This window comes from Nicotiana tomentosiformis, chromosome 12 (assembly GCF_000390325.3).
Source record: "Nicotiana tomentosiformis chromosome 12, ASM39032v3, whole genome shotgun sequence".
Lineage (NCBI taxonomy): Eukaryota > Viridiplantae > Streptophyta > Magnoliopsida > Solanales > Solanaceae > Nicotiana > Nicotiana tomentosiformis.
The window spans coordinates 58,993,524-59,137,702 of NC_090823.1; the positions used below are offsets into that span (position 1 = coordinate 58,993,524).

Below are 144,179 nucleotides of genomic sequence, written 5' to 3' on the forward strand. Positions count from 1 at the left end.
CCATATCTTGACTTATTTGTCATTGTCTTCATTGATGACATATTGATCTACTCACGTAGTATGGAGGAGCACGAGCAGCATTTGAGAGTTGTGCTTCAGACTTTGCGAGGGCAGAAGCTTTATGCTAAGTTCTCCAAGCGCGAGTTTGTAAGGCCCCGAAAATTTTGCCAAGGAATTTAAGGTTTTGTGGTGCCGAGGTAGACTAATATGTTGCGGTACAGACTTTTTGGGTTGAAGAATGCATCGAGGAGTTGGTGGAAATTTTTTGCAGAAGAAGGCAATTATGCAGTCAATTTCGCGACCGCATATCTGTTCCGCGGGCCGCATAATCGTGGGTAGAGTTGAGCAGAAAATAGTTGAATTTTGAAGGTTATTTTGCGGTCCATTATGAGATCGCATATCCATTTTGCGGCCCGCACTTCCGCCACAGATTTAGCATGAAGAATTTCGAAGGGTGATTCTGCGGTCCATTTCGTGTCCGCATAACTGGTCTGCAGACCACAGACCTGTCGTAGACTTTTCGCAGACCTATCCAGACCAGCCCAATTTTTAGGATCGTTTTTGCGGTCCATTTTGCGGACCGTATACCTGTTCTGCGGTCCACTTTGCAATCGCAGAGTTGAGTTCGGAGGGTCCATTTTTTATTTTTATAACCCGGCCCCATTTTGATTAAAAGCCTTTGGGGCTCATTTTGGAGCATATACGTGACGATTTTAGAGAGAAGAGTGAGTATTTTAGAGAGAGAGGGAGAAGACCTAGCCATTCTAATCATCCATTCTTGTCCCAATCTTCACGAATCATGGAAGCCACTCACTAGACAATCATCTATCCGGGTAAATTCTTGTCCTACATCATCCATGCAAGTTTGTTTAGTGTCTAAGTAGATTGTGGATTTGGAGATAGGCCATGCATGTGATATTAGGTGGTAGTATGTGGGATTGTTGAACTATTTGGGGTAGTTTCTTGTTGAAATTGGTTGAGGGAGGAAGGGTGTCACGCCCCGAGCCTGGGGGCGAGACCGGCACCCGATGCCTCATCTATCCTTGGGTACCAACTTGTGACTAAGGGACTCTGGACATATAATGTCATACTTTGGCCAGGGGCCACATTGCAAGACAATTTGCGAGGAAAAATATAAAACTGAATGGAAACTAATGCTGACTAAATGTCAATATAAAACTGGGCCGGCAAGGCCATCATAACTACTATAGCTGACAAGCCAACAAAATATACATACATGGCCTACAAGCCCAGCATACTGCACTAACTGACAGGATATGTCTACAAGCCTCTACTGATGGATGAACTATAATCGGAACAGGCCCCGACCTACCCATGGCCTATATACATATATACACAAGATGTACACAAAATTTCTAGACCTGGCAACTCCGTAGGACGTGGAGCTTACCGATAAAGCTGAACTCGGGAAACACCTACTGAGGAGGTCTACCCGTCTGTCTGTCTGAACCTGCATGCATGAAATGCAGCGTCCCCAGAAAAAGGGACGTCAGTACGAAATAATGTACCGAGTATGCAAGGTAATAAAATAACTGAAAGCTGCAAATGAACTGATAATATAATAAATGAAGGTAACTCGGAGTCAAAGATGATCTGGAGGTATACTTACCTGCTGATACTGATTCAACTCTCTCAATATAGTAAGTAAAATAAATGCTCAGCCTTATAAGGCTCAGTATATATATAATTGATCTGCCGTAGTAGGCTCGCTCATAGGCACTCGGCCAGACTAGGCTCTGTATCTCGACCAACTGAGCTCGCTCATAGGCGCTCAGCCACAGTAGGCTCGGTATATAACTTACCATCTGATCAGAGGTTTCCCAATAGGGGCCTGTCTATCGATTATAGCTCGATGATAATGAAAATACTGTAATACTGCATATATAGGCTCTCTGCTCTCTTGAATAGAACAAGACAATACTCAATTGAATATGAAGTCCCGATAAGGAGAATATTGTAACTTACGAGACTAGAAAAATATACATAAATTCCGAAATATGAATTTCTCTTTATGTCTCGTTATCAAACGCATGTAATTATGTGATCATGCCAAAATGAAGGAAGGTCTTAGCCTTAACATACCTGGAGTAGGGAAAATTCCGTGTGATATTCTTGAGAAGGATTACACCGCACTCCCTTAAAATTATAAAATCTCACGTTGCTTAAGATACTATGAAATCTCTGTTTGAATTATTGAATATCCGTACCCTTCTACGTTAGCTTCAGATTGCCTTCTACGTTAGCTTCAGATTGCTCGTATGTAGAGCCTTTGCTATTCTGTTAAATGTTGAAAGATATGTATCTTTTAATTGCTAAAAGATATGTAGCTTTCTTTAAATTACAAGGATTATGTTTGAATTGGTTGCCACATATCCCAATATGACTAAGAGTCATATGTTTTGGTAGTGGCTTGCTGCCACGTGGGGATGGAGGGGGGAGGGGTTAATCTTATCCCATAACTTATTAGTTAATTAGATAATATCGTGTTACCCGATAATTAACCAATTACCCACATAATTAAGAATTATCTCAAATTACTTAAAATACTACTCATTTTTAATACACTTTATACATCATACTATCATTGTCATATGGTACATTGTATGGCACTAGTCCATAAATACGGGATATTATAGCTTGGACCGTATTTTACCCCAAATTGCCAAACTTTGACAAAACTCATTTTCTTCTATTTGCTTACCTTCTCTCCTTCACGAATTTACTCATCACGTGTTTGAAATAGCATAATGCTTATAATCTCAAGAAAATCTCATCCCCAAGTCTACGTCAATTAACTGAAGACGAAACTTTAATGTACAAAAAACGTGAGATGTAACAAAGGGATTACCATTGTAGAGCTTTGTTGTCAATTTTGCATAATAGGTGTTTGACAAAATTCCTAAAAGAGTTACACCATGAGAATCCTTCTAATTATTATCTAATTTTTACTATTTTCCTATAGATTGATATTTCTAGAAGTGTTGGGACATTGTAGTAACTTAAGGAAAGCTCAAGCAAGGTATGTTGGCTAAACTACTCTCTTAGAATCGAATTCCATGATGTTCCCGTAAGTTTCAAGTATATTTGGCCCAGGTTTCTAATTCCCATGTTCCGAGTTGTTCCTTATAAAATGATTATCCCAAGTAAGTGTTGAGTTGAAAGATGCATATACTCAAAATGGGTTCCAATTTTTCCTATCCTATTATGACCTCTTCGAGAATGTGTTCAAGTATGGTTTATGTACTAAATGTTATGACTTCAATTAGTGTTTCAAATGAAAGTCTAATATGCTTAACTTGGAGAGAAAATCCAATGTGCTTAAGACTCTTATTGTTCATATAGTTATCAAATATCTATTTCCAAATGCCATTAGTACTGATAAACTTTGACAATGTTTGGAAGTGAAAGAAGTAAGAGTGAGATATAAAATGTGGCCATGGTTGTTGTAACTAGAGCGTATGCTTTGAATTTGTGGTTCAATCGTAAATCATCATGACCTCCTTTGTAAGAGCTTCCAATGTGATTTGAATTCTTATTTACTCATGAGTCAAAAATGTGCATTGCCCTTCTTGAGGAGCGTTTCAAAAAGAAATGGTGTACTACTCACCTATGATTTTAACTTGTGTTGCGATTGCGAGTCATTTTGCTTCATACCTTGGAAAGAAATCTATTATGTTTGAAGCCTTTATTATTAATGAACTTAAAGTTATGATTTCTGGAATATTCTATACGTTGATGTTTATGTTCTTGATCCTTGAAAGTAAAGAAATGAAAGTGTGGAATATGAAATATGGCCCACGTGCCATGAATGAAGAATCATACGTATGGCCAAGAGAGCCAAGGGAATAATGATATTGTGAATGGTTGAAAGTACTAATGAAGCTACATATATGGTGTGAAATGTTATGAGGTGAATGTATTTGTACTAATGTTTCCCTTGTGTGCAAACAAAAATATTTCTAGGAGTATCATTAGCGAACCGAGGAAGGATGGGTTGTAACGGCCCACACCTGAAACTACACGTGCCGGTATAGGAGTGGATTGTGATTATTCCCCTTATTTGGGATGAGATTGATGTGTTGAGAATATTCCCCTTTATTGGGATGAAATTGTTGATAGCCCTGGATTTGATATCGACTCACATGACATATGTGGGAAGACGACCTAGCCGGTCGGGTGGTGATTAGACGCCATCTAGCGCGCATGGTGGTTCCTACTCTTGGTAACACCTTTTCTTTCATATCACTTTTCAATCCACATTGTTCGTGGAACGATGGCCTAGCCGATCGAGCGTGATCGGACTCCGTGCTAAAAATATGGTGGTATATCGGTGCTAGTGATCTCTCAACCAAAAATAATATTATTTTTGTATTTTGAAAAATTGTTATGTCTTAACTTGGAATTTGGATATCATTAATTGTTACTTGCTACTTCCATGGTTTTCCCCTTCTTATATTGGCATTCTATTTCAAAAGAGGACATTTAGCTTTACATACCAGTACTATTCCACATGTACTAACGTCCCTTTTGTCGGGGGCGCTGCATCTTCAATGGATGAAGGTGGTTCGTCAGCGGGCAGCCTTGATCCTCGTTAGTAGTTACTCTTTATCCAGTAGGTTTTGGTGAGCCCTACTCTATTTTGGGCCTTATTTCACTTGACGTTGTACTTTGTATTTTGAGGTATAACCGGGACCTTGTCGCTGGCACTTCCATATTACTCTACTGTTGTACTTAGAGGCTCCGTAGACATGTTGTGGGTGGTGTTCAATGTTGGTAAATGAACTAGAAGTGTTTGTATTTTAGCAAACATGTTTTCTCTCATAAATATGAATTTGTGATATTTTGAAAATTGTAAATGAATATCCTTTGAGTAATGGAAAAGAATGTGAAGTACTTGACTCTTCTCATGTCTACCTCTTATTATTGGTTCTTAAATTGTTCATGGGTAAGGTTGGGTAGAAGGCATCAAGTAGGCTTTCTTGACCGATGTATCTCAGTTGAGTGCCAGTCGCGCTCCCCGAGGTCGGGGCATGATAGATTTTTGGTTAGATTCGGTGGCACTCTTGGGACATTTTGTATCAGGTGAGGGTATTAAGGTGGATCCCAGGAAGATCAAGGTAGTCTAGAGTTGGCCTTATCCTACCACAACGATCGAGATTAGGAGTTTCTTAGGGTTAGCGGGTTATTATCGTCGATTTGTGGAGGGCGACTAGATTGACCCAGAAGGGTGCTCTGTTCCGATGGTCCGATGATTGCAAGGCGAGATTTCAGAAGCTCAAGATAGAATTGACTACAGCATTGGTGTTAGTGTTGCCTTCCGGTTCAGGGATATATACTGTGTATTGTGATGCTTCACGCATTAGCCTAAGTTGTGTATTAATGTAGGAGGGGCGAGTTATTGCATATACTTCACGTCAGCTAAAGCCCCACAAGAAGAATTACCCCATATATGATTTGGAGGTTGCTGCGATAGTTCATGCTCTCAAGATCTGGAGGCATTATCTTTATGGGATGTCTTGTGAGGTCTACACTGATCATCGTAGCTTGCAGCATTTGTTTAAGCAGAGAGATCTTAATTTGAGGCAGCGCAGGTGGATTGAGTTACTGAAGGACTATGATATTACCATCCTTTACCATCCAGGCAAGGCGAATGTGGTTGCGGATACCTTGAGTAGAAAGGCCGAGAGCATGGGTAGTTTGGCATTTATTTCACAGAGGAGAGGCCACTGGCTTTGGACATTCGGTCCTTAGCTAACAGACTTGTGAGGTTGGATATTTCAGAGCCCAGACGAGTTCTTGTATGTGTTGTGGCCGAGTCTTCATTATTTGAGCGGATCAAGGCTCGTTAGTATGATGATCCGCACTTGTTGGTTCTTAGAAAGACGGTACTATGGGGTGGTGCCAAGGAGGTCACTATCGGTGAGGATGGTGTTCTGCGACTCCAGGGTCGCCTATGTGTTCCTAATATTGATGGCTTGAGGGAGAATATTCTAGAGGAGGCACACAGTTCTTGATATTCTATTCATCCAGGTGAAAGTTCAGTGAAGGGGTCAACCAGTCGAGGAAGCGACTTGGGAGACCGAGGAGGAAATGAGGAGCAGATATCCTCACTTATTCAGCACTCCAAGTATGATTTTAGACTCGTTCGAGGACGAACGTTTGTTTAAGAGGTTGAGAATATAACGACTCGATCGGCTGTTTTGCTTTCTAGATCCCTGTTACCCTAATTAAGACTTTTTGTATGTGCTTTTACTATTCTATAACTTACGGGGATGGTTGGTTTGAGTTTGGAAGGGTTTGGGTTGAAATCAGAACACTTAGTTCCTTAATAGTGGCCTAGGAGGGCCAAGTTTGACTTTAGTCAACATTTTGAGTAAACGACCTTGGAACCGGGATTTTACGGTTCCAATAGGTTCGTATGATGATTTGGACTTGGGCGTGTATTCGAATCGGGTTTTGGGTGATCCAGGAGCATTTTGGCGCTTAATGTCGAAAGTTGGTTCTTTCATTGAAGATTTTCTAATTCTTTAAATTTGGTTTGGAGTAGACCTTGGTGTTATTGATGTTTATTTGGGATTCTGAGCCCCGGAATAGTTCTGTATGGTGATTTATGACTGGTACGCAAAATTTGGTGCCATTTCGAGTAGTCTAAGTGTGATTTGGAGCGTTCGGAGTTAGTTGAGAAGCTTGAAGTTCATAAGTTGATTCAATTTGGTTTTGGGGTACGATTCTTAGTTTCGATGTTGTTTTATGTGTTCCGAGGGTTCGAGCAGGTCCGTATTATGGTTATTGACTTGTTAGTGCATTCGAGGTTTGGGTGCGTTTCGTACCGCCCGGAGCTAAGTCCAAAAGTGATGGTGTGTTGGTTCTGGTTTCCTTATTTGCGAACGCGGAAGGACCCTCGCATTTGCGATGAAGGATTTGGGGACTGGGTGCTTTTTCTCTTCATATTCGCGAAGAGAGGGCCGCGTTCGCGAAGCTTCAGGACCTGTGGCCTTCGCGTTCGCGATGGCCAGGTCGCGTTCACGTAGAACTGTTAGGGGGCCAAGGGCCTGAGGGTCATTGCCCTTCGCGTTCGCGAAGGGCAGGTCGCGCTCGCAATTCTTGGGCTGGTCTAGCCTTCGAGATCATGAGGACCCTGTCGCGTTCACGAAGCAGGGCTTCAGAGCCTAGGCAGACTTTGCCTTCGCGATCGCGAAGAAGGGGCAATTGGGCAGTGACATAATTAAAGTCGGGCATTTGGCCATTTTGTTCATTTCTCTCATTTGTTGGACGATTTTAGAGCTTCTTGGAGAGGGGTTTTCATCTAACTATTGAAGGTAAGTGATATCTATGCAATGTAAGTTAAATACATAGATTATGGGTAGATTCTAACATGTAAAATGTGGGAATTTTAGGAGTTTGTTTTAAAACCTAAGTTTTTGATAAAAATGAGATTAGACCATGGAAATGATTATAGAAATGGGTAAAAATCGTATATTTGTGTTCGTGAGGTTGTGGGTAGCAATTATTTACAAATATTCCGAAATTCAGGCACGTGGGCCCGGGGGTGAATTTTAGGAACCTTCCAAATTGGGTTGGGTAATCACTCTAATAGTTAAATTGTGAACTTTTGATCAATTATTGATTTGTTTGTATAACCTTTGGCTAGTTTCGGATTGTTCGGCACCGACTTGAGGCTTTTAGAGTGATTTGTGGACCGGAAAGTAGACTTGGGAACGAGGTAATTCTCTTGCCTAATTTTGTAAGAGGGAATTAACCACATAGATGTTTAAATTGTTATTTGCTACTAATTGTGGGTGCTACGTACGCACGGAGTGACGAGAGTCCGTGCGTAGCTAAAATTCATGTTATGTTCTGGTAGACATAGGCCTTTATTATGCTATTACTTGCACTATTTGAACTCAACTTGCTAGTTTAATTGATTGTATTAATAAGTAAAATTTGGTTAAAGATTATGTTTAATCGAGCTTCATTACTTAGAGATTTGTCGGAATGTTTAATTATTGATGGAAATTTATATTCTTTATGGGCTCACCTTGGAGTTGTAAATACATAATTCATGATCCGAAGAGTTTTCCTATTCCTGTGGATCGGGCCAAATGCCTCGGCAATATTTATATATATTATAGGATGCATTCATGTATCGGGTCGTACAACCTCGGTAGTGCATGTACACGATTATTATGGATCGGGTCGTACGACCTCGGCATAACTCATGCATGTTGTCACTAGGAGTACGATTATATGTGATATACCTCCCATGACTTGAGAATTTATAAATGCATGTTGGCCCTTACTTGTTGAGATTAGCATGTGATATTTGGGGACTTTTAATTGTTATTTTGTTAAAGGATCATTTAATTATTACATCTTATTCCATTATTGATGTTGTATTTCATGCCTATTAAATATTCTTGTACATTATGTATATTGCCCACTAGTAAGTGTCGATGTCGACCCCTCGTCACTACTTCTTCGAGGTTAGACTAGATACTTATTGGGTACACGTTATTTACGTACTCACGCTACACTTTTGTACATGTTGTGCAGGTTCTTAGGCAGGTACATCTGGAGTTCGTCCAGGCGCGCATCCGCATTACCCGGAGGCCTAATAGTGAGCTGCTTCTCATGCTCCGTTCTACAGCACCCAGAGCGTTCTCTTGTTATATTTTATCATTTTTGTATATTATGTTTCAGACATTAGTTCTTATGGAGTTTTGTATATTCTACTAGATGCTCGTGCACTTGTGCCACCGGATTTTGGAATTTCTAGTAGACACTCATGGATTTTGATTATTTAATTCACTATCTTACTTTCACGTTTAGTTTATGCTTTACATTACTACGTTCACTTACTATTTGTTGCCTTATTAAATAAAAAAATCAAAGACTTTCAAAATATTAAAATAAGCAATTAAATGGGTAGTTCACCGTTGGTTGCCTAGCGGCGACGTTGGGCGCCATCACGGCCTATAGTGGAAATTGGGTCGTGATACCAAGGGTCTCAAGGCCCCGAGAAGTTCTTGTGTCAGGGAGAGTTGCTCAACCAAGAACTAAACTCTAATCCCAAATACCCCTAACTACTCACACTTATTCTTCTCTACAGGTTTAGGTGCTAATGAGGCACTCAATGTAAACTCCCATACTACAGTGATTCCACTTTACATGGATATGTACATTTCTTACAGTAACTGTACATAACATCATCAGTATTACAAGACAACCAATCACATTTTTGTAACCACAATCCAAACATAAGTATGTGATTCATTGTGAATATTTTTAACATGTTAGGTATGCTCAAAGAAGTTAGCTTCAAGCACACACAGGTAAAAGAGCACCAACAGATTGCTTTAGAAACCCAGACACCTTAATAATATGTCTTAAAAGTAGAGTAAGTACATAGTTCAAATTTATAGAGATCTCTGGTCATAGATACATCCTCTCAATAGCCTTTGTTTAAATTGGTCAAGGATCAACCCATAGACTAAATTTAATTTCTAGTGTATGTACAGGTTAACAGCTTCTCTTGAAACCTCTAAAGAGTATTAACAGAGATGTAAGTTAACAGTCCAATTTCATTCTAAGCAAATGACATGGTTACTTTTTTCTAAAGCTCTTAGCTTCATACTCATACCAATCTCATTGGAGAATGAAATATGCTACAACACCCAAACAACATAGGTAACAACAAGAGGTTCATCTTAGATTCATAAATCAAACCTAGTTCATTTAGGTGAGCTTAGTGAAGTTTTAGGGATAGTAAAAGCATGTACATGATCATGAGAGACAAGCAGAATTGTTGAAGAACAAAATAAATGCAAGATATACAAAAGATCACTCACATGGGACAGTTAGCAGGGGTTATACCATCACAAACATGATAAGATATTAACATAAATCAAACTAATAATGTCACTTCATGAGTTTAAGAAAAAAGGCAGGGATAACTTTATATTAAGTATCTGTTATGCAGATTAAGTATGGGAACTCAGATATGATGAATCTTAATTTCAGCACATTAACACAATAGATGAGACATCCAAACAACATAGACACATCTTAATCAAGCTTCACAGCTTAAGCTAAATGTATGGCAACTATCAGAATACACACAAGGATAGTACAAGAATCGAATTAGTTTAGGACATGTTTGTATAGTGATCACACAGTCACGAGGTTTAATCAGATGATCAATGGTCTTCCAAGAGTTAATAGAATCACGGAGGCACATTAGAAAGAAGAAATTGATTTAAATGTCATGAACTGATGTACCCAAACTAAGATGGCGGTCTTGTCTTCACTATTAAGCAAGTTCACATATATTTAAGTCTAGCTTATCAGGTGAATCACCACAAATGAAAATAACACCCAAGGCAGGGTAGTATAGCAATCATGAAAGTTCTAATAAGACAACAGGGAGGTTTGAAGCTAGCTATTAAGATTATTTGAGAGTTCTTTGGTTGTTCTCAGAAGTTTAATAGTAGATATAAGTTACCAGATGTTCATTAGGATTAACCAATCAATACATAGTTTTAACACCTTAAGGAACTTATTATTCCAGAATCCATTAATCAGCCATAGATCAATAACAAACACATAAAAACCAGTCAACCATAGCACATCATAAATAGTATCATTTAATAAAAGATAACAGAACAAAACATGCTTTGCAATTTCAAACGATCAAAAGAGGAGGAGAGTTGAGGTTCAGTGACCTCTTTTAGGGCAGCAAACCAAGCAAAGACTTCATTTTTCCGTTGGAAGACAAGGACTCAAACTTTCAATCAATAGGTAAACTCATAACCGGAAAGAGAGGAAAATCAGAAATCGAGTAAGAAGTCAGACTTTAATTGTATATAAACGCTATTCTATTGTGTATTAATTTTCTTCAGATTGTTAGGTATTGTTAGGTGAGAGTCATTAAGGCTCCTATTTATAGTGCTTTCAAACCATAGATTTCAACGGATTCAAACATGGTAGTGGAGAGTGATGGAGGGGTGGTAATGAAAGCAAAATTGGATGAAATCAGAAAGACAACAGGGGGAAATTAGTGGAGATTTTACCTGAGAGGAGAATAACTCAGAACCAATCGATGAATATGGAAATCAATCGGTCAAAGCTTCATTGTCCAGAGGTCATTGCATTTGACCTCTGGACATCGAAGAACAATGATGAAGTTCTTGAAATCTTCATGCATACCTCCGATTTGAAAGGTGAGAGGAGAATCGCTGAGTTTCAGTTGCATGGTTTTAGGTCTAGGATTTGATTTTAGGATTTTGAATCTGTGTGATGAAATGGGAAACGAAAACGGCGGGATTCGCGTCTTGAAGGGACAATAAGCATAATTCTATGGTTGATTTGTGAACTTGCACAAAATTGTGCAAGGTTTGTTTGATTGATTAGGTCTGGCATTCGAGAGTTGAGAGAGAAAAAGGGAAAGGGGGCGGCTGGTATAACAGGGAAATGTTTTAGGGTTTGGGTGGTTTAGGTCATCTCTAGAGGTTAATGTTGGGATAAGAGATCTGGGCCATTGATTATTTAGATCAACTGCCCTGAAAAATCGGACCTATCTGAACTAAAATACAAAATACACGGACCGTTAGATCCCCTGGTTTCAACGGCCACGATTAAACCTCCTGGGATATTGAAATTAAAGGGAAAATGGAGATAAATTCAGTGCCGTTGATCTACAGTATGGACGACTTGGATCAATTGTGTTTGTTGTGTGAGTGATTGAGATGGGTGACATGGCGCACCACTATTGGTTTAAAGGGAGTGGCATGGATTGCCAAGGTGGATTGAAGGGGTTGTTTGGACTGGATCAATTCCAGATTGGGCTTGATATTTGGGCTAAAATTGATTTAAATGGTAGCCACTTTGTATTTTACTAAGAAATTGCAATTATAGCCTTTTAGATTTTTAAACCTTTTTGAAATTAATTTAAATAAACTCAATTATTTTCAATAAAATAAAGTAAAAATTATAATTATCAAATACACTACTAATCATTATAATTAATTATTTATAAAAATACGTTGTCTTCTAAATTATGACACTAATTTTGAATAATTAAAATAATAAGCTAAATAACTAGAAATTAAGGAGTAATTCATTAAATTAATTATAAAGCCTATGTAATATATATAAAGGTTATTTTAATAATCCTCAAAATTGTAAGTAGTATATATTTGTAATTACATAATACTAAATTATTAATTTCGACACTATTAATACTTAATTCTTTTGTAAAATAGGTATTATTGATAAAAATATTTTCAAAATAATTATTGCAAATTATTAAATATAAATAAATTAATTTTAAAAGGGAGGGTCAAAATTGGTCATCAACAATACTTTGATGATCCTTGTCCTTATTGTGGAGGACAACACTCGTGGCAAAATTGTTTAAGTTCTCCCGGGGGCAGATTGTGCGTACAATCTCAAACCGGGGATTGGAGTATTTGTGATAGGTGTGGTGGTAAAAATGGCTATTGGGCTAATTGTGCATATTTTTCCTTCCCTTCCCCGAACCCCCGCTATCATAATTCTACTTTTTGTAATGATAATTAAAGGGATATGGGAGTGGAAGAAATTGAGTATGGTCAAAATGGAGAGTTCAAACTCATGATGGAATGCCTACTTGAAGGAGGAAACAAAGAGCAAAAAGCCTTGGAGGAGCTTTTGGAAAATAGTCTCCAAAATAATTTGGCGCTTGAAAGGTTGAACTTACAAATGGGAGAAATGCTTGAAGCTTTAGAGGTCCAAAAAGCCTCGAAAGTGAATGATAGCCAAGAACCTTCCTTAGAGGTTGAAGCCAAAAATCCTTCTTTGGCACTTGATCAAAATCAAGGAGAACTCTAAAATGCTCAAAATGAGAGGTTAATGCTCATGTTGGAGGCCATTCTTGAAAATGAGGAGAAGCAAAACTTGGCACTCGAGGACTTAAAATAAGCACTAAATCGAAATGATGAGACTATCCGCACTTTAGAAGATCAAATGAAATCATTGGTTGAGGCTCATTATGCCTACTAATTTGAGAGTGTGGTAAGAGGTCAAGAAGAGTCCAACTTCGAGGAAGAAAGTGAGCTTCATGTTGAGGAATCAAGAATTGAACATCCGCAAACCGACTCCATGCTTGTTGGTGATGCCAAGAAAAATATGGAATTTGAGTCAACCGGTGTAGTTGAAAAGATGGTTGAAATTGACTCTAGTTTGGGGATAAAAAGGATGTCAAAATCCGAAAAGAATTGCAATTTGAAGGCTTGATATCACATTTCAAGCATTTTTTAACTTTGGAATTTCATGGTGATATGGGAATTAAGCCGTGTGAATCCATATGGAGTGTAAAGAAGAAAGACAAGAGCCATACATCTTGCAATTTGCATATTCAATAACGCAAAATGACATCCCTCAAAAGAAATCCATGAAATGCAAAACAAAGAAATTGATGTTTGGCTTGATAATCTACTTACCACCTCCCGCTGCTCGTGGTCACAAACTTGATTCCAAGTTAGGTTCCCAATTCATATCTTCCAAGTGGAGAGAAAAGTATTAAAATTGATTTGCGTCATGCCACGACGTTAAATGCGGCGCTTCATGGGAGGCAACAAATCATTTTCAAAATTTTTAGTCGTTTTTAAATTTTCTTTTTTAGAGTAGTTTGATATATTATTTTACACTAATTTACAAAGTTTCAGATTTTATGGAGTTGAATTGAGGAGTTTGAGGTGTTGGAGTGAGCCAAAACAGTGGCTGCCCGATTCTGTACATCAGCTATCTGGTGGAACCGCATCTGCGGATATATTCTCACAGATGCAGAACCGCAGAAAAGGGAAAACAGTCACATATGCAACAAAATCGCAGAAGTGGTTCGTTCTTCGCAATAGCGCTCATGCAGAAGCGCTCACATTTCCGCAGAAGCGGCCCGTCGGGTAAATTTTAAAGATCCACTATGTCTTTCATTAGGTAAGACTCTAACCTTATTTCCCCAAAACTTTAACCCCTCTCATCTATCATACAAGGCAACTACTGCTCGAATCCTACGGCCCACACACAAGGAGATCAGGTAATCATCTTGTTCCTTATGTCTCCTATCTGCTCTCTCTTCTCCCTCGATTTTCTTCTTCTCTCATCAACATATACTCTTCTTCATAGCCGAATTCGCAGATTCCTTTTTCCCTTCTTTAATCAACGTTCATTTTAGAGGTGAGGGAAATTGGTTGAGTGTACGTGTGTGTGCTATGGTTTAAAGAAATTGGGGAAGTCTGAGTACCCAATTAGTTGGGGAAAAGGGCCGCAGATGCGGCCTCGCACCTATGATGCCTTTTCCGCATATGCAATTTTTGGTCAGCTGTGAATGTTCGCAGAAGTGAAGAATTTTCCGCAGAAGCGGAACCGCACCTGCGATGCCTTTTCGCAGGTGCGATGACTGGGCAGATTTTCAGTAGGGCAGTAGCTTTTCAAATATGGCTTGCTGGGCCCATTTGTCTTGATTCTTTGGCCTAATTGCATTATTTTAAATTGATCAACATGATTATAATGCCCAACTAACTTGGTTTTGATCTTTTTAGGTATTTTAAGCTTTAAAAATGGACTTAAAAAGGAATGAAAATGCGGCACTTGATCATGAACCTGAGAAAGAGGTTGTGGAGGAACAATTTGACACTAATCGCTTCATGTCTGCTGATTATCATCGTCGATACTATGACAACCTTCTTACAAAGAAGGTCGTACTTGAAAAGGGAATCTCCGAGGATAAATTGGCCGAGCTACTGCTAGATTTTTATGACCGTCTACAAACCACTGGCTGGTCTTGTTTCATGCCTACTCCGTGTGAGGCCAATGAGGATTGGGTTCGCAAATTTTACGTAAACCTTAAGCGTACAAACTTCAACGACCCACAACTCACCATAAGAGGCAAAATAGTGAGGTTTGGAACTGAGCAGATCAATGATGTTTTAGGGCTTCCGGACCATCCACTTGAGCCTGTACGACCAAAAGATCATTGCTCAAACGGAGATTGGCTAGCTTCTAAACATTATCCCGCAGATAAGAGAGCAAAGTAGGCCAACAAGAGGAAGGGTTTAAAATCCATCGACTTCACAGCTGAGGCCAAGATGTGGCTTTACATCATATGCAACAGAATCTCACCTTGTGGCAATGTCTCTGATGTTTCATATGTCAAGGCCCTGATGATTGCATGCATACTTGATGGCATTCATGTGAATGTCGGCTATTAGATCATTCAGGAGCTGAAAGAGTACTTGCTACAAGACAGTCCAGTCTTGATGTTCCCTTCATTGATTATAGAGTTGAGTCGGCGGGCAGATGTTGATGTGCATAGCACCGATAGTTGGTTACCGGTTGACAAATCCTTTCATCTGTTGAGATTAACGGGCGAGGGTAGTGCAGTAAAGAGTAAGAAAAGGAAAATCAACACAGTTGCCGGACCAGGGTCCTCCTCACAGGCAGCACTGCCTGAGGGACCATTTGGGATGCTGAATTCCCTGCTTGTCTCCATACGTGACTTAGTGTCACAACACCCGAGTGGACCCTTGGACTCCCGATCTATGCCTGATTATTGTACTAAAGAAGAGATGAAGACATACCTGGAGGCCCAAAAAAAGCATGCAAAATCTCATGAGAAGTTAGCATCTTCTGTTAGCAGGCTCAAGGCAGCCTATGGCAATATGACAAAGGCTCATGTTGATCTCCAGGTAGACTTCGTGAAGGAGAAAGAGAGAAATAAGAAGAAGGGCAAATTCATGGTGAAGATGTGGAGAGGCATCAAGGCCATCTTCAAATAGGGGCAGCCGAACAGGAAGATACCGATCGAGGACAACGATGATAGTGAAGAATATTCCTTCCTGTCGAATGATGCTTATGATAATACTGATGATACCGATGATGATGAGGCCGAGATCTCTACACGGTAGTGATGAGCCTTTTCCCGCAGTCTGCTAGTCTGATGCAGACCTCAGGAAGACCCTCAAACTACTCTTATTTTATTCTAATATTGTGCAGTGAGGACACTACAGTATTTTTAGTTGGGGTGACTTTAGGGAGTATACTTTATTTGTACATTGATGCTTAACTTGTGCCCTTACCGGGCATTTTGTATGGATATTGTGTGCCCTTTGCGGGCTTGTTTTACTATTGTTTATCATGTGCCTTTGTCGGGCGTAGTTTGTGATTGGTGATGTATTTGCGGATTAGTCGCTTTTGTTATTCTATTTTATTTTTAGTTATTTATTTATTTTCTTTAGTAATTTTTAGTTTATGTTATTTTATTAGTCGCTTCTGTTATTTTATTTTCTTTAGCAGTTTTAAATTATATTATTTGAAGTAGTTTTTAGTTTATATTATTTTTATCTCTTTAGTAGTAATGTACTTTTTAATAAATTTCTTTGGATTTTATTTATGCTATAGTTCTTTCCCGAGGAATGTTTTTGTGTTGAATCAGGTGACTTTTCCCTATGATGGATGGCGTGACAACTTTCTTAAGGGAATTAATCTTGTTTATATATGTGGAGACTTTTGGATTGTTTGGTACCAATAAAGTTAGTTTCCTGTATGTGAGTTGTGAATTAAGAATACCCCTCCGAATTTTGGTTGTAAATTAAAAAAGTAAGTTGCATGGGGGAGAACAAATTTTGTGATAACGTTTTGGCTCATTTTGTGAATCGTTGCCAACTAGTTGGCATGATATTACTCTAATTGTTCTTATTAAAAAGTAAAATTGATTCGTCTTGATTAGTTCATGTGCCATGTGTATTAGTTTTTGTTAAAAATAATTCTTGTTTTTATTTTTATCCTTTAGAACTTGCCCGGTTGGTCTCTCAATGCTAATGTTAATTATGTTTGGTTGGAGGGATGACCTTAGGCATTCTTTGGGATCTTCGAAAAAGCCTCTTTAGTCTTTCGAGCCTACCATTGCATAAATATTATCACTAGTTAACCACATTTGAGCCTTTAACCTTTTCTTTGGCTACCACATTACAAACCTTTACTCCTTTTGTGAAATAATTCCCTCTTTTGAACTCGTCCCTCCTTGAATGTTAAGAATGAGGCTAAAATCTTAAGTTGGGGGTGTTGGTCTTAATTGAGAAATGGTGAAGATGTACATTCTGTGTAGAAGCATATACCTCAAAATTGTTTATATGAAGATATTCAAGCTCTAAAAGAAAACCAAAAGAAAATATATGTATATAAAAAATAATATATATATATATATATATATATATATATATATATATATATATATATATATATATATATATATATATATATATATATATATATATATATATGGAAGTCTTGAGAAAATTAGATAGGTACTTTAAGGTGGTTCTATGTTGGTAACTAGAGGTCAATAAGAGGTATGTGGTTTAAAAGAAGAAAATTGCAAAAAGAAAGACAAATATGAGTAGTGTTCAAGGAGGGTGTAGTCACTTATATTCCAAATGCTTATCATACCCTTCCCTAATCCTATATTACAAGCTTAAAAAGTCCTTATGGGATCTCCAACCGAATGTTCTTAAATTGGCAGCGAATTAAAATAAGGGCAAGCTTATGGCATGATATTTGTAACACTTGAAACTCTTTATTGAGAGTGAGTATCTTTGTGCATTTGTCCCGTGTGTTGTTATTGTAAATATGGTGATTTTTGGGACTTTCTTTCTTGTAAGGGAACATGGATTATGATGGATTGGTGACATTTATAAATTCCGAATTTAGTAAATTGAGCATATATAGTAGACTAGTGCTTTTGAGTCACTTCTTGAGGCTTGGTTATTGTCATTTAATAAATTTGAAACTACATTGCATTCTTGAGATTGATTTTTAAATGAGGGAATTATTTGGTTGAGATTCACATGCTTGAGCCTAATTATTAGTACCAACCAAAACTATAAGTGTCGTGCTTAATTGGAGAATGTGATTAGAGAATGAGAGTGATGCTACTTGAGCTTTAAATGGTAAAGCCCCATTGCGTATTTGGTTTTGATTTGCTTGAGGACAAGAAAAAGCTTTAAGTTGGGGGTCTTTATCAGTGGTGATTTTACCATTTATTTTAGTCTTTTTCTTTAGTTTTTGTGTCCTTTAATTATAGGATGAGGTAATTTATGGTGTGCATTACTAGATTTTCAGGTAAAATGAGTCTTGAAGATAAATGAAATAAAATGAAGTGGAATTGAGCAAAAGAGAGTTGAAGTAGTGCAAATTCCTACAGTGATTTCGCATCTGCGGAATTCTGTCCGCTTATGCGGTCTCGCATCTGCGAGAGAACAGCCACATCTGCGGAATTGCCAAAGTTCTACTTGGATTGCACATGCGATGGGAAAATTCACTTCTGCGTTTGGAGTCCGCATTTGCGGAAATGCTGAGTTTCTACTATAATCGCACATGCGCCTCAATTTCTGCTTCTACGGAGCTGCTTCTGCGGAGTAGCCAGGATTCCTCAAGACTTGCATTTGCGAAAAGATTTCTGCATCTGCGGAGCCGCACCTGCGATGATTCTTCTGCAGGTGCGGCCAACGGGCTTCAGACCTGGACAACTTAGGCATTTTACATTTTCTCCATTCGAAACCCACAAATACACAACCTAGCTTATTAGAAACACATCTTTGGCAGATCTTTGGCTATATTTTTAGTCTCTTGACTAGAGAACACAGGTCTTGGAGCTAGGGTTCTTGCACACACACTTGGTACTTGAAGATTTAAAGTTTTTGGTTGAGAATTTCTTACCTGGTTTTACTCATTTCTTCATTTCCTTGCTTTGTATTGAATATCTAAGTGTGTAGTATTTTTTCCAACACTTGAATCTTGTTTAAGGGAATATTCATATTTAAAGTGTGGATTAAATATCTTGTTGTACTTATGTATTGAATGATTTCTATTAAATATTGAAGTGAGTTATTATTTTTTTAATTATTCTTGCCCATTAATGTTTTCAAAGGGATTAGCTAACCCTAGGACTCGCTCATTAACTTCGAATTAATCTCGAAAAAGGTAAGTTGGGGTTGGGAAAGATTAATTAACAAGAACTTGAGGCATTAACCCTCACTTTATAGATTTTACCTATGGATAGGATTGAACTACTTGTAGCCATAATCAACTGTGCTTAATCTCTTGATTGTTTTAGGGATAATTCAATTAGAAAGTCTTGTTAGTCTTCAGAAGAAGCTAATATAGAATTAATATCTGATGTTGTTTAACACAAACTCGCTCATATTTATAAAATCATGAAATACATTGGATCGTTACTTGAGTGTAATTCCCCGTGTATCCATGCTTGTAGCCGTTGATCATTTTACTTGCTTTCTAGGTTAGTTTATATTTTCGCATTTAGTTATAAATATTTTCTAAACACCCTTTCTAAGTGTTTGGCTTAGCATAATAAGCAAAATATTTCTTACATTGCCTAATCGCCTACATATTGTTCTCTGTGGGATTCGACCTCGACTCATAGTTAGGTATATTATATTACATGCGACCGTGTCCATTTACTTTTTAGTAGTGAATTTGAACATCATCAGTAGGCCAGTTGATGTATCCCCACTCACTTGGGCTTAGATTTTAGAGATAGTTTTGAGAGAGTTTTTTCCCCAGACCCTTCGGGATGCATGACACATAGGGTTTGAGCTGTTGCGTCAGGGGACTATGTTAGTGTCAGAGTATGCCATCAGATTCAGTGAGTTGTCCTGACATGCACCTGCCTTGGTTTCTACAGTCAGAGAGCGAGTTCGCAAATTCATCGAGGGGCTTAGTTATGGTCTTAGATTCAGCATGGTTCGAGAGTTGGAGACGGATACTTTGTTTTAGCAGGTTGTAGAGATCGCCCAGAGGATGAAGGGTATGCGGGCCAGGAGAGGGAGCACGGGGAATCCAAGAGGCCTCAAGATTCTGGAGGATATAGTGGTGCTCGCGTTCTAGTTGCAGCTTGTCAGGGCAGAGTGTATGTGAGCTACCCAGTTTATTCAACACTTCCCCTACTAGCAGTGCTCCAGCTATTTCGAGGTCTTAGGTTGCTCATTTTGCACAGCCACTTTCCAATGCACCTCATGCACGGGGTACCTTCAACAGTCAGTCCAGCCGACCAGGCCATAGTCAGTTTTAGCAGCCACAACCACCGAGAGCTTGTTTCAAGTGTGGTGATACCAGACATATGGTAAGGGACTGCCTCAGACTCAGGAGGGGTGCACCTCCACAGACTACACAAGATCCTCAGATTTCACAGGGTCCACAGGGTTCGCAGGCCATGGTTGCTGCTCCAGTTGCCGCTCCACCTACACCGCTAGCTAGGGGTGGAGATCAGGCGGGTAGAGGTTGCCCTAAAGGGGAGGTCGGTTGCGTCGGATGCTGTCATCGCAGGTATTGTTCTGATCTGTCATAGGGATGCATCAGTCTTATTTGATATGGGTTCCACTTACTCGTATATGTCATCTTACTTTGCTCCGTATTTGGATATATCTCATGATTCTTTGAGTGCTCCTGTGTATGTGTCCATACCTGTGAGATATTCTATTGTTGTAGATCATGTTTACCGGTCGTGTTTAGTCATTATTGGTGATTCTGAGACCAGAGTTGATCTATTGCTACTTAGTATGGTATACTTTGACGTGATCTTAGGCATGGACTTCTTGTCACCATATCATGCTATTCTAGATTTTCATGCCAAGACCGTGACATTGGCTATGCAGGGTTGCCGCGGTTGGAGTGGATGGGTACCTTGGATTATATTCCTAGTTGGGTGGTGTCCTTTCTAAAGGCACAGGGAATGGGTGAGAAGGGGCGTGATACATACTTAGCCTTTGTGAGAGATGTCAGTGTTGATACTCCTACCGTTGAGTCAATTCTGGTAGTGAGAGATTTCCCAAATTTGTTTCCAATAGACCTATCGGGCATGACGCCCGATAGGGATATTGATTTTGGTATCACCTGGTGCCAGGCACTCAAACCATTTCTATTCCCCCATATCATATGGCACCAGTGGAGTTGAAGGAGTTAAAGGAACAACTTCAAGATTTGCTTGATAAGGGTTTCATCCGGTCGAGTGTCTCGCCTTGGGGTGCTCCAGTTCTGTTTGTGAAGAAGAAAGACGGCTCTATGAGGATGTGTATTGATTATAGGCAACTGAACAAAGTTACAGTCAAGAACAAGTGCATTGATGACTTATTGATCAGCTCCAGGGTGCTAGAGTGTTCTCAAAGATTGATTTGAGGTCAGAGTATCATCATCTAAATATTCGGGATTCAGATATTCTGAAGACTGCTTTCAAGACTCGGTATGGTCACTATGTGTTTTTGCTGATATCTTTTAGGCTGACCAATGCCCCATCAGTATTTATGCACTTGATGAATACTATATTCCAGCCGTATCTTGATTCTTTCATCATCATGTTCATTGACGACATCTTGGTGTATTCTCACAGCCGGGACGAGCATGAGAAACACTTGAGGATCATGCTCCAGACCTTGAGGGAGAAGAAGTCATATGCAAAATTCTCCAAGTGTGAGTTTTGGCTTGATTCGGTGGCATTTTTGGGTCACGTGGTGTCCAGTGAGGGGATCAAGATAGATCCGAAGAAGATTGAGGCAGTTCAGAGTTGGCCCAGACCGTTTTCAACTACTAAGATCTGGAGTTTCCTTGGTTGGGCCGGATATTATCACCGTTTTGTAGAGGGTTTTCGTCCACTGCTACACCTTTAACTTGATTGACCCAAAAGGGCGCTCTTTTTAGATGGTCTGAGGAGTGTGAGGAGTGTGAGGAGAGCTGTCAGAAGCTCAAGACTGCATTGACTACAGCCCCAGTGTTGGTGTTGCCTAAAAGTTTGAGGTCTTATACCATGTATTGTGATGCATCGCGTATTGGACTTGGCGCGGTGTTGATGCAGGATGGTAGGGTGATTGCCTACGCGTCTTGGCAGTTGAAGCTTCATGAGAAGAATTACCTTGTGCATGACTTAGAGTTGGCGGCCATTATTCATACATTGAAGATTTGGAGGTATTATTTGTACGGCATTTCATGTGAGGCCTTTACTGACCATCAAAGTCTCCCAGCACCTGTTCAAACAGAAGGACATTAATTTGCAGCAGCGGAGATGGTTAGAGTTTCTGAAAGACTATGATATCACCATACTATATCATCCGGGGAAGGCCAATGTGGTGGCCAATGAATTGAGTAGGAAGGCGAAAAGTATGGCAGTTTGGAAAACTTACCGGTAGCAGAGATGCCACTAGTTATGGATTTTCAGGCTTTTTCCAATCAATTTGTGAGATTGGATGTTTCGGAGCCTAGCCGGGTTCTTGGTTGCATAGTTTCTCGGTCTTCCTTGTATGAGCGCATCAGAGCGCGTCAATATGATGACCCTCATTTGCTTGTCCTTAAGGACACGGTGCAGCACAATGATGCCAAGGAGGTTTCGAGTGGAGAGGATGGGGTGTTGCGAATGAAGGGCCAGGTATGTGTGCCCAATGTGGATGGGTTGGGAGTTGATTCTCGAGGAGGCCCACAGTTCGTGGTACTCCATTCATTCGGGTGCTACCAAATTGACGCAACACTATTGGTGGAGAAGAATGAAGAAAGATATAGTAGAGTCTGTGGCTTGATGCTTGAACTGCCAGCAGGTGAAGTACGAGCATCAGAGGCCGGGCGGTTTGCTTCAGAGTCTTGAGATTCCAGAGTGAAATTGGGAGCGTATCACCATGGATTTCATTTACGGACTCCCACGAACCTGAAGAAATTGATGCAGTATGAGTTATTGTGGATAGACTGGCCAAGTCTGCACACTTCATTCCGGTTGTGACTACCTATTCTTCAAAGCAGCTGGCTCAAATCTATATCCGTGAGATTGTTCGTCTTCATGGTGTGCCGGTGTCCATTATCTCTGATCGAGGCACGTAGTTCACATAACATTTTTGGAGAGCTGTGCAGCGGGAGTTAGGTACACAAGTCGAGTTGAGCATGGAATTTCACCCCCTAGACGGACGGGCAGTCCGAGCGCACCATTCAGATCTTGGTGGATATGCTACGTGCATGTGTTATGGATTTTGGAGGTTCATGGGATCAGTGTTTACCCCTTGCAGAATTCGCCTACAACAACAACTACCAATAGAGTATTCAAATGGCTCCTTATGAGGCCTTATATGGGAGGCAATGTCGTTCTCTAGTTGGTTGGTTTAAGCCGGGAGAGGCTAGGTTGTTGGGCACTGATTTGATTCGGGATGCCTTGGAGAAAGTCAAGTTGATTCAGGATCGGCTTTGTACAGCACAGTCTAGGAAGAAGAGTTATGCTGATCGGAGGGCTCGTGATGTAGAATTTATGATAGGAGAGATAGTTTTGCTCAGAGTTTCACCCATGAAGGGCATGCTGAGATTCGGTAAGAAGGGCAAGTTGAGCCCTAGGTATATTGGCCCTTTTGAGATCTTTGAGAGAGTTGGTGAGGTGACCTACAGACTTGTATTGCCACTCAACTTATCAATAGTTCACCCGGTGTTCCATGATTCCATGCTCCGAAAGTATTATGGTGATCCATCACACGTATTAGATTTCAGCTCATTCTAATTGGACAAGGATTTGGCTTATGTTGAGGAGCTGGTGGTCATCTTGGACAGGCAGGTTCGAAAGTTGAGGCCAAAGAACATTGCTTCAGTGAAGGTTCAATAGAGGGGTCATCCGGTCAAGGAGGTGACCTGGGAGACCGAGCACGACATGCGGAGTCATTATCCTCACCTTTTCGTCACTTCAGGTACGTCACTATGCACGTTCGAGGATGAAAGTTTGTTTTAAGAGGGGGAGAATGTAACGACCCGGCTGGTCATTTTGTGTATTTGAGCCTCGTTTCCCATTTTGATGCTTCACAGATATGTATTTGTGGTTTTATGACTTGCGGGGTTGGTTAATTTCGTTCCGGGAAGGTTTCGGGTTGATTTGGACCCTTTGGGTCTTGGTTTAGAAGTCTAAGTTGGAACTATTGACCGAAGTTTGACTTTTGTGAAAATGACCCCGGAATGATGTTTTGGACTTGGGCATATACCCATAATTGAATTCGGAGGTCCCTAGGTTGATTTGGCTTGATTTGCCTAAAGTTGGCAATTTGTGATTTAGAAGTTTTCCTAAGTTTGACCGTAAGTTGACTTTGTGTCTATCGGGTTCAGAATTTGGTTTTGGGACTTGGAATAGGTTAGTTTTGCTATTTAAAACTTGTCTGCAAAATTTGACGTAATTCGGAGTTGGTTTGATAAGATTCGGACGCTTGGTTGCAATTCTAAAGGTCCTTGAGCTCACTTTTAAAATTCATGCGTTTTGATGTCCGATTCATAGTTTCAGATGTTATTTTAGTATTTTGATCATGCAAGCGAGTTCGTAAAATATTCTTACACTTGTGTGGATGTTTGGTTTCGAGCCCCGAGGACTCGGGTGAGTTTCGGATGTGTTTCGGAATGATTTAGACCCAATCATAGGTTGATGGTGTGCTGGTGCCTCAGGTGTCACAATTGCGAGCACAAGCATCGCAATTGCGATCATAGCAGGGGGAATTGCGAAGAGGGACTGGACAAGGGTAGGATCGCATTTGCGATAATTATGTCGTATTTGCGATGGGAGCAGGCTTTGCAATTGCGCAGCCAATATCACATTTGCGACTTCCCCTTAGGCTGTCAGGCGTCGCAATTGCGGGGCTTTCTTCGCAATTGCGAACCTAGTGTCACAATTGCGACATCTGCAACTAAACAAAAGGGCTGTAAAGACGGGATTTTATCTCATTTCTCTCATTAAAAAACCCTAGACTCGGTAGAAGACGATTTGGAGAGGAGATTTTCCCCTACAATCATTGGGTAAGTGATTTTGATTAATTTCCAACTATTTTACATGATTATATATGAGATTTAACATCAAAATTATGAGAATCAAAAAGAAATTTTGGAAAATTCTGTCTATGTTTTGAAAAATAAAAACTTAGTATTTGAGAGTCGAATTGGACTCAGAATTGAAAACAAAACACATATATGGACTCGTGGGATTATGGGTAGTCAAGATCTACCCTTGGACTCTGGTTTTGACCGGACGTTCCCGGGGTGACTTTTGTTGACTTTTGGGAAATTGTGTAAAGATCATAGTTTTATTAATTGTAATTGGTTTCTCTTGCATTGTTTGATGTAATTAAGTAATTTTTGGTTAGATTTGAGCCGTGGGGGTGAATTTTAAGGGAAAAGCTATTTTTGAGTGTTGGCCTAGTTGAGGTAGTACCTTACCTAACTTTGTGTGGGGAAAATTACCCCTTAGGATTTGGGTTGATTATACTATTTGAGTTATGTGGAAGACGTGTACACGAGGTGACAAGTGTGCACACAGGCTTATAAATGGTACTTTACTGGTTTATACTCTTAGGTTACTTTTAAGCTCCTAATTGAAGTTATAATTATTTGTTCTATTTTTCGTTGTCAAGTTTACTCCTACATATCTTATTTGAAGTTGTTATTACATGTGCTAGTTTTTATTATCGAGGTTTTTCCTTATGTACCTTTATTTGTAGTTGTTGTTATATATTATTCCTTCCATTGTTAAGTTATTCTCATGCACTTAGACGTAGTTGCTATTTCATGCTATCTCCTTCATTGTTAAGCTTATTATGCACTTGAAGTGAAAGTTTCCATTTATTCACCTTCTTTGTAAGTTATTGAAGTTGTAGTTATGAAAGCTACAAATACATTGAGATTGAAGTTGTTGGTTATTGAGATATCTTTCTTTGTTGAGTTGTTTCTCATTCATTTTGTTTGTACGGAGATTTTTGTACAAATTGTGGTTGAGCCGTGGGCTATGTATTATGGTAATATTGTTATTATTGATTTGGTAACATTGTGGCATATGGGCACATGTGGCGCGAGTTTATAATTGTGTTGTGATATTGATATGCATGCGGTGGTATAAGGGTGGGTATTAAAATGCATGCGATGAGATAAGGTGGGATTTATACGCGTGTCGCTAGCAAGGTAATTACTTGAAGCCGCACAGTGAGATAAGAGGGCTAAAACGTGTGTAGCTATTTCGGAAAAAATATTTTTAAAATAAATACAAGTCTCACGCGGTGATATAAGGAAGATTGTGAATATGACTTGTGAAAGGTGAAATGGGGTGTGGTACCTCGATTGTGATTTTTGTTGTACATTCTACGTGAAAGGACTTGTTGATTTGCGCAATTATTGTCTTCCCTTCATTTGTATTTTTACTTGTACTTTCACGATACTTGATAACTTTTTGTTCCCATCATATGTGCACTCTTTGTTGTCCTTTATTGCTTTAATTTTCATTGTTAGTCTTATATCATCGTACTGTTCTGTTGTCATCTATTTCCTCGCTTTCTGTCATTAGATTATATTATATTTTGTTGATGTTTCTTTGTTTAGTAAGTGTCTTGATCTGGCCTCGTCACTACTCTACCGAAGTTAGGCTTGATACTTACTGGGTACCGTTGTGGTGTACTAATGCTACACTTCTGCACAGTTTTATGCATATCTAGGTACATCTGCTCGTGCTAGACGCCAGTGATTGACCAGTTATTCGGGAAACTTCAAGGTATACATGCTCGATGTTCGCAGGCCTCGGAGTCACCTTCTTCTATGGCTTTACTACTGTTTATCTTCATTTCAAACAGAGTTGTATTTAGAAATTATAAGTGCATTCTATGTAGAGCTTATGACTCAGTTCCACCAGGTTTTGATAGATAATTAATAGTTGTATCGTTTGAGTTTTATTATGATAGTTTAATAGTTTAATTTAATATCTAAGTTGTTATTTCTGTTAATTCTTAATATATGTTAGGATTCCCTAGTCTTAGAGACTTGCCATCACGACATCCTAAGGTGAGAATTTGGGATCGTGACATATTTTCGGGAAAGCATTTTTTGGGTGATTTCGGGGTTGTTTCACTGCTGGTTTTGGCCAGCTTTCATGGTGTTTTCATGGTTACATTGCTGCGTTTTTCAGCTGCGTTTTGGGGACATTTCAGCTGTGTTTTTGGCTAGTTTTTGAGCTGGATTTTGGACTGATTTGGGTCGTTTTCTGCTACGTTTTTGGGGCTGTTCGGGGCTACTTTTTGGGTGGTTTGGTGTTATTTTTGGAGTGGCATTTTTAACCTACTTTTTCTCTATTTTTGAGGCTGAAGTTTGACTGGTTTTTCAAGTGTATTTTTGGAGGTAGTTCAGATGCCTCTCATGGATGATTTTTGCTAGAGTTTTAGATGTGATTCATAGCTTATGAGGGATGTTTAAAGGGTTGGTTTTGAGGTGGGAAGGTGAGCAACTGCTATGAGTTTTTAATGGAAGGTCTATGGTGTTAAAAATGATGATTTGTAGTAGGTTCCATGGCTGAAAATTGTTGAATGTTTGGTCATCATAGAGATGGATAAAATTATTTAAGGAAGAAAAAGGAAGCTCTATTTTTACTCTCTCTTTCCAAGCTTTTGCCTTCTTTCAGGTGTTCTCCGCCTCTATCTATATAGTATAGAATATGTGTGTGTTTTTATAAGCCAAAGAGATGAGGGAGAGAAAGTTAGTAGGAAGATACGAGTGTGTGCAAATGTGACAACAACAACAACTCAGTATAATCTCACTAATAGAGTCTGGGGAGGGTAGTGTGTACGCAGATCTTACCCCTACCTTGGGGTAGAGAGGCTGTTTCCAATAGACCTTCGGCTCCCTCCCTCCAAGAACTCCCCACCTTGCTCTTGGGATGACTCGAACTCACAACCCACCTTGGTGATGTGAATGGTGGGAAATGTCTATCCGGATGAATTGCTCTCTGAGATTTGTGCAAAGAAAATCCGAAGGAAATTTCTTTTTGTGATTTGTGGTCCTTGGTGGGCCAAAGTTTGTTATCAAAAGAGATAGAAAGGAATCTTTGCCAAATGGCATTCTTGCATTGGTTTTCTTTTATTTTCTTTTCTTGATAATAAATAAAATAAAATCTACTCCTACTAAGTCAAAAAATAGCAAAGCAAAATTACTACATACTCAATTTTCATTTGTTGAAAGCCTCTAACTGAGAAATTGCACTAAACTAAATAAAACTATATTTTTGGGAACTTTTCTTTTTATGTAAATGAAGGTAAAACTTATACTAAAAACGTGACTCTCTTTTTTATCATTTTTAATTTTCTTAAGTAAAACATATAAAAAGATAAAACAAAAGCTAAATATGTAGATTAAACTCAAAAGATATTTAAATACTAAAAATTGGAAACAAATTCGAATATGGTCAAAAATTAGGTACTCACAAGTATGTCTTACTTATGTTGGAGAATTTGATCTTTCTTGAATTTCATGACCCTGCATTTACCTTTTAAAGTGTGCTTTTGTTTTGGAAAATTGCGAATTTGTTTCTAGGTGTTTATGTGCTTAAGGATGAATGCATAAGCTTGTGTTTGATATATCTTGGTCATACCTTTTGGTGAGTTTGTTAGATTTTTATTAATCTCATCCATATTGTGCAGGGTTTGAATTTGAAGGCAAATAATTTTAAAGAAAGAGGGAATAGCTATCATGAATTTGGAGCCAACCTTACATCCATCAAGAGCTTAGAGTGTTGTAGGGGTTCGTGGAAGGAATACTTTAAAATTCAAAACGTGATTAAATGACTATATACAAGGAAGACAACAAGACTCAAGACGATTAAACTTCTTTTAGGGACTATGGTTATTTTAGTCATTTTTACTCTTAGTTAAGACCAAGATTTAAATACTTTATTAAGTCTTCATTTTAGATAGGTTGTGTTGTTTAGAGAATTGGCACTCCTTGGCGAGTGTAGAGTTATTCCCTTTTATCTCTTTAATCGGACCTAGCATGGATTTCTCCTTTTATGGATCCGTGTTTAAGTTCAACCCCTTTTCTCTTGGATTGAAGCTAATGATTAATATATTTAGTAGTTAGATTATCCCTTCTTTTCTTGTAAAGTCTATTTCCCTCATTTCTATCTCTTAATCATATCCTTACTGTTTTATTTGCTTGTTTGGTTATTATTCATTTATTATTGCTTCTTGAATCACATCACTATTTCTCAAATACATTTCAAATGGTGGCTAAATATTAAAAAGCTGTTCAAAAACTAACCATCCGGGACCATTTTCAAAACGTGATTTTTCTAGTTGTCTTCGTCATTAAGATAGTTTATCATTTTCTCGTAAATATGTATAAGATAGCTCATCGTCACGCTGAAATATCATTTCCTTGTAGTATTTGAATTATTCAGGATTAAAGAAAAGGAAGCTTTTGGCACTGCAACGGTGCGCCAACAAACAAATATTTGCTTGGATGACTTTAATTTACACATTCATGAAATTGTTAATGTCATGATACAAGTTACAACTTATTAAGCATAAGCATGAAAACCGCCTTAAAAGAAAAAAATTAGGGGCAAGAACTAGTAAAAGGTCTAAAACATTGTACCTGAATTTCCAAGTTGTTCGGCTAAGCAAATAGTAGCAACGGCAATATTATGCCATAATTTATCAAGAATTTAGCGTTTCTACGGCATCACTGTACAGCTGCTGAAGCATCACAAAGATCAGCCTTGTTCAACAAAGGTAGTTGCTTGCACCTTTAAGAGTTTTGATCCCTCAGACTTAACCGTCCTTCCGTGCAGACAATACCATTCTTTCCTGTACAAACTGTCTCCTGCTTAGAACCATGGTCATGGCTGTGCGCATGTGAGATTTACTTCAATGGTATCTCTGCAGACTGCAAAGTGACCTGCCCAGCAGCAGCTTGCTCGTATTCAGCACTGGCCTCCGGAGTGTCTTCTTCACTGGGTGGAACCAATTGCCAAAACAGTAGCAAATATTTGTCCCACTCCTTGAGAATAGTTGAGCCTTTCGTGCTGCCAGTTTTTTCCTAGGTATAATGAATATAAATCTATTAGAAAAGACTACTTCGACCCAAAGAAGCAGAGAAGAAAAATAGGGAAAAAGGGGAAACTAGAAATTAGCCACCATCCTAAAACTAATCAATATTTAGCCACTGTATAATTAGTTGGACAAAAATTACCCCTAAGAAAATCTACACTTCATCTTTTCCCCATCTTTCTGTACGCTGCTTCTTCTTTGCGTTAGTTGCAGGAAAGAGAAACAAATTGAACAGCTTCAAGCTTTACGTTCTTTGGTTCAAGCTAACCCACGCATTTTAAAAGCAAGTAGTGCTCTCTGAAATCCTCTTTGGTCAGTTATTATTGTCATTGTCTAAACGTACAAGTTGGATCGTGTATTGCAGCCTATGCTTCTGGAACTAGGAAAGCAAAATCCTCAAACTTTTAAGATCTACACAGGAGCAACATCCAGAGTTTCGTCAATTAGTCAATGAACTTGTAGATGGTTTTGAAGTGTTAGTGTATACAGCTTTCTCTTTACCAAGCTAGAGAAGAAGCATCATACATACAGTAATGGAGTTCGTGGTTCTACAATTGGGAACTCAAGGATAGAGTCATGTAGTTTGTCGTTCTAAAATTGAAAACTCAAGGATAGAGTCATGGAGTTTGTGGTTCTACAATTAGGAACTCAAGGAGAGAGTCATAGAGTTTTCTACAATTGGGGACTCAGAGAGAGTCATGGGCTTTGTGGTTCTACAATTGAGAAATCAAGGATAGAATCATGGACTTTGTGGTTCTACAATTGAGAACTCAGGGATAGAGTCATGGATTCCGTGGTTCTACAATTGAGAACTCAGGAATAGCGTCATGGAGTTCATGGCTCTACAATTGGAAACTCAAGGATAGAGTCATGGAGTCTGTGGTTCTACAATTAAGAACCCAAGGACAGAGTCATGGAGTTTGTGGTTCTACAATCTGAAACTCAAGGATAGAGTCATGGAGTTCGTGCTTGTACAATGAGAACTCAAGGACAGAGTCATGGAGCTCGTGGGTCTACAATTAGGAACTCAAGGATAGAGTCATGGGGTTCGTCGTTCTAAAATTGAGAACTCAAGAATAAAGTCATGGAGCTTTTAGTTCTGCAGTTGAGAAGTCAAGGATAGAATCATGGAGCTCGTGGAAAATATTTAGAAAGTAAGACGAAAACTTATAAGATCAGAAAGTATAATTCTAAACAACGATCTGTTAGGGGTTCTTCGGCTACGTTATTCATCTAAGCTGCTAAGAGAATATTCGTTTGTATAGTCGCAAGTTCAGGCATGAGGATATTAATGTTGGAAACTAAAGGGCAGAAAAGTCCTTTCCAACTTATTTTAATGGAGCACCGACTATTTTGCAATAACATTTCAAACAGCGACTAAACAGTAATTAGCAGTCTAAAAATTGGCTGGCCCGCCTAAATTTTTCGAAGAATAGGACGGATGCCGTTCGTGTTAAGTTTTACATCATCAATAACCGTATTATTGATACTTGTGGTGAAGGCCAAAAGCCCATGATAATATCTTTGGATAAAGAAAGATTTAAGTGAAGTACGACAACCACCCACTCAACCCCTCCCCCCCCACAAAAACAAAACAAAAACAAACACTTCGAATTATAGATGACCATATACTTGAAAAAGTTTGACAGGAGACTATCAAATCAAATTATAGCCACATAAATGACACTTCAAAGATGTAATTATGCCCAATGAGCTGTATCTTTAGTCGAGCATTGCATATATGAGGGTGGGCGTACACATGCACGGGCATAGAAAATTATACGTGTACTTACCACATGGGCTTCGATTAGGCTCTTTAGCTGCATTTGACCCACCGGAGCAACCACTCTCTGGATCTTAACAATCTCCTTGTTTACCTATAACGAATATTAAGAGTGTTAGAGAATGTATGGAGAAGAATGCAGCTTCAAGAAACCAAATCGAATATGTAATACATTATGGTAGTGCTGAAAATTATCACTCACGACACCTGAAGGTATAGCTGTCAAAATAAGCTTCCTAAAAACGAATAAAAGCTACAGCACTATGAACTTATGATCCAACTTCACCACAAGGTCTGCTAAGAAAATTAGTTACTCTTTTCAAATCTTACACTACAGGGCAAGAATTATCTGCTTACTGAGCTTTGATCTGACAACAACTATTCTGTAGCAACAACAGCCCAGTGTAATCCCACAAGTGGTGTCTGGGGAACAACAACTATTCTGTAGCAACAACAGCCCAGTGTAATCCCACAAGTGGTGTCTGGGGAACAACAACTATTCTGTAGCAGACTTCTAATTTATGGATCAAGTCCAGAGAGTGATTTCCTAAAAGAATTCTAGTGATCAATGAAGTGGAATGAGAACCATGAGAGACCAACCTACAAATGCCGACGAAGTCAAAACACGCTAGGTGATCTTTTCCCCATCTGTCTAAACATTAATGTGCAGAGTTACCCGATATATGTGCTAGAGGAAGATAACAGATAACCGAATACCCGATGAAATAGGCAAGTTATGGGCAAGTTGTGCTTGTGATGGATATCACCATTATAAATGAAAAAGAACTCTACAAATTTCCATTAATTTTCTATGTACATTAATGAGATCATAAATTTAGTATTAGTCTTGGTTTTCTCTTTAGCATGAATTTCAAGGAAATTTTGCAATTTAATATGATTAGTTTTTAGAATGTAAAATAACCTATGTAAGATCCAGATAATTCATAAACTTTGTACAAAAGCAAATCGAGAGGCACTTGAAGACATCAACATCATGAACAGAATGTACAAACGTTCACAAAGTTGATTTGAATCAAACCTTAGATATAAGGGTATCGTCCTCATCAAGAATGTATGTCAAACCCCCAGTCATACCAGCAGCTACATTTCTACCAACCCTGTTGTAAGCAAGAAAACATAGCTCAAATCCATGTTACGAATCCTACACTGTATGAGTGGAACGTGAACAACAGACAATACTTACTTTCCAAGCACAACAACACACCCTCCTGTCATGTACTCACAACAGTGGTCCCCAGTGCCTTCTACAACAGCTTGAGCAAGAGAATTCCTCACAGCAAAACGCTCTCCTGCTTTACCTCTGACAAATACTTGACCACCTGTCGCTCCATATAAGCAGGTGTTCCCTACTATGGTGGCATCCTCCGGACAAAATCCAGTATTTTCAACAGGAGTTACAATCAATTCTCCTCCAGCCATGCCCTTTGAAATTTGAACCAGTAACTTCTGTTAGTATGGATGGAATATTGTATTCTTAAAATTCAGATAACGAGCTTACTAAACAGCTCGGCAATATTACTTCGCATATCGGAGAAACAACATGTGGCATGTGTTACCAGAATAACACTCAACCAATTACCAATGGCCTGTTAGGAAAAACCATAACAGAGAGAGTTTCAAATCCACATGGGGCATATCTTATTTGTTCAACAAACCTTTCCTACATAGTCGTTAGCTTCTCCAATAAGTCTGATGTTCATTCCAGGTGTCAGAAAACAAGCAAATGATTGGCCAGCGCTCCCAGTAAATCTGCATCGCGAGAAAGACATACTTGTTCATACTGATGATATATGACTCTAATTATTAGAATCGCAAATACGTAAAAGATAATCTTACGTTATGTTCAGCTGCCCAGCAAAACCAGTATCACCATATTTCTTAGCCACAGCACCCGCAATACGCCCACATACAGCACGGTCAATATTGTATATTTCAACAGTCTTGTTGACCACCTTCTCATTTTCAATCGCATCAAATATCTGCATATTAAAAGTTTGTCCATTGGTCCCTTATAATTTCTTCAAGAATATGGAAATTTCTCGATGGAATTTTCATTTCAATTCAGAAGGCACCAAATAAACTTGTGTCACAGACAAAATATTATGAGATATATTTCGTGTTTTGAAAGGCGAGGGCGTAAGGCGAGGCGTTTTACCGGATACGGGCAAGGTGTAAGTCGGGCGTAAGCCCCATGTATCTCTAATTCTAAATATTTTACAAATTAATAAAATTAAAATTAAATATTAGAAAAAGGTAAAATTACATAGAAATTATAAAAATTTCAAGAAATTATAAAATAAATGGAATGTATATAGATCTGCTTCATCTTAAAACACTAATCAGAATCAGCAACCGACCAAAAAACTAACCAGAATTGCTGCATCTAAAAAACATCTATCAGATTTTGAAACAAATTGAACAAAAATTTATAAACTAACTTGAAATAAAAAAAGAACTTGAGCGATTTGAACCAGAGCAAGTGATGAAGGGCCCCATAGTATGTTGTCCAAGCTCCAAAGTGCGGGTGTGTTAAGAGTCCCAAGGGTATGGGTTGTTATCTCCTTATATGTCTTTGGAGAATTCTCACTTCATGAGATAGCTTTTAGGATTGAGTTTGGCTCAAGCTTCATTCTCTTAACATGATTTATTGGACATTTTGATTTATGGCTGAAAAAATTTTAGTGACCTTACTGTTAAATAGTTAGTATTGTATAGTGTCCCACATCGGGAAGTAGATACCTATTATTATGTAATCACTGTATATAAATAGGACATTCTACAACACTTTAGACATAATTAATAAAACTTTTCCCTGCTATACTTCTCACATGGTATCAGAGCACCCGTGAGAAACTCCGGAAAGGTCGGACAGTCGTTGTGCATCAACTTACAGTGACTTTTTCCAGATCTGATCGCGTCACCTCCTTTTTGGTGAGTATTGTGCTAAAACCAACACCACCAACATACTCGGAAGGCTCCGGCAACCAAAGCCCAAGAAACCATCCCGGCAGAAGACCAGTCACGCGTCGTCACGCACACCCAGAACCTCCGGCGCCGACAACGCGTCTGTCATACGCGTGAACCCTTTTCCGGCCAGTTTTTGATGGAACTCCTTTTGGACAGTTGGCTCGCGAGGTGATTCCGAGCCTATCAGTCCAAGTTACACCAAATTCCGACAATTTTTTTTATTTTCCGGCGACTATTTGCAGATTTTGGCAACAGTTCAGTTTCTGACAAGAGACGGTGTTTTTTTCTTCACTGTTCATGTGAGCTTTTTATTGGTCTTGATTGTCTGTGCTATTTGGTCCAACAATGTCTTTGGGGTTTGATGTTTTTGGTTCTAAAAGCACGGGTTCTGGAAATTCAAGTTTGATGATTACTTCGAAACCCTTAATGGGAAGTTCAAACTACTTAGCATAGGCTTCTTCTGTTGAGTTGTGGTGCAAGGGTCAAGATCACCTAGCCAAGAAGACTAGTGATAGAGATGAAAAAGCCAAAGCACTCCGGGAGAAAGTTGATGATCAATTATGTAGTTTGTTGTGACGATCGATTGATTCCAAGATAATGCCTTTGTTTCGTCCATTCCAGACATGTTATTCAGTTTGGGAGAGGCTTGTACTTTATACACCAATGACATATCTCGTTTTTATGATGTGATATCTCGGATGACAAACTTAAAGAAACATGAATTGGATATGTCTACCTACTTCGGACAGGTGCAGGCAGTTATGGAGGAATTTGAGAAGTTGATGTCAGTCACTGCTAGTGTTGAAAAACAAGAGCAACAGAAGATGTTTCTAGTTCTTACACTTGCTGGACTGCCTAATGACCTTGACTCGGTGAGAGACCAAATTTTGGCTAGTCCTTCGCTCTCTACAGTTGATGAACTATTCTCTCGATTGCTTCGACTTGCTGCGCCACCCAGTCACACAATGGTTTCACCACCAACTGTTGATTCCTCTATTCTCGCATCTCAGACAATGGAAAATCGGACATTTCAAGCTATGGAGAATCGACGAGGAGGAGGTCGTTCTGGGAGATCTCGACCCAAGTGTTCTTATTGTAATAAATTTGGACACACTCGTGAAGTCTGCTATTCTTTACATGGTCGACTACCCAGAAACGCTAATGTTGCTCAAACAGAGACTACAGGTAATCAGGGATTTTCTTTATCCGAAGGGGAATATAATGAGTTCCTTTAGTATCGAGCAAATAAGCAGACATCTCCACAAGTAGCCTCGGTTGCTCGGAGTGATACTCATGTTGCTGGTAATTCTTTTGCTTGCGTTTCTCAGTCTAGTACTCTTGGACCGTGGGTCGTGGACTCGGTAGCTTCTGATCATATCTTTGGTAATAAATCACTTTTGTCGAATATTGTGTATTCACAATCTCTTCCTACTGTTACCTTAGCCAATGGGTTCTAAACTAAAGCAAAAGGAGTGGAACAAACTAATCCTCATCTTATGACACTCTAGATTCCGTTCTTTATGTCCCTGGTTGTCCTTTTAGTCTTGCATTTGTTAGTCGTTTGACGCGTGCCCTCCATTGTGGTATATATTTTATTGATGATTCTTTTATTATGCGGGACCGCAGTACGGGGAAGACGATTGGCACAGGGCGTGGATCACAAGGCTTTTACTACCTTAACTCACTCAATCCCTCCACAGCATGTCCAGTTACAGACCCTCCAGACCTAATTCACAGATGCTTAGGACATCCGAGTTTATCCAAGCTTCAGAAGATGGTGCCTAATTTGTCTACATTAGATTGTGAGTCGTGTTAACTTGGGAAACATACCTGAGGCACCTTTCCGCGTAGTGCTGAGAGTCGTTCAGAGTCTATTTTTTCTTTAGTTCATCCTGATATATGGGGTCCTAGTAGAGTTAGTTCAACCTTAGGATTTCGTTATTTTGTTAGTTTCATTCATGATTACTCAAGATGTACTTGTATTTTCCTAATGAAAGATCGTTCTGAGTTGTTTTCTATCTTCCAGAATTTTTGTGCTGAAATTAAAAATCAATTTGGTATTTCTATTCACACTTTTCGTAGTGATAATGCTTTAGAATACTTATCCTCTCAGTTTCAGCAGTTTATGACCTCTCAAGGAATTATCCATCAAACATTTTGTCCGTATACCCCTTAGCAAAATGGGGTAGCAGAGAGAAAGAATAGGCATCTCATTGAAATTGCTCGTACACTTCTCATTCAGTCCCATGTTCCGCTGCGTTTTTGGGGCGATGTAGTTTTTACAGCTTGTTACTTGATTAGTCGGATGCCTTCATCTGCTATACAGAATCAGATTTCACATTCAGTATTGTTCCCTAAGTTACCCTTATACTATTTTTCTCCTCATGTCTTTGGGAGTACATGTTTTGTTCACACAACTAAGCTCCTGGAAAAGATAAGTTGGCTCCTCGTGCTCTTAAGTGTGTCTTCTTTAGTTATTCTTAGGTTCAAAAGGGGTATCGCTACTACTCACCTGACCTTCGTAGGTATCTTATGCTAGCCGATGTCAGATTTTTTGAGTCTCAACCTTACTTTACTTCTTCTGATCATCTTAATATATTTGCAGTCTTACTTGTACCTACTTGTGAGGAGTCCACATCCACAGCACCACCACAACCACTACTACCTATTCAGACTTTTAAGGAGTCTACAGTTGATCGTCCTACATCCCCAGCCACAAGGCCACCACTCTTGACTTATCATCATCGTCCACGTCCAGCATCAGGGCTAGATGATTCACGTCGTGCATCAGATTCTGCACCTCTCCTCCTAGTGCACCAATTGCACTCCGAAAAGGTGTACGATCCATACTTAATCCTAATCCCCAGTATACTGGTTTAAGTTACCATCGCATGTCATCACCACATTATGTTTTTGTACCATTTGTCCATTGTTTCTATCCATAAGTCTACAGGTGAGGCACTATCTCATCCAGGATGGCGACATGCTATGGTTGATGAGATGTCTGTTTTACATGCGAGTGGCACTTGGGAGTTTGTTCCTCTTCCTTTAGGTAAGTCTATTGTTGGTTGTCGTTAGGTTTATGCAATCAAAGCCAGCCCGGATGGCCAGGTTGATCGGCTTAAGGTTCGTCTTGTTGCAAAAGGATACACTCAGATATTTGGGCTTGATTATAGTGACACTTTCTCTCCCGTGGCTAAAGTAGCATTTGTTCGCCTCTTTTTGTCCATGGCTGATGTTCGTCATTGGCTTCTTTATCAGTTAGACATTAAGAATGATTTTCTCCACAGTGATCTTGAGGAAGAAGTTTATATGGAGCAACCACCTGGTTTTGTTGCTCAGGGGGAGTTTAGTGATCTTGTATGCCGATTGCACAGGTCACTCTCTGATTTGAAACAGTCTCCTCGAGCTTGGTTTGGTAAGTTCAGCACAGTTATTCAGGAGTTCGGCATGACTCGTAGTGAAGCTGATCACTCTGTGTTTTATCGCCATTCTGCTCCAAATCTGTATATTTATCGGGTGGTTTATGTTGATATATTGTTATTACTAGCAATGATAAGTATTTTTTAGGTATTGAGGTCGCTCAGTATAGCTCAGGTATTGTTATTTCACAACGGAAGAATGCCTTAGACATTCTTGAGGAGACATGAATGATAGGATGCAAACTTGTTGACACTCCTATGGATCCGAATGCTAAGCTTCTGCAAGGACAGGGGGAGCCTCTTAGCGATCCTGCGAGATATAGGAGGTTGGTTGGCAAATTACCTCACAGTGACTAAACCTGACATTTCTCTTCCTGTGAGTGTTGTACATTAGTTTATGGATTCTCACTGTGATAACCACTGGGATGCAGTTGTTCGCATTCTTCGCTATATAAAGTCAGTTCTAGGCAAATGATTACTATTCGAGGATCGAAGCCACGAGCAGATTATTGGGTACACAGATGCTGATTGGGCAGGATCACCTTCTAATAAACGTTCCACGTCTGGATATTGCATTTTAGTATGAGGTAATTTGGTCTCTTGGAAGAGCAAGAAACAGAATATAATTGCTCGATCTAGCGCCGAAGCAGAATATCGAGCCATGGTTATGGCAACGTGTGAGCTAGTTTGGGTCAAGTAGTTGCTCAAGGAGTTGAAGTTCGGAGAAATTAGCAAGATGGAACTAGTGTGTGATAATCAAGCTGCTGTTCATATTGCGTCAAATTCGGTGTTCCATGAGAGGACTAAACTCATTGAGATCGACTGTCACTTTGTCAGAGAAAAGATACTCTCAGGAGATATTGTTACAAATTTTGTGAAGTCAAATGATCGGCTTGCAGATATTTTCACCAAGTCTTTTACTAGTTCTCGTATTAGTTACTACGGTAACAAGCTTGGTACATATGATTTAAATGCACCGGCTTGAGGGAGAGTGTTAAATAGTTAATAATGTATAGTGTTCCACATCGGGCAGTAGATACCTATTATTATGTAATCACTGTATATAAATAGGGCATTGTACGACAATTTAGACATAATTAATAAAACTTTTCCGTGCTATACTTCTCACACTTACCTTTGGGTCTGCAAGCAAAACATCATCCAGAACAGGACCATTACTATGAACTTCCTGGTTCCTTATCATACTGCTGCTCCACTCAGGCAACCCAACATTCTACAAGCATAATGCAATGACTTGATTCTTTTCGCCAAATAAAAAAGGAAGAAAGTAATACATGAACTATAACTAACTTGTCAATTGATCGATAGATCAACCATCTTTCAAAATACTTACAGAGAGGAGGTAACTAAGATCAAGATGTCGAGTTTTCATTAATGATATATCTCGGGGTCTAAGTATATCTGTGCGTCCAATTATGTCATCCAGTTTCTCGTAACCTAGTTGAGCCAACACGCCCCTTACCTGGCCAATGATAGTAGAAAAGAAATTAGCACATACAAATAAAGACGGGCCTAGCTGATGAGCTCAAACTAAAATTTTGCAGCAAATGAAAATGCCCATGACAGATAAATAGCTGGTTCTAATTTCTAAAATCAAATCCTTGCTTGCATTTTTTGCTCAAGTGAAGTGACTTTGTAAACAGATCAGTTCTTCCAGTTCCTCATTAGAAACTTGAGCATTGCAATTCAAACACAATTAATCACCCTCATATCACTTCTATAGTCGAAAAATCAATGGGGAGTGTCACAGTCAGACAGAAAGATCACAGCTAATATCCATTGTCAACTTAATATGTGATTTCTGTGTGTGTCACCTGAATCTTCAGCAAACTGATATTGGTGTTCCCGGACCAAACCCCTTATCTGAAACTGTCTCCTGTAAAACCATGTCGCTAGTACTGTGGCTTCAGTTTCCTCTACTTGGTCAAACAGCCTAAAATTCAGTCATTTCAACCACATTAAATGATCTTCCAAATTGGTCAAGACTCTCTAGTTTATGGCCGCTTCTCAATGGTACCAATTGTTGCTTCATTGGATTTGCTTCACCAATAGGCTCACGCTTCGACTTTGATCGTTATGGGCTAGTACCAAACACCAACATATCTGGTGTTACTTCTTGGAAGGAATTTCAAAGATAAGAATCTCTGGAAAGAGAAATTGGAGAAAAGGTTGAGCATGTGGAAGCAACAATATTAGCCTAAGGAGGGAAAATGATGTTGAAATATCCACATATAGTTTTATTTCTATGCTTTTGGCATAACAGGAATATTGGAGAAAATATGAGATTCTTGTACAAAGGAAAGGAGGGTTCAGAGAAGTTACATTTGGTGGAATGTGGTGGAATGGAAAAAGATAACAGTTCCCACACATGAAGGGGAACTACGGATCCGGAAATTATCTAATTTCAATGCAGCATTACTGAGAAGTGGGTGTGGATATTCACTCAACGGAAGATCACTTTATGGAGAAGGATAATAAATGCCTAAATATGAAATTAGTGAACAGTAGATATTTTTGGATGAGGTAATGGACTCTTACGGGCGAAGTGTACCAAAGGGGATGGTGAAGGCAAGAAATAGGGTCAAAGAGCACATTGTATAGGCTCTTGGAACAGTGAAAGGATACTATCCTGGAAGCATTTTTGTGGGGAAGAACAACTTTGTAGGAGGCACATCCACATGTGTTAGGTTTAGTTAAAAAAAGAATGGAGGTTACAATGCCCGACTACCCGAAGTGAGATAGCCAGGAGATCACTCAAGATATTATTTTCAGGACCATTTATAACTGAGATTGGGAGGTCCATAAGTTCTTACAGAAACTATATGATAGCTCAGTAAGGAATGCGTGGCACTGGAGGGGGGAGGGGGGGGGGGGGGAGTAGTGAAATCATCTTCGGTGAGACCATATTAGATTGAGCTGTCTAAAGGGATAAGAGGAAGCTATGGGAGAGTAAGTGTGGTACACCAAGGCAAAAAAGAAATCAGCATTTTTTACTTGATGAGTTGTGCTAGATACAATTTTAACGACAAATTACCTGGGAAGAAGTAGGTGGACATGCTAAGTTGGTGTTGCTTGTATGAGGACTGCAGAAAGGGAGAAGGTTTGGTATAGAAGGCACTTGAGAAATTAGCATTCTTTACTTGGTCTGTACTGTGAGAAACAATCTTAACGGAAAATTACGTAAGGAAAAGGTTGGATATGCTATGTCTGTGCTCCTTGTATGAGAACTGCAGAAAGAATACAGACCATATCCTGTTGCTTGCAGATCTGCTGCTGAGCTTTAGACCTTGGCATTCTTGACGTTCAACATTGTAAAAGGTTTTACAAAGGATAGAGGGAGAAGAAGTCACGAGTTGGAAATTACAGAAGACAGCACCAAAAGAAATACAGCTTGAAGAACAATCGCTTGGCTCATCTGGAATGAAAGAATAAAGAGTGTATTCTAAAATAGTGAGAGTAATGTATTTTCATTTATAATTTTGGTGTAAAGAGAAAATACACATATGTATTGGTAGCTGGGATAACTTGATTTATGGTTGAACCATGTATTTGATAAAAAGAAAAAGAACCATTTCAATATATAATTAACCCTTTACTGTCCATTCTATTGTTTCTTCCCCAAGTTATCCAAGGTAAACTTTTTGCAGAAAACATTTAGTCAGAATGCAAAAAAGGAAATAAACAAACTATTCTTTTCCAAAAACTACAAAAGATCAAACAGAAAATAGAATTTCTTCAACCACATTATACATGTGAGCATAAGGTTACCTCTTCGGCAACGTACAAAAAGTAGTTAACAAGGTCTCCTGGAACCCCTGGAAACCGAGCTCGTAATTCCTCTCTCTGAAAGTTTTGAGAAACAAAATTATACAGAAATTCATCAATTATCAATAAGCATGATAAAGATGATCGAAAACGGGACATAGGCTACCTGACTGGCAACACCAACTGGACAATTATTTGTATGGCATATGCGGGCCATCACACAGCCCGTGGCTATCATTGCTACTGAACCAAATCCATACTCGTCTGCACCCATTGCTGCAGCCATCATGACATCAAATCCACTTTTGAATCCACCATCAACTCTAAGAACAACCCTTTCTCTTAACCCATTTTCTATGAGTGTCTGCACAGATCCGTTCAATGAAAAAACATAAATAGAATTAGAAATAATTGAAGTATAAAAGGCAAGTTACTTCCATGTAATGAGAAGAAGTATTACATAGACACTGAAAATGGTTCAATTCTGCAGTAAATAACCTGGTGCGTCTCTGTAAGTCCAAGCTCCCAGGGACCGCCAGCATGCTTAATTGAACTTACTGGGCTTGCTCCAGTTCCCCCATCATGACCTGATATCTGCAAATGATACAACCGCTCAAAAGACTTGATTTACTATGTCTAATTTTCCAAGTAAAATCTAGCACAAGCTTTCCATGTGTTTAAGAGTCCGCATTGGATGAGGGACCCTGTTAGATAGTTATGTAAATAATACGAATTATAGCCTGTTTGGCCAAGCTTCCAAAATCAGCTTATTTTGAGAAGTGTTTTTCTCAACAGTACTTTTTTAAAAAGTGCTTTTGGTGAGAAACAGTTTGTGTTTGGCTAATTAATTTGAAAAGCACTTTTGAACAGTAATTAGTGTTTGGCCAAGCTTTTGAAAACTGCTTCTAAGTGTATTTTTCTCAAAAGTGCTTCTCAGAAAAGTGCTTTTGGAGAGAAGCTACTATTTTCTGCTTCTCAAAAACTGCTTCTGCTTCTCCTCAAAAGCACTTTTTTTCCTTTCAAAAGCTTGGCCAAACACCTCAATTTTTGGCTTAAAGTGCTTTTGGCCAAAAAAAGCACTTTTGGCCCAAAAATAAGCTTGGCCAAACAGGCTATTAGTCCTAATCCCGCATAGAATAGCAGTAGGATATGTATTGTATAAATAGAGCTCATTGTATTATAATTGAATAGAATATCAATAATATATTTTTCTCCCGTGCTTTCTCACTGTTAGAATAGCTTTGTGAATATATATGTAATTAGTCTGAGTCCCGTATGTAATAGGAGTAGGTTATATATTATGTGTACTTATAAATAGAATTCATTGTATTACAATTAACATCAATAATAATATTTTTCTCTCGTGCATTCTCATATGGTATCAGAGCATTAGTGAGAAACTTATCGTTGTGCATCATTCCAGCGACTTCCGGGAAGAAAGACCTTGTCGCCGTGCAATTTTCCAGCGACTTAAGAGGTTGTCCGTAACAAAATCACTTTCCGTTGGTGTTGTGCAAAAACCAACACCACCACAGGGTCCCCAAGGCTTCCGCGACCAAACCCCACCAAAGATCTCCGGCAACCAACCTCTCACGCACCCGCACCCTCACGCGCATATCTCCGGCAACCGACCTCTCACGCACCCTCACGCACATATCTCCGGCAACCGACCTCTCACGCACCCTCACGCGCGCAACCGACCGCCGAGTTCTTCCCCACGCGCCGGCGTGTGTGGCTTTTTCCCGGCCAGATTTCAAATTTTTTCTTTCAGACAGCTTATACAGTGATTTTTCCGACAAGCTTCTTTTGGACATATTATTCAGGAGGTTATTCGGAGTCTTTTTCATTTAATTTCATCAAGTTCCAACAACCTTTTCATTTTTCCGGAGTGAACAGTAATTCCCAGCATCAGGCACATCTGATTCACGTCCTGCACTTGACCCTGCTAATACTGCGGACTTGTCTCCTCTTAGTCAACCGATTGCACTACGAACAGGTATACGGTTCACACTTAATCCTAATCCTCATTATGTCGGTTTAAGTTACCATCGTCTGTCATCACCCCATTGTGCATTTGTATCATCTTTGTCCTCTATTTTCATCCCCAAGTCGACAGGTGAAGCACTGTCTCATCCAGGATGGCGACAAGCTATGATTGACGAGATGTCTGCTTTACATACGAGTGGTACTTGGGAGCTTGTTCCTCTTCCTTCGGGTAAATCAGTTGTTGGTTGTCGCTGGGTGTATGCAGTAAATGTTGGTCCATATGGCAGGTTGATCGACTTAAGGCTCGTCTTGTTGCCAAAGGGTATACTCAGATATTTGGGCTCGATTGCAGTAATACTTACTCTCCCGTGGCTAAAATAGCATCAGTCCGCCTTTTTTTATCCATTGTTGATGTTCGCCATTGGTCTCTCTATCAGTTGGACATTAAGAATATTTTTCTTCACGGTGACCTTGAGGAAGAGGTTTATATGGAGCAACCACCCAGTTTTGTTGCTCAGGGGGAGTCTAGTGGCCTTGTGTGTCGGTTGCGTCGGTCCCTCTATGGTCTAAAGCAGTCTCCTCGAGCCTGGTTTGGTAAGTTCAGTACAGTTATTCAGGAGTTTGGCATGACTCGTAGTGAAACTCATCACTCTGTGTTTTATCGGCATTCTGCTTCAAATCTCTGTATTTATCTGGTGGTTTATGTTGATGATATTGTTATCACCGGCAATGATCATGATGGTATTACTAAGTTGAAGCATCATCTCTTTCAGCACTTTCAAACTAAGGATCTGGGCAGATTAAAATATTTTCTGGGTATTGAGGTCGCTCAGTCTAGCTCAAGTATTGTGATCTCACAACGAAAGTATGCCTTAGACATTCTTGAGGAAACAGTAATGACAGGTTGTAGATCTTTTGATACTCCTATGGATCCGAATTCTAAACTTCTGCCAGCGCAGGGGGAGCCGCTTAGCGATCCTGCAAGATATAGGTGGCTGTTGGTAAATTAAATTACCTCACAGTGACTAGACCTGACATTTCCTTTCCTGTGAGTGTTGTAAGTCAGTTTATGGATCCCTGTGATAGTCATTGGGATGCAGTTGTCCGCATTCTTCGGTATATAAAATCATCTCCAGGCAAAGGACTATTGTTTGAGTATCGAGGCCATGAGCAGATCGTTGGATACTCAGATGCTAATTGGGCAGGATCACCTTCTGATAGACGTTCTACGTCTGGATATTGTGTGTTAGTCGGAGGTAACTTGGTGTCTTGGAAGAGCAAGAAACAGAATGTCGTTGCTCGGTCTAGTGCAGAAGCAGAATATCGAGCAATGGCTATAGCAACATGTGAGCTAGTTTGGATCAAACAGTTGCTCAAGGAGTTGAAATTTGGTTAGATCAGCCAAATGGAACTTGTGTGTGATAATCAAGCTGCCCTTCATATTGCATCGAATCCGGTGTTCCATGAAATAACTAAGCATATTGAGATTGACTGTCACTTTGTCAGAGAAAAGATACTCTCATGAGATATTACTACAAAATTTGTGAAGTCGAATGATCAGCTTGCAGATATTTTTACCAAGTCCCTCACTGGTCTTCGTATTAGTTATATATGTAACAAGTTCGGTACATATGATTTGTATGCACCAGCTTGAGAGGGAGTGTTAGAATAGCTTTGTGAATATATATGTAATTAGTCTGAGTCTCGTATGTAATAGGAGTAGGTTATATATTATGTGTACTTATAAATAGGGTTCAATGTATTACAATTAACATCAATAATAATATTTTTCTCCCGTGCATTCTCACACTCACATGGTATCAGAGCATCGATGAGAAAAAATCGTTGTGTGTCATGTTTGCAAAAAAATTTCAAGATATGAAAAATAAACTGCAATCACAAAATAAGAGAAAAATATTTTTACTAATCAATTATGAGTACAATTTTGTTTCTCCCTTGATTCTTCTCTCCTGATTGTCTCCGTGATTCGAGGGCTGAAGCAGCGTATTTCTCGAATGTACGATGATGGAGACCTCCTGGGGATGTATTTGATCTCCATCTTCTTGAACTATTTGTTTGTCAAGAAGTATTCGGTCATATTTTGATCTCTTTGTGAATATCCCAAGAGTTTATTGGATTTTTGAGACCGCTCTTCAAGGGAATATGTATCCCTTTATATAGGTATGCTTTAGGGTTTAGGATAGAGTAACTTCCAAGAAACCCTAATAGACTCCTAGGATTTCAAGAGTCTTGTAGTATCTTGAATTTAAGATTTAGCTTGATCCGTTAAAATTTCGATGTCTACAAATGCCCCCTACTTCAAGGTTTGTCGGGGTGTAGGCTTGCCGAAACTTGAAGACGAGACTTAAGTACTCGACCATCGCAACAAATGATTTTGAAACTTGGAGTTTTCGATTTACAGGAGGAAGAGATGAAGGGCAGAACTGGTCCCACTGGGCGTGCCAATATGTTTGCAAAAAAATTTCAAGATATGAAAAATAAACTGCAATCACAAAATAGGAGAAAAATATTTTTACTAATCAATTGTGAGTACAATTTTGTTTCTCCCTTGATTTTTCTCTCCTGATTGTCTCCGTGATTCGAGGGTTGAAGCAGCGTATTTCTCGAATGTACGATGATGGAGACCTCCTGGGGATGTATTTGATCTCCATCTTCTTGAACTATTTGTTTGTCAAGAAGTATTCGACCATATTTTGATTTCTCTGTGAATATCCCAAGAGTTTATTGGATTTTTGAGACCCCTCTTCAAGGGAATATGTATCCCTTTATATAGGTGTGCTTTAGGGTTTAGGGTAGAATAACCTCCAAGAAACCCTAATAGACTCCTAGGATTTCAAGAGTCTTGTAGTATCTTGAATTTAAGATTTAGCTTGATCCGTTAAAATTTCGATGTCTACAAATGCCCCATACTTCAAGGTTTGTCGGGGTGTAGGCTTGCCGAAACCTGAAGACGAGACTTAAGTACTCGACCATCGCAACAAATGATTTTGAAACTTGGAGTTTTCGATTTACAGGAGGAAGAGATGAAGGGCAGAACTGGTCCCACTGGGCGTGCCAATATGTTTGCAATAAATTTTCAAGATATGAAAAATAAACTGCAATCACAAAATAGGAGAAAAATATTTTTACTAATCAATTGTGAGTACAATTTTGTTTCTCCCTTGATTTTTCTCTCCTGATTGTCTCCGTGATTCGAGGGTTGAAGCAGTGTATTTCTCGAATGTACGATGATGGAGACCTCCTGGGGATGTATTTGATCTCCATCTTCTTGAACTATTTGTTTGTCAAGAAGTATTCGACCATATTTTGATCTCTTTGTGAATATCCCAAGAGTTTATGGGATTTTTGAGACCCCTCTTCAAGGGAATATGTATCCCTTTATATAGGTGTGCTTTAGGGTTTAGGGTAGAGTAACCTCCAAGAAACCCTAATAGACTCCTAGGATTTCAAGAGTCTTGTAGTATCTTGAATTTAAGATTTAGCTTGATCCGTTAAAATTTCGATGTCTACGTGTCATTCCAGCGACATCCGGGAAGAAAGAACTCAATTATCGTGCAATTTTCCGGTGACCTAAGTGGTTGTTTGCGTCAAAGTCACTATTTATCATTATCGTGCACAAACAAACACCACCACAAGATCCGCCGTAGTCCTGTAACCAAACCCCATAAAACCCCACCGAAAAATTCCTACTCATGCGCCCTCACATGCCGGACAAACAGGAAATTTTCCGGTAAGATCTGTGCACGCACTGGGCGCGTGAGACCTCTTCCACTACAGATTCCGACAACTTTGGAATTTTTCGGCGAGCTACAGTGTTTTCCAGCATGAACAATGATTTCCTGCATGAACAGAGTTTTTTTTTCCCTGTTGTGAACAGTTTTCTCAAATATTTCTTCAATTTCCACTATTTCAAGTGAAGAACTTGATTACCAACTCTATCTAACTAAGGAAAAAACAATCTCCAGCTTAACTTGTTCTGATTTAGCATTCCAAGGTTAACCATACAACTTTTAGTCAAGAATTTGAGAAATTAGTTATAGTGAAATAGGATCCAATATTATGAATAGTTGGATGGTTTCTCTGCAGGATTATATTGAGTTCCTTCAGTAAAAAGCATGTAAGCAGACATCTTCAGAGATAGCTTCTGTTGTTCAAACAAGTAATATCGTGACTTGTGTCTCCCAATATTCATCCTCCAATTCTTGGGTCATTGATTCAGGTGCATCTGATCATAAGGTAACAAATCTCTTTTCACTACTATTTCATATTCTCAATCTCTTCCAACAGTCACAATGGCCAACGGGTTTCAAACCATGGCAAGTGAAATAGGTAAAGCAAGTCAACTTCCTTCCTTACCTTAGATTCAGTTCCTTATGTTCCCGGTAGTCCCTCTAATCTCATAGCAGTTAGTCGCTTAGCCAAATAACTTAAATGCTCTGTATTTGGTATCGGGCGTGAATCAAATGGACTTTATTACCTTACAACAACAACAACAACAATAAACCCAGTATAATCCCACATAGTGGGGTCTGGGAAGGGTAGTGTGCCTTACCCCTACCTTATGGAGATAAAGAGGATGTTTCCAATAGACCCTCGGCTTAGAGAAGCATAAGCACCACATTGAAGAAGAGAAAAACAATAATCGCAACAGTGAGAAGCCATGTAAAAGCAGCATAAATAACGTCATGAAAGAAATGACAGGTAGTCATAGAAATCTAATGCCAATAGAGTACTAACGTACGTGCTAATACTACTGGTATGACAGGGAGAACACTAAATTAACTACCCTAATCTTCTACCTTCACACCTTCCTATCAAGGGTCATGTCCTCGGTCAGCTGAAGCTGCGTCATGTCATGTCTAATCACCTCACCCCAGTTCCTCTTCGGCCTACCTCTACCTCTCCTTAGGCCTTCCAATGTCAACCTCTCACACCTCCTGACTGGTGCGTCTGTGCTCCGCCTCCTCAGATGTCCAAACCATCTAAGTCTTGCCTCCCCCATCTTGTCCTCAATTGGGGCCACACCCACCTTGTCTCGAATAACTTCATTCCTAATCCTATCTAACTTTGTGTGGCCGCATATCTATCTCAACATCCTTATCTCTGCTATTTTCATCTTCTGGACATGGGAGCTCTTGACTGGCCAACATTCAGCCCCATACAACATAGTCGGCCTGACTACCGCTCTGTAGAACTTACCTTTGAGTTTTGCTGGGACCTTCTTATCACACAAGACACCGGAAGCAAGTCTCCATTTCATCCATCCCGCCCCAATACGATGTGTGACATCTTCGTCAATCTCCCCATCCCCTTGTATAATAGACCCAAGGTACTTAAAAATTCCTCTCCTAGGGATGACTTGTGAATCCAGCCTCACCTCCCCTTCCACTTCCTGAGTCATCCCACTGAATTTACACTCCAGGTATTCGGACTTAGTCCTACTCAACTTGAAACCTTTAGACTCCAGGGTTTGCCTCCACATCTCTAGCCTCGCGTTAACGCCGCCTCGCGTCTCATCAATCAATACAATGTCATTTGCAAATAACATGCACCACGGCACCTCCCCTTGGAGTCCTTGCTAAATCACATGGACTCACATCTTGTCTTCCTTCAACAACTTGTCTTGTTACTAATTCACCAGATTTGTTACATAAACGGTTGGGACGACCCAGTTTGTCAAAACATTAGAAAATGGTACCTGGTTGATCTCACTTGTCCACTCTAGAGTGTGAGTCATTTCAGTTCGGTAAGCATACTTGTTCCCATTTCCCTCGGCGCCCTGATAATCGAGCAAAGTCATATTTCACTTTAGTCCATTCAGATATTTGGGGTCATAGTCGGGTAAGTTCTAACTTGGGATTCTGCTACTTTTTCAGTTTCATTGATGATTATTCCCGGTGCACTTGGATATTTTTGATGAAAAATCGATCTGAGTTGTATTCTATTTTTCAGATCTTCCACGTTGAAATTCAAAATTAAATTGGGGTTTCTATCCGTATATTTTGTAGTGATAATGTCCTAGAGTATTTGTCTTCCCCATTTCAGCAGTTTATGAACTCTCATAGAATTATTCATCAAACATCTTGTCCGTACACATCTCAACAAAATGGGGTAGCTGAAAGAAAGAATAGACATCTCATTGAAACTGCTCGTACCCTGTTCATACAATCTTATCTTCCATTGCGTTTTCGGAGGGATACAGTTCTTACATCTTATTATCTTATTAATCGTATGTCATCCTCAGCTATTCAGAATCAAGTTCCATTTTCTGTCTTGTTTCCCTACTCACCTTTGTTCTCTTTTCCGCCCCGTGTCTTTGGGAGCACGTGTTCTTTTTCATAACCTTACTCCAGGAAAAGATAAGTTAGCTCCTCGTGCTCTTAAGTGTGTAGTTTTGGTTTCCCGAGAACGCAAAAGGGATATCGATGCTTTTCACCTGACCTCCAGCAGTACCTTATGTCTGCTGATGTTACCTTATTTGAAACCCAGTCATACTTCATAGGTCCAGGTGATCACTTAGATATTTCTGAGGTGCTACAGTTCCATCTTTTGGAGATTCAGTCATTATCTCCTATTCATCTTCCTCCACAACTCCAGCTCCACCACCTATAGCTCCAGTTCTATCACCTAGTCTAGTTCAACCTTCTACAGCTCCACCACTCCTGACTTATCATCGTCGTCTGTGCCCAGCATCCGGCCCAACCGATTCACATCATGCACCCAACCCTACTCTTACTACGGACTTGTCTCCTCCAGTCCACCGATTGCACTTCGAAAAGGTATACGGTCCACACTTAATCCTAATCCTCATTATGTCGGTTTAAGTTATCGTCTGTCATCACCCCATTATGCGTTTGTATCATCTTTATCCATTATTTCTATCCCCAAGTCTACAGGTGAAGGACTGTCTCATTCAGGATGGCGACAGGCTATGATTGACAAGATGTCTGCTTTACATACGACTAGTACTTGGGAGCTTGATCCTCTTCCGTGAGGTAAATCTACTGTTAGTTGTCGTTGGGTGTATGCAGTCAAAGTTGGTCCAGATGGCCAGGTTGATCGACTTAAGGCTCGTCTTGTTGCCAAAGGGTATACTCAGATATTTGGGCTTGATTACAGTGATACTTTCTCTCCCGTGGCTAAAATAGCATCAGTCTACCTTTTTCTATCCATGGTTGTTATTCGCCATTGGCCTCTCAATCAGTTAGACATTAAGAATGTTTTTCTTCACGGTGACCTTGAGGATGAGGTTTATATGGAGCAACCACCTGGTTTTATGCTCAAGGTGATACCCCACTGCTTCCCCTTCTAAAGCAGTCTCCTCGAGCCTGGGTTGGTAAGTTCCGCACATTTATTCAGGAGTTAGGCATGACTCGTAATGAAGCTGATCACTATGTGTTTTATCTGCATTCTGCTTCAAATCTTTGTATTTATCTGGTGGTTTATGTAGACGATATTGTTATTACCGGCAATGATCAAGATGGTATTACTAAGTTGAAGAACCATCTCTTTCAGTACTTTCAAACTAAGGGTCTGGGAAAATTAAAGTATTATCTAGGTATTGAGGTCGCTCAGTTTAGCTCAGGTACTGTGATCTCACAACGAAAGTATGCATTAGACATTCTTGAGCAGACAGGAATGAGAAGTTACAGATCTGTTGACACTCCTATGGATTCGAATTTTAAACTCCTGCCGGGACAGGGGGAGACTCTTAGCTATCCTACAAGATATAGGTGGTTGGTTAGTAAATTAAATTACCTCACAGTGACTAGACCTGACATTTTCTTTACTATGAGTGTTGTGAGTCAGTTTATGGATTCTCCCTGTGAAAGTCATTGGGATGCAGTTGTCCGCATTCTTCGGTATATAAAATTAGCTCTATGCAAAGGATTATTGCTTGAGGATCAAGGCCATGAGAAGATTGTTGGATACTCTGATTGGGCAGGATCACCTTCTGATAGACGTTCTATGTCTGGATATTGTGTTTTAGTAGGAGGTAATTTGGTATCTTGGAAGAGCAAGAAACATAAAATGGTTGCTCGGTCTAGTGCAGAAGCAGAATATCGAGCAATGGCTATGGCAACATGTGAGCTAGTTTGGATCAAACAACTGGTCAAGGAGTTGAAATTTGGTGAGATCAACAAGATGGAATTTGTGTGTGATAATCAAGTTGTCCTTCATATTGAATCAAATCTGGTGTTCCATGAGAGAACTAAATACATTGAGGTTGACTACTACTTCGTCAGAGAGAAGATACTCTCAGGAGATATTACTACGAAGTTTGTGAAGTCAAATGACCAACTTGTAGATATTTTCACCAAGTCTCTCACTGGTCCTCGTATTAGTTACTAATGTAACAAGCTCGGTACATATGATTTTTATGCACCGACTTGAGGGGCAGTGTTAGATAGTTATGTAAATATTATGAATTAGTCCTAGTCCTACATAGAATAAGGGTAGGATATATACTGTATAAATAGGGCTCATTGTATCACTAATATATTTTTCTCTTGTGCTTTCTCACAAACCCCTTATATGGTCTTGAGTTGGGTAATCCTCACTTCATGAGCTAGCTTTTAGGTTGAATTAGACCCAAGATCCATTTTATTAACAAGGGAGCAGAGCCAAACCCATCCCAATTCTTAGTTATGTCGGGTCCCGATGTTATCTTGTCCACGCTACAAATGTTCGATCCTGGGCGTTGCGGGGAATTGGGCCAAGGAGATGTTCAAATTCAATTTTGAACCCAACACTGAATCATTCCTTGTTTCCATTTCAGACCGAATGACTTTAAAGGTAAATTAGCTTTAGGATTACAAATATCTTACCAATTATAATTTTAAAAGATGACTCCCGTCTTTCCCTCCAATCTATACAAATAGATAATTTAACTCTTATTTTAACAACAATGCCAGAGCGAAACAGCTTAATTCAATTTGACATAAAAAGGATGTGAGTCAACCAACTGTTACATCCCAAAAAAGGAGATGTATCAATCACAAGGCCACATCAAAAATGCTGACTACAACATTTGAAAGTCAACAAGTTTTCACTTCATGTTGGATTCAGTTCTCAACAAAATTCAGCGACTCCAAAAGACTGTCACTTTTCTATTGGAAATGCCTTTGATATGGGATAGGGCACTTGGACCAATCAACTGAACATTATAATGATCTTTTGGATTTAATCATGAAAAAAAGTAAAAAATAATGGTCTTTTGGATTTCAACTCCTAGAAGAATTGCAAGTTGTTTTAACTTTGGAGGGAAAGGAACATGAGAGCCTCTGAAGGTGTGAAAATGATGATGAGCAGATGAAGACCTGTCTTTTGTTGCTAATTGATTTATGGTACAAACATGGGTTAGACTTTGAAGAAGAGCACGTTTTTGTATAAGTCTAGTTTTGTGTACCACTTATCTACTGGGAATTCTTCCACCGCATTAATAAACTATTACTTCATAAAAAAGAAAAAGAAAATTGCAAGTGGTTCACCATAACAGCCAGCTGCAAAATATCAGCTAGCTAGGCTAGCTAGCAGTCTCTCTCTCTCTCTCTCATGAAACATGGCTAATTTCTCTTCTTTCCATTTGATTTCAGCTTCAATCTCTGATCAGGTCAAAGCACAAAGAACGCATATAAAAGCCATAAATATGAAAGATTACCTGTATAATATCAGCATTTCCCTTTGCCACCCCAGAAGCCACAGTACCAATACCAGCTTCTGCCACAAGCTTTACAGATACCTTTGCTTTTGGGTTGACCTGCTCATGAGCGAAAATGAAAATCAAAAAATAAGCTTAACAGAGACCTTAGCTTTTGGGTTGATACTGCTCATGAATGAAAATCACAACTAAAAGGAACAAATAAGCACGTCTTTCACCTGATGAAGGTCATAAATCAACTGAGCAAGATCCTCAATAGAATAAATATCATGGTGTGGTGGTGGAGATATAAGAGGAACTCCAGGTTTTGAATTCCTTAATCTCGCAATGTAAGCGCTAACTTTTTTACCCGGCAATTGACCACCTTCACCTGGCTTTGCACCTTGAGCAATTTTGATTTCTAACTGGTCAGCATTGGCTAAAAATGTAGGAGTGACACCAAAGCGCCCTGAAGCAACCTGAAAAAGTAGTAAGGAAGTCAAGTGGGTTCCCCATTAGTCATCAGGAAAACAACCTACCAATAAAAAGGACCAACAATCACATCAGGAGATATGAAGAGCAAACTCATAGTGCACATACCTGCTTAATTGCGCTTGTGGCAGTATCTCCATTTTGAAGACCTTTAAGGTGTGGAAGTGTTGGAGAATATCCATCAACGACATCAGTAAGTGGTTTCCAGCGAATTGGATCCTGTTTGAAGTTAACCGATCAAACAACATCATTTGTGTAGCATACTCCGTAATAAAGAAACTATTCCAATAGCAAAGCAAATGAAATCTGGATAGTGCTCAACAGGACACTAGTATAACTTACCTCACCACCTTCTCCTGAGTTCGATTTTCCACCCAATCTATTCATTGCAATTGCAATAGCTTCATGAGTTTCCCTCGAAATAGCTCCAAGAGACATGCCACCAGTGCAAAACCGCTGCACGATTGCTGAAGCAGGTTCAACCCTTCCAACTGGTATAGGTGAACGATCACTTTTGAATTCAAGAAGATCTCTAAGAACCTTCAGTAAATAGATATCATCAGAAAAGATGGTTTATTTTGGTGTATTTCACATTTTCTTTCATTTTTAATAGATTGAACAACACGGGGGATATTACTAGAATGTCCGTGACAGCAATTACTATTAATGCATCTTATGCATCCGCTCTTTCAGGAGTGATATTTGTGTGAGCATATGCATCAGGAGAGGGAGAATACATAAAGACCCCCCTAAACCAGTCCCTGATTTTCAAAATGACACTTGAACTTTGCAGGGGTCCTACTACTCTACTATATTCGTCCGAAAAGTATCCTTTACCCCCTTCCACTGCAAAGACCACTATAAAAGTAGTGTGTGTTAGACACGCGCTACCACGTATCAAAATGTTTTAAAAAAAAAGAAAAAGTAAATTTCCTTCTACATATTACCCACCCAACTTCCCCACCGCTTCTCCTTCTTCCCCAACAAAACCCAGCGGCCTTCTTCCCTAAAACAAACCGAGCAGGGCTCCAAAGTGAGGGTCTCTTTTGACCAATCCTGATTTTTAAAAATCTTTTTCTGTCCTTTTTATTAAGATTAATTGAATTGATATCCACAAAATGAAAAAGAGCAGGAGAATAACCGGTTTTAGGATGGTTGTCTTTGAGGAAAATGAAAGAGAGCCGTAGAGCCAAGTAGCAGATGATGTCTACTCATGAATGTTTTCATGAATTTCTCTGAGAATAACATCTTTATTGAACGATGTTGAAGATGAGAAACCCATTTCTGGTATAACACTATAATGTATTATATTATCCTTCTTGCCCAAACAAAGCCAGAGCTAACCAAAGGGACTAATTGGGTTCAGTCACCCCCAGCGAATGAACATCATAAGGTTGGATTCTTCAGTACTCCCCCCCACCTGGTTGTGCTAATTTCTTTTATCTAGTTGTGCTTAATTTTTTTTATCTGGTGGTTTTTAATCTGGTTGAGTCTGGATTTAAATGGAGTTTTGACGCTGAAGGTTAGTGATTAAAACGGTGGTGATGGGTGTTGTGGCATGTTAAAATGATGGCGATGGGTGTTGCGGCTGAGTGGTTGGCCAGATCAGATTTGCATTTGAACCAATTTTTGGCTTTTCGCTGAACATTTTCCAGTCACAAACATATTTTCCGTTGGGATAAGAAGAAAAAGTATAGGAAAGAAAAGGTAAAGAGAAATGAAAATAAATTAAGTAAAAAAAAAAGTTTAATAAGAAAATGCTGTAAAAAATATTTTTTCTACTTTTTCTTTCACCTCATGCAGTTGGTGCAAACACCATAGATGCCACGTGGGCTTAAAAGGTGTTAATTATACCACTTGGAACAACTATATGGGGGTCATAGGACCCTCGTAGAGTTTAACTGTCTTTTCCAAAATCAGGAACTAGTTTAAGGTGGTCTTTATGTATTTTTCCCCATCAGGAGATGCATATACTCAGTAGTAGTAAACTACAGGATGAAATCAGATCTCCAGATGATAAGAAAATGGAAAAATGTCCAATCACAAGAAACAGAAACTAGTAAAACAACTCACATTTACAGGTCGATTAGCCAAATGCTGCTGATAAACTGAATATGCACTTCCACTCTTTTGGCGAACAGCTTTATGGAGCAGTTTTGACATCTCTGGGTTGTTTCCATGGTATTCACCTTTTAATTAAAGGGAAGAGAGACACAAAATGAAAACCAAACGAAGATCAGAGTATTACCTACATAAAGAGATGAAATCAAGTGCTTGAAGCTTCATCATGCAAGGAATACAGACTAATAGCCGTCAAGACTTCAACATGAAACAAAGATACCCCTACTTTTCATTTCCCAATACAAAATGGTTAAAAGAGTATCTTTTGATTCACAAAATACAGATAGCAATCACATCCATATTTCACGAAAGCACCAGATTACGACACTTAATGATTTAAGGTTAGTGCACCACATTGATTTTTGCTTCATCTGATACATAAGTTTATCAAGATATATGCTTCTAAGAAAGCAGGTTTCTTGGAGGAACTTGAAACTACAGGACTAGACAGCAGGTAGACGCGATGCTGTTATTTCTTGGATCCTTCGTTCCCTCAAAATAGACTCCATAAAAAATGCGCACAGAGGGGGGCGGAATAGAATCAAAACTGTCTTCACTGAAGTCCGGCAAAGTTACCAGTTATTCTCTGGTCAGGCATCGAAAGGTGAAGGGTGACAGAAGCTAATCGCCATTTTCTAGATTACTTCTCTTATCCTTTCAAATGTTTATTTAAAAGTAACTTAGTCAATATGGAAGAAAAATAAGTTACATTTAATACATCAGTTAATATTGCTCAAATCTTGCAATCCAGCATGAAATGGACAACGTGATCCGCATCAAGATTTGGCAAGTCCTTATTCTTCATTCTAATATTTCTAAACTTATAGCATCTAGTGGTGAGCACCCTCCACTTCCAACCAAGAGGTTTCCACTTCCAACCAAGAGGTTGTGAGTTCGAGTCACCCCAAGAGCAAGGTGGGGAATTCTTGGAGGGAGGAAGCCGAGGGTCTATAGGAAACAGCATCTCTACCCTAGGGTAGGGGTAAGGTCTGCGTACACACTACCCTCCCCAGACCCCTCTAGCGGGATTATACTGGGTTGTTGTTGTTGTTGTATAGCATCCAGATGGCCAGTCGACTTGGAAACTATTTTGCCACTCAACTAGATCTCTTTATGAGTCCAGTACAAGAATAAGTACGAAGAGCATGGTTCACTCTTTAATTTCACAAATATCTTATTTAGACAAACATTTAATGTTTTTCAGACAATAGCATTTGCATATTAATACAGGGTTTCTTTTGTTTAGGCAGTTTTTCTTCTTAGTCAAATTTGATAATAGCAGCACCATATCTTCCCTCATCTGAATTTCCTAGTCAGTTTCTATGTAATGCGTCCAACTGCTCTCCTTTAATGCTTTAAGTATGAAACAGCTAGAGGAAATATCAGTTTTTTCTTGTGAGTTCCTCTTCTTCCATCCCACTCTCTCTGCCTCCCTCGCATACAGAGAGATAAAGAAATAGAATGCCAAGGCTGTTTAACACATCCTGGTATTGCTTCCTCAAGGTAAGAGGTAACTCTGACCTACCTCTATACAAGTTATTGGAGTTTAGAATGTTAAAAAATTCCAGACATGGATAAAGAAATAGAATGCTCAAAAGATGGAATGCCCCCAGGGCCTAGCTCAAGTGGCAAAGGGTGGTGGATTTGTGTCTTAGGTCACAGGTTCAAGCCCCCACACCATGCAATGCAAAGCCTGGTATTTAAGTGGAGAAGGGTAGAGGGGCGGGCCCATTATCCACCGAGTTTCGAAGGCTACGGTTGGTCCAAAGGATCGGCCCCAGACGGATTTCTCGGTCATCAAAAAAAAAAAAAGATGGAATGCCCCAAGGCTGTTTAACTTTGTTCCACTCAGCAGACCACAATTACGAGTTGACATGAAAATTCATTTAGTAAGGCTTGGTATTGCTTTCCTAATGACCTACCTCCTTACAAGCTTGGAGTCTAGCATGTTGAAAAATTCTACCTGAGTGCACAGATCCAATGTTTTTGTCCGGAATTAACTTTCTAGATGACACAAGAAACAGACACGGTACGTCCACGCTTTAAACAACACTAAAGGTCAATAAATTTTACAACATTTGCTTAGGTTCCATAGATATGGATACTGTATATTAAATAATGAAATATACTTCCACAACCTTTAGTTTTCAGCCTCTAGAAAAATATACCTCCTTGTCTGAATTGTATGAACCCATAATTCTCTAGTCGTTTTGCTGTATCTTCAGAGAAAGCCTTCACCCAGAATGATAAGGTCTCTCTTGCCAGCTGCAAAAAAGCTCATATTGTAAGTATACTGCCCATGCCATCAAAGCTAACATTTTGGAGAACTTCAGAGATCAAGGTAAACTTCTAATCAACTGTTCATGTCAAACTGTCAACAAATTATGCAAAAAAGTGAAACATACATCCATGTCAACTAGACATTTCCGCAAAATCAAATCAACAGTTTTTCCAGCAGTCTGATTGGCCCAATGCAAAAACCAACTAACAATTTGCATATCAATATTTAAAGCTAAAGCTCACAAAATAGATATCCCACTGAAATTGAAACTAACAGGTTACACACTCTCAATATACTTGCAAATTCCATTACTTTCAATACCTTTCTTCTGTTGAAGTACATTTTCTAAACTAATACCACCTTTGCATTTTCCATGATGAATGCGATCAATATCTTATGCTATGTACTCAAGAAAACAATTAAAGATGCGAACATTTATATTACCGATCAGATACAACCAAATTCGTTTTAAAGGTCAAAGACAGCTGATGTATAGCATGTATAGTACATTGCACAGGGCTCCATTAGCACTGTAATAAGATTAGTTGATCAGCTTGCTAAATAGAATTAAGGAATTTCACTTTGAAATCGAGGAATCTCACAGCTCAGCTAACAGTCCACTCATAGTGTCCCAATCATTAAAAAGTGACCCTTAAAGAAGAATTCAGGTGTACCACAAAGACTGTGTGAAAGTAAAGCTCCACACTTTGAGTGAAGAGTATAAATGAAAAACTTCTTTTAATAGTCTTAGCCCAAATAGTTCTGGCATGCTAGTCTTACTACAGAGAATTATATCCAACAACAACAAAAAACCCAATGTAATCCCATAAATGGAGTCTGGGAAACTACAGAGAATTATATCCCTGATTAAGAATTCAGCTTCTAGAAGGTTCACAGACCTCATGTTCCGAAAGAAGCAGTGCCATCAATGTGGTTTCCTGGCTACTATTGGGGTTGATGGTTCCTACAATGGGATGTGAGGGGTGCACTAGAAAAGGGAAAGGAAAGAAAAATGAGAGGAAAACGGAAAGAAAGTGAGAGGGAAATAAGTGGGCCGCAGAAGAAAAACTTTATTCTCCCTCCACTTTTCCTCTTTCTTTTGGCATACCAAGCAAGGGAAGAGAAAATCTACATAGTCTGCACTCCTCATTTCGTTCACCTAATTGGCAACAAAGGTTAAGAGTTGTGGCACTATATGCCAAAAGTGATGCTAGATAATAAACCATCCACAGATCAGATGTTTCATCTCTTCAATACCTCATCAAGGGTCAATCCACCGATGCTCGATTTACTGCCACAGAATGCAACATCTACGACATCCTTTCCCAATCCATAGATTTCAAATATTTGTGCACCACAATAACTGAACCAAATAATTTTTTGTGAGAGAAGCAGATGAGGAAACATAGAAAGGTAAATTGCAATAAAGAAGACAAAAAAAACAAGAAAAGAAAGAAAAAGCTACAACAGAAAAATTGCTGGCTCAAACTATATTGGAAGTAGATACCTTGAGAGCAAGGAGATTCCCATTTTTGAAAGAATTTTGAGAAGGCCAGATTTAACTGCCTTCAATTGAGGGAAAAAAGATCAAGTCAATGTCTGTATTATGGACTGCAAGCATCTTCAAGTTGCATCACCAAACGGTTATGTAGGTAAAAAGAAAAGGCACTTCTGAAGCCCTAAATTCCACTAGCAAAATATATCTCCGATGTGCTTTTTTAAAATGCCAACCAGGAAACAGTAATTTAGTAAGCATACTTTCACCGAAGATGCATACCTTGCAAAAGTTCTTTTGAGCTTGTTCAATGGTAACAGTAGGCATTTTCCCATTCCGCATCAAGTTCACAGTTTTAGTGCTCAAGCGCCATTGTCGACATGTTTCAAATGCCAAGTATGGACACACAGCACTGAATGAGGAAAGAATATATAAGTATGTCTTTGCCTGAATGTTTAAACAACAGCAGACCTGACCCCAGATGTATACGTTAAGGGCAAAAGAGAACTTTACCACAGTGGTAAATCAGATTGAAGAACTAATCTAATAAGTTAAGAGACAGATCATAGATAAAGTGAGTGGTATGTCATACAGACTGAACGATGCATTTCTCAGCCTTTTGGCTAAGATTAAGTTCAGAATCTGTTCTGATCAGTTTAATATCTGATGATATTAACTCAATATGTCAAACAGACAGAACAAAAGAACACGGATCGATGCGCTCGAGAGCACATAGAGATCTTGTAAAGAGGAGTTGGAAACGAAAACAGAAAGGAGTGGAAACGAAAACAGAAAGGAGTTTATGTCTTAGAATTAACCTTGCACCATATCCGATCAAGCAAGCAAACTGATGAGTACTGAAGCACTGGGCAGTATCAGCAACAATTGAAGTTGACATTCTAAGACCATTCTGAATCAGATGCTGGTGAACAGCACCTACAGCAAGAAGTATTGGAATCGAAGGCCGAGTAGCTTCCTGGAGATGGCAAGCAATAAGTTTATTACACTTGCAAACCACAAGCTTTAAAGTTCTTATCAGGGAAGAATAAGGGCAAATAGATTAACAGATACGAAAGACAGACTGCTATAACAGAAAGTTAAACTTTTCAATGAACCACACTGGAAAAGAAAATTCAGAAAGAACCAGACTTCATAGATATCATGAATCAGAAAAGAAAAAAAGAAGATGATAACCTTAATAATTTGAATATGCCTACAAATAAGTATTGCTACTCAAGGGGTAAACTAAAAATCTTTTAAATTTGAAAAACTGAGACTTGCATATAATTGGAGCAAACAGCACTTGGCCAAAATGTCAATACAACTATGCAGGCAATGCCACCGTCGATGAAACTAAAAGACAGATAGTAGCACAGAAATGGCCAAAGGGGAGCTTACCAGTTCATCAGACCTATCAGAGAGGACAAGCAATTGAGCACCATTTCTAACAGCTTCATCAGCTGCCTCACATAGTTTATATAGTGACCTTTTCAAGGACCCATCAACTCCTTTCCCAACATCAAAAAATGTTGGCAAAACATGAGGTTTCAAGTGTGAATCTTTCAACAGAGATTCAAGCTCTCCTTCATTAAGTACAGGACTAGGCAAAATAACCTGACCAAATACAAAATTGTAAACAATAGAAAACAACAAATGATAAATGATATATCTTTACTAAACATACAATCATAAAAAAAAAATTTAAACACCACATATTATCAAAAGTTGAAAGGAAGGAGAAGAGTCAACCAACCTGAGAAGCATTTTCAGGTCCAACCTCTAGTATATTTCCACGCTTGCCAAGATTGACTTCAAGAGACATGACTAATCCTTCTCTAAGCGGATCAATAGCTGGATTTGTAACCTGACATAGATGCACATAACATATTAGACAACAAATTCAAGTCTAATCATAAAAATCCATCATAGCTATCTGGTCAAGATAACCGCTGACTCCAAATATACCTTTCGGCCAAATATCAAGTAAGCAAAAAACATCTTTCAGCCAATTTCCAAATCATAAGACTCATTCGAAAAGATAAGCGAACATACACTCAAAAAGACTCGTTCGGAAAGAGAGAAAGACACAAGTTTGACATCTTACAAAGCTCGCAATAAGTGCTGGAAGAAAAACTATGACATATCTAAAGACATAGCAGATGCCTTACAGAAATATCCAGGACTACAGATAACAACATTGCCCACCTGAGCAAACCGCTGCTTGAAATAATCATATAGCATATGTGGCTTTTGAGATAATACAGCCAAGGGAATATCATCTCCCATGCAAAATGTAGGCTCCTTTCCTTGTGCAGCCATACTTTCAATAACCATTTGAACATCCTCGCTAGAATAACCATACGCCCTGTTTTATGAAAGGAAATGATAGCACAAGATTAATAATGGTTGATATAACAAATTCCAGTCAAGAGCACTTGCACTCCGAACCAGCATAGGGAGGCGATGGATGCTATCAGGAAAAATTTTATACTTCACCCGATGCATCAATAAACTAAGCAGACATATTCCAGTGCAACTAGTAAGGAGAATTGTCTTCTCAAGTATTATTAACTTATAAAAAAAAATTCATAGTAATCAAAATTTGTGCAAGGAAATAGGACCCAAATCTCACGTGTACAGTGAGAAGTCATTGTCATAGAATACAACTGTAATCGAAAACATGCCAAGTGGTGACCAACGAAATAACAAGCTAGGAACGTATTCCTTCCTTTGTCTCTGATTTTCAAGAGGAAGCTATATATAAAACTAAGTGACTCTCTCTTTTCTTGTATCCTTCACCTTCTCTCTGTTTTCTATCTCTTGTGTTTTCCACAAAATTAAGAGCTATCCTCACCGCATTTGCAAGGCACAATGGCTCCATCACTTTATCCCTTTTTTTTCTGAACTTACAGCATCTAGAGAATCTTCTTCCTCCTACACACGCCTTTGGTAGTGATTTCTTCTGAGCCTCAGATTAGATTAGAGATCTAACATTTAATCTTTTTACACTGTTAATCCACATTCTAAATTACCAACTCTGTAAACAGAGCCTTACTAGCAAATTTAATAGTTTTACCCATGAGAAGGTCAATACCATCTATCATGACGGAGCCTGTCACCAACAAATCTTGATACAAGTCTCCACTTTGTATGCTCCTTGCTTTCATTCTTCATTTCACGTCCAAGAGATAAAGTTAAAACTAGCAGAGAGTGTTTTTGTCATTTAACCTAATCTATAGGTACAAAAGCCTTGCAATAATAAAACCATAATCTTCACCGTGCCGAAAGTACCAAGTTCAAGTAGTATCGTTGCCCTTCTTTTCACACAGTAAAATCACTGCTTAATTGAAATGTATGTCGTGTAGTCCAAACCCCTTAGAAGCATATGCTAATGCTCAGTTGCAGTTCTCCTTTTCACATGAATGTTATTTGAAGCAAAGCCTAAAAGAGATCTTACTAATTAAAGAGAGCGTAACTACAAATGAGCAGATAGAAACTTTAGGAGACTTGCAAATTATCCATGATAAATATAATCACCATTAACATCTTGCTAGGTCTTGACTAGCACTAGGCGCAAAGGACACAATCACATATCAAATATCAACTGTTGCAGAGAATGAATCCATCTGAAGTACCTGAACTATACAAGTAAAAAGCCTTATATACAAAGTGAAGTGCCAAAGTCTTACTGTTGGCGTCTTAGTATTATTTCACTGTCCATTACTGTTGTCGAAAGAAAGTTCACAGGCTTCAAAGATCGCAAATTTTCTTTAACCCACTCCCCATATGGATTTGACAATGCAACTCGCTTTTTGACTTCTGTATTCTCGAATACCTTTGTTAATCAACAACAGAATTAGAACAAACAAGTTATGGACATAAAGAGCCTTGGGACTTGGAAGTGAATGATAGGCTGATGAAGGATATGAACAAATATTACTTCATAATCATAATCATAATCATTAATCCCAATAATAATAATAACTATTATAATAATAAAATAATAATAATAATTATTATTATTATTATTATTATTATTATAATATTCCCTCTATCCCAATTTATGTGATGTAGTTCGAATTTCGAGAGCCAAATGAGTTTTTCTTTGAGCGCGAATTTTTCATATGCGTTTTAAATATTTGAATTGTTAATTATTGTGACATAGTACTTTTTATGTAGTTTTCAAATATGTATATTTTATTTCAAAAACCTTAAAGATTCTGTCTGAATTTGCGGTAAAAATTAAGAAGTTTGACTATCGAAATCCGAACTGCGTCACATAAACTCAGATGGAGGGAGTAACAACAACAACAACAACAACAATAACAACAACAACAAAAAAAAAAAAGAATAACAGCACAACAACAACAACAACTACTATTATAATAATAATAATAGTAATAATAATAGTAGTAGTACTAATAGCAACAATTAAGCAAATTCATGAGTATCCATGCGCAATTAAAGTGCATTGAAATGCCATGCGATTAAAATATTAAAACAAACCTGACCACTTGAAAGATCAACACTTATCATCATACCAGGACCTAAACGTCCTTTCATTGTAACTTTTGATTCATCCATGGGTAGCACACCAACCTAACCAAAAGAAGAAACCCTTCCAATCACTGTAATTATTTACCAGTTGTAAAGACAACAAAAGCAATGTGATTATTAATAAATCGATTATTCTTTAAGAACACAAATAGGAAAAAAGTAATATTGTCAGCTTGATTAATTTTAGAAAGAGTTAGGAGAAACATAATTTGGAGACGAGCCATAGTTTATGGCTTCTGCAACATTTGAAATCAGAATTAGGCTTCTGAAAAATGAACAAAACTTACACACCTCAGACGCAACATAAACAACGTTGTCTTTGGTCCGCCAATATCTAGCAGGGCGAAGTCCATTACGATCGAGACAAGCTCCAATTGTTTTCCCATCGCTGTAAATATGGAAGGAACAAGAACACCCAAAAAAAAAAAAAAAAAAAGCAAGACACAAACAGTAAATAATTGAGATCACAGTTTCATAATGTTATGATCCTTGGACGTATCAAAAGCAGTGTTAGTTTCTTCATTCCACAACCACATCCAAGTTCCAACAACTACATATCAAAGTTCCTTAATGCAACAACAATGACTATGCCTCAATCACAGTCACCTTACATCTCTTTTTCTATTCTAGGGGATAATTCAGTTCCTTACATATAATTGAAGATACGCTTTCAAGGAGATAAATATATCATCAAACAGAGCATCTTTCCACTTTCTATATGGACAGACCTAAATAAAAAATAAGCAGAAATCATTGAAGAGCAAAACACTAAGAGGAATGAGAAGGCTTAATATATTGAAGCAAACAATGGTGACATCAGTAATCATTTCATATCTAATGCATGAGATCACATTAACAGACTGGGTAACAAGAGGAAGCCCAGATTCTATGCAGGTAAGGAATGGTGATCCCTCACATCTATTCAAATCAGGTAGATCTCAGCCACATAAAAGTGTTCAACACAAAAGATCAAAGACGAGGCAGGAAAACAGAAAGACTTTCCATCCTACTAAAAAGATCATTCTTGACTTCAAAAAATATCTAGGAAATGAACTCCAGTTTTCTTTGTGAAAGGGAGACCTTAAAAAACTAGCTGTTATAGGATGAGTAATTACAGAAGTGTATATGACTGACACTTTGAGAAATGTAATTGTGTATATTGATAACTGTAAGGATAAAAGGAATCAGGTGTAAGACGTTCGTCTTCACGCATTCTCTCGTTCTCTCTCCTGTTTTTTCCTTATGTCTGAAGAGACCATTCTATTCCTCAAACCATCAGCTCTCACTTTTTTTTACGAAGGAAATTTCATTAAAGAGCATCAAGCAGATGCAGAGGTTACAAAAGAGAGAGTATGTCAGCTTGAATTCAAAAAGGAGAGTACTATAGACTAGGGAACTGACTAACTCCAAACAATGATCAATGCTATTTAAACAGGAAAGGTTAACCCAGCTAAAGAAATTAACCAAACATCTAGCCTTCAAGGAGCAGCTTGAAGTTGAGATACCATCGAAACATCTGCTATTTCTCTCTGTCCATATACACCAAATGGATAAGAGAGTTCACACTAATTTTTTCTCCCTTTTCTTTATAGCGTTGTGTTTGGACCAGTTTGCATGTATCTCAACTAATCTACTGTGCAACACTACAATCTATCCAGCCGGCAAACACAGATTGTTAAGGCAATCCAGCCCACCAAAGGCTAGCGGAGTTGGGCTCAGACCAAGCATTCCAGCAAGAATTTGAACGTGGGATCTCCAGGTGATTACAGCCATACCTTAACCACTAGGCCAACCCCGTGAAACTTAATTTAGTTTTTATTAAAGATTTAATAAAGTACATTTCAATAGCTGTGTACATAACTCCTATGAGATAATATTACAGCACTACAACTAGAACCCAAACAAGTTGAAATAGAACAGGCATTCAGAAGACACCTGAACAAGAGTAAGGCTGGCCCATCCCAAGCTTCCATCTGACCCTTGTAGTAATTATAAAAATCAAGAACCTAAAAACGATCGAAATATTCCGTCATGAAAAAGTGAACTTTAAAGATAACAATCTAATGATCATCTCGAGCATTACAAATATTAGTTACTCCCTCCATTCCAATTTATGTGATGGTGTTTGACTGGGCACGAGTTTAAGAATGAAAGAAAGACCTTTGAAATTTGTGGTGTAAAAGCCATAGAAATTTCCGTGGCTGTAAATCATCATATGAATGGTAAAATGGGAAGTTTAGAGTTAAATTGTTACTAATATAGAAATGTGTCATTCTTTTTGGGACTGAGACCGGCTAAAAAGGAAAGAGTGTGACATAAATTGGGACAGAGGGAGTACAATCAGAAGGTAAAAATATCAAGGTTTAAAGGAGAGGTCAACATAAGTAAAATTTTGGGAAAGCGACAAAGAGAAATTATCTCAGTACGCATTTCAAAACTGTGTTAACATATAAAGTACAGAGGCTGATGAAAATCTAATTCAGATTAAATGCCAACATGGAATACCTCCGGATATTTAATAGTCAATGTTGGATGATTTTGATATGCTTCTGGGACAAGAATCATTAGAGCTTCCTCAGGAGCTCGGCCACTTCTTATGAGTAACTGGATAATCCAAAAAAAAGGTTAGATGGTGAAAATCCATCATTATATCTACAGAAGAGTGATATAAAGCAGTAAGGAAAAAGGAGTAACAACAAACAGTTCATGTTTAAAAGTCTACATGAAAAAAGTTATACATCTGCGAGGAAAAATGATAAGCAGAATAAGATGTTGGAAGCATTATGATAAAATTCACCCTGAAGCAATTTAAACTTAACACAAGTACCAGCAACCGAAAAACAGTAAGATTTGTTTTTTCCTAAGAAACCCATCTTAATAAACATTAAAGGTCAAACAGTTCCTAGTGCTGAGAAAAGAATGGTATTATGCCCTCAATAATTACTAAAACTAGATAACTAAAAGATGCAGTGATCCATACTTCAGCAGCACTATCTAAATTTGCAGAATCAGACGCCTTCGGGTTGCCAAAAGGACGGATTTCATTCTCACGGTCACGCCAAACAGTTGATTTCAATGAGGCCTCTCTGGATTGCATCCAATTCAAGTTTCCCTGCAGATGGTTGTTGATGTAAAAACAACAGACACAATACGCGTAGTCAGCAACCCAAAGAAACTGTTACTGACATCTATAATTACCTGTATAGTGTTGATCTCTCCATTATGACCCAGAAACCTCATTGGTTGAGCAAGAGGCCACCTGGGACTGGTGTTTGTACTGAATCTACGATGGTAAATAGCGAAAGGCGATGTATACAGCTCATTTTGTAAGTCATAATAAAACCTCCCAAGGACTTCAGAACGAAGCATTCCCTTGTAAACTATAGTTTGATTGGACAACGAACAGAAATAAAGTTCATTTCCCCAAATCTCTGAGTTCACAGCTCTCTCAATGAGTTTTCGACAGATATAGAGTTCTCTTTCGATGTCATCAACATTTTCCTCTTTAACAATTCGAACAAAAACCTGCTGTATGTTGGGCATAGTTTCTTTTGCATAATATCCAACTACAGAAGAATCTACGGGAACCGGCCTCCATCCAAGCACCTCAAGACCCTCGTTGTTAAAGATATTGGAAATAACTACATCAATATTCAAAAAAAAATTAGAAACAACACAATAATGCTTATCCCTTCATGCGAGGATCCAATAAGAGGTAAAAACAAGTATAAGGTAATAGATGAAGAAAAGCTTATAGGCAACTACCAGAATAATATACATTTTTGAGAACCAAAAAGTGTCAATGGTAAAACTTGTGCAGTCATGAGATACCGCAAACACATAAGCATTTGAAATTAATGCTTACATTCAGCACATTTGGAGAAAAGAATTGAATCAATATTCAAACCCGCATATTCTAGATAGATCCATCACCTAAAGCTCTCGTTTTATGCAGTGAAGCAGATAATACCTTGAGACCAGTAAGCCCCAACTTTTGACAGATAAGCTCAAATAGATTTTGTAGGAATTTCATTCAACACGGAGCAGTTGGGATTTTTAATTTCATAGTTTATTTGGGTTTTTCGTATTCATGTAGAGAATCTCTAGCTTTTTGTATTGCATATTATGTCAATTTGTTACACATGCAATAAAATTGATTTAGAATTTATAGACCTCTAAAGGTAGAAAACCCTTAAATTATCTTAAGAAAACAAACAATTGAATAGTGGAAATGTAACAACACAGATATTAAGGATTCATATAGCACATTCTAACTAGTTTAGCATTAAGGTATATTTGTTGTTATTATCGTGTTTTTTGCATTCTAACACATCCTAGAGATTTTCACATTTTCATTCTCTCGTAAGTAAATAGGAAATATCCATATACAAGAGGTACACAACAAGATATTCCTCCACCTCTCCTACCCCCCTCCCCCCCCCCCCCCCAGTTTTCACAAGTTGCGTTTGTCCAATATTCTACTTTCGTAAGATCTTGCAATCCCACTTTGTTTCTGCTCTTCCAAGACACCAAGTTGTTCCAACTAGAACTTAGAGCCCGTTTGGATTAGCTAATAGTAAATACTTTAATAAGCTTTAAGTGCTTCAAAGTATTTTTAACCGTTGAATCTAATTTTATAAATAAGCAATTACATGTTTGGATATAAGTACTGAAATGGGTAATATGCAGTTGATGCTTTTGGTAAAAAAGTGTTGATAAGTTATTTTTTTGTTAAAATGACTAAAATAAACTTAATATTTTTACAAAAAAGTTACAAATTTAAAAATATGTTTGTAAGAGAAAAAGAGGAATTATAATGGAGTAGAGAGGAGGTTAGATGTTTTATTTTCTAAAAGGTAATTTGAGAATTAAAAAAATATTAAGGATAAAATAGTAAAATTCTTGGTCAAACCAAAAGTGTTTATAAGTATTAACTAGCTTGATTGTAGGAGTTTTTCTTCTTATTCTAATTGATCTGTTGTAATTTTCTATAATTGATTGTACCTGATTTCCTTTCCTTAATTAGTCATAGGACCTCTAGTATAAGTAGCCTTGCTCATTGAACGTACATACATACTCATATACGAAAGAAGCCTTTTCTTCTTTTTAAATCAACATGGTATCAGAGTTACTGCTGCCTTTTTAGGTGAGTTTTCTCCCTCCGTAGCACTAGGGTTCCATATTTGTATCAAGAGGTTGAGTTTTTCCTCCCTCTTTCATCATCACTGCCATAACAATGATGTTTGCGACTTTGCATTGAATATTCAAACTTTGTTTTTTGCAAGAACTATCACCACCACAGGGTTCCTCAGCCTCCGGCAACCAAACTCCAGAAAGTCGCTCCAGGAGAATCACCATCACGCGCCTCCTGAAGTTTCGGCACTGACAAAGTGTCAGACCCACGCGCCAGCGCATGGAGACTTTTCCTGCAAGAATTCTCCAGCTTTTCATCTCTAAAAAACAGGTTAGTTGGGTCCTAGATTCTGGAAATTTTTCTCTCTAATTGAAGACGTAGAGTATTATTTGTTCATGCTATGGCAGATACAAAGACGGTAGATACTTACTCCCTTTCACAAATCAGTGTTGTGAAACTAGATAGGGCTAGTACGTATCTTGCCGGATCAAGATCTTGTTTGCTTTTTATTAAGTCTAGAAAATTTCTTGGTTATATTACTGAAGAAAAGAAAGCACATATTGGAACTGATGCTAGGTATGGTCAATGGGATTCTGATAATTCTCTTATTATGACATGGCTTTTGAATACTATGCACCCCGCGAATTTAAGTATTATTTATTGCTTGATACTGCTAAAAGGATCTGGAATTCAACTAAGTGCACTTACTCTCGCAAGGGAATGATGCACAGATCTTTGAAATTTGAAATAAGATCCATGCCACTAAGCAAGGTGAGTTGACTAACACTAATTACTATACCGAGTTAACTAGTTTATGGCAAGAGATTGAGTACTATCAGCATATCCAAGCAAACTGTACTGATGATGCAGTTCTCTTTCATAAATTAGTTCAAAAGGAAAAGAGTCGACGATGGGTTAGTACTCTTGAGGATGCATAACTTACGTTCAACGGGAAGAGAGCCGACGATGGATCATGCTTCATTCAGCATCAACCGAGAAGTTTGGGTTAACTATGTCTCATGAGCAACCAAAGGCATTCACTTCCAATAAAGATCACATCCACTATGATTACTGCAGAAAGCCAAGGTATACAAAGAAGGCATGTTGGAAACTACATGGTAGACCAACTAGAGGTCGTGGATAAAAACGTGTAGGTCCATCAAGGGGTGAGGCAAATATTGCAGAAATGTGGAGACATCTACTTCGGGAGACGCTATGTCTTCGAATGAAGTTCAACATCTTCGTCATCTCCTGGACAAACTTGACTCTTCTAATGTTGCCACTTCCAATTACGTGCAGAGAGGCATTGTCTTTAATGCTCACCTAAATTCTTGAATTATTGATTCTGGTGCGAATAGACACAGGACAGGCTCCTCTAAAGGCTTTCAAAACTACTCTCCTAGTCCCAATGGGAATTATGTCAGAATAGTCAATGGCTCTCTAACTCTTGTCTCTGGAACTGGTCATGTTGTTTGTACACCTGATATTACATTATCATATGTTATTCATGTCCCTAAGTTCTCTGTGTTATCTGTTAGCGCCATTACCAAAAAACTAAACTATATTGTCGAGTTCTTTCCTGATCATTGAGTTATTCAGGATGTTCAAACAAGGAAGAGAATTATCAATGGTAGATTGCACGATGACTTATATTGGATTGATGGAACTCGAGACTCTGATCAAGCCTTTTTTTGGAGGAAATAAGGATGTCAACCAAGAAATAATATAGTGGCATAGACGGTTGGGGCACCCCTGATTTTTTGTTTTAAAGAAGTTAGGGGTCGTTTGGTACGCGAGATAAAATGGGATAAGGTGGGATAAAGTGTGGTACTAAATTTATGCTATGTTTGGTTGACGGTATAAATTTATGTTTGGTTGACGGTATTAATTTATCCCAGGATAAATTTATACCGTCAACCAAATATAGTATAAACTTTGTCCCAGACTTAATCTTGTATATCCCATCTTATCCCACCTTATCCCATCAGACTTGGTATTATTTTATCTCACCTCCCAGGTGGGATAAATTAACCTAGGAATTATAATCCCAGGATTATAATCTTTGGATAATTTAGTCTGCGTACCAAACGACCTCTTAGATCCTAGCTTGTTTTCTAGAACTAAGTTTGAATCCTTGTTTTAGGATACTTGTGAGTATGCCAAGCATAGTAGAAACTCTTATCCTTTGGGTGATAATAAAAGAACAACTCCGTTTTCGCCTATTCATTCTGATGTGTAGGGTCCTACTCAAACAGTCAGTTTGTCTGGTAGTCGATAGTTTATTATTTTTATTGATTGTTGCACTATGATGACTTGGATATATTTGTTAAAGGCTAAAATTGAAGTTTTCTCTTGCTTTCGGTCATTTCACAAGATGATTTGTACTCAATTTGAGTAAGATAAAAAATCTTACAAACTAACGATGGCAAGGATAAAAGATTTGGTGCTCATTTGGAGTCTTATGGGATAATCCATCAAACCAGTTGCTTACATTAGCGCACAAAATGGGGTTGTTGAGGGTCTCTTTTATTTATTATGAATCTACCAAAATTTTACTGGAGATGTCATTCTAGTAGCTGTCTATCTCATCAATCGAATGTCACTTAAAACTCTCAATTTTCAGAGTCCTTTGTAACCTTTAAAGGGTAAAAATAACCATACTGTTCATCCAAAGGTTTGGGTGTGTCTGCTTGATTCACACTAGGAATTTTGTAAAGCTTGATTTTAGAGCTCTTAAATGTGTCTTTATCGGGTATTCTCCAACACATAAAGGGTATAAATGTTATCATCCTCCCTCTAAGAGATCTTTTGCTAGCATAAATGTTACCTTTCGAAAATTTGAGCCATATTTCAGTATCACACCATCACCCCTTCAAAGGGAGAGCAATAAGGAGGAAGAGACGATTCTCCCAAGTTCCATTGTTGAAACTGTGGAAACCACAACCACTACCGCTAGGGAAAGTGAAATGGAGAAAGAATTAAGGAGGAGACTACTAGGCTGTTGGATAGACCTAATCTGGAAACTTACTCAATGAGAAAAGAGCAGAAGAAGTCATCATGCAATCTGCTGATACTCAATCCTCTTCTACTGGTGAGTTATCTGCATTTCATAATGAGTTATATTCACCTATTGAACACTATTAAACGGAGTCAGATCTTGGCATCCTGCACCAAACACCTTTATCTAATTTTATCCCCTATAATTCTTTGTTTCTCTCCTATAGAGCCTTTGCCTTGTCTATTTCTTTTGTGTCAATTGAAGAAAAGTTTTTGCAGATCCTAAACAAAAACAAGCTATAACTAAAGAAATGAAGCCCTTGTCAAGGAATGAGACTTGGGAACTTGCAATTTCACTACTAGACAAGAAGTTGGTTGGTTGCAAATGAGTTCACTATGAAACACAAAGCTGATGGTTCGATTGAAAGACACAAAGCAAGATTTGTGACAAAGGGATTCACTCAGACTTATGGAATGGATTATCAAGAGACATTTGCCTCTATTGCTAAAACAAATACTATTAGAATTCTTTTGTCTTATGCAGCTAATCTTGATTGGGACTTACAACAGTTTGATGTGAAGAATGTATTTCTTCATGGAGACCTAGAAAAAGAGGTGTACATGGAGATTCCACCTGGATTTGACACTGAACAAAGTCAAGAAAGAGTGTGTAGATTGAAGAAAGCCTTGTACGGATTAAAGCAATCCCCTAGAGCATGGTTAGGTAGATTCAGCAAAGCGATGATCTCCTTCGCTTACCAACAAAGCAATGTTGATCACACCTTCTTCATTTTTTTGATAAGGTAAATTGTATTAATCAAAAGGGAGAGAACTCCCGTGTACACGAAGTATACCAAAGATGTAGAGAATTTACATCAGAACATGATTCTCTACAAAAGACACCCAATCTTCTATCCCTTCTTCATAAGACATCAAAAGGGTAAACTCACTCTTCTCCTAGTTTATATTGATGACATAGTAATTGCAAGAGATGACAAAGAGAAGATGACCTTATTGAAGAAGTTGTTGGCATATGAATTAAAAATCAAGGACCTAGGAAAATTGCAGTACTTCTTGGGAATTGAGGTTGCTAGATCAAAAAGAGGAATCTTTATTTCTCAAATGAAGTATACTCCGGATCTCTTGAAAGAGACTGGTATGAAAGGTTGCAAACCAGCAGACTCGCCCATTAGAAGTAATCACAAGTTACAAACACGAGTTGGAGAGTCGATTGAAAAGGAGAGATATCAGAAGTTGGTTGGAAAACTCATTATCGCTCTCACACTAGACCAGACATAGCCTATTCAATCAGCTTGATGAGTTAGTTCATGCATGATCCACGAGATCATCATATGCAAGTTGTCTTTCACATTTTGTGATATCTGAAGTCTGCCTGCTCTAGGGAAAGTTCTGCTTTTCTCCAAACATGGCTATCTCTAGACAGGAGTCTTTACTGATGCGGATTGGGATGGCTCTGTAAATGGCAGAAGATCTACATATGGTTATTGTACACTAGTCTTTGTATAGTAATCCTTTTCATAAAGCAAACCCAGCATATCAAAGATACAAACCACTATATGGCAACGAATGCCACGTAGAAAATCAACAAATCATTGTTAGATAGTTCAACTTTAGTTCACTTCTCAAGTAACCTCTGATATCCTTCGAGACCACTTTTAGGGACACTAGGGCCCCATTTTTTTCCCACTCTATGAAGATCTAAATCTGAATCATTCAAATCTCACTCCATAAATGCATTTTTTTCACAAAATCGCTAAATAACTCTTAATAGGTCTGAATCATTCAAATCTTATACAGAGTCTTAAAATCATTAAGACGTTAACTTAAAGATTCTCGTGCATGTAATCTTTACCACTATTTTATATATTACCACCGCAAACAACTACCTCCACAACCTGCCACCACTAGCAACCACCTCTACACTAGCCTTTACTGCTCAACCACCACCACTAACCACCATTCACCTCCACGATCAGCTACCTCCCCAAGCTCCTTGTTACAGCCATTGGAATGCGGTGATTTGCATTCTAAGGTATATTAAAGGTTCAACTGGACACGGTCTATTGTATTAGAACAAGGAACCTGCAAATAATATTTGATACCCTGGTACAGACTAAGTAGGATCAACTTCAGATAGACAATCTGCTTTAGGGTACTATGTTCTAATTGGAGGAGATCTAATATCTTGGGGAAAAAAAAAAAGCAAGATGCAGTAGCTAGATCAGGTGATGATGCAGAATATCAAGCACCGATTTTGGCTACATGTGAGCCTATATGGCTAAAGCAACTTCTTAAAGAGTTAAGGTGCGGAGGAGATGCACTAATGCGGTTGATTTATGATAATCAGGTCGTATATACTTTGCTCTGAATGAAGTATATATAGATAGATAGTCTTTCATTTGCTAAACATTACGCCAGGGTGCATTGCGACAAGATTTGTCAGTTTGAGCCATCAGTTAGTGGATATTCTTAACAATCACTCATGGATTCGTGGTAAGTTAAAAGCATACAATATGTATGCTCCAACTTGAGGAAGAGTGTTCAGAATTAGGAAATTGTTAATATGGCAAAAGCTCATTGCTTAAAAATATGGTAAAGGTTAGAATCCTTAGACTGTGTAATTAGAAATTGGAATTACTTCCTTTTCTTTTTAGGATTACATGTAAACACTTTTTAAACCCCAACATGCTTGAAGGAATAATCAAGCAATGCATTCCCAAGTCTCTTCTTTCTTTACCATTATACAATCATGCAACAAAAGCATTTGATTGCTTGAATTACCAGATCCCATTTTCTTGTAATCGAAATTCTCAAATATGTACAAGCAGATGTTGTATAGAATATCAAATCTAGATAAGAATTCTCAAATTCGGCGGTAATTAATATTTAAAAACCTACCTAATAATTGACAAAATGGCCACAAATTGAGAGAAAAGGTTTGAATTGACGAAGAACAAACCAGGAGACAGAATTAAGCTTGCTGGAGAATTACCTAAAACGATAGCTGGAAAAAGTAGATGGAATATTTTGTTTATTGCAAAGCTAAGCAAAAAAAATTACAAAAAAAACTAGATATTGATATAGTGAGTCACAAGTCCGTAACGAGGCTAAAGATGCTAGAAGGATGATTAGAAGTGGCCTCAAAAGTGAAATCCAAAACAGATAGAAAGTTGCATATTTAGGTTCTCGATCGCGAAAAATTATTAATCACATGCATCGATGAAGGTAGGGGTGTTCAAAACCGAACCGAAATCGAAAACCGAACCGCAAAAGTGGCTTAATTGCTTATTGGTATCGGGTTAACGGTTTAACGGATGGGGAACGGATTGAAATTTTTTTATTAACGGCTTATCGGTTTGGGGGCGGATTATTCAATTTTCTTAACGAATAATCCGTTAACCCGTTAACAATATATATATAAATATATATCTTGGGGTTCAGTCATATGTTACTCTCTAGTTTCATGCTAATTAACATTTTGCTGTATTCTCACTTAAGACACAAAACTAATGTGATTTTATTGTAATTATCTTCTTAGAACATTCACAAGGTTCTACACCCTTCGTTAACAGTTATATCATTTAGATTGCAATTGATTAGTCTGCTTGTTCATTCGATTTGTCTGTGTAACATTATACTTCGTTAACTAGAACATTCACAAGGTTCTACACAACTTTTATGAACTGTGATTCTGTCATTATGTGAACAAGACCAACAAACTAGCTAGCTGAACTGTAACATTATACTTGGTATTTCCAGTAGCCCTTTTATTTAATTTTAGTTCGGTCCCATAATAAAAGTAGTCAGTCCAAACAGGTTTTTAATTATTGGGTGGCCCAATAACTGCCCGATAATAGCTAAACCGATACCAATCCGCCCGATATCTTATCGGGTGGCTAGCGGATTAATACATTTAAAAGCCGATAACCGATAAGCCGAACCGTTAAGAGTAAATAACCGCCCGATCCGTCCGATAAGCAGCCCTAGATGAAGGTGTTAAAAAGGGATGAGATAGACCTAAAATCCCATGTAGAAGTTGTCTCGAAAGACCTACAAATCCTTGGAGTCATTGCATAGTTAGCTAAAGATGGAGCGAATTGAAGAAAAAGATCCATATAGGTGATACTTGCTAGTTAGGAATAGGCTTTAAATTTGTTAGAGAGCTTTTAATGTTATTACTATTATTATTATTATTATTTAAATTATTTTCACTACTACACTTATTTTATTTTGGCATGATGATGATGATGATATGATTTGAGCTTAAAGAAAGACGTGAGGATTCATATCGCATATCCCAACTTTGTTTCAGACTGAGGCATAAATGTTGTTGTTGTATACATCGGTCGTCTACTCGATTGTTGGAGATTCAGCGAAAAATTAGTAGGAAAGCGAGGAACTCTGTTGGAGAGTTGTTACATTGTTGGAAACTGGGTTCGGTTAATCGAAATTCGAAGGTGGTCAAAACTTGGATGGGTAGGATTGGAGTAATCGACTCCCATGGAGGAAAGAAGCTTGGAAGAAAGTGACCAGAAACTTCATCACTTGTTAACGCACTAAACATTTTTGCTAAAAGTTTTGATCTCTGATCACCGTGGTGGCTCCGACCGGGACATGGCTTTTAATGTTTTGCTACACGAGTGTTCCGGTTCTTGTGATGGTGCTAGTCTATGCACGGCACTCACCAAAGACAACGACGTCCCCAACAAATTTGTCAGTTGAAAAATCACAGTATGAAGATATCTCATTCTCCCAGATGTTGCTGTTAATGACGGGGAGCAATTTCTTCCTAAAATTTGATACCATGTGAAAGATAAGAGATTTGTGAGAAGAGATTGATATGTGTAGGACAAATGCCTTAAACTTGAATTCTTTTACAGGTATGCTTCACAGTATATATTCTTATCCAGTGTGGAACATATATACCTAAGTCTCTAACCATTTACGTTTAGATATCTAACATCTTACTTTGTGAATTTGTTATGATATTGAATATGATATTATTGACATTACCTAGAATAACTATTTTAGCTGCACTGGATTCTGCTACATAGGGAAGGAAGGCTCCTTAAAAATTATACATAATTTTTGGAGGGGGAAAAAAGAACAACTTAGTTTATCTAAAGCGAGGGAATACAATGTGTGGTCTAAAATCACTTACAGAGATTTCAACTTTTTCCACACTACAGGGAGGCAAACACAAACTGAAAAAGTTAATCAAGGGTAAAAAAGAGGAGAGAGAGACTCTATTTTGATAACTGATATGGCAAGAACTTCCCTATAACCAAGTAATGAGTATAGGGGAACTATGTTGTAATGGAAAGTATCTGTTAGCAAATCCTCCAAAGTTATATATTAAAGACTGACCTTTCTTGGCTTCATTCATCTGATTACAATCCTTAGGAAGAAAAATCATTCCAACACCAGTATGAAGCTTGTCAAAGACTGCAATCCCTTCTTTCTCAGCCCAATCATTGACAAGATCCCAAGGAATTGAAGTCATCACTCCAGAACCATCACCAGAATCATTGTCAGCTCCACAACCTCCACGATGTTCCATGCAGCCAAGAGCTACAAGAGCATCCTTGACGATTCCATGTGATGCTTTATTGTCCAAATTTGCGATAAAACCAACCCCACATGCGCCTCTTTCAGATATTATATCATCCAAGTCGGCAACCTGAAAAAGTTAAACCATGAAATCTAAGCCTGCCACATGGAGTACTTTCATAGGGTTATGGAAAAAAGTTAAAAGATTACACCCAAAAAAAAGGCAATACTCCAAGAATCTACAATCTCCAAGCTCTAAAACCTTGAAAAGAGATGGTGCTCAAGAGCATTACTTTCTTTAAGTAAATAAGAAAATGCTATTCCTGGGAAGATAAGTCCGTGCAACATTCAGTTGTGATAAAGAAGGATAATTACTCAAAATATCCTTAAAGTAAAAGAGAAAAAAGTTCTTATAGCTGCGCAGTGGATGAGGGCAACAGTTCCATATCCGACATTTCAGATTTTTGAGCCCCAAAACCAAATATGGACGTTATAGAAGCTTTCATTATTTCCAGGTGGATAACCAACTATGTATAATTGAGCATAAAGCAAACCTCACAAATTTATTCATAGTAACTTTTACATTAAAAAATCAGAGTTATCACTTCACAACAAAATTGTGCACAATATGAACAGCTGCATCATAAGAAACAAGCAGTGTTATTACTTCGGCTTCTGTTGATTTGGCATTTAAAATTGTCAGTAATATGCCTCATAGCAACATAAGTGATGCCATACATCTTTATCAGGCAAGTAACTCCCTCCAATTTTAACAGCGACTTACCCCCTCTTACTATCTTTCCATCCAATTAACCATGAAATGACATGGAAATGCTACTCTATCCTCCATTAGAATTATTTTACACAAAACCCAATAAACGCTTTGGAATTCTACAACAGGTACAAACTCCATTAGGCATCTTGTATCACTCATTTCAATAGCAATATTTTAAAGCAAACATATACGAGAAAAACCAAAAAAAAAAAAGATATTGCAAGAGGACAGTAGTCTTTTGATGAGTTCTCAGAGTGAACTGGCTTGAATAAAAGGGGCACAGAAAGTAAGATGCCTAGTAAAACATGGGGGATCAGAGGGGAAGTTACCACAATGCAATACATCTCTGTGCTATATTGCCAGTGTAGAACAAGGACATAGAGAGAGAAGCTAAAGTAAAGCCCCAAGAGAAGAGCATTTCAGAAGATGTTATGGAAAAAGCTTGATCTACATATAACTTAAATATCACATAAAAGCATTTGTCCACTTTGATATTTTCTCTTTTATTATTTTTTAGGAATCAAACATGTGCCTCTGTCTTCAAGACTTTCTCCATTTCAACTTGAATGTCATAATTTAAGTTAGCAAAACAATTAGATTAAAAAGCGACATGAAAAGTATCACATTTGAGTACGCAGGTGTATGCGCCAATCCTACTTTCAAGAACAAATTCGACAGACAATAGTCAACTTGGGAAACAACACATGAAGAAAAGCCAATGAAGCTGATCAAGACCAACTACCTCTCAACCATTAGCAAAACTTCAAGCGCCTCAGATATCAACACACGCCTCAGATATCACATGGCATAAATCCGTATATCCAATATCTACAAAGTTAAGAGTTGCAATATACTTATGATAGGTAAGCAGCAGCCTCGGGGTCATGCAAAGCATGCAGTTGCTAATTAATTTTGTCAATTATATTTCACCTTTATATAATTCAACCAAATAACTCAATGGATTTTTGCTACCTACAAACCTGAAGCATTTTCGCACATGGAAAGCCAGCAGACCACATATTCCAAGGACTCCAACCAGTAACTTTCCAAAAAGATGCTCCATGTATGAAATCTCTTCCCACCTCATATGATAGCACTATGTCCATACTCAATTTAATGCATCGAGATTAACACTAGACCTACTTATGCTAGTCATAATACAAAAAAGGGACATGCCTAATGTTAAACAGACTTTTTTGTTAAAGCAAAAGTTTTCCAACCTATCACCGTCTTCCCAAGTTTTCAACAGCAAAGTAATCAAACATGCATGTTTCTTCACATAATATGCTAAGTACGAAATCCATTGAAGCTAATTATTGTACCTACTCTAATAAGAATTCAACATAGCTAAAGTATACAACAGCAAGCACACACCTTAGGCACAATATCAGAGGATTGGTGAGATGCATTAGTGGCAACACGTTCAAGGTCAAGAGCAGCGTTAATTGCATTCCACTTGTTGTTTATCAAGCTTCTCCTATTAGCTGCCGCATAACCAATCCTTCGACGAACCCGCTTGCTGGATTTACAGTACAATCCGAAGAAATCAACAAACACGCCGTCTTTACTCCCCGCAACAATCTTCGGTGACTGCCCGTTCGCGTAGAGTAACTGCGGGACGTTGGCCACGGAGTTCACCGCCATATAAACCGATCAGAACTCTCTCCCTACACACACAATCGCACAGTGAGTGTGTGAAATTAAGCAGTGTTTGTGTGAAGGGTTTAGAGAGAGAAAGAGAAAGTGTGGAAATGGGAGAGAATGTGTGGAGAGAGGGAAGGATTGGGAGATAAAAAGAAGAGAGTTTCGGAGCCACACTCTTCTTTTTTCTTTCTTACAGAGTCGATGGTGATGTTGATGTCAATGATAGTTTTGGAGTATATTTGCGTCATTGTGTGAAAGGTGACTGTAAGCTGAGACCAAAGGTCAGTGTATGCGACTGTGGTAATTTGAAAAGTGGTGTTTCATTTTTTCTTTTTTGGAAGATTGAGAAGACGTGGAAATTTTGAGCCACATGAAATGGAAGAGGTTCTACTGACCAGTGAATCAGTTACAACTAAGTCATCAGTACTAGCAATCTATAAACATTTTTTCCCTTTTCTCTTTTTCTACTTACTACTACTATGTTTTTCTCAATGGAGATAGACCTACGAATAAAATTAGAAAAGGACTGAATTGAGAGAAAGCTGTTGATAAGATTAGAATATTGCACTTTTGTGGTGTAAATACACTCAACAAGGACTACTAGTGCTTCTTTTTTAAAATACTACTAATACTAAGAATAAGAATAAAAAATTATTTTGTATCAATTGTATATTAAATTAAATAATTTAATACTAGCGGTACAAATTAAAGTGAGAATACATCTCACTTAATCATAATATATGTATGAAAGACATATCTTACATTCATTGATTATTGTAAATATTGGGTCCGAGTAAATTTTAGATCTAGTCTTTCTCCCGACTCTTACAACTTTATCTGAAATAATAATTAGGTGTTTAAATTGAGAGTATTATTTTATTTTTTCCAAAAAAAAAATATAAAAGTTTCAGTCATTGTAAAGGCCGAGGATATTTGTAAGAGAATCCAAACAAACATTAGATAATAACTCTTGAAATAATAAATCGATAATCGAGTCCTGTTATCTAATAATGCAAGTCAAACGAGAAATTTGACAAGAACCAAGCTAATTTAGAATGGAAGGAAACAAATATAAAAAGTTAAAATTAAGGCGAACTAATATAATTCTTAGTTATTGTAGCAATTTTAAAAATTTTGTAAGCTTTTAAGTCCTTAAAGTACGTCTATATGTGCGGTTAAGTGATCCGCAGAAGCGAAAAGGCTGGGCAGTATATTAAAACGAGGGTTCCGAGATTTTCTTCATTTTTGAACATTTCAAGCTCGGGATTAGGCGATTTTGAGAGGAATTTCGAAGGGATTCTTGAGGTAAGTCACTTGTGGTTTAATTTGTTTAATAATTATGTTTCCCCATTGGTTTTCCCACCTAGATTGTGTGATTTTGAGGTGTAAATTGGGAATTTGAGACTAGAGATTTGGAGAGTTTAATTTGGAGATTTGAGTAACTATTTGGTTTCGGATTTTGGTAAATTTGGTATGGTTAGACTCGTGGTTGAATGGGCTTTCGGATTTTATGACTTTTATCGAATTTCGAGACGTGGACCCGGGGGCCGACTTTTAAGTTGACTTTTGACTTTTGATTAATAACTTAGTATTTTCTTGTGGAATTATTTCCTTTAGCTTGCGTTGATTGTATCGAACTGTTTGTGGCTAGATTCGGGGCATTTGGAGGCCGATTAGCGAGGCAAGGGCGTGTTGGAGGAGGGATTTGTACGGATTGAGTTAAGTAACAGTTCTAAATTTGGTTCTGAGGGTATGAAATCCCGTATTATGTGTCATGTGATTGGTTTTGAAGTAGCGCACATGCTAGGTGACGGACGTGGGTGCGTGCACCGTAGGGATTGTGACTTGATCAATTCTATAGAACTGTATAGTTGAATAATCTGTTGTTATACGTATATTCTCCATGTGTTATAAAAATTGGACTGCAAATCATGTTAGAAATCATGTTTAGGCTATGTGTTGGCACTGTAGGGACCCACAGAGGTCATGTTACATGTTGAATTATCTGCTAAACTGTTATTTTGTACTTAGTCACAGTTTTACTGCATATTATATCTCAATCTCTATTGTTTTTTATTGATATTGTTCTTTATTGATACATTATATCATCGTTGTTTGGGCTGATTATCATAATTTTTAAGAGCCCGAGAGGTTGGAGAGATTGATGACTAGGTGAGGCCAAGGGCTTGATTGTAAGGATATTTATGGGAGTGGGCTGCACGCCGCAGCATGCTTTATTAATTTATGCCATGAAAGGCTTGTTATAGCGCTTGGGCTGAAGGAGCCCCTCCTGAGTCTGTACACCCCCAGTGAGCGCAGGTAGCTACCGAGTGCGAGTGCCGAGTGCAAGTGCCGAATGCCTGAGAGAAATGAGAGATTGTGAGGAATGAGTGACTGTGAGGTTAGAGTGAATGGGAGGACTGAGTGACTGTTACTCTGAGTATGTGCACTTGATTTCAGTACTGTTGTGCTTCAGCTGGCATATATCACTATCATGAAATTCCTGAGAGATTCCATATCATGTTTCAATTGAACTTGACATGAATTAACTGCTTTGGGTTTTAAATGTCAAACTTGGAAGCATGCCTATTTTCCTTGTATTATATTGTCTGTAAATTGAACTGCATCTGTGAAGCTCATCACTACTTTTAGTCCAATAGCTAGTCTTGTTACTTACTGAGTTGGTTGTACTCACGCTACACTCTGCACTTCGTGTGCAGATTCAGGTGCTTCTGGTCACAGTGGGTGTTGATTATCCGTGCAGCCTGATCATTTGGAGATTTCAAGGTAGCTGCCCGGCTTCACAAACCTTGACTCTCCCTCCCTATCTTTCAGCTTTATGTATTTAGTTTCAGCTATTCATAAACAGTATTTTCAGACTTGTGTTGCATAGACGCTCATGTACTCAGTGACACCCTGGTTTTGAGAATTTTCGTATTGAGTTTGACTTCCTATCCAGTTTATGAGGACTTTAATTATTCAAACTTGTGTTATTTTATTGTTTACTTAAAAGTGTTGGAAGTATTTTGAATTGTCAGCTTGCCTAGTACCACGTTACGCGCCATCACGATAGGCTAAGTTTTGGGTCGTGACAAGTTGATATCAGGGCCTAGGTTGCATAGGTCTCACGATTCATGAGCAGGTTTAGTAGAGTCATGCAGATCGGTACGATGACGTCTGTACTTATCTTCGAGAAGCTGCCGAACCCTTAGAAAACTTCACATTCTTGTATTCTTGTCATGCGAATTTGTTGATTCCGGAAACTAAACTTCTGTTGTTATATTCTCTCACAGATGGTGAGGACACGTGCTACCGGACAGGACGGCCAACCACTAGTACCACCAGCTAGGGCCACGAGAGGTCGAGGTCGCAGTAGGTGTCGCGGTAGGGGCAGAGGTACAGCTCATACAACAGCTAGAGCAGCACCTGCAGATCCACCAGTTGCTCCAGCTCAGGAGCAGGTTCCAGATGTGGTTGAGCCAGTGAGGCCAGCTCAGGCACTAGCTGTGCCCATTGTGATTCCAGGCCTTCAGGAGGCTTTGGCTCAGATTTTGACTGTGTGCACTAGCCTTGCTCAGGCAGTTTTTGTTTCGATTGTGGTAGCCACTTCTCAGGCCGGAGGAGGTACTCAGACTCCCGCCGCCCATACACTAGAGTAGGTGATGCGGGGACTTCAGACACCAGGGGTACTACTAGCCCAGCCGGCTACAGTTGCTCAGGGCTATATGGGTCCCGTTATGACTGATGATGAGCAGAGGAGACTAGAGAGATTTGGGAGACTCCAGCCTCCAGCATTTAGTGGGGCTGAGTCTGAGGATGCCCAGGACTTTTTGGACAGGTGCCAGTGGATTCTTCACACGGCAGGTATTCTGGAGACCAGTCGGGTCTAATTCACTACTTTTCAGTTTACTGGGGCTGCCTTCAGATGGTGGGAGGCTTATGAGAAGCGGAGGCCAGTCGGTGCAGCACCACTTACATGGCGTGAGTTCTCCGTTCTCTTCTTAGAGAAGTTCGTGCCACAGTCTCTCAGGGAGGAGCTACGCAGACAGTTTGAGCAGCTACGCCAAGATGGAATGTCTGTGACCCAGTATAAGATGAGGTTTTCCGAGTTGGCTCGTCACGTAGTTTGGTTGGTTCCCATGGACAGGGAGAGGATTATGAGGTTCATTGATGGCCTCACCTATCAGTTGTAGTTGCTCATGACTAGGGAGAGGGTATCTGGTGCTACTTTTAATGAGGTGGTCGATATTGCTGGGCAGATAGAGATGGTCCGTAGTTAGGAGCGTGAAGAGAGGGAGGCCAAGAGGCCTCGAGGTTCGGGTGGTCCAAGTGGTGTTCATTCCTGGGGACAGTCTTACTACAGCAGGGGTCATCCTTACAGGCACGCTCAGATGGCCCGTCCAGTTCATCGTGGTGCATCATACAGTCATGGTTCATACAGCGCTCGTCAGAGTCAGTCATCTCTCAGTGCCCTTCCAGCTTAGAGTTCGTCCCGTGCTCCATCCGTTCAAGGTTTATCTATGCCAGGCCCTTCTAGTAGTTACTCTAGTACTCGAGCCCCGATTTAGTCCCCACCACCACCACTTCTAGGGAGTTTCTTTGAGTGCGGGGAGTTTAGGCATATGTGGAGGCAGTGTCCTCGTCGCCCGGGAGGTTCAGCGCAGCAGAGGAGTCATGCTATGACTTTAGTACCAGTTACTTCACCGCCCACCCAGCTAGCTCGAGGTGGGGCCCAGGCAGCTAGAGGTCGCCCTAGAGGGGGAGGCCGATCAGGTGGCGGTCATGCCCGATTTTATCCTATTCCTGCCAGGCCAGATATTGTTGCTTCAGATGCAGTGATCACATGTATTGTCTCAGTATGCCACATGGATGCTTCTGTATTATTTGACCCTGATTCCACTTATTCGCATGTATCATCGTATTTTGCTCATTATCTGGATATGCCTCGTGAGTCCTTAGTCTCATCAGTCCATGTATCTATGCCAGTGGGCGATACTATTGTAATGGACCATGTATATCGGTCATGTGTAGTGACTATTGGGGGATTGGAGACCAGAGTTGATCTGTTGTTGCTTACTATGGTTGATTTCGACATGATCTTGGGTATGGATTGGTTGCCTCTATGTCATGTTATGCTGGATTGTCACGCTAAGACCGTGACGTTGGCGATGCCGGGGTTGCCAAGGATCGAGTGGAGAGATTCTCTAGATTATGTTCCTAGCAGGGTGATTTCATATTTGAAGGCCCAACGGATGGTTGGGAAGGGTTGTTTATATTATTTGGCCTTTGTAAGGGATGTTGGTGCTGATACCCCTACTATTGATTCCATTCCGGTGGTGCAAGATTTCCCGGATGTGTTTCCTGCAGACCTGTCGGGCATGCCGCCCGACAGGGATATTGACTTTGGTATTGATTTGGTGCCGGCCACTCAACCCATTTCTATTCCTCCGTATCATATGGCACCAGCTGAGCTGAAGGAATTGAAAGAACAATTTCAGAAACTTCTTGATAAGGGATTTATTAGGCCTAGTGTGTCGCCTTGGGGTGCACCGGTTATGTTTGTGAATAAGAAGGATGGTAATATGCGGATGTGCATCGACTATAGGCAGTTGAAAAAGGTTACAATCAAGAACAAGTATCCTTTGCCATGCATTGATGATCTATTTGACCAGCTTCAGGGAGCGAGGGTGTTCTCTAAGATTGATTTGAGGTCTAGGTATCACCAGTTGAAGATTCGAGACTCGGATATTTTAAAGACAGCATTCAGGACCTGTTATGGTCATTATGAGTTCCTTGTGATGTCTTTTGGACTGACCAACGCCCCCAACAACATTTATACATCTGATGAACAGTGTATTTCAGCCTTATCTCGACTCGTTTGTCATAGTATTCATTGATGATATCCTGGTGTACTCTCGTAGCCAGGAGGAGCATTGCCGGTATTTGAGGATTGTGTTGCAGCGGTTGAGGGATGAGAAGCTTTATGCCAAGTTCTCCAAGTGTAAGTTTTGGCTTAGTTCGGTGGCGTTCTTGGGGCACGTAGTGTCCAGTGAGGGGATTCAGGTGGATCCAAAGAAGATAGAGGCGGTTCAGAGTTGGCCCAGGCCGTCCTCAGCTACTGAGATTCGGAGCTTTCTCGGCTTGGCCAGTTATTTTCGTCACTTCGTGGAGGGTTTCTCGTCTATTGCATCGCCTTTGACCAAATTGACCCAGAAGGGTGCTCCTTTCAGGTGGTCGGATGAGTGTGAGGAGAGCTTTCAGAAGCTCAAGACTTCCTTGACCACAACTCCAATTCTAGTTCTACCTCAGCTTCTGGTTATTATACAATGTATTGTGATGCTTCTCGAACTGGTATTGGGTGCGTATTGATGTAGGGAGGTAGAGTGATTGCTTATGCTTCGCGTCAATTGAAGCCCCATGAGAAGAACTACCATGTTCATGATTTGGAGTTGGCTGCCATCTTTCATGCATTGAAGATTTGGAGGCTTATCTCTACGGTGTATCTTGTGAGATATTTACGGATCATCGGAGCCTCCAGCACTTGTTCAAACAAAAGGATCTAAATTTGAGGCAGCGATTATGGTTGGAGCTGCTAAAAGACTATGATATTATTATTCTATATCACCCCGAGAAGGCCAATGTGGTGGCCGATGCCTTGAGTAGAAAGGCTGTGAGTATGGGTAGCCTTACATTCATTCCTGTTGGTGAGAGACCTCTTGCGGTTGATGTTCAGGCCTTGGCCAATCAGTTCGTGAGATTAGATGTTTCGGAGCCCAGTCGGGTTCTAGCTTATGTGGTTTCTCGGTCTTCCTTATATGATCGCATCATAGAGCGCTGGTATGATGATCCTCATTTGCTTGTCCTTAAGGACAAGGTTCAGCATGGTGATGCCAGGGATGTTACTATCGGGGATGATGGGGTGTTAAGGATGTAGGGTCGGATTTGTGTGCCTAATGTAGATGGGCTACGTGAGTTGATTCTTGATGAGGCCCACAGTTCGCAGTATTCCATTCATCCAGGTGCCGCAAAGATGTACCGGGACTTGAGGCATCATTATTGGTGGAGGAGAATGAAGAAGGATATCGTGGGGTATGTAGCTCGGTGCCTTAACCGTCAGCAGGTGAAGTATGAGCATCAGAGACCAGTTGGATTGCTTCAGAGGCTAGAGATTCCAGAGTGGAAATGGGAGCTGATCACGCCCAACTCTAGTCCTCAAAAGGATAAACAATCGCTGCAAATATAATCCGGTCTAAGAGTCCGAAGTTGAATCACACAGAGAACTAAGGCTTAGCTATAATTGTTCAATATTGCTAAGAAACACAAGTTCAAACAATTGCTAAATTATAAAGATTGAGATTTATATTTCTAATGAATTAACTAGCAAATACTAGAAAGCGGTAAAATTATCAACTAACGAGACAAAGGGTTGGAGACTAAATTAAGGAGGTTTAGAGTTATGATTTTCCTAATTGTCGGAATCCTTCCAACTATGTTCCCAACAATTTCGCCGATGTATTCTATACTGATCGTGAGCACTTTAGGTGCCGTAATTCTCTCTCGAGCAACTACAATAATTTACTAGACATATTCTCTCGAACTACGCTAGTTGGCTTCATCGAACCGCTCACTATGACCACGTCAAGGCTTTGTTATTTCTAAACCTATCTTTAAACCCACTGTATTGATTTCTCACATACGTTAGGAGTGACATTGTTCAGCAACCACCTAAATATGTATCATTTCTCAAGCAACACATAATAAATAGGCACAGTTAATTGATGGCCATTCAATCAACTGAAATAAATACGTAGTTGAACAAATAGATAAATTCAAAGGCTAAATTATATTAAAACATAACAAGAATTCATCCTACAAAAGGTTCCATCAAAACCCTAGATAACAAATTAGCTATTCATAATAATATGCATAACTACAATACTAGAATTCATAACTAATAATAGAAAATAGGAAGAAGGAAGTGAGAAACTTGTAGAAGAATTCTCCGCCTTGCTCCTAGTGTGTTCTTGCCTCCTTAGGTCGAATCCCTAGTCTCCTTAGCCTCCTTAGGTCTAAATTATGTCAAAAGTATGTCCAAGGTCCTCAAAATACCATTTTCCATGTATATATACCAAGTAGGGTCGGGCCCAAACAATTATACCTTCTCCTACGCGAAAAAGGACACTTTTCCAGGTCAGGACGTCCGCAGCCTCGGATTCAACCGCGGATTTGGCCGCGGATTTTACCAAATGTTCCGCCTCACATCCGCGTCTGCGGATTCGACCGTGTTTTTCACCCTGTTCTGTTTGGAATTTAGAAAAACATAAAACATGAGAGTTGTAGCCCTTTGAATTAGATTTCCAACCATATATTGTGGAGCTCAAATGGAGTTCTGAGAGAAAACGTTATGTGCATTTTACTAGACAGTGCGCAATATGCCTACTCGATTCTTCGTTCGTTCTTAACTATCATCCGTTGATCCCCGAACAAGATCCCGGCTTAATTTCTTGGGCTTTTACTCAGACTTCAAAGCTCCAAATCACTTGAATTCATTCCATAACATCTACATAGCTCGAAATCACTCCTACAAGGCATAAAACACACAATTAGTGCAAAACACTAGCGATTAAAGCTCAAACTCAATTAAAGTGCAGTAAATTAAAGTGTAATAAACGACTAAAATACGTAATTATAGCCTATCATCAGGAGCGGATCACCATGGATTTTGTAGTTGGGCTCCCACGGACTTCGAAGAAGTTCGATGCTATTTGGATGATTATGGATCGGCTGACCAAGTCCACGCACTTCATTCCAGTTGGGACTACTTATTCTTCGGAGCGGTTGGCTGAGATTTACATCCGCGAGATTGTTCGCCTTCACGGTGTGCCGGTGTCTATCATTTCAGATCGGGGGACGCAGTTTACATCGCAGTTTTGGAGAGCAGTACATCGAGAGTTGGGGATCATGCATCACTAATTGATCAGTGGATCAATTGGAAATTCAATTATATTCGATTAACCTATGATATGTTTTTTTATCACTTTATTTAACCTAGAACATGCATCATTCCTGATTTTAACTGGCAAGACGCTCGGGCATACTGATGGCCTTAGTAAATTAAATATTGAGTTTTAACGTGGGAGCAATCTAGTCTAAGTATCGGCATTCAACACACTATAACACATTTAAAAACAAGTGTATAGTGCTATAAGATATAGTATTATATTAAAAATTAAGTTGTAGCAACAACAACATATACTCGGTCAAATCACACGATTAGGGAATATATATATATGTGTGTGTGTATATATAAGTATAGTGTGTGTGTGTGTGTGTGTGTGTATATATATATATATATATATATATACACACACACTTATATACACTTATATACACACACACACACACATATGTATTTAATATTTTATTAGTTATCTACATATATGTAACATCCTATATGTAGATAACTAATAAAATATTAAATACATATGTGTGTGTGTGTGTGTGTATATATATATATATATATATATATATATATATATATATAAATATTTAGGATATATATAGTCCTTAATTAAAATTAATTGTGACTATTTCGCTAAATACCGACCAACTTCGGCCGGTTATGTTAATAAAAAAATTAAAAATTAGATTACTGACCAATTTCGGTCGTTTAGTTTATGGTCAAACGATCAAATATTCACTTAAATGTACCGACCGCCTTTTCCGATTGAAGTCGGTCGAAAATATGTAAATTAGAGCCCCATCGACGGGCTTTCTTCCTCATTTCTCTATTTTCTCTATATCTCATTTTCTCCTCCACCCTCCTCCACCCTAAAGCGATTTCACCCAAATCCCACCCAAAATCTATTCCTACCTCCATTCTCCCCCAAAATCAAAGCCCCCATCATTCCCATCCCATCCGCCTCCGCTGCTGCCACCTTCTCCGCCGCCACAACCTCACTTTCTTCTCCTCCACCACCACTGCTTCGCCGCCGTCGCTGCTTCCACCACCTGCCCCCTTTCTCACCATTGCTCAACCGTCGCTGCTTCCATCACTTGAAGGTTAGTCACCTAGTTTTTTTTGTTACTTTAATTCTTAAATTTAGGGTTTATTAATTTAGGATTTAATTTATTATTCTATTTGTGTTTATTGCTTTTAGAAATTTTGGGTTTATTAATTTAGGGTTTAATTTAGTGTTCCATTAGTGTTTATTGCTTTTAAAAATTTAGGGTTTATTAATTTAGGGGACACTAATATTGTTCTATTAGTGTTTATTACTTTTAGAAAACTAGGGTTAACTAATTGTGTTAGTCTAATTGAATGTGTTAACAAATTATAATTTAATGAGCGTGTCTAATTGAATGTGTTAACAAATTATAATTGAATGAGTTAGTCTAGTTGAATGTGTTAACAAATTATAATTGAATGAGTTAGTCTAATTACGATTAATGTTAGTGTTAGCTATCTTGCAAGTCTTTCAATTATATTGCCCGTTAATGGTCTAATTGAATTTGAAAAGAACTTATTTATGGATATATGAGAACTTTAAAATTAATATGCACTCAAATTATTTAAATTAACTATTTTGTAAATAAAGTTTATTATGTAACTGAATTTTATAAATTAATTTGAATAGTCAATTGATATAACATGTAATTTATTTGTTCTTTGTGTAGATGGAATATCGTAGTTGGATGTATAATAGGAATTTTCCTAATCGTCAGCTTTTAAGGGAGGAATTTATAGAAGGGGTTAAGAAATTTATTAGGCATGGAATGTCACTTAAACCGTTTCGGATTGGAGGAATGATAAGGTGTCCTTGTACGAAGTGCAAGTGTTTGAATTTTTTGGGTTCAGAGGATGTTACGACTCATCTTTATAGAAAGGAGTTTATGAATAATTATTTTGTGTGGACTAGTCATGGAGTGGTTGATGGTAGTGATGGTGTATATCATAACGTAGTTGTTGGTGAAAGTAGTAGGTCGGTGGAGAATATCGTTCAACATCCTAGATACCATGAAATGGTTGCGGATGCTATTGGGATGCACTTCGAGTTTGAACCCTATGAAAGTGTTGAACAAGTTCCTAACAAAGAGGCAAAATATTTTTATGAATAGTTAGAGGCCACTAGTCATCCACTATGTGAAGGGAGTATGTACTTTCAATTGTCTGTTGCGGTTAGATTATTAAGTATCAAATCATATACCAATATTTCTCAAGTGGGAATGAATTCTTTCATTGGCCTTGTGAGTGAACTAGTTGACCCAACTTTCAATATACCCGAAGATTTCTATAAGGCTAAAAGATTAGTTTCTAAGTTAGGATTCTCGTCTATGAGAATCGATTGTTGTGAAGATGATTTCATGTTGTATTATAAGGATGATGCAGATTTAGAAATTTGTAAATTTTGTGAAAAACCTCATTTTAAGCGGGTTTCCAGCAGGAAGAAGGTTCTTGTGAAGTTGATACATTATTTACCTCTTATTCTTAGATTAAAGAGGTTGTACGCATCGATGAGTTCTGCTCCTCATATGAGATGGCACTATGAAAATTGAAAGTCGCCCAGTGTTATGTGTCATCCTTTAGATGGGGAAGCTTGGAATCATTTTGATAGGACGTATCCAGATTTTTCTCGTGAACCGAGGAATGTTCGATTGGGTTTGTGTGCTGATGGTTTCATGCCATTTTCTGTTTCTGCAATACCATATTCATGCTGGCTAGTCTTTATTATGCCATATAATCTTTCGCCTAAAATGTGTATAACTAGTCCATATATTTTTTTAAATTGTGTTCTTCACGATCCCCGTAATCCAAAGAGTTTGATTGATGTATATTTGCAACCTCTGATTGATGAGCTAAAACAGTTTTTGTAACGACCCAACTGTCGTTTTGAGCTTTAGCGTTCTATTCGGTGGTTTGAGACTTTGCGTAGTTTCATATTATGTATTATGACTTGCGTGTATGGTTGGTTTCAGTTTTCGAGTGGTTCAGAATTGATTTGGAAGAGTGATTCTCGTTTTAGAAGCTTTGAGTTGGAAGAGTTGACCATGGTTTAACTTTTCGGTAAACGGACTCAGAATCGGGTTTTAATTATTTCAATAAGTTTGTACGATGATTTTGGTCATGTCCACAAAGTTTGATTAAATTTCGATGAGTTTTGGATAAGTTTGGGTTATGTGGTGATTGTTTTCGGTTTTGACGTCTATTTGAGCATAAAGGTTACCATATTGAGCAAAACGGCCTTCGATTCGTGTTTCAACTAAACCATTATATCCGTATCATAATTTTAAAAGCATAACAACTGAAATCATCAAATTTCGACATCATATGAGGAACTTATGGTTATTTTACTAAAAATTGAGTTGCTAGATTTTTCAGATTAATTACGAAACTGCCACTGAATTCGTATTTAAAAACTCTGCACTATTTTCAAATATTGAAACCAACATATCTCCTTGATTATAAGGTCAAATGGAGTGATTCAAAAGCCTAACTTGAGGAATTTCACGAGAAATCCATTGGAGGCATAAAAAATGAGTTTCAAGATTGTTTGGCACAAGAAACGAGGCAGAACAACTGAGCATTTTTGGCTATTAATGTTGTTGGAGTTTTTTTTTATCATCTTTAAAGTTTGGGATTGGGAGAATTCAAGGATGTTCTTCAAGTTTCTTCCATGGGGTAAGGTCTAAACCATAACCTAAGTATTTCCTTTTGATTCATTCCCTTGGTTTAAGCTTTAATCCATGATTTTAATAGAAAACCCATTTAATTCTTTAAATCAAGACCTAGGGTTATGTCCTAAATATTAAAAATTGAAAATGAGTTAGAGGCGTTTCTTTCCCGATTCCTTTTGGAGTTTTGTTTTCCTATATTAGGAGAACAATATACTTAAATTTGGCGAGTTTTGGAGGAGTATTTCGAGAGATATGGGACCCAATTAGTGTGGGTTGGACTCTTGGGTTATGAACACCCAAGATCTATGTTTTGGCGAATTGATTGAGCTATCGGACTCCGATTGAGTCGGTTTTCATTTGTGTGAGCTTGTATTGGTTCGAGCTTCGCTTGAGTAAGCTTGGATTCGGAATCCAAGGCGGGCCTGACGTTGACTTTTGTTGACTTTTTGGAAAAAATGTAAAGACCATAACTTTATTTATTGTAATTGGTTTCTCTTGCATTGTTTGATGTTATTAAGTTATTTTTGGTTAGATTTGAGCCACGTGGAGGCAAATTTTAGGGGAAAAGCTATTTCGGAGGGTTGAGTTGGCCTAGTTGAAAGTAAGTATCTTCCCTAACTTTATGGGGGGGGGAGAACTACTCCTTAGGGTTGATTATGCTATTTGTGTTATGTGAAAGCCGTGTACGCAAGGTGACGAGTGGGTACACGGACTATATGTGGTATTTGACCGCTTTAGATTATCTAGACTCTTCCATGCCTTTAATTGAATTGTCATAACATGTTATATCTCTTATTGTTAATCTACTCTTACATTCTCTATTTGATTTTGTTAGCACTTGTTGTACCTCTTACTTGTTATTTTTTTCTTATATGCTTTAGTTGAAGTTATTGCCTTCCTTATTGTCTTGTTACCTCTTAATTGTTGAATCACTTTTAATTGAAGTTGTGATTTCGTGGAATATCATTTTGTTGAGTGATTGGTGTTGAAGTTGTATTAGCCGTTATCACATTGAGGCGAAGTTGTTAATTGTTGAGATACCTTTCCTTGTTGAGAATTCCCATTCATTTTGTTATTGTTGAAATTCTTGTACACATTGTGGTTGAGCCATGGGCTATTTGTTGTGGAAATATTGGTGTTGTTGACTTTGTGAAAAGTTGTGGCATATGGGCACTTGTGGTGCGAGTTGTGATTGTGCTGTGATATTGATACGCATGCGGTGGTATAAGACTAGAGGTTGATATGCATGCGGTGAGATAAGATGGGCTTGATACGCGTGTTGCTAGTAGGGGAACTACTTGAAGCCACGTGGTGAGATAAGGTAGGCTAAAATGCGTGTAGTTATTTCAAAAAAAATGATTTTCAAAACTAAATGTAAGTCTCACGCGGTGATATAAGGAAAGATCATGATTGAAATTGTGAAATATGAATACGAGGCGGTACCTCGATTGTGATTTTCATTGTACATTCCATGTTAGAATAACTTGTTGATTTGAACGGCCATTGTTCTTCCTTCAATCAGTCATCCACATTTTGATTGTGTTTGGTTATTCATTGTTATCTTGGTGTTGGAACGATTGTGGTTTCTTTTGTGAGTCATGCATTCTGCGTGATTTGTTGTGTTGCTTTAACATGCCAATCTATGCCTCCGTTATAACTTGGTGAATTGATTGTCAATGTAAATTTAATTATGTGGAGTCGCTATATCATATTTTGTTGAGTTGTTGGTAACATAATGGTTTAAATAAAAAAATTATTAACATGCTTTATTTTATATGCCTCTTAAGATAGAACTCGTTATCTCACTTGGTGCTTTATTATTCTAAATGGTTATCGCACTTTCACTATAATTGGGTTCTCAAATTATACTCATCACCCTGTTAGATGTTGACCTTACTTAATTTGTTATCATGTTTTTCTTTAACAAATTCTATATTAAATTCGTTAATTTAACTTATGTTTTATTGTGTTTAAAAATGATACTTTTACTCAATTTTATTAATTTCTAAACTAAACCCATCTTATACTCTGTTTCGTACAAATTGTATATTATTTTACTTTACTTGATTTCTAAAATAAACTCATTATTGTATTTGACACCTTACTTTATTCATGATTGTTATTATGTTTTTTGGTGTTTAAATATATCTTTCGTTCATCTAAATTAATATTTATCACGATTGCAAAGTACATGGTAGCACGCGGGCTTTGCCATGTGAAGGTGATTATTATTGTGGGCACGAGGTATCATATGTGTAAGATTTGGAAATTGTGGTCCATGACTTGTGTTTATGAGGTGTGGTGCCTCGGGGTAATTCTTGTTGTAAATCCATGCGTTGGGAGCGATTTGATTATTTGAGTTGTCATCTGTTTTGCCTTATTTGAGTTCATTTACATCTCATCGGTGTTCTGATTATGTTGTTTCTTTATTACTTGTTTATTACTTGCTGCCATTTATGTTTTTATTACTTCATTGTTGATTATAAATCAATAATTTTTCTGTTGTAGGTCTTACATTGATGTTCTTTCCGTTGTTAGCTTATGTATATCTTGAACAGGTTTCTAGGTGTCTTGACCTGGCCTCGTCACTACTCTACCGAGGTTAGTCTTGATACTTACTGGGTACCGTTGTGGTGTACTCATGCTACGCTTCTGCACGTTTTTGTGCAGATCCAGGTATTCTGATTGTGTTGTTGAGAGTTGCGTCTGCACGACAAGAGACTTCAAGGTATACCTGCTTGATGTTCGCGGGCCTCGGAGTCACCATCTTACTCATTATGCTACCGTTAGATTGTAATTCAAAATAGTATTATGTTTAGATATTCTAGTGTGTTTTACTAGTGCTTATGACTCCGTACTACCGGTTTTGGAAAATGTATAACTATTGGCCGCTTGCGGCTATGTATGTCATTTAATGGTTTATGATAAATGATTAAATAGTTCAATTCTATTATTAAATCAGCATGTGTTAGGCTTACCTAGTCTTAGAGATTAGGTGCTATCACGACATTCTAATATGGGAAATTGGGGTCGTGACAAGTTGGTATCAGAGCTCTATGTTCATAGGTGCTACAAGTCATAAGCAAGTTTAGTAGAGTCTTGTGGATCGGTACAGAGACGTCTGTAATTATCTTTAAGAGGCTACAGAACTATTAGGAACCATTCCTTTCATTCCTTATTGTGTGGCATTGATTCAGCTTGAATCATATATCTTATATCTATTTGCATCCACTCGTATAGGATGTTGCGCGCTCGGTTTCAGCTATGCTCCGGCAGTTTGTAATGCTGCAGATGGGCTACGAGGGGGCCATAGATACTCGATCATTGTCTCGAGGTATTGTCCAGACTAAGGATGCAGACGTGTTGGTAGATCTGCAGTTGTTCAAGTGTGGGATGCAATTGGTTCGTGTATCTGATTGGTGTTGTACGAGCTTATGAAGGTTGGCAATATGGATCATCGGATATTGTGCCCTATAACTCCGCGCCATGTGAGGGAGTCTACTATCAACGATCAAATTGCATGGGCAAGTGTCATATCATTCTTGGGTCTGAGGTATATATGCAGTGTTGAGGGGTTCCCCAGAATTGTACATGACTAAGATCTGAGATTTTCTTAGGATGGGTATCTCGGTTGCAGCATTGTTAGGTGCTCTAGAGGAAATACAGTTGTTTATGGGTTTTCGGACGATGTGGTTCGTGTTAGGGTCTTCCGCAACGAGCTTTGACTTAGGATCATTGTGTGCCGAAACAGGAAAGTGTTGACCTGAAGATAAGTCGAGGAGGATTAGAAGAAATGGGTCATCTCGGTGGTGTTAGGTCAGCATAGCAACAAAGGTATCTAACTGGTCTTTTGGTTTGGTAATGTTTCACCAGTGTTCTGTGGTAATACTCTTGGGTTTGATGGCTTGCGTGACTTGGTTGAGTTGGGGAAGTTTAGTTCTGATGGCTTGGTGATGTGCAGACTGGCCTCGAAGAGTTCTTGATAGTGTCGACAATAACTTGAGCTAGATGTCTGTTACCGGCATAAGGAACATGTTGCGTGTTATGATTTTTGCCTAGATGGGGTCACGAGTTCTAGACAACATGGATGATTTCAGATGTTTAGAAGAATGCTACCATTATTTGATACCACCTAAGAATGGTGCGCACTCCAGAAGGCGCACTGTGTTTCGACTTATGGATGCCTGACTGGTATTACAGTAATCACCTTGTTGATCGACTGCTGATGTCCAAATTTTGCTTTGTGGCACGAAAGAATTATAGAAATACTTCTCGTAGATTGACTGTATGTGGAGAGTGTGTTAGTTATTTGAGTAGTGTAGTTGTGATCGGATATGGAGATTCTAGTATTCTAGGGATTTGAAGACTAAGAGGGTTCTCGAGGCAGATTGCTCCATGATTGTGAATGGTGAAGGTATGTTAAGAGTTTGGCTACTGATGGTATATACTATAGATATGTTATTGTGGGCTTTCGAAGGCTATCTACCTATTTAGTAGGATCATAATTGATTTGGAGACTACTAGTAGGTCTAATAAGGATGTGTGTTCTAAATCGGATCATATTTATCTACTCAGCACAGTTATTGTGGAGAGGTACGTTATCAGTTAGGGTGGATCACATTCGTGTTCCGATATGTCTCATGTGTGACTCTCCTATGCTGCGATGGGTTGTGATCTATTGGTTATCTGCACATCGATGCGGTTATGTTTGGGCTTTGTAGCGAAATTCGAGCGATTGCTCTTGAGGTGTTGAATGGTTGAAGTTGCCTAGGTTATGTTCTTCCTGTTTCTGGTATATAGTGATATCCATATCTCCATAGTTATGGTTACGCGCTTCGTGTGTTTGATGTTGATATGCTTATCATTGTTGATTGTGAGTATCATGGCTTGACATATTCCAGACGGATTGTTGTCAGATTAGGTCATGCATCGCAACAATGTTATGCTAGGATATGATCCTTTGTGCTTATTTCATGTATTATGTTTTCCCTTGTGTGGTGGATTGATAGCATTGCTCTTCGTGGTGGTATCTGTTGAGCTGGCAGGATGGTTTCTTCATTTCCATTCTCTTTCCATCATTGGGTATATTTGAGTTATTGTTCGTTGGTGCACAAATTGCATGGTATATGGCTCTAAGTAGGATTTGTGTGACAGGTCGATCGCGTAGCTTGTACTGGATGAGGTGAGGTTATTGGGCCTGAAATGAGTGCCATCGGATTTGATTAAGGTATGTTTGCAAGAATTCTGTCACTAGTCGGCTTAGATTTTGGCTATGGTTCTTATCGGGCAAGAGAGCTCCACGACTTGTTAACCTGATGGGTGGTTATAAGTTTCAGTATGTTTCTTTCATCATTGGCAGTGTACGAAGGTTCAGAACAAGGTTTAGGTTGATATGAGGTTTGTTACCGGTGTCGGGTTGGTTATCGAGTATTTCTCCCAAAAGCACACGCAAGTATACGTGATCATACAAGTAATAAAGTGATAAATCGAGTGTCGAACCCACAGAGGCTTGTGTTAACTACCCACTAGTTTCACCAAGATTATTATTCAGTCGAGTCAATCAGAGTTCAAAAGTGTGATTATACTAAGCAATAATTCTAACAAGTAACTAATTTATCAAGCAACAAAATAGTTGTTGTGTATTCAGTAGAGACAAATATTCCAGGGTTGTGATCGATTCACCAATCCTATTGTGTTCTAATCAACTCTCCCTTTCATACAATTCACTCATGGTTGTTAATTAACCGAAAATTGCTCTCGTAGTATTCTCCCGAATTACTACTCGCCTATTTAAAATAGATTAACGCCTATATTTCTATAGAGTCCATCTATTAAGCACACATTAAGATTACGATATTTAATTAATCATGGTGACTAGATATATTCCTATCCTAATCACAAATCCGCCCCCCACTCAGAGTTAAGATCATGTTCTTTTCAATTATTCTCTAATCTAGACGTAGCTTTCCCAAGCATAGCATAGATAGTAAATAGAACCTAACTGTTGGCCAGGCAATTAAGCAATTAATCACAGAATTGAAGAAACAACCATATATTAGTGAATTATAATCAAGGTTAAGTCAACTTTAAATAACAATAATCATGGCTAAATCACAACCAAAGAACTATGGGTTTTAGCCACTCATGATAATATCAAAATAAATTCACAAGTGTTGAATAATTGAGAATACTAAGAAAAGATGAAGAAAACTGAGATATCCTCGCTCCCGGATATTCCTCCTGTGTATTGTTTCCTTAAAGTGGCGTCTCCCCTCTCCAAATAGGCTTAGTCTTACTTTTATACGCGTTAGGGGGTCTTGGGCCTTGTCCCGGGCGAAATAGGAGAAACTTCCCATCACCAGCGCCCAGGGTAGCGTGGGGCGCTATCCTTGGCGCTGGGAAAAATTGCATTCTGACTTCTGCGCCACAGGTAGTGCCCCACGCTGCATGTGGCGATACGAAGTGGCTATTTTCCTATTTTTCTCCTTTTTGGCTCCAATCTCAGACCTTCGTCCCACATTGCCTTCGGATGATTCCTACACATAAAAATACCACGAATTAGCACAAATCATTACATTTCACATCCGAAATCTACGAAACATGAGTAAAATGAGAGGCGACATACATATAAATATATTTACTTTTAGCTAAATATCAACACCCACACTTAGAATCTTGCTCGTCCTCGAGCAATGGGATTATCAACTACACCCCAACAACGTGCACATCTTAACTAGAGAGGAGCACTTCAACTTTTAACCATACACTCTACCCTTGACTATAATCGATACCGACAATCAATCATGAACATACAAATTTCACATTCTTCCCGTTTTAAACATAGCCAAGTATAAACATATCAATTCAATCAATTCAAATAACCTGTCCGTAACCACCCTACCTCAAGAGCCGACTCGTTACCACTAAGCACCCTCAACTCGTGCACTCACCCAACAAGAGAGATTCACAACATCATCAATCCTTCATGAGATTATGTGCCCTCACCAACAAACAAAAGAGTGAATATAGAATAGTCCACACATTCAAGTATGACCTTGAACATAATTTAAGGACATTACACAATTTGAACAAAAATTGCTCACTCTCACAAAGAATTCATGTGCATCCCGTGGTCGTACCATAAGCTTGCCCGTAGTGTATATCTCTACTAATCTAAGCTAGCCAAATCTAGGGTCAATTAGGACTTTAAGGTTGTAATGTAGGCTAAGGGACGGGTAGGATACATTTAGGAATAGTGACTAACCCTCCTAAGCACTTTAATACACTACACTAAAAAATAGAGCACATATTCTTATCAACCAATTCACTCGCCACAAACCATATATAACATAGCCCTTTTTCCAATTAATATTCCTACTAGCACGAATTAGTAAGATTAGGAAGTGTGTGTTTTTCTACATTATTTGAACTATTATTTTTCTTTCTTGCCATTTTTTCTTTTTCTCTTTTGTTTCCTACACACACTCCATATATTAAGGTTCATCGGCGAGTGACCTTTTTTTTCACAACTTTAGTGCACCTTAAGGGTCCTTCCATGGTTCCACTCGAAAGCTACTCCCCAAATATCTCACCTTACTTCTTTTAGTGACTAAGTGACTTAGGAGGTAAAGGTTCAACAATCTCAAATTAAGAACAAAATTGGGGTACGACTTGTAATATGGGTGCCAAAGAAAAGTTCTATAGGCTCAAAGAGGCTAGAAACGGAAAATTTTATTTTTAAGTGACAAGCACATCTATGATCAAGCAAGAAACGCCTACGTCATCTCCTAGACTAGAACAACTTAATGATTTCGCTTCGATTAACACACGGGGCAAGTTCTAGACTACACAGGATAGCACAGAATATTATAAATCCTCTCACACACATCGCACATGACTCAATCAAGACGGTTCTGTTCACTCTCAAGTCAAGCAGGCACATATAGTTGAGAAATTTAAGCAATATTGCACTATGTGGCATACAAGTCAACCAACTGAGAAAAGGCGTCACAGAGTAGGCTATTTATTTTACTCAGGCATCACAATTCAAATCAAATGTATGGGAGATAGAGCGCATACCATAGCCTAATGCGCCAGTACCAAACACGTCAATAGGTACCTCAGAGTAACTCAGCTTCTTCCTATCCTACTTCTAAAAAAAAAAAAAAAAGTACCCGGTTCGGGCTATACCCTTGGAAAAGAATCGGTGCCCAAAGTAAAATCAAGGGATGCTACCTAACTATCCTAAAAAAAAATCTTTTTAGTTTTTTTAATCGGACTTTAATACCTCAAGAAAATTGTCCAAAAGATCCATCGTCGGAAAAAGTCAGAGCTTTTTTTGATTTTTTTTCTTTTTTCTATTTTTTCCTTTTTTATTAATTTTTTTTCTAAAACTAGACTAAGTCTACTACGGGTTCCTAAAAAAACCTAATAAAAAGAATCAGATTTATACAATTACATCACAAGAAGTAGTTCCCCCACCCCACACTTAGCATATGCATAGTCGCCAATGCATGTACGGATTTAAAGCAAAGTAAGGTGGAAGGAAAAACTCCATGCTAGTCAGATTCCTCCTCCTCGGAATGCCCACCGGCCACAGCTCTAGGCTCATCATCATCATCAGCTCCCAGGGGCACCTAAGCCATGGGCCCGTGACTTCATCACTAATCTCATCCTCAGTGTCAGAGCCTTTGTAAGTGTTCTCATCCTCTGACGGGTGAACGGGACTGTCAGGTGCAATTCCCAACATCTCTTTGGAAGAACTGGACAAATCATTGCGTAGATGCATATGCTCCTCGTACGATACACCCAACTTGCTCATGATCACATTTAGGGAGCTATAGAGATACCTGTTGAAGTTCTCGTCCCTCTCATTCTGTGCCGCCTGGATAAGCTTAGATGTAGACTCCAACAAAGATTTGATGTCCATCAACCCCTTAGGAGCCTCCACAACCTCGTAATAACCGGGGTATTCAGGCACCCTCCGGGAAAGCATGTACTGCATGAGCAAGTTGCCAAAGAAGAATCTCTTGATTGTTTGCCCAAATCGTGTGCGGACCATCTCCCCTAGCATGATCTAACCCACATTGATGGGTCGCCCAGTCATCGAAAAACATATCACAAACACTCGAGCTCGAGTGCATTCACTGTTGTGATCAACTAGCATGATTCTGGCCTGCACGAAATTTTGACACACCTTGGTAGTCTTGTTAAAGTCGAAGTGGATCATCTCAAGGCGGGCATCACCCTTAGTTCTTGTCCACTTTGCATTCGAATCGACGCCACAAAGAGTGTGACGTATCGCCTGGTAGCTGGGGCATTTGATCAACTTTTGTAGCCTCCGTGGGTTAGGGCTATCAACTCCCAAAAATTCACATAAAGACCGCCTATCTATTGGTACCTCATTTACATGGACCCATGACTTGAAAAAGTCTCCATTCCAATTGGCATAAAGTTCTCGCACCATGCTCAAATTTGCGTGGTCGGAGCACTCTAGGAACTTATCCATCTTCATTTCTCTCAACCGGGCAAGCACATCCAGGAAGTTCTTTTCCAGAGTTTTCACATTAATTTCCATTTCGGAGATGTACCGCCCATATGGCACAAAGTTATTATGCCATTGGATGGCATCATCACAAACTAGATCCAAATGAGGCCTTGGTCCCAATGGTGCCTTCTTCGATCCATTGGCAACTTGTTTCCCTTTAGCTTGCCTAGATGGTCCTTCTCATTGCTTGCGCTTTTTAGGAGCGGGAGCAGTGGTTTAGGATTTCCCCACTCCCTTGCCCTTGTTCGCACTATCACGCGCTATATCAACCTACAACACAAATAATCTTGAATGTGAGAATGAATAAAAAAACATCCGCCTAAGGTTATCGTGAGAGTCAAAGATGGCCCCACACTTAAAAATTAAGGCTCAATGTAATATACTCACCATATTGGTTTAGAACGCACAAGTGTTTCACAACAAGGTAGTGGGTACTCAAGACTTTCCCATGCCGCACAATTACAATCCACTAACTATGCGACTCATATCAAATAGTCGAACAAGGTGAAGTGACTTATCCTTAATGCAAGCAAGTGACACATGGTCCTTAATCTCTACAACTAATACACTACACTACCTAATTCTAACAAAGTGCTACAACATACATAATACAAGATACATGGTGTGGGTGGAATGTGAACATTAAAGCCAAGCTTCGAATTATGTAAAACCACACCCAAACACCCCACACTTAGCCTGATATCACATACAACTAAACTCGGCTACTCAGACTTTACCGGTGTACAAAGTACTCATTCAAACATTTTATCAAACATATGTTGGGCATTAAGTGTGTGCAAATCAATTCAACAATGGTGGAACATGGTGACCCTCCCAAATTTGAACAAAGTATAGGGAATTTTAGTTTACTACTCCGTATACAACACAACAACCAAGTTTTGACAACCGATTTCATTGCACAATAGGCCACCCTCCATAGAAAAGAGTTCTAAAGAATCACTAATAGGGAATTGGGGTTTGGGGTGTTTGGGAAGGGAATGGGGAACTTAACATACAAAAAAAATGGAGGAGAGGGAACATACATTGAGGATTGAGGATGAAAGCAAAAGAAGAAAAAACTTGAAAAACTTGAGAGAGGGAGAGAGAAAAAGAGCGACAAAGAGAGAAAAATAGTACCGGGGGGAGAGAGAGAGTGGATAAGGGGGAATGGGCCTTAGCCATCTGATGAGGTGAGGTTATTGGGCCTGAAATGAGTGCCATCGGATTTGATTAAGGTATGTTTGCAAGAATTCTGTCACTAGTCGGCTTAGATTTTGGCTATGGTTCTTATCGGGCAAAAGAGCTCCACGACTTGTTAGCCTGATGGGTGGTTATGAGTTTCTGTATGTTTCTTTCATCATTGGCAGTGTACGAAGGTTCAGAACAAAGTTTAAGTTGATATGAGGTTTGTTACTGGTGTCGGGTTCGTTATCGAGTGTTTCTCCCAAATGCACACGTAAGTATATGTGGTCGTACACGTAATAAGGTGATAAATCGAGTGTCGAACCCACAAAGACTTGTGTTAGATACCCACTAGTTTCACCAAGATTATTGTTAGTCGAGTCAATCAGAGTTCAAACGTGTGATTATACTAAGCAATAATTCTAACAAGTAACTAATTTATCAAGCAGTAAAATAGTTGTTGGTGTATTCAGTGGAGACAAATATTCCAGGGTTATGATCGATTCACCAATCCTATTGTGTTATAATCAACTCTTCCTTTCATACAATTCACTCATGATTGTTAATTAATCAAAAAATTGGTCTCGTAGTATTCTCTCGAATTAGTACTTGCCTATTCAAAATAGATTAACGCTTATATTCCTATGGAATCAATCTATTAAGAGCGCATTAAGATTATGATATTTAATTAAGCATGGTGACTAGGTATATTCCTATCCTAACCAAATATTTGCCCCCACTCAGAGTTAAGATCATGTTCTTTTCAATTATTCTCTAATCTAGACGTAGCTTTCCCAAGTATAGTATAGATAGTAAATAGAACCTAACTATTAGCTAGACAATTAAGCAATTAATCATAGAATTGAAGAAACAACCATATATTAGTGAATTGTGATCAAGGTTAAGTCAACTTTAACAACAATATTCATGGCTAAATCACAACCCTAGAACTATGTGTTTTAGCTACTCATGATAATATAAAAAAAAATTCACAAGTGTTGAATAATTGAGAATACTAAGAAAAGATGAAGAAAACTGAGATATCCTCGCTCCGGGATATTCCTCCTGTGTATTGTTTCCTCAAAGTGGCGTCTCCCCTCTCAAAATAGACTTAGTCTTACTTTTATATGCGTTGGGGGGGAGGGAGGGATCTTGGGCCAAAATAACCTTGCCTCGGGAGAAATAGGAGAAACTTCCTGTCACCAGAGCCCAGGGTAGCATGGGGCTCTATCCCTGGCGCTGGGAAAAATTGCATTCTGACTTCTGCGCCACAGGTAGCGCCCCACACTGCCTGTGGCACTACAAAGTGGTTGTTTTCCAAATTTTCTCCTTTTTGGCTCCATTCTCCCACCTTCGTCCCATATTGCCTCCAGATGATTCCTACACATAAAAACACTACGAATTAGTACAAATCATTACATTTCACATCCGAAATCTATGAATTATTAGTAAAATGCGAGGTGATATACATATAAATATATATACTTTAAGCTAAATATCATCGAGCAACTATTGCAGTCAGAAATTATTGCTATGAGTATTTGAGTTATGTGGTATATCATGTGATTATGTTTTGAGATATGGTTATGGATTGATACAACTTGTTCAGAGTTATACGGTGCATAGATGCAACAATCGGGTCATATAGTGAGTTCTGGATGTTGGGGATTTGGGTTTTAAGGTTTATGGACTAAGGTTGAAGTAAGGATCCTCTGTTAGGTGTTGTTGTCGAGCTTATATGGATTGGGGTGATGCGGGATCACCCATGGTTATGTGTATGGTGTGGTTATATGGCGATTTGATAGCTTGGGAACGACTCTTGGCACGTTCGAGAACGAACGCACGTATATTTAAGTGGGGGAGAATATAACGACCCGACAGGTCATTTTGAGCTTTAGCATTCCATTCGATGGTTTGAGACTTTGAGTAGCTTCATATTATATATTATGAGTTGCGTGTATGGTTGGTTTTGGTTTTTGAGCGGTTCAGGATTGATTTGGAAGAATGATTCTCGTTTTAGAAGTTTTAAGTTGGAAGAGTTGACCAAGGTTTGACTTTTGGGTAAACAGACTTGGAATCAGGTTTTAATTATTTCAATAAGTTTGTATGATGATTTTGGACATTTCCACAAAGTTTGGTTAAATTTCGATGAGTTTTGGATAAATTTGGGTTGTATGGTGATTATTTTCGATTTTGACGTCGATTTGAGCATAAAGGTTACCACATTAAGCAAACGGCATTTGATTCATTTTTTGACTAAACCATTATATCCGTATCGTAACTTTGGAACCATAGCAACTGAAATCATCAAGTTTCGACATCGTATGAGAAATATATGGTCATTTTATTAAGAATTGGGTTGCTAGATTTTTCAGATTAATTACGAAATTGCCACTGAATTCGTATTTAAAAAATCTGTATTATTTTTAAATATTGAAACCAACATATCTCCTTCATTATAAGATCCAATGGAGTGATTCAAAAGCCTGACTTGACTAAAATTTCACGAGGAATCCATTGGAGACATCAAAAGTGAGTTTGGGATCGTTTGGCATAGGAAACGAGGCAGAACAGCTGAGCGTTTTTGGCTATTAATGTTGTTGGAGTTTTTTTTTTCTCATCTTGAAAGTTTGGGATTAGGAGAATTCAAGGATGTTCTTCAAGTTTCTTCTATGGGGTAAGGTCTAAAACATAACCCATGATTTTAATTTATTCCCTTGGTTTAAGCTTTAATCCATGATTTTAATTGAAAACCCATTTAATTCTTTAAATCAAGACCTAGGGTTATGTCCTAAATTTTATAAATTGAAAATGCGTTAGAGGCGTTTATTTCCCGATTCCTTTTGGGGTTTTGTTCTCCTATATTAGGAGAACATCGTACTCTAATTTAGCTAGTTTTGGAGGAGTATTTCGGGAGATATGAGACCCAACTAGTGTGGGTTGGACTCTTGGGTTACGAACACCCAAGAGCGATGTTTTGGCGAGTTGGTTGAGCTATCGGACTCCGATTGAGTCGGTTTTTATTCGTGTGAGCTTGTATTGGTTCGGGATTTGCTCAGGTAAACTTGGATTCAGAATCCAAGGCGGGCCCAACATTGACTTTTTGGGGAAAATATAAAGATTATAGCTTTATTTATTATAATTGGTTTCTCTTGCATTGTTTGATGTTATTAAGTCATTTTTGGTTAGATTTGAGCCGTGTGGAGACAAATTTTAGGGTAAAAGCTATTTTGGAGGGTTGAGTTGTCCTAGTTGAGGTAAGTATCTTGCCTAACTTTGTAGGGGGGGGAGGGGGAGAAACTACCCCTTAGGATTTGGGTTGATTGTGCTATTTGTGTTATGTGAAAGCCGTGTACGCAAGGTGACGAGTGGGTACACAGGTTATTTGTGGTATATGACCGGTTTAGATTATCTAGACTCTTTCCATGCCTTTAATTTAATTGTCATAACATGTTATATCTCTTATTGTTAATCTACTCCTACATGCTCTATTTAACGTTGTTAGCATTTGTTCTACCTCTAACTTATTATTCTGCTCTTATATGCTTTAGTTGAAGTTATTGCCTTCCTTATTGTGTTGTTACCTCTTAATTGTTGAATCACTTTTAATTGAAGTTGTGATTTCATGGAATATCATCTTGTTGAGTTATTGGTGTTGAAGTTGTAATAGCCATTATCACATTGAGGCGAAGTTGTTAATTGTTGAGATACCTTTCCTTGTTGAGAATTCCCATTTATTTTGTTATTGTTGAAATTCTTGTACACATTGTGGTTGAGCCATGTGCTCTTTGTTGTGGAAATATTGGTGTTGTTGACTTTGTGGCAAGTTGTGGCATATGGGCACTTGTTGGCGAGTTGTGATTATGTTGTCATATTGATACGCATGCGGTGGTATAAGGCTAGAGGATCATACAGATGCAGTGAGTTAAGGTGGGCTTCATACGCGTGTTGCTAGTAGGGGAACTACTTGAATCCACGCTGTGAGAAAAGGTGGGCTAAAACGTGTGTAGCTATTTCGAAAAAAATGATTTTCAAAACTAAATGTAAGGCTCACGCGGTGATGTAAGGAAAAATTATAATTGAAATTCTGAAATGTGAATACAAGGCGGTACCTCGATTGTGATTTTCATTTTACATTCTATGTTGGAACAACTTGTTGATTTGAATGCTCATTGTTCTTCCTTCAATCATTCATCCGTATTTTGATTGTGTTTGGTTATTCGTTGTTATCTTGGTGTTGGAACGATTGTGGTTTCTTGTGTGAGTCATGCATTCTACGTGATTTGTTGTATTGCTTTAACATGCCAATCTGTACCTCCATTATAACTTGGTGAATTGATTGTCAATGTGAATTTAATTAGGTGGAGTCACTATATCGTATTCTGTTGAGTTGTTGGTAACATAATGGTTTAAATAAAAGAATTATTAACATGCTTTATTCTATGTGCTTCTTAAGATAGAACTCGTTATCTCTCGGTGCCTTATTATTCTAAATGGTTATCGCACTTTCACTATAATTGGGTTCTCAAATTATACTCATCACCCTGTTAGATGTTTGCCTTAAATTATTTTCATGTTTTTCCTTTCCAAATTCTATATTTAATTCGTTATTTTAACTTATGTTTTGTTGTGTTTGAAAATGACTTTTACTCATTTTTATTGATTTCTAAACTTAACATGTTTTATTATATTTGTAGACAAACAAATATGGGAGGAAGCCGACTCACGATGAGTTCTTCATAGAGACTCACATCCGGAAGAAGAAGGCACCGACAGATCTAAGTAGATGGGTCGAGGACCGGGCGGAGACTACATATGTAAGTTTCATAACTACTATAACCTAAAATTAATGTTTATTATTATATAGCTAATAATTTTCTATATTCTAAATAAAGGGTCACTATAAGACTATTGTGGAGGAGTACAGTCAGAGATTGCCACCGAATGAGCTCGATAGGTAAAAGTCAACCTACTGTTAGACTTTTCAACTTCAAATTGCCAATTTCGGCAAATCAACATAAATCAACCTACGGACTTCCAAAATCAATTCCAGGCATATGCCCAAGTTTGAAATCACGATACGAAGCTATCGTAGCCATAAAATCACACTTCCGGGGTCGTTTTCACTAAAGTCAAAGTGTGGTTAACATTTTCTAATTTAAACTTCTAAGTCAAGAATCAAGGGTCCAAATTAACCGAAAAGCTTCCCGGAATGAAACTAACCAACCCCGCATGTCATAAAAACATAAACACAGATGTGTGAAGCATAAAAAGGGGAAATGGGGCGAGATTACACAAAGAGACCGATCGGGTCGTTAAATTTCCCCCTCTTATAATAATCGTTTGTCCTCGAATGTGCATAAGGACATACCTGAAATGCTGAATAAATGAGGATAACGGCTCCGCATGTCGTGCTAGGCCTCCCAGGTCGCCTCCTCGATCGAATGACCCCTCAATTGAACCTTCACTGAAGCAATATCCGTTAATCTCAACTTCCGAACCTGTCTGTCCAAGATCGCCACAGGCTCCTCAATATAAGTCAAATCCCCATCCAATTGGACTGTGCTGAAGTCTAGAACATGAGACGGATCACCATAATACTTCCGAAGTATAGACACATGGAATGCTGGATGAACCGCAGATAAACTAGGTAGTAAAGCAAGCTTGTAGGCCATCTCTCCAATCCTCTCAAGGATCTCAAAAGGTCTGATATATCTAGGGCTCAACTTGCCCTTCTTCTCGTACCTCATCACACCCTTCATGGGTGAAACCTGGAGCAAGAATCTCTCTCCAACCATGAATGCAACATCATGAACCTTCCGATCTGCATAACTCTTTTATCTAGTTTGGGCTGCACGAAGCCGATCCTGGATTATCTTGACCTTCTCTAAAGTATATCGAACAAGATTCGTGCCTAATAACTTAGCCTCTCCCGGCTCAAACCACCCAACTGGAGAACGACACCGTCTTCCATATAGATCCTAATACGGAGCCATCTAAATAATCGACTTGTAGCTGTTGTTGTAGGAAAACTCCACAAGTGGCAAGAACTGATCCCAAGCGCCCCCGAAATCCATAACACAGGTGCGAAATATATCCTCCAATATCTGAATAGTGCACTCGGACTGTCCGTCCATCTGAGGGTGAAATGCTATACTCAACCTGTGTGCCTAGCTCACGCCGTACAACCTTCCAAAAATGCAATGTGAACTGCGTACCCTGGACACCATGAAGTCAGACAATATCGCAGATATAAACCTGAGCCAGTTGCTCTGAAGAATAGGTAGTCACTACCGGAATGAAATGAGCCGACTTGGACAACCTGTCCACAATCACCCATACCATATCAAACTTCTTTCGAGTCCGTGGGAGCCCAACAACGAAGTCCATGGTGACACGCTCCTATTTCCACTCAGGAATCTCGAGCCGCTTAAGCAAACCACCTGGCCGCTGATGCTCATACTTCACCTGCTGACAATTTATGCACCGAGCTAGATATTCCACTATGTCCTTGTTCATCCTCCTTTACCAATAGTGCTACCTCAAGTACTGATACATCTTAGCGGCACCCGGATGAATGGAGTACCGCAAACTGTAGGCCTCCTGGAGAATCAACTAATGCAAACCATCCACATTGGGCACACATAATCGGTCATGCATCCGTAACACACCGTCATCCCCAATAGTAACCTCCTTGGCATCGCCATGCTGAACCGTGTCCTTTTGGACAAGCAAATGGAGGTCGTCATACTAACGCTTTCTGATACGGTCATATAGAGAAGACCGAGAAACCACGCAGGCAAGAACTCGACTGGGCTCCGAAACATCCAATCTAACAAACTGGTTGGCTAAGGCCTAAATCTCCAATGCTAATGGCCTCTCCGCTACCTGTAGATATGCGAAACTACAAAAAACTCTCTACCTTTCAACTCAAGGCATCGGCCACCACATTGGCCTTCCCGAGATGATATAAAATGGTTATATCATAGTTCTTAAGTAACTCTAACCACCTCCGCTAACGCAAGTTAAGATCTTTCTGTTTGAATAGATGTTGTAAACTCCGGTGGTCAGTGAAAACCTCACAAGGACATCATACAAATAATGCCGCTAGATCTTCAATGCATGAACAATGGCCTCCAACTCCAAGTCATGGACTGGATAATTCTTCTCATGGGTATTAAGCTGTCGAGACGCGTAGGCAATCGCCCTACCGTCTTGCATCAACATCGCACCAAGGTCAATATGTGATGCATCATAATACACAGTATAAGACCTCGAGCCCGTAGGCAACACCAACACTGGGGCTGTAGTCAAAGCAGTCTTAAGCTTTTGAAAGCTTACCTTACACTCCTTGGTCCATCTGAAAGGAGCACCCTTCTGGGTCAATCTGGTCATAGGTGCAACAATAGATGAGAAACCCTCTACGAAACGATGATAATACCCGGTCAAACCAAGGAAACTCCAGATCTCAGTAGCTGAAGACGGTTTGGGCCAACTCTGCACCGCCTTAATCTTCTTCGGATCTACCTTGATCCCCTCACTCGACACTACATGACCCAAGAACGCCACCGATTCAAGCCATAATTCACAGTTTGAGAACTTTGCATATAACGTCTTCTCTCTCAAGGTCTGGAGCACAATCCTCAAGTGCAACTCATGATATTCCTGACTGCGGGAGAACACCAAGATGTCGTCAATAAACACAATGATGAATGAATCAAGATAAGGCTGTAATACATGGTTCATCAGGTGAATAAATGCTACTGGAGCATTGGTCAGCCCAAATGATATCACGAGGAACTCATAGTGACCATACCGAGTCCTAAAGGCAGTCTTCAGAATATCTAGTTTCCGAATCTTCAGGTGATGATAACCTGACCGCAAATCAATCTTGTAGAACACCCAGGCACCCTGTAGCTGATCAAATAGGTCATCAATGCGTGACAATGGATAGTGTTCTTCACTGTAACCTTGTTCAACTGACGATAATCAATACATATGAACATAGAATCATCATTATTCTTCACAAACAAGACCGGAGCACCCCACGATGACACACTAGGCTGAATGAATCCCTTATCAAGCAACTCTTGGAACTACTCCTTTAACTCCTTCAGCTCCGCTGGGGCCATACGATATGGTGGAATAGAAATGGGCTGAGTGCCTGGCAACAAGTCAATACCAAAATCGATATCCCTATCGGGCAGCATGCCCAGAAGTTCTGCTGGAAATACATCTGAAAAGTCTCTCACTATCAGGACTGACTCAACGGTAAGAGTATCAGCATTGGTATCCCTCACGAAGGCTAGATAAGCATCGCACCCCTTCTCAACATCCGCTGAGCCTTTAGAACTGATACAATCCTGCTAGGAACATAATCTAATGCACCCCTCCACTCTAACCATGGTAAACCTGGCATAGCCAGCATCACAGTCTTGGTGTGATAATCTAGAATAGATGATAGGGCAACAACCAGTCCATGCCCAAGATAACATCAAAGTCTACCATACTAAGTAACAATAGATCAACTTTAGTCTCAAAACCACTAATAACAACTAAACACGACCGATACACACGGTCCATAATAATAGCATCTCCTACAGGTGTGGACACATAAACATGAGAACTCAAGGAAATATCCAAATACGGAGCAAAGTAAGATGACACATATGAATGGATCTCTAATCAAATAAGACTGATGCATCTCTATGGAAAATTGAAACCATACTTGTAATGACTGAGTCTGAAGCAATTGCCTCCGTCCTACCCGAAAAAGCATAGAATCTGGCATGGCCTCCCCCTCTAGGGTGACATCTACTCGCCCTTCCCCCACCCCTAGCTGGCTATGCGGGTGGAGCGGCAACTGGGGCAGCAATCATGGACTGAGAAGTCTGCGGACCTGACTGAATCTATGGAGCCTGGGCAGTCTCTAACCATGTGATGGGTATCGCCACTGTCACGCCCCGAACTCGGGGAGCGCGACCGACACTCAACCGAGTGAACCCGGTCAAGCAAGCATGTTAGATACTTTCTACCCAAACTCACTTAAGAATAAAGATAATACATATTTTCGTTAATTAGACCATAAAGAGATCATGTATACAATACCATATCATTACCAATAGTTACTTCATTTTAAAGTCTCAAATTACACACACTTTCATGGTTTGAAGCGGAAGATGTAACACACGTACAATATTACGATCTTGACTTTCCCAATACCAATACAACCCACACCATGTCTACGGAGCCTCTAATAGATACAAAAGAGTACTAAGATAGTGTCGGCAACAAGGCTCCGGCTATACCTCAAACACAATACACAAGGAACCAAAAGATACATGACCCCGAAATGAAGTGGGGCTCACCAAGTCAGCTGGGAAGAGGGTGTACCACTATCACTGATCAATGTCTCCTGCTGTGGAACCACCTGCATCCATTGAAGATGCAGCGCCCCCGGCTAAATGGACGTTAGTACATATGAAATACTACTAGTATGAATGATAAAACACCCTCTCAATAGAACGATTAATAATACAAGCAAGAACAATCATAATATCAGTGAAAGCCACAAACAACATCAAACCTCATGTTAGGACCAAGACAATGTTCAAATAAATTTCCATATTTTAAGTTGAGAGGTCTTTAGTACCAATATGCCACCGTTCACAATACCAATACCACCGTACTTTTAGCACGGAGTTCGATCACAACCCGATCGGCTAGGAACCTCTTTCGAGACATCAACCACAATCACAATTTCAATTATAATTTCCAGCACAATCACCACCATGTGTGCGACATGGCATCCGATCACGACCCGATCGGCTAGGCCGTCTCACCACAATGATGTGTGGGTTGACATCATCCTTTTCTACCAGTCATCTTATTTCATACTTCTTTCACATATTTTCATTTCATTTGCATTAGGGGCCACAATTATAAAATCATTCTTGGCACGTCAGCTGTATTTAACAATTCATGCTTACCTTTTTTACTTCCAAACATCATCATCATCATCATCAACAACAACAAGGCTTTTTAAATCAAGGTTTTTAGTACACATGTGAGCTATTAAGAGTCTTAGGCACATAGAGATTTTTCACAAAATTTGGCATAATAGCCTTCGTTTGAACTTGACTTGAAGTCGAAACATTTTTAATGCATAGCCCAAACATTGAATACATTTTTAGATGATAACATAACATGATAAAACATTTGGGATACATATTGAATATATATCTTTCAACAAAAGCTTATTCGAAATAGCCAATCTTATAATGAACAGCTCGGGACTTGCATAAATTACATGAATACCGTGGGATTCAATTCTAAGAGAGGAGTTTAGCCAACATACCTCGATTTGAGCTTTTCTTAAATAACTATAACGTTCCAAAAATCCTAGCAATTCCAATCTATTTTGAGACATAACAAAATTGAACACAAATTAGGAAGATATTCATAGTTTCAGCTAATTTGAGCATTTTATCAAACACTAGGTGTGCAAATTTGGCTACAAGGTTTTTCTACAAGATTTCCTTCATTCCACAACCCAATCTTTACTTATTTGAGCTCAACAATCTTCCCACAAATATTATTGGTACATGCATGTATGCATAATACTCTCACACCCAAGAATCATACTCCCAATCACCCATCTTTTACCCCAAACTCGAAATTGAAGAATTGGGAAAAGGAATTCTTACCTCTTTGAAGCTCTAGCAAGATCCTTGTGAAATATTAAAGCTTTGAGTAAGAATTGATGAACAAAATGGCTAGGTCTTCTCTTTCTCTCTCTAAGATGCTCTCACCTCTCTCTAAAAATAGCAGATGAAACCCTTAAAAATGACCCCCAAAGCATTTTTATAAAAATGGGATCGAGTTATAAAAATCAGAAAATGGAGCCCTATCACAGATTTGCGGTCGCATATGCGACCGCATAATGCTTCTGTGGTCCGCGAAATGGGCCGCATAATGGCCCTCTGAAACTGGCAACACTGCCCCACTCTGCGACCGATTTGCGGTCCGTAGACCTGTTCCGCGGTCGCATAATGCGCCGCAGAACTTCTCTCTAGAAAATTTCATGTTGGATCTGTGATGGGTTGTGCGGTCCGCGAAATGATTATGCGGCCGCATAATGGACCACATAATGGTCTGAAATTACTCAAGTTTCTTCTTCACTCTGTAACAGTTATGCAACCCGCAGAGTGATTCTGCGGTTGCTGAATGAACCGCAAAAATGCCCTATACTTCCGAAGATTTTCTTAAACTCCCTAATGCACTGATCAACCCAAAAAGTTCGAGCCTCAAACACGTAAGCCTACCTCGGCACCACGAAACCTTTAATTTCTTTACGAAATTTTACGGGGCCTTATATTCTCCCCTACTTAAGATCATCCGTCCTCGAATGAGGGTCAAAATCTATCATTAGCATCCAATATGGCCCAACTGTTAATTCACACACCAACAGTTTCAAAATTTGGCTAACTCCCTAAATCTCCAAGCAATATATTACCGTTGACGCAATATAACATAAAAACAACACCAACCGTGGCCTCATAAGCAATATATTACCAAAAAGGAACACCCTTAGCATAAGCTGTACAATTGATATGTAATTCATAGGGAACAATTTCATAGAACGATTACATAGCTATTCAAACAAATAAGGATACTTCTTCTTTATTTCTTGCTCGGCCTCCCAGGTGGCCTCTTCAACCTGCTGGTTTCGTCATAACACTTTCACGGAGGAAATTTCTTTATTTCTCAACATTCATACTTGTCGATCAATAATAGAAACCAGAATCTCTTCATAAGTCAATTCTTCATTAACCTCAATAGTCTTAATCGGAACAATGAGTGTTGAGTCTCCAACTACTTTCTTCAACATAGACACATGAAACACCGGGTGCACTAATGACATCTCAGGTGGTAGCTCAAGCTTGTATGCCACCTCACCAATCCTCTGAATGATTCTGTATGGTCTGACATACCTCGGACTCAATTTTCTTTCTTACCAAATCGCATTACACCCTTCATGGGGAAAACCTTCAAGAATACCCAATCATCTTATTTGAAATCCAAATCCCTATGACGAACATCCGAATAGGACTTCTGACGACTCTAAGCAGTCTTCAACTACTCCTTAATGATATTAACTTTTTCCGTAGCCTGATACACGAGGTCCGATCCTATCAACTCTGCTTTCCCAATCTCGAACCACCCAGTGGGAGATCTACATCTCCTACCATATAAAGCCTCGAACGGTGCCATCTAAATGCTAACATGGTAACTATTATTGTAGGCAAATTCTATAAGTGGCAAATGATCATCCCTGCTACCTTTGAAGTTAAGAACACAAGCGCGCAACATATTCTCAAGCGTCTGAATAGTCTGCTCTGCCTGCCCATCAGTCTGCGGGTGAAAGGCTGTACTAAGATTCACCAGTGTACCCAAACCTTGCTGAAATTTCTTCCAAAAGTTAGCCGTGAATTGTGCCCCCCGATCAGAAATGATGGAAACTGGAGTGCCATGCAACCTGACTATTTCTTTGATATACAACTGAGCATATTATTCCGCTATTTCGGTAGCCTTAACTGGCAAGAAGTGTGCTGATTTCGTGAGTCGATCCACAATCACCCAAATCGAGTCAAACTTACGAGGAGTGGGAGGTAGTCCTACCACAAAGACCATATTAATCATTTTCCACTTCCACATTGGAATTTCTATGTTCTGTGCGAACCTACCGGGCCTTTGGTGTTCGGCCTTTACTTGCTGGTAATTTGGACATCTCGCCACAAAGTCTGCTACATTCCTCTTCATATCATTCCACCAATAGACTTCCTTAAGATCATGATACATTTTCGTAAACCCCGAGTGCACGGAATACCTAGAAGTGTGCGCCTCGGTCATGATTCTCTCCTAGAGACCATCTATATTTGGAACACATAGACGCCCTTGGTACCTTAGTGTAGCATCACCCATACCAAGAGAAAAGGCCATGGTCTTATGTTTATGAATCCCCTCTTTCAATTGTGCCAACAATGGATCGTTGTGTTGCTTCTCCTTGACTTCCACAACAAGTGATGATTCAACCCTATTTTGCACAATCACCCCTCCTTCACTAGAGTCTGTAAGAAGAACTCCCCAACTAGCCAATCGGTGAACTTTCTTGGCCAATGGCCTTTGATATGCCTCAAAATGAGCCAAACTACCCATATATTTCCGGCTAAGAGCATCTGCCACAACATTAGCCTTCCCCGGATGATACAAAATATCGATGTCATAATATTTGAGTAACTCTAGCCATCTTCTCTGCCTCAGATTCAATTCCTTCTGTTTGAAAATATATTGAATGCTCTTATGGTCCGTGAATATATCCACATGTACCCCATATAAATAATGACACCAAATTTTCAATGCAAATACAACCGCCGCAAGTTCTAAGTCATGTGTGGGATAGTTCTTCTCATGATTTTTGAGTTGCCTAGAAGCATAAGCGATCACCTTGCTATGTTGAATTAATACACACCCAAGTTCGATTCTCGAAGCATCACAATATACTACAAACCCATGTATACCCTCTGGTAGGGTCAACACCGGTGTCGTAGTCAATCTTGCTTTCAACTCCTGGAAGTTCCTTTCGTAAGCATCAGGCCATTGGAACTTAATTGCCTTATGTGTCAATTTAGTCAACAGAGAGGCAAGAGTAGAAAACCCCTCCCCAAACTTCTTGTAATACCTAGCTAAGCCTAAGAAATTGCGAATCTCTGTTGGAGTTGTAGGCCTCGACCAATTCTTCACAGCTGCAACTTTCTGAGGATCAACCTTAATTCCTTCACTATAGACGACATGACCCAAGAATGTGACAGATTCAAGCCAAAATTCACACTTTGAAAACTTTGCATATAACTTGTGCTGATCCAGGGTCTGCAGAAGTGCCCTGAGATGATCGGTATGGTCCTCTCGATTGGGTGAATATACAAGGATATCGTCAATGAACACTATCACAAAGGAGTCAAGAAAAGGTTTGAAGACTCGATTCATAAGGTCCATGAAAGCTGCCAGAGTATTTATTAGCCCAAAAGACATTACCAAAAATTCAAAGTGCCCATACCAGGTCCTGAAAGCTGTTCTCGGTATATCCTGCTCCCTGATCTTCAATTTGTGATGCTTGGATCTTAAATCAATCTTTGAGAAATACTTAGCACCCTGCAATTGGTCAAACAAATCATCTATCCTTGGCAATGGGTACTTATTTTTGAATGTAACCTTGTTGAGCAGCCGATAGTCAATACACATCCTTAGTGACCCATCCTTCTTTCTTACAAATAGAACTGGTGCGCCCCAAAGCGATACACTTGGCCGGATGAAACTCTTCTCTAACAAATCCTTCAATTGTTCCTTTAGCTCTTTCAATTCTGCTGGTGCCATTCTGTAGGGTGGAATAGATATAGGTTGCGTGCCTGGCATCACATCAATCCAAAAATCAATTTCCCTATCTTGTGAGATCCCAGGGAGCTCATCCGGAAAGACCTCCAGAAATTCATTCACAACCGGCACAGACTCAAGTGTAGGTGCCTCAACATCGGTGTCCGTAACCCGGACCAAATGGTAAATACACCCCTTGTTGATCATCTTCGTGGCCTTAAGGTAAGAAATAAACCTACCCTTCGGCACCACATCATTCCCCTTCCACTCAATAACTGGCTCATTTGGAAATTCGAACCTAACGGTCCTGGTTCGGCAATCAAGCTTGGCAAAACATGAACAAAGCTAGTCCATCTCCATTATTACATCAAAATCGACAATCCCCAATTCAATGAGATCGTCTATGGTGTCCCAATCACGCAACATGATAACACAATCCCTATAAACCCACACAGCCAAAATAGACTCACCAACCGGAGTAGATACAGAGAACGACTCATGAAGTTGTTCCGATTCTATCCCAAATTTCTTAGAAACATAAGGAGTGACATATGACATATCAGTTGGAGGGACCGTTGCACCCTCAGTAGGTGTAGGGACAGGTGTGGTCTAATCAGTTGTAGTAGAATCAGGCAGTGTAGTAATTGGGGGAATATCCTCACCCCTTGGGTGATCACCCGCATCATCAAATATAGAATCAACTGCCACTCTTGGGGTGACATTGGCTCTCTCGCCAGTTCTTGCCTTCTTCTTAGGTGCCATGTACCAAAAATTGGAGCAACGCACGAGTTAAATGAGGAACAATCTTACAATCAGCTTTATCGCACGATCGAGAACATGAAAGAAGGGTATTATTCCTAAATGCCCAACTAACCTCCTAATTATAGATGTGGTAGACAACACACCGATAAGAAGGACTCTACTAGACACGGCTCCGAGACATCCTAGGACACTTTAAAACCTGGCTTTGATGCCAAGTTTGTCATGCCGCGAACTCGTGGAGCGCGATTGGCACTTAACCGAGTGAACCCGGTCAAGCAAATTGGGGACCAAGACAGTGTTCAACCCGGTTGAACCCGGTCAACCCAGGTGGAGCGCGATCGGTGCTCTACGGAGCCTCTAATAGATACAAAAGAGTACTATAATAGTGCCAGCAATAAGGCCCTGGCTATACCTCAAACACAATACACAAGGAACCAAAAGATACATGACCCCGAAATGAAGTGGGGCTCACCAAGTTAGCTGGGAAGAGGGTGTACGGCTATCACTGATCAATGTCTCCTGCTGTGGAACCACGTGCTTCCATTGAAGATGCAGCGCCCCCCAAAAAAGGGACGTTAGTACATGTGGAATAGTACTAGTATGAATGACAAAACACCCTCTCAATAGAATGATTAATAATGCAAGAACAATCATAATATCAGTGAAAGCCTCAAATAACATCAAACCTCTAGTTAGGACCAAGACAATGTTCAAATAGATTTCCATATTTTAAGTTGAGAGGTCTTTAGTACCAATATGCCACCATTCACAATATCAATACCACCGTACTTTTAGCACGGAGTCCGATCACGACCTGATCGGCTAGGCCGCCTCATCCGAGACATCAACCACAATCACAATTTCAATTACAATTTCCAGCACAATCACCATCATGTGTGCGGCATGGCGTCCGATCACGACCAGATCGGCTAGGCTGTCTCACCACAATGATGTGTGGGTTGACATCATCATTTTCTACCAGTCATCTCATTTCATACTTCTTTCACATATTTTCATTTCATTTGTACTAGGGGCCACAATTATAAAATCATTCTTGGCACGTCGGCCGTATTTAGCAATTCATGCTCACCTTTTTCACTTCCAAACATCATCATCATCATCAACAATAAGGCTTTTCAAATCACGGTTTTTAGTACACATGTGAGCCATTAAGAGTCTTTGGCACATAGAGATTTTTCACAAAATTTGGCATAATAGCCTTCGTTTGAACTTGACTTGAAGTTGAAACATTTTTAATGTACAACCCAAACTTTGAATACATTTTCAGATGATAACATAACATGATAAAACATTTGGGATACATATTGAACATATATCTTTCAACACAAGCTTATTCAGAATAGCCAATTTTATAATGAACAAATCGGGACTTACATAAATTACATGAATACCGTGAGATTCAATTCTTTGAGAGGAGTTTAGCCAACATACCTCAATTTGAGCTTTCCTTAAATTACTACAACGTTTCGAAAATCCTAGCAATTACAATCTATTTTGAGACATAATTCAATTAGGAAGTTATTCACGGTTTCAGCTTATTTGAGCATGTTATCAAACACAAGTGTGCAAATTTGGCTACAAGATTCTTCTACAAGATTTCCTTCATTCCACAACCCAATCTTTACTTATTTGAGCTCAACAATCTTCCCACAAACCTTACTGGTACATGCATGTATACATAATACTCTCATACCCAAGAATCATACTCCCAATCACCCATCTTTTACCCCAAACTCGAAATTGAAAAATTGGGAAAAGGAATTCTTACCTCTTTGAAGCCCTAGCAAAGATCCTTGTGAAATCTTCAAGCCTTGAGCAAGAATTGATGAACAAAATGGCTAGGTATTCTTTTTCTCTATCTAAGATAGTCTCACCTCTCTCTAAAAATATCAGATGAAACCCTTAAAAATGTCCCCCAAATCCTTTTTATAAAAATGGGATCGAGTTATAAAAATCAGAAAAATGGAGCCCCGTCACATATCTGCGGTCGCATATGCGACCGCATAATGCTTCTGTGGTCCGTGAAATGGGCCGCATAATGGCCCTCCAGAACAGAGCAACACTTCCCCACTCTGCGACCGGTCTGCAGTCGCATAATGCGCCTTAGAACTCCTCTCCGGAAAATTTCATGTTGGATCTACGATGGGTTGTACGGTTCGCAAAATGATTATGCGGCCACATAATGGACTGCATAATGGACCGCATAATGGTCCAAAATTACGGGGCCTTACAACCACTCTCAAAGCAAGCTCTCGGTGGGCGTGGCGGCTGGGACTGGCTCGGGCTTGGTCGGTTGGACTGACCGCTGAAGGCACCTCATGCAAGAGGTGCACTAGAAAGTGGCTGAGCAAAGTTTACAACCTGAGACCTCGGAACAACAAAAGCACCACTAGAAGCTGGAAGTGCTGAATGAACTGGATAGCTCACATATCCCCTACCATGATGGGTTATAGCTGCAAGGTGACCACCACTAAATCCTCCCGTACCACGAGGCCTCTTGGCCTTCCTATCATATATCTCAAGGGCCCACATACCCTCCAACCTCCGTGCAATCTCAACCACCTACTGATACGGAGTATCAGACTCCAACTCCCTAGCCATGCTGAATCTAATACCATAGTTGAGCCCCTCAATAAATCGACGGACTCGCTCTCTGACTGTAGAAACTAAAGGAGGTGCATGTCTGGACAGATCACTGAATCAGACAACATACTCTAACACTGTGATAATACCTTTGCGTAACTGCATAAACTCCGCATGCCATGCATCCCGAAGGATCTGAGGAACAAACTCTCTCAAGAAAAACTCTGAAAACTGATCCCATGTAAGTGAAGCTACCTCGACTGGGCTACCCACCTCGTACGCTCGCCACCACTTATATGCCACTCCTTTTAGCTGGAACGTAGTAAAAGCAACCCCACTCGTCTCCACAATACCCATAGTGTTGAGAATACGGTGGCACTCCTCAAGAAAACTATGTGCATCCTCTGAAGCCAAACCACTGAAAGTAGGAGGGTGGTACTTTTTGAACCTCTCGAGCCTAAGATGCTCCTCCTCAAATGCTGCTGCCGTAACCACGGCTGAACCGGAGCAACAGGCTATACCAGTATAACCTCTAGGACCTGATCAACCTAGACCCGATGCTCTGGGGTACGGGGTGTGAAAGTCTTTGCTCCTCCCCCAGCCTGAGATGTGGCTGGTGGAAGTGGGATCAACCCTGCTTGAGCTAAGGTACCGAACATGCTCAGGAACTGTGCGAGGGTCTCCTAAAGTGCTGGGGTGGCAATAGGCGCCTCGGGTGCCTGTACCCTAACTGGAGCTACTGGTGGCTCCTCTGTCGCAGCTCGGGCAGGTGCTCTAGCTGCACCACGTGCCCTCCTCAGCCTCTGCCCCGACATCTCGCGGCTCTAACAGGGGGCGCGGGTGTCTGATCGTCGGATCAAGCGGTACGTATCCTCACAATTTGTGAGAGAATAGAAAGTCAAAGATTTAGTTTTCGAAATCAACCAATTCGCACGATAAGGAATCAAAGAAGTGAAGTTTTCCTAAAAGTTTCGTAGTCTCTCGAAGATAAGTACAGATATCTCCGTACCGATCCACAAGACTCTACTAAACCTGCTTATGACTCGTAACTCCTATGAACCTAGGGCTCTGATACCAACTTGTCACGACCCAAATTTTCCCTCCGTAGGATATCGTGATGGCACCTAGTCTCTACGATTAGGTAAGCCTAACAATTAATAATAACGCAACAGATATAATTAACAAGTTACTGAAAACAACTGAATAATTGATCCTTCTGAAAATAGAATCTCACAATACACACCCCAAAACCGGTGGAACTGAGTCATAAGCTCTATAGAGTAAAAACTAGGATAGCTACTACATCATTGTCTGAAAGAACTACAACAGTAAACAGAATAAAAATGGAAGGTGACTCCAAAGCCTGCAGACATGGAGCAGGTAAACCTTGAAGTCTACCAAGCAACAACTCTATCAACTCTAGCGTCCAACACGGGCAGACGTACCTGGATCTGCACAAAAAATATGCAGAAGCGTAGTATGAGTATACTAAAATGGTACCCAATAAGTATCGAGCCTAACCTTAGTAAAGTAGTGACGAGGCTAGTTCAAGACACCAACTAGGATATAAAATAGACAGTATGAAAATGTGATACGGATATGTAATGGAAAGTGAAGAAACAACTAATACGAAAAAAGATAATAGCATGAACTAGTACTAGAAATCAATAATAGGAATAATATAAAAGAAGCAACTAAAGGGGCTACAATGATCATGTACAGGCAACAACTGATAGAACAATAAAGAATGAAACAACAAGATGTATTCCCCACCAAAACACTTTGCAACAGGAAATAAACAGCAAGAATCACATCGAGGTACCGCCTCATGTATAATGAAATCAAAACCGAGGTACCGCCTCGTATAATCAAGAATCACAATCGAGGTACCGCCCCATATTCACATTTCTCAATTTTAAATACAATCTTTCCTTATACCGCCACGTGAGCCTTACATTTGAAAATAGGTTTTGAAAATAGTTTTCCCGAAAATGCTACACGCACTTTAGCCTATCTTATGATGCCGTGTGGCATCATGTAGTTCCCATACAAGCAATATGCACATAAGTCCCACCTTATACCACCACATACACATCAACCCCAAGCCTTATACCGCCACATGTGCGTCAATATCATATCACAATAATAATTCGCACCACAAGTGCCCATATATCATAACTTGCCAACAACAACAATATCAATAAGATAGATGTTTCAACCCTAACCAACATCGCCTCAACGTATTAACGACTTTCACAACTTCAACCCAAATAACTCAATAATAAGAGAAATATTGTATAACTACGATATTAGATAAGAGTAACTCACAAAAAAAGAGATAATATTTAACAATGAGTCTCGAATAGTGGAAATCAACAAGTAAGGGGATGACAAGAACAATTACTTCAAGTAACGAAATCAATAAGGAAAGAGATAACATGAACAATGACTTCAAATAATGATAATTATCAATGAAGAGATAGCATGTAATAATTAAAAGAGACAACCAGTTCAACTAAAGAATGTGGGCAATTTAGCAAGTAGGTTGTAGAACAAGTACTAAACAAGTCAATTAAGGCATGCAAGGTTAGTCTAACACAATTAAGGATAAATTGACTATGAGAATTTAGAACATGATATGGCATTTCAATTAAAGAATGGAAATAGTCTAAGTAGCCTTAACCGGTTAAAAATCACGTACAACCCATGTACCCACTCGGCACCTTGCGTACACAGATTTCACTTAGCACAATGGAATCAAACAATACCAATCCTAAGGGGTAGTTCCCTCACACGAAGTTAGGCAAGACACTTACCTCAACTAGGCCAATTCAACACTCGAAAATAGCTTTTCCCTTAAAATCCGCCTCCACACGGCTCACATCTAACCAAAATCGACTCAATATCATCAAACAATGCTAGGGAATTCACTTGCAATAGATAAAGTTAAGATCTTTATACTTTTTCCAAAAAGTCAATAAAAGTCAATTCGGGCTAGTCAAAACCCGAGTCCAATGGTAGATTTCGTCTACCCATGACCCCACGAGTTCATATATGTGATTAGTTTCAAAATCCGAGTCCAAATCGACTCTCAAAACTCAATTTTTTATTTTTCAAAAACTTGACAAAGTTTCACAAATTTTCACTTTGATTCAAATAATTTTGATGTTAAAATCTAAGATATGATGATGGAATATGATTAGAAATAGATTAGAATCACTTACCCAAGGTTTGTAGGTGGAAATCCCCTCTCCGAATCGCCTCCTACCGAGTCTAGGGTTCAAAAATGAGAGAACGCATTCAAAAATCCCGTTCCTCAGCTATTTGTCCAGTCTCAGATGTCGCGATTGCGACATGGGGTTCGCAATTGCGAACCCCGCAAATGGAAGAATCCCTCGCAGTAGCAAAGACCTCCCATTTCTGCTGTCATCGCAAATGCGATAAAAAGTTCGCAATTGTGAATCATGGACCTCCGCAAATACGACCATGAAGATCGCAAATGCGAACCAGCTCTCCCCCAGGTACTTATCGCAAATGCGAACACTGGGTTCGTAAATGCGAACCTAGAAAACTTGGCCTAACATCGCAATTAAGATCCAATAACTCGCCAATGCGAGATCTGAGGCACCTGTGCAAAAACCAGCAAACTTAAACTCTAACAACACTCCTCTAAGCGTCCGAAACGCACCCGAGCCTTCGAGGCTCCAAACCAAATATCTGCACAAGTCTAAAAGTATCATACAAACTCACTCTCGCGATCAAAATACAAAAATAACATCTAAAACTACGAATCAAATACTAAAACGAATGATTATCAAAGAAATTTTCAAGAACTTCTAGAATTACAACTAAGCGTCCGAATCCTATCAAATCAACTCCAAACGACACCAAATTTTACAGAAATGTTTTAAATATCATAAAGAACTTATTCAAAGTCCCAATATTGAATTCCGAGCTTGGTAGCTAAAAGTCAACCTACGGTCAAACTTTTCAACTTCAAATTGCTAAATTTCGGCAAATCAACATAAATCAATCTACGAACTTTCAAAATCAATTTTGGGCATACACCCAAGTCTGAAATCACAATACGAAGCTATCAGAGCTATAAACACACAGTTCCGAGGTCTTTTTCACAAACGTCAAGGTTTGGTCAATATTTTCTAATTTAAACTTCTAAGTCAAGAATCAAAGGTCCAAATCAACCCGAAAGCTTCCCAGAATGAAACTAACCAATATCGCAAGTCATAAAAACATAAACACACATGTGTGAATCATAAAAAGAGAAAATGGAGAAAGATTACACAATATGACTGATCGGATCGTTACAATGTTACACCCCGTACTTTCATGTTAGAATATCAATATGAGCCAGAGAGTTGAAGGAACTTTAAAAAGATAATGATGGGTTAAGAAAAGTTTTAAGGAAGTATCGTGAGGGTTGGAAGGTTAAAACGTCAATCGAATCGAAGAAAATAAGTTTCGTCGAAAGCCGACAGGTTGGGAGTATTATAACCCGTACTTGTGACGTGATACTAGGGTGATTAAGATGATAAGAAGGTTATGTTATGAGGTAATTTAGTCGTATGAGAGTCATGTTTTTATGTTTTGAAGCCAAGCAAGTTGTGAAACAAAAGTCAACGAAAGTCGTCACAAGTTACGTACATAAATTTTCATAAAACTTAGGTTCAATGTTACTGAGCTTTTCTCTCAATGTACTTGGAATTACGGGGGTGATCTACTCACCAAATTGAATATATACGATCTAGTTTTCAATGCATTAAACCGTTTGTCGATAGGACGTCGACGTAGAGAGATATTCGCATTTTCGCGAGACTACGCACGCAGCTCCTGTTGGGACCCACTTGAGACGCCCACCAACCTTACTTCTTTTAAACGATAATTCATCCTCATTTCGGGTCATTTCTCACCAGAAATTTGTCCAAAAGCTCTCCAAAACCCTTTCTAACATATCCCAAGATCCCAAGAACCAAACTCAAGGGGAATCAACTCAAATCATCATCAAAAGTGTCAAAGACTACAAGAGAATACTTCTATGATGTTGTGGTATGATTGAGGGCTATTGTGAGCTTAGTTGAGATGGGGTTTCTAGTTTTAACTACCGTCTAAGGTATGTATAACATCTTCTTGATTGTTCCTAAGGATAATCTTGTGTTAGTTGTATTGTTTGAGTGAAAAACCATATGATAGCACTTGAAGGAACATGGGACATGGTTATCTTTTTGGTTGGACTGTTGTTTGGCCACATATATGGTTTGTGGTGGATGGAAATTATGAAAAATAATTTGATAATATTGTGGCTGCCGTTGTTAAGTTTTTCTAGGTGTAACTAAGTTTATTAAAAAGAAAACATGAAACACAAGTGATTGCTGATAAACGTTAGGGTGCTAGGCGTATGGAGCTATTTTGGCAGTCATTTTGTGGATGTTTTAAGCTAGGAATCATATAGTACATATAAGTATGATGTTCTGAAGGTTGTGAACAAATTTATAGAATAAGATTCGGATTCAATTTATGCTTTGTTATTAGTAAAAACGAGCTTGCCGCTCAATATGATTGTTAAGATAATCGGAGAAGCTCATATTGGATTATATTGTTGTTCTTGCAATTGTTGGTTATTGTTGGGCTGACCCTTTGTGGTCTTTGGGATGTAGTTAAAACAGAGTAGTTGCTGCCCAATTTTCCGTAAGCTATACGACTAGCCAAATACGATAGTACAACATTATATGTTGACGACAATATCATTTCACTTGTTATAGACGCAAGACGTTGTGTTGAGCTTGGTTGAGGAATAAGGAAGAGATCATACAGGTATGTTAAAGCACTTCCTTCTTTCTTTTGGCATGATCTAAAGTGAAATGAACGTAAACGATATGCTATTTCATAATGGATGTATTCCTTAGAACTAAGGTTGTCCATGTTGTTCTTTCCTTATAAAGTTATTCTAAGAAAGTATGTATGATCCTTGAATCTTATTGAGGTCCATATTGATGGTATGAATGTCCATAACATTAATTGAAGGTGCAATGACCCTACGTCACTCGAAAAGGTTTAGAACGTCATTCCATAAGTCCAGCATGCATTATATATATGTATATATTTACTCTACCGAGCCGCGCTATAGTCGGCTGGGTATGGCACCTACTGTGAAACCACTGATCAATTGGATTTTACCGAGCTGCGCGTGGCTTGGTGCGATTCTACCTAGCCTGATGATGGCTAGGTACGTTTTTACCGAGCCAATTACGGCCGAGTACAATATGATGATGATGATGCCCACAAAGACGAATATTTTTAAAAGCTTATGTATATATATATGTATCATGTATTTCATGTCAGTAGCCCTCATAGGTAATCAGATGTTACAAGTTTTATCTTCTCTATCTCTCTTAACAATACTGTTCTTATTTATGCTTTCTAGCCTTATATACTCGGTACTTTATTCGTACTGACGTCCCTTTTGCCTAGGGAAGATTCGTTTCATGGCTGCAGGTTCCGATAGATAGGTTTACGGTCCTCCTAGTAGGCTATCAGCTCAGCGGAAGGTGTTGGTGCACTTCAGTTGCTCCAGAGTTGCCTATTTGGTCAGTATGCCTTGAACATGTATTGATTGGTATGGCAGGGCTCTTTCCCGACCTTTATGACGTTTATGTACTCTTAGAGACTTGTAGACAGATATCATGTATATGGATACTTGTATGGCCTTGTCGGCCTATGTTTTGAGTGTACAAATGATCATGTCGGTCTTATAGGCCCGTATGTCACATGTATAAGTTTGTATATCATGTTGGGTCATCCTATGTCGAGTATTCCTTTATGTTTTATTCTGGTTATCTCATGACTGCCTTTCCGGCCCATTTACACATGATGGCCGAATAAGAAAGATACGTTATGTGGGTACTCGGTTGAGTAAGGCACTGGGTGCCCGTCGCGTTCCTCCGATTTGGGTTGTGACAAATTGTCAGATAAAGTGGTCAAACTCTTGAATTAACCGACCGACTTCGGTCGGAAATTGTGACCGTCTTAGGTAGCCACACGTTAGCGATCACTGTTTTTTTGACGAATTAAAATCGGTCGGAAATCGGTCGGTTTTTCCTATGTTTCCGACCGATTTCGGTCGGTTTTCATGGACGGTTTTTGGTAGTTTTCTGGTAGTGTATTGAAACCTGATGTTACGAGTATAACATGGTATAAGGATGCTTGAATAAGGTAAGAATGCTAAGACTTGACAAAAACTAAAGTTAAAAAGTGGAATAACTCCTAGACAGAAGTTGCTTGCGCCGCGAGGAGGAGCTTCAGGGCTTAGGAGTCTAGTATCTACTGGAGTGAGGCACATGCCCCTCGCGGAGTTCCTTGCTTCATGAAGTTTTGTTCCCAATACATGAAGAGGACGACAACAATGCTCGGGTCGCAAACCATGCAGCCAGAACTCCTAGCTAGCTATAAATATTGCAGTGAGGGCAACAATGTTTCATTTGGGATTTTGAGTCGGGGCTTGAGAGCAAAGTGGCAATTTGAGCTCCAAAGTTAATAATACCAACCAAGGTATGTTGTAAATAATAATTTGAGTTTATTTCACTCATTATAAGGATTCTAACAATATTTTAACATTCTAAGAACCCAAAATTCACGATAAGTGTGATTCTCAAAATTTGCCTATAGTAAGGTAATTACACCATTTATAAATGATGTATGTGGTATATTTATGATTTTTTATAGTGTTGATTATATGAGTTGGTGATTAGAAGTGTATTTAGTGAGGAATGCTAACTAACTGTATGTTAATGAAGCTATGAACTTGTGAGGAGGATGATAAATTGTGTTCATAGGTCTTTAATAATTGGATATAGAGATCCTAATAAACTTAATAACATAATTATGGATAGATCGGAGGTGATTAATAAAAAATTCACTTAAATATGGATATTTGAGAAATTAGTAGGCTTGAACCTAAATGAGGAACACTTGAATGATTAAATTGGTATATTTTGTGATTTGTTTTATTAAGGAGAATATATTGCACTATATAGTTGGATTATCGTGAGATATATTGGAGTATACGTTGGATTCAAGGGCTAAGGTTGAGGTATATTTAAGCCTAACTTCCTTATGGATTTTTCAAATGTCACGAGGTCTGAAATACATATTTTAAAAGACCATTCGTGAGGTGTTAAATATAATTTTCGTTGGATTGAAAGTGAGGTGTTAAATATAATTTTCATAGATTTAATAGATACTATATTAATTTTTGAATTGCATAATTAGTGAATATACTTGTTTATACATTATTGACACATGTCATGGCATATATTTCGTATAAATACATATTTTGGACGAAAAAGTGTTGTAAAAGAGGATATAAGAGCCATGATTAGGCTATAAGAGTCATTTACATGATTTATGCCATATGGGTCGCACTTGAAGTTTTGTATAAATGTATATTTTAAAATTTAAATATTTTAATGTGTAATACCTCGTAGATTCGGGTTAAGTTTGGAATCATTAAATATTTTTGGTTAGACTCGAACCTTGGAAAGTATGCACGTGATAAAATCAATATTTAAGCATGTACCAAGTGTACAAAAGATTTGAGTTGAAGTAAATCAAAAGGAAACCAAGTTGGAAATTTGGGCCAAGATACGGTTGGGATGCGCACCACATATTGGAGATGCGGATCGCATGTCCAACCATATGTGGGGTCTTAGAAAATCACTTGGAAGTTAGAAATTTGTCTCTGAACTTGACTTGCGGAAGCAACATACGGTACCGTTCGTTGAGACCTAAAGTGTTTAAAAATTCAAGTCTCTGAAGTTGACATGTGGAGGCCATACACGGCCGCATGTTCAATTTACGGGCTATATATTTAACATATCGTATGTATATCAATTGTATATTAAATCTTATATCAATCATATATCCACCATAATAGGCTTCAGGAGTTGACATACGACCAACATGCAAACCGTATGTCCAGCATATGGACCGTATGTGATGGCCGCATGTTGAAATGACAGAAATCAATAAATATAGAAATTTTTGGAATTTCAAACCCTACTTCATTTTGGATGACTTTTTAAGGAGGAAAGCACCCAAGGGCTTTTCCAAATCATACAAGGTGAGTTCCTACTCAATTTTATTGATTATTACATCAAACTAACAAGGATTAACATCAAATCATCTTTCAAATCCCTAGATTCTTAAAAATTTAACAAAGAGCAATTAAAGTAAAAATTGGGATTTCTTCAAAAGTAAGAACTTTATCCTTCATTAGTGATTCTAATTGATTGGGAAGGGTAACGTGATGATGCAAAGCTCCCAATATGTTTGGGTATTTATTTAAACAGTGAAGAACACCATTCTAAGCATAACCCTAGTTCTTTTTATGAAAAAATTACGGGGATTTAGAGTTCACTAAAGTTTTGATCTTTATTACTCTAATTATGTGTAGCGTGATTGCTTGAGAATCAGAACTACGGTTGGATTAGTTTAGCGGGATTTGAGATATGTCTCATTGAAAATCTTTTTTACTATAAAGTTGTTGAACAAGTCTTTGTGTGCGTTTGGGACAAGCTCGCATCGAGCCTATGTATTTTAATTATTACTATGCTATACATATGCACAGATGAGGTACACTATATAGGTTGTTGAACTTGAACCTGAACTACAGACATTTGAGCATAATTTTCTGAATTGAAATATGTCTCTTTGAATATCCTTGCTAAGGAAATAATGAACATGAACAATTCGGCTAATACGCCATGACTTATGAAAAAACTTAGATAATGAATACTAAACTTGTGTGGGCCTGTATTGGCATAGCCTGAGCCTGTATTTGCAAGACTTAGGCCTATGGTGGCATGGATTTGGGGCTTATATTGGCATGACTTGACTTGTATTGGCACAACTAGGCCTGTATCGGCATGATATGATTTTTGAGTCTGATAAAGCGGAATTGTACCATTCCTTATTGTTGATTCTTGTAGAGTACTTGCTTTAATTCATTTGTTTGATTTAACATGTTTTCTCATTACTGTCTATTATATATATATATATATATATATATATATATATATATATATATATATATATATATATATATATACACACACACACACACACACATTTTATTTACTTTTATTATAAGAACTCTTGCCCTAGACAATAATTGAGTACCTAGTACTCAGATATACCATTGTTGTTTTTGGTATGTTAGGTAAGGACTCAGATATACCATTGTTATTTTTGATAGTATGTTAGGTAACGCAGAAGAGTAGGTGCAAGGAGATCGTACAGACTAAGAGTACTTGTTGATTTCAGATTTTGGGTGAGCCCACATGCTTGTTCGTGAGACTCTGTTATTCTATTTATTTTATTTATATTAGTTTTGTGTTGCGTCTCGAGTTTAGTTATTCTCTCATTCTTTCTTAGAGGTTCCATAGACATATGTTGTCACTTGGATATTATTATTTTATAGCTATATTTGACTTGGTTAATTCTCAAAGTTGGGGCAACTTTCTATGCTTAGTTTATTTTGATATTTTTGGATATTAATTAAATCTAATATTTTATTTATATTTATCTCATCTTGTTTGTAACTTAATGACTTATTAAAAGAACGTAGGGCATTGCTATAACTTCTATCTTATAATTTTCTTCCAGTGTGGTTCCTTAGCATCAGATGCGTGTTATACTAGTGTCCGGTTTGGGGCGTGACAAGCTTGGTATCAGAACTTTAGGTTTAGAAGTGCCCTAGGATTTGTCTATGTTTGTGGAGTTGTGTCTAGTGAGGTCTTCTTCATACAACCTGATCACCTGTATGATGAGTGATCACTAGGACATTATAGGTATTTGTTTGTCATTTTGATTCTAGATTATGATGTAGAGATTGAAACCTCCTTTAGGATCATTCTGACATATTTGTTATTCGTGCCTTACACCAATAAATAGAACTCATGTGGGCACTGATAACCAAGTTATAATGATGTAGCCAAATATACCCCATTTGAGGCAGAGAACGAAAATGAAAATCAAGTGCCTCCACCAGCCCCCCAGGTTGTAGTTGCTCCCCAGGCTCCGGTTGCCCCGGACATTATAGAGATTTGGACAATGCATGCTGCTATCCAAATGCTCACCACTCTGGTGGCTGCCCAACAACAGCATGCAGGCCTTGTAGCCACGACAGTAGGCAGATGAGGAAGACATATGTTGGAACTTGGATATTATTATGTTATAGCTATATTTGACTTGGTTAATTCTCAAAGTTGGGGCAATTTTCCATGCTTAGTTTATTTTGATATTTTTGGATATTAATTAAATCCAAATATTTTATTTAGATTTATCTCATCTTGCTTATAATTTAATGACTTATTAAAAGAACATAAGGAATTGCTATAACTTCTATCTTATAAGGTTCTTCTAGTGTGGTTGCTTAGCATCGGATGCCTGTTACACCAGTGACAGGTTTGGGGCGTGACAAACTTGTTATTAGAGCTCTAAGTTTAGAAGTGCCCTAGGATTGTCTATGTTTGTTGAGCTGTGTCTAGTGGGGTCTTCTTCATACAGCTTGATCACCTATATGATGAGTGATCACTAGGACAGTATAGGTGTTTGTTTGTCATTTTGATTCTAGATTGTGATGTAGACCTTGAAACCTCCTTTGGGATCATTTGGACATATTTATTATTTGTGCCTTGAAGCAATAACTAGAACTCATGTTGGCACTGCTAACCAAGTTATAATGATGCAGCCAATGGACCTCATGTTGAGGTGGAGAATGAAATAGAAATCAAAGCCTCCACCAGCTCTTAGTTGCTCCTCAGGCTCCGGTTGCCCTAGGAATTATAGAGATTTGGACAATGCAGGCTGCTATCCAAAAGCTCACCACTCTGGTGGCTTCCCAAGAGTAGCATGCAGGGCTTTCAGCCACGGCAGTAGGAAGAGGAAGAAGAATTAAGCACTTCTTGGGATTGCGTCCAACAAAGTTCTATGGTTCATGCAAGGAAGACGATCAATAGTACTTTATAGATGAGACTTCTAAGGCCTTTGGGCTATGGACATTCATGGTGTTGAGGTTGTGGATCTTGCTGCAAAGATGCAGCTCAAGCATGGTTTGAGGTGTAAGAGAGGGAGTGAGATAATAATTCTCTGGATCCTACTTGGTTTGAGTTCGAATAGGCGTACATGGAGAGGTTTCTATCACAGAAGGATATATTTTCTTTGGCTATCCAATTTGAGCAGCTTAGAGAAGGCTCTATGTTCATTCGTGAGTGTAGCCTGTAGTTCACCCGATTGGCAAGTGTATTGTAATAAATTGACTTTGACACGTGGGTAGATCGCATGATGACACGAGAATCTCTGAAGCTTCAATGAAATTGAAAGAAAGCCTACATGAATTTCGTGCAAAAAATGGAATGATTTTGTAGGTATACCATTAAGTTCCGAATAAAGGTTGACATCTCGACACTCCTAGGATTTGAACTAATTTTTGGGGAGCTGATCAGTGAGAGTTGGGTACACAAGCGGAGCTTAGCACGACATTTCACCCAAAGATAGATGGTTATTCCGAGCGGACTATTCAAATTCTTGAGGATATATTAAAAGCTCGTGTTATTGATTTTAGAGGCCATTGGGATTAGTTTCTACCATTGTCCGAGTTTACTTACACCAATAGCTACAAGTCCAGTATTCGATGGCTCCGTATGAGGCTTTATATGGTAGACGATGTCGTTCTCCTATTAGTTGATTTGAACCCAGTAAGGCTAGGTTGTTCGGTACAGATCTGCTTCGGGATGCTCTGGATAAGGTGAAGTTGATTCAGGAGCGGTTTTGCACAGCTCAGTCTAGGCAGAAGAGTTATGATGATAGGAAGGTTCGTGATGTGGCTTTAATAAAGGGTGAAAAGGTACTTCTAAGGGTTCGCCTATGAAGGATGTGATAAGGTTTGGGAAGAAGGGCAAGTTGAGCCCCAGGTATAAACTTGGTCAACTCTTCCAACTTTAAGCTTTCAAATTGAGAATCATTTTTCCAAATCAATCCGAACCACTCTAAAATCAATAACGACCATACACGCAAGTCACCTCATATGAATCTACTCAAGACTCCAAACCACCGAACGGAATGCAAATGCTCAAAATGGCCTGTCGGGTCGTTACATTCTCCCCCACTTAAACATACGTTCGTCCTCGAATGTGCTAAGAGTCGTTACAAAGCCATCAAAACTCCATATAAACTCACCATACACTTACCATGGGTGATCCCACGCCACCCCAATCCATATAAGCCTAACAACACAACTTAACTGAAGATACTTACTTCAACCTTAGTCCATAAACCTCGGAACACAATCTCCAACATTCGGAATTCATTATAAGACCCGATTCTCGCATCTATATACTGTATAAGTTTGAACAAACTATATCAAACAATAACCATATTCTAAGATATTAATACATGATATACGACATAACTCACACACTCATAATAATACCTTCTGACCATAATAGATGCTCAATAATAGACCCGGTACCCGTGACATACCTCATATCAAACAAAACCTTGTTATGAACCTTCGTACACTGTCAAGGATAATGAATCATGTAGAAACTCATAACTATTCATTAGATCAACAAGTCGTGGAGCTCTCTTGCCCGCCAAGAATCATAGCCAAATTCTAAGCTGACTAATGACGTTATCCTTCCAAATATACCTTAATCAAATCTGATAGCACTCATTCCAAGTCCAATAACCTCATATCATCCAATACAAGCTGCTCGACCGACACGCCACACCAGCACCACCTCAAGCCACATACCATGCAATCCGTGCACCAAACAAGCAACAACACGAATGTACCCAATGATGGAAAGATAATGAAATGAGATAACTGCCCCCAAGCTCAGCAGATTCCACCACAAAGCGCAATGCTATGAACGCATCATACTGTTATAACCCATATTCGCGTACGTTAAATCGCGTTGTAAGTTAGTCGAAATAAATATGAGAAGAGATGATCTTTAAGATGAAAAAAAGTTAATCCTATTGGTCTTAAATTTTATAAGGGTGTATAAGAGTGGTTAACAACTATTAGAAGTTAGAAGTTAAACAAATCAAAGATGTTTTAACCCGTACTTTCAGGGTAAACACTAGGGGTGCTTAATATTCTAAGGATGTCATGTTTTAAGGTATTTGAATCATATAACATATGTATCATAAGTTTTGAAGTCAAGAAAGTTGTATGACAAAAGTCGAAAAAAGTTATCGCAAGTTACGTTCCTAATTCTATTGAAATTTGAGTCTAATGTCATAAAGCTTTTCTCCCAATTGAATTACGGGATGGTCCACAACAAAATTGAAAGTCTACAACTCTAGTTTCCAATGTATTAAACTATTTATCGACACGATGTTGGAGTAGAGAGATATTCATATTTTTGTGAGTCTGCACAATCAGCTCCCTTTGGGACCCGCAAAGTCGGTGGGGGCTTATCTTGTTATTTAAAGTGGTGGACTTCGTCTCCAAACCTTATTTTCGATCCAAATCAGACCTAAAATTCTCTCTAGACCTCATAAACATATCCTTAGGGTTTGGAAGCCAAACCAAAGGTGGAGAAGGTGAAACAATTGGATTCAAGCTTTAGGAACCCGAACTAGTCGATAGTTTGCCTCTTTCTCTCTTCGTGGCTGATTGAGGAAGTTATAGCAATGAAGTAAGATTCACAAATTAGAGATTTGTGTGCTATAAGGTATGCCTCTCTACTTGGTTTGAATCATTTTTAGGCCATAACACCGCTAGATGTTGAAGGCAAACTTATTAAACTTAAAGTTGGAAGTATGTTTGAGGTGTTGTGCATTTGGGCGGTCCGCACATTAGACCAGAAAGTCTTCTTCCAAAAATTCCAATGCTGATTATGCGATGGATATGCGGTCCGTAGAATGGCTATGCGGTCTTCATTCCCTACCGCGAAATGAACCTCAAAATTAAGTTGCTTCTGACTCATTCCATGATGGTTCTGTAGTTAGCGGATTCGACCCGCGGTCTACGTAATTGACCCCAGAATCGCCATTTTCTTCAAAGTCTTATACCTACTTCACGATTCATTGCACAATACACAAATCCGTACAACAGAACAACCTTCCAAACACATTAGTTTGACTTTGACACTATAAAACGGTAAAGCCTTGGAGAACTTTTATGGGGCTTTATAACCTCACATGAATGGGCTTGCTCTGCCCAAGAAGATTCGAGGGAAGAATACATTTGGATGACTATGGAAGGAGATAGCATTCGCTACGTGTAGAAGTGTTGTTAGTGTCAAGTTCATGGAGGTTTCATTAAAGGTCCGCCAAACGAGCTTATTATGATGGGTTCCCCTTGGTCGTTTGCCGCTTGGGGCATGGATGTGGTCGGACACATAGAACCGGATGCATCAAACAGACATCATTTCATCCTGGTGGCCATCGGTTATTTCACCAAGTGGGTCGACTTCAACGTACAAAGCTGTCACGAAGAAAGTGGTGGCAGACTTCGTCCGCAACAATATAGTCTGTCAGTTCAAGAATCTAGAGTCAATCATAATGGATAATGCAGCTAACCTTAACAGTGATCTCATGAGGGAAACTTGTGAAAGGTTTAGGATCGTTCATTGCAATTCCATAGCTTACAAACTACAAATGAATGGAGGGGTTGAAGCAGCCAAGAAGAACATCAAGAGGATCTTGTAAAACATAGTGGACAATTATAGACAATGGCATGATTAGTTTCCATACGCTTTACATAGATATCGCACCACAGTGAGAACATCTACCGGGGTGACACCGTACATGCTGGTCTATAGTATAAAAGTTTTAACACCCGTTGAGGCTGAAATACCCTCCCTGTGGATCATCCAAGAAGTCGGGATGGACGATGTAGAATGGATAGGCAGTAAAAAAGAATAACTGATGCGAAGAGAATGGATGCAGTTTGTCGTGGTCAGCTTTATCAGAACATAATGAGCAAGGCATTCAATAAGAAAGTGGAACCTAGGTAGTTTGCATGAGGGTAGTTGGTGTAAAAGAAGATATTCCATCATCAGGACGGAGCCAATGGAAAATTCGCACCGAATTGGCAAGGTGTATGTGGTCCACCGGGTGCTTTCAGGAGGAGCATTGTTATATTTGGCTTAAAGTATGTGTATTTATATGCATATCACCTTGCATTTTACTCATATTTTGTGGATTTTGTATATGTAATATAATAATTTATTCTAATTCATGGTTTTTTATGTGTAGGAGTCACCCGGAAGCAATGTGGGACAAAAGTGCACAATTTGAAGCAAAACGAAAAGAAAGCAAAAAGTCCGCCCAGGCCAGCTCGTCGCGCTACCAGGGGTGCAGAAAGCAGACTTGAATATTTTTGGGCAATTGCCCATCGCATCGCATGGCCAGCGAGACGAGCTTCCCTAGACACTAGGTGATGGGGTACTCTCCTACTTCGCGTGGGACAAGGTCTTTTTTGGTCCAACACACCCCCAACTCGTATAAAAATAAGTCTAAACCTATTTTGGAGGGAGAGACGCCACTTTGAGAGAAAAACACAAGCATAGAACACTCGGGAGCAAGGATTCTCAGTTTTTCTTCATCTTTCTTAGTATTTTCAACCATTCAATACTTGTTATTGTATAACATTATCATGAGTGGCTAAAACCCATTAGTTCTGGGGTTGTGGTTTAGCCATGAAAATTGTTGTTCGAAATCGACTTTACCTTGATTGTAATTCGTTAATATATGGTTGTGTCTACCAAAATCTTGGTCTCTGATGTAGCCCTTCTATAAAGGTATGAGCCAACACTTCATGTGTTTGGTTGTGATGAGGGAAATCCCAAAGTAGCCCCTTGAACCTCTCCCAAGCTGAATATAAGGACTCGCCCATCTTCTTTTTAAAGGAGACAATTTCACTTCTAATCTTTGCATTTTTGCCCGAGGGGAAGAACCGTGCAAAAAGTTTATGAGCTAGATCATTCCATGATGTAATAGAGTTGGCCAGTTTTGCCTTCAACCATCTCTTCGCTTCGCCAAACAGAGAGAACAGAAACAGTGTGAGCCTCACATGGTCTGGAGTGACTCCACTAGTGATATAAGTATCACTAAACTCCAAGAAGTTTAGAATGTGTTGTTGTGGATCCTCATGTTGAAGACCCATAAATTGCTTGTTTATATGCAGCAGTTGGATCATGCTCCATTTTAGCTCAAAGTGCCTAGTGATTCTGAGCTTCACGATGTTGGAGGTGACATTAGCAATGCTAGGCATCGCCACCTCTTGAACCGCCATTGTTGCTCGTCTGCCATGTCCACAGGTAGTTGAACAAGTATCTGAAGATTATCTGTGTCCCTTGCTTCTATCAACCTCTTGTGAAATGTTCTCTCAGGTTCAGGGTCAGAGCCTTGAAGTCTATCCTGGCTCCTAACCCTTCACATTCAATCAACGTTCCTGAGAGTAGAGCAACCAATAAACAAAATGTTAAACTCGATGAAATAGACAACAAAAGTAAAAGCTAGCAACGTAGTCAATATTCAAGTCCCCGGCAACGGCGCCAAAAACGTGTTGCTCCCAAATGCAAATGCAAGTATACGTGGTCGACAAGTAATATAATTATAAGTAGAGAGTCGAACCCACAGAGACTTGTGTTAACTACCTACTAATTTCACTCAAATTGTTATTCAGTCGAGTCGATCAGAGTTGAATTGTGTGATTCTAACTAAGAAATGAATGTAACATTTAACTAATTAAGCAAGCAAAAAATGGTTGTGAGAATTCAGTAGAGATAAACATTCCAGGGTTGTGATCGATTCACCAATCCTATTGTGTTCTAATTAACTCTCCTCTTCATACAATTCGCCTATGGTTGCTAATTAATCAAGTAATTGTTCTCATAGCATTCTCCTGAATTACTACTCGCCTATTCAAAATAGATTAACGCCTATATTCCTATGGAATTAATCTATTACGAACGCATTAAGATTATGATATTAAATTAAGCGTGGTGATTAGGTATATTTCTATCCTAGCAACAAATCCGCCCCCCACGTAGAGTTAAGATCACGCCCTCTTTAATTCTTCTCTAATCTAGATATAGTTTTCCCAAGCATAGCATAGATAGTAAATAGAACCTAACTGTTGGCCAGACAATTAAGCAAGTGTTGGAGAAAAGCTTTGATGAGATTTATGCATTGTTGAACAAATTCTCCAAAAGTAATCCTCATTAGCAAGGAGAGATGGGTAGACACACAGTTTGAATATCTGCAGGGGTCCTCGAGTTAGATGTTGTTTCTGCATTATCAGTGCAGGTTGTCACATTGGCCAACTAAGTCAATGAGATGACCTTGGTTATCATTAAGCAGCAAGCTCAATCAGTGCAGAAGGTTCATGCATTTTGTGAAGTGTGTGGAGAGGGTCACATGAGCGATCTATGCCCAGCAAATCCAGAGTCTGTATGTTTCATGGGTAATGCAAATCGAGGCCAGTAAAATCAATATGGGAACACCTACAATACAAATTGGAGGAACCACCCAAACTTTTCTTGGAGTGGAAATCAAGGTACTCAGAATCAGTACAGGCAAGAAGCTCCTCAATAACAATATAGACCACCATATGCTGAACAACTAACAAACTCAATGAATCATATTGAGGAGATGCTAAAGAAATTGATGGCTGACCAGCAGGCCCAAGCAGTAGCCCACTCAGCAGGTATTCAAAATTTAGAGCGACAAATGGGGCAACTTGCCAGTGCCCAAAATACTTAGCCAGCCGGGGCTCTTCCAAGAGACACGGAGGCTAATACTAAGGCTCCTATTAATGCTTTGTCACTGAGGAACGGGAGAAAATTAGAAGAAGTCCCATCAAAGAAGAGAAAGTAAGTGACTTTTAGTCAAAAATATGCCACAACAGGAGTAGAATCAGAAACTGCAAAGAAGTCAGAGAAGCCAGTTGAGAAGGCGGTGGCAAAGTAACCACAACCAACAATAGCAAGGACACCACCTTTGTTCCCTCAAAGATTTCAGAAAGTGAAGGATAATGCAACTTACGAGGAGTTTCTTGATATCTTGAAGCAGGTGCAGATTAATATTCCGCCGGTAGACATCTTGCAGGAAGTGTCCAAATATGTGAAATATATCAAAGACATAGTGGAAAATAAGAGGCGGTTAGCCAAGTTTGAGACTGTGGAACTCACTGAAGAATGTAGCTCAAGAATCCATGTAGTTTCACTATCCAAAATTCGATTGGTAAGCACACAGTCGGGCGAGCCTTATGTGATCTTGGAGTGAGAATCAATTTGATGCCCCTATCTATTTTTAGGCAGTTGGGGCTGGTGAGCCGCGACCGAATACTGTGATCTTACATTTGGCAGATCGCTCCGTTGCTAGTCCAGAAGGGGTGATTGAAGATGTGCTAGTCCAAGTGGGTTCTTTCATATTCTCTGCTGATTTCATTTTCTTGAACTATGAGCCTGATCCGGAAGTCCTATTTATTTTGGGGCATCCATTCCTAGCCACGGGCCGAGCCATTATTGATGTGTGTGAAGGAAAGATGACAATGAGAGTGGGTGATCGAGTGGAGGTCTTCAATGTTTATAAAGCACTTAAACTGCCAGTCCACTATGAAGAGTTATCCATGATTTCTATGGTGGAAGGTGATGTGACTTCAGTGGTGCCTTATAAGTCCCAAAGACCCCTTTGAACGAGTTTTATTGGGGGATGAAGGAGAAATTGAAGATGAGTTGGTGGAAGAAATTGAGCAAGTCCTTAACATAGCTTGCAAGTATGTCCATGGGTTTGGGAGATTTGAGGAGTTGGATCCACCAGCTACTCTGACCCCTTCTAAACCGTCTGTTGAAGAAGCTCCGAAATAGAAGCTCAAACCTCTACCAGCGCACCTGCGCTATGTCTATTTGTGGAGTGTTGAAACTTTGCTGGTGATTACTTCATCCAGCCTGACCAAATTGCAAGAAGAAAAGCTGTTAAGGGCGCTTCGTGAGCACAAAAGAGCCATTGGGTGGACAATTACTGATATTATGGGAATCAGTCAATCATTCTGCATGCGTAAATTTTTTATGGAAGATGGACACTGCCTAGTGTTGAGCAACAAAGGAGGTTGAATCCTATTACGAAGGAGGTCGTGAAGAAGGAAGTAATTAAGTGGCTTGATGTAGTTATCTTCCCTATTTCTGATAGCAATTGGGTAAGCCAGTGTAATGTGTGCCTAAAAAGGGTGGGATGACTGTTGTAGAGAATGAGAAATATGAGCTAATTCCTACTCGCACCGTGGCATGGTGGAGAGTTTGGATCGACTATAGAAGGCTCAAAAAAGCAACTTGCAAGAACCACTTCCTACTTCCATTCATCAACCAGATGTTGGACAGGTTGGATGGGCATGAGTACTATTGCTTCCTCGATGGTTATTCGGGGTACAATCAGATTGTTATAGCCCTAGAGGATCAGGAGAAAATGACCTTCACATTCCCTTATGGCACTTTTGCTTTTAAGAGAATACCATTTGGTCTTTGTAATGCACCAGCCACTTTCCAGAGATGCATAATGGGAATTTTCACCGATATGGTGGAAAAATTTGTAGGAGTCTTCATGGATGACTTTTTAGTCTTTGGGTCTTCGTATGATGATTGTTTGAATAATTTGGTCAAGGTGTTGGCACGGTGTGAAGAAACAAATTTGGTGCTGAATTGGGAAAAATACCACATTATGGTAGGCATCGTTTTGGGTCATAGAGTACTGAAGAGAGGCATTGAAGTATATAAGGTGAAGGTGGAGGCAGTTTCAAAACTACCTCCACCCATCTCTGTGAAGGGTGTCCACAGTTTCTTGGGACACACAGGTTTTTATAGACGCTTTATTGAAGATTTTTCTAAAATTGCTACTCCATTGTGCAGGTTGCTCGAAAAGGATGTGACATTCAAGTTTGATGAAGCCTGTTTGAAGGCGTTTGAGGAGCTTAAGAAGAATTTGGTGGCTATACCAATTAATTTTGCACCGAATTGTTCCTTGCCATTTGAACTTATGTGTGATGCAAGTGACCATGCTATTTTGGAAGTGCTAAGCCATAGGAAGGACAAGACGTTTTACTCCATATACTATGTGAGTAAGACTCTTGATTATGCACAATTGAATTACACCACCATTGAGAAGGAGTTGTTGGTAGTTGAGTGGACCTCTGAGAAATTTCGGGCTTACTTGGGGGGAACAAAAGTCATAGTCCACACCGATCATGCGGCAATCAGGTATCTATTTTTAAAAAAAGAATCCAAAGCTAGATTGACGCGCTGAGGTTTATTATTGCAGGAATTTGACGTAGAAATAGGAGATCGGAAGGGCACAGAAAACCAAGTGAACGACCACTTGTCACGGTTGGAAAATCATGAAAACATGGAGGAATTTGGACAAATTAAATAGACATTCCCGGATGAGCAACTTTTTGCCATCACACACGACCCTGAACCATGGTACGCGAACTATGTGAACTATCTTGTGAGTTGAGTGCTTCCTCCGGAAATCCAATTTGAGGCTAGGAAGAGGTTTTTGCATGATGTAAAGTTTTACTACTAGGATGAGCCATTCTTGTTCAGACAATGCGCTGATCAAATGATGAGGAGGTGCATTCCTGAAAAGGAGGCGGAACAAGTGTTGTATGATTGCCATGCCTCGCTATACGGGGGCCATCATGGAGGCGATAGGATGGCTGCAAAGGTGTTGCAATCGAGGTTCTATTGGCCAACATTGTTTAAGGATGAACATGTATTTGTTAAGAAGTGTGACCAGTGTCTGAGAATAGGAACTATCACGAGAAGGCATGAGATGCCTCTGAATAATATCCTGGAGGTGGAGATTTTTTATGTGTAGGGCATAGACTTCATGGGACCATTCCCATTATCTAGAGAAAATAAGTACATTTTGCTAGCGGTGGACTATGTGTCAAAATAGGTGGAGGCTGTTGCATTGCCGACCAATGATGCCAATATGGTAGCCACTTTTGTGAAGAAGAACATATTCTCGAGGTTTGGGACTCCACGTGCTTTGATTAGTGATGAATGAACACATTTTTGCAATCGGTTGTTAAATAACCTTCTAGCTAAATCTGGGGTCCATCTTAGAGTTGCAACTGCATATCATCCGTAAACAAGTGGACAAGTTGAAGTGTATAATAGAGAGATAAAACAACTACTAGAGAAAATAGTGAGTGTATATAGGAAGGATAGGGCAGTTAGATGATGCCTTGTGGGCATATAGAATTGCATACAAAACGCCAATTGGGCCTCTCCACCAAAGCTGGTGTATGGGAAAGCATGTCACTTGCCGGTTGAA

At 39.1% G+C, this 144,179-nt stretch overlaps 1 protein-coding gene, 1 non-coding gene and 1 pseudogene across 2 annotated transcripts; 2 read left to right on the plus strand and 1 right to left on the minus strand.

The window, feature by feature from the left end:
* Positions 1-29,301: 29,301 nt before the first annotated feature.
* Positions 29,302-80,851, minus strand: LOC104118686 (ferredoxin-dependent glutamate synthase, chloroplastic). The gene is made up of 33 exons (XM_009629991.3): positions 80,345-80,851; positions 78,013-78,325; positions 67,692-68,134; positions 67,474-67,605; positions 66,999-67,097; positions 66,429-66,499; positions 64,785-64,881; positions 64,443-64,535; positions 63,626-63,771; positions 62,142-62,301; positions 61,690-61,800; positions 61,335-61,550; positions 60,755-60,912; positions 60,219-60,348; positions 59,949-60,007; positions 59,699-59,804; positions 58,329-58,425; positions 56,113-56,228; positions 54,382-54,579; positions 54,148-54,258; positions 53,787-54,026; positions 53,569-53,667; positions 42,399-42,494; positions 42,067-42,264; positions 41,904-41,978; positions 39,469-39,597; positions 39,250-39,348; positions 33,562-33,704; positions 33,381-33,474; positions 32,909-33,147; positions 32,744-32,822; positions 31,715-31,798; positions 29,302-29,910 (listed from the first exon to the last, which is right to left on the minus strand). The coding sequence occupies exons 1-33, from the start codon at positions 80,612-80,614 to the stop codon at positions 29,734-29,736; spliced, it is 4,878 nt and encodes a 1,625-aa protein (XP_009628286.1). The 5' UTR covers positions 80,615-80,851; the 3' UTR covers positions 29,302-29,733.
* On the plus strand, positions 60,543-60,640 carry LOC117273066 (U2 spliceosomal RNA; annotated as a pseudogene).
* A 57,816-nt stretch (positions 80,852-138,667) lies between the features above and the next one.
* On the plus strand, positions 138,668-138,774 carry LOC117278513 (small nucleolar RNA R71). The gene has a single exon (XR_004508880.1). It is a non-coding gene; the product is annotated as a small nucleolar RNA R71 (small nucleolar RNA).
* Positions 138,775-144,179: the final 5,405 nt, after the last annotated feature.

Coding starts and splice junctions, on each gene's coding strand:
- LOC104118686 (XM_009629991.3), bottom strand. CDS start 80,614: ATGGCGGTGAACTCCGTGGCCAACGTCCCGCAGTTACTCTACGCGAAC. Junction 58,426..59,698: donor GTGGATTGACCCTTGATGAG/GTATTGAAGAGA, acceptor GCTTTTTTGCAG/CTGGCAAGAGAGACCTTATC. Junction 42,495..53,568: donor GAAATGCTGATATTATACAG/GTAATCTTTCAT, acceptor TATCATTTGCAG/ATATCAGGTCATGATGGGGG.